This window comes from Phaseolus vulgaris, chromosome 10 (genome assembly GCF_000499845.2).
Source record: "Phaseolus vulgaris cultivar G19833 chromosome 10, P. vulgaris v2.0, whole genome shotgun sequence".
Taxonomy (NCBI): Eukaryota; Viridiplantae; Streptophyta; class Magnoliopsida; order Fabales; family Fabaceae; genus Phaseolus; species Phaseolus vulgaris.
In genome coordinates, this window is record NC_023750.2 from 36,983,718 (window position 1) to 37,095,764 (window position 112,047).

Below are 112,047 nucleotides of genomic sequence, written 5' to 3' on the forward strand. Positions count from 1 at the left end.
AAGGACGCTTCTCTGCTCGACGGTTTCCCCTTGTATTGGGTAAACAAGGGGAACAAAGAGTCCAAAGGGAGCTTCAGGAGGCCAAGGAGTCCTGATAGCATGGGTGCCTTGGACAGGGACCTATGCTTCTTCTGGAAAAGTGTGGCAGACGCCAACATTACCTTCCTCACCACCACACTCATCTGCTTCGAGTTCTTCGAAGATCAACTCGAAATTCGCATAGGTTAGAACTCACCTCAACGTCTAAGTCTTTATTTTGACATTACCTCTGTTAACTGTTTCTGGGCGTCTTGTGCGTTGTGCGCAAGACTTTGGTTTTATTTTCTGCACCATTTATCTGCTTTACAGCATACTGCCTTATGTGTTTACCTTTTCCTCTGAACTAACCCATGTATCTTTGCATTATGCAGATCGTATGTTGGGCCAAGGAAAACTTGTTGAATTGAGGGCACTCGCTCGAGCCCACGGGTTGGCATCGGGTTCCCAAACCGTGCCAAACTCTGTGGTGGAGATTGCCGCTGCTCAGGGCAGATCGCCACCCAAGGGCCAAACTTTCTCTGAGGCCCAACCTGCCAACCAACGCAAGAAGCTTGTCCTCAGGAAACCAAAGAGGAAAGCCCCCCAAGTAGTCCATGAGGAGGAAGAAGAAGATGATGAGGCGACTGAAGACGGCCTCATCGTCAAGAGGAAGAGGGTGGCGCCTTCTTCACCATCTGCTCCACCCCTTCTTCCAACATCAACACCACCATCCACACCTGCTCCACCTCCAACATTGCTTCCCCCACCAGCTCCTGCCTCGCCAGTCCAAGCGATTCCATTGGCGTCTGCGACTCCTGTGGCTGAGGCCGCCGAAGCCAATTTCATGGAGAACCCCCCGAGCGCCTCCACGCCTTATGTATCAGCTGGAGGGGGTCCTCCTTCAAATGCTTCAACTGCAAACGTTGCACCAGTCGGGGATGAAGGTGCTCACCACTCACCAATTCTCATTACTGAATCCCCGACGTCGCCGCCACGCCAAGAAGCACCTGCCGAGCAACCAACTCAAGAAGGTGGCGGCGAAAACCAACAACAAGCCCACCCGGTGCCTCCACAAGCAAACCTCTCTCTTGAGGTCAAGAGGATGTGAGAGTCTTTCTCAGCGAAACTAAAAATGATGGCGGAGGACTTCCCCTCCATTATATCTAAAGCTGTGGAGAGCTCGACCAGGAAGCTCCAGGATGACCTCTTCACACTCCGAACTGAGAACAATTCCATAAGGATTGAGGTGGAGAGGTTATCCTGCAATCTGACACTCGCCGAGATTGAGCACTCCCGAGTAGAAGATGCAATGAGCACCGAGCTCCGGGTGGCGCGCAAGGAGGCCACCGATCTACGCCATAAGGTGCAGCTGTTGGCTCAAGAGAAGATTGAGCTGGAAAGCAAGCTGGTGCCTTATCGCGTCAAAGTGGCTGACCTGGAGGCCTTGATAAAGACTGACGCCGCCAAGGTGAAGAAACTCGAACAAAGGTCAGCCGATCGGGAGGTTTTCCTGGGGAAGGTAGAAAAGGAAAGAGATGCACCATGGCTAAGCTCGCTGAAGCCAACAAAGAGAACGGGAAGATCGCCGCTGAACTGGGCCAGGTGCAGGCATAATCCAAGAAGGTTACTGAAGACCTTCTTCAAGCTCGGGAAGCAGTTGAAGAACTTAAGAAGCAAGCCGAAGAGCTGAAGCAGCAGAATGAGGGGCTAAAGAAACAAATCGAAGAACTTAACCTGAGCTCTTCCCAAATTCTTGCTGCTGGATTTGAGGCCGCCCGGGAACAGTTCGCCTGTCTATTCCCCGATCTAGATCTTACCCTGGTGTCACTCAACAACGAGGTGGTGGATGGGAAGGTTGTTCCTGCTGAAGACTAACTGATTCCCTCCATCCACTACCTTTATGCTTTCTCCCTTACCCAATCTGCTTGTAACAATTTTTCTATTTTTCTGATTTTTCTGTACATGTGCCTTGAACTGATATTTACTTAATGACAAAGCCTTTGTATTTCTTCTTGTGACTTCTTTGTCTGCTTTATCTTTCCTTGCACGATTTACTTCAAAGAAATAACTTAGTAATTTCGTAAGCGCAACCATATACTTAACTGCTTCGAACCACTTCGATTTCGAATAACAATCACTTCTAACAACTTGTAACTTTAAGGCAATGAACCTTAGCGTAAAATCACTCTTCAAACAACGAACTTTAACTCAACTAATGGCTTAAGACACCGCTAACGCGACCTGCTTCATCAAAACGGGTCTTCAACTTTCTTGCCACTGCTTGAACTTTTCCTGGTCGCCAGAGACTCTTGGCGATATCAGCTTCTTCCTGGCTTCATAACTTGACCATTGTTCCTTCATCTGGGGGTAGAGGCGCCTTTCGGATCCTTCTCTACCTCCCTGATCTTCAGAACAAGAGACCGGGTGGCTAGGCGTTCTCTTTGAACCTACCTTAGCCACCCTCAAAACCTCTTCCACCCTCTACACCATACCTGAACTCGTTCGAGACGAGAAGGATTTTATCTTGCCTGAACTCGCTCATAGGCGAGAAGGTCTTTAACTCGTGCCTCTACATTGCCCCAGGGGTTACATCTTCTCTCCCCCAGAAACACTGAGGACTTTTCGCTGGTGCCTCTACATTGCCCCAGGGGTTACATCTTCTCCCCCCCAGAAACATTGAGGACTTTTCACTCTTCCTCGCCTGCACTCGCTCCACGGCTAGGAGGTCTTTATCTCGCCTCAGGACGCGCGATGGTGTTGAGGTCTTTAAACTGGTGCCTCCGATCGCCGAAAGACGATGAGAACTTTAACTTTAACTGGTGCCTCCGATTGCCGAAAGACGATGAGGACTTTAACTTTAACTGGTGCCTCCGATCGCCGAAAGACGATGAGGACTTAAAATTTTTTTAGAAAACATGCAATATATCTTTAACTTGCCTTAAATCACATATAAGTGACAAGGTCTTCCTTCAAAACTTTGGAAAACAGCAAGCATGCAATCTAAAACAACCTTAAACTTCGACAACTCTTCTTTATTGGGTGGCCTCATTAAAAACCCTCCTTAGGGAAAAAAGAGTGCCCCCTTCAAACTGTTTTAACAGAGACATTGTAATAAAACTTCGTGTTTGTCTTTACTTAAAAAGTTCTCAACTGTAATACAACTTGAGGTGCGTGGCGTTCCAAGTGCGAGGAATCGCCCCTCCTTCCAATGTCTCCAAGCGGTAGGCGTCATTCCCGAGCGCCTCGGTTATTCTGAACGGTCCCGTCCACTTAGGTGACAGCTTATTCTCCATCTCCGACTGGTGGGCTTTCCTCATCACCAGGTCGCCTTCTCTGAACTGTCTCGGCATCACCTTCGAGTTATATCTTCGTTCAATCCTTCTCTTCACCGCCTCAGCTTTCAATCTCGCCTTTTCCCTGACCTCATCCAGTAGATCCAGGTTCAACCTTCTCTCCTCATTCGAGTCTTCCTCTACGAAGTTCTGGAATCTCGGCGAGCTATCCTGGATCTCCACTGGAATCATTGCGTCACACCCATAGACCAAGCTGAACGGGGTCTCATGGGTTCCTGACTGCTCGGTGGTGTGGTACGCCCAGACTATACGGGGTACCTCCTCAGCCCAGCTTCCTTTGGCTTTCTCTAGCCTTCTCTTCAAACCTCTTAGCAACACCCGATTGGTTGACTCTACTTGGCCATTCGTCTGAGGGTGCTCGACGGATGCAAACACTTGTTGAATTCCCACCCTTTCGCACAGCTTCTTCAACAGGTGACTTGCAAACTGAGTCCCATTGTCCGATACCAGGCGCTTGGGCACACCAAATCGGCACACAATGTTCTTCCACACGAAACCTTCGATCTTGTGTGCGGTGATCTGGGCCACTGGTTCCGCTTCAATCTACTTGGTGAAATACTCAATCGCCACCACCAAGTACTTCATCTGCCTGACCGCCAGTGGAAAAGGTCCCAGGATGTCGATTCCCCATGTATGAAATGGCCAAGGGCTGTAGATCGACTTCAACTCCTCGGGAGGTGCCTTGTGCCAATCGGCGTGCTGTTGGCATTGTTTGCAACACTGCGCATACCTCTTGCAATCTTCTCTCACCGTTGGCCAGTAGTAACCTGCACGGAGCGTCCTTGCGGCCAGAGCTCGACCCCCGACGTGGCTTCCGCATATCCCTTCATGGAGCTCTGCCATAACTCTCGTACATTTCTCGCCATGCACACATTCCAGGAGTGGGTGAGTGAACTCAAACCTGTACAACTCGCCATCAATCAAAGTGAACTTGCTAGAATTCTTCTTTATCTTCCTAGCCTCTGTCGGATCCAGCGGGAGAAGGCCATCTGCCAGGCACCTCATGGGTAGCGCAGACCTGCGTCATGCTCACCTTCTCTCCCCGACATGCCCTTATTCTTGGCGACCTCAAGGTCTCTTGAGTCAAGGATTTGTGACTCCTCGCCGCTTTTTCCGTCGACTTGCTTATCTGAAGAACCAGGTGATCTGCTACAAATGCTCTCGGTGTCTTCAGAGTTTCTTGAATCACCGTCCTCTGCCTACCCCCCTTGCCTGAACTGGAGAGCTTAACTAGCAAGTCAGCTCAGGCATTCTGCTCTCTGGGCACATGCACCACTTTAAAGGAGGCAAAGGAACTCTTCAACTCTTGTACATACTCCAGGTAAGCCGTCATTTGTGGATCCTTAGCCTGGAACTCGCCTGTTACTTGCCCCGTGACTAGCACCGAGTCACTCTTAGCCATCAACACCATAGCTCCCATCTCTTTGGTCAGCAAGATCCCAGCGATCAGCGTCTCATATTCTGCTTGATTGTTGCTGGCTTTGAAGGCAAACCTCAAAGATTGTTCGATCAACACGCCGTTGGGTCCCTCCAAGATGACTCCAGCACCGCTACCCTGTTGGTTCGACGATCCATCCACCGAGAGCACCCAACGAAAATCGTCCCCTTCAACTCGTGTCGCCTCAAACGAGAGCTCGACCACGAAATCTGCGAAAATTTGTCCCTTAATTGGACCTCGGGGCTCATACTTAATATCAAACTCCGACAGCTCTACCGCCCACTTCACCATCCTTCCCGCAACGTCGGGCTTCTTCAAAACCTTCTGGATGGGCAAGTCGGTCATCACCAGTATCGTGAAGCTATGGAAATAGTGGCGCAACCTCCTTGCCGAAAATACCACAGCCAGCGCAACCTTTTCCAAGGCCTGATATCTCGTTTCGGGGCCCTGCAACACCTTACTAACAAAATAAATAGGCTTCTGAGCCTGATCTTGATCCTGGGCGACCACCGCACTCACCGCCCTCTCAATTACAACAAAATACAACCTGAGAGGGGTTCCCACCAACGATTTGCACAAAACCGGCGGGCTCGCCAGATACTCCTTGAGCTTGACGAAGGCTTCCTCACACTCCTTCGTCCAGGCAAACTTATTATTCCGCCTTAAACACTGGAAATAGGGATGGCCCTTCTCTCCGCTAGCTGACACGAAGTGAGACAGGGCGGCCATCCGATCTGTTAGCTGTTGTACTTCCTTCACCGTGGCCGGGCTCCTCATCGCCAAGATGGCGGCACACTTGTCCGGGTTGGCTTCTATTCCTCTTTCAGTTAAGAGAAATCCCAGGAACTTTCCAGCCTCTACGCCAAAGATGCATTTCTCTGGATTCAGCTTCAACCTGAACTTGGCGATTGTCATAAACAATTCCTCCAAGTCCGCAACGTGCTTGCTTTTCTCTGGCGAGGTCACGACCATGTCATCCACGTATGCTTGCACATTCCTTCCCAGCATCGGTGCAAGTACTCGATCCATCAACCTCTGGTACGTGGCCCCCGCATTCTTCAGCTCAAACGGCATCACCTTGTAGCAGTAGCACGATCTTTCGGTCATGAAGGCAGTCTTCTCTTCATCCATGGGATGCATCTTGATCTGGTTATACCCCGAGAAGGCATCCAGGAAACTCAACAACTTGCATCCTGCAGCACTATCCACCAGGGCATCTATGCTTGGTAAAGGATATGAGTCCTTTGGGCAAGCCTTATTCAGATCAGTGAAATCGACGCACATGCGCCATTTCTCATTACTCTTCTTCACCAGCACGACATTTTCCAGCCATTCAAGGTACTGGACTTCCCTGATATGGCCTGCAGCGAGGAGCTTCTGGGTTTCGTCCCTGATCGCTTGCCTTCTCTCCTCATTGAACTTTCTTCTCCTCTGCCGTACTGGTCTCACCAAGTTGTCCATTGCCAAATGATGGCACAAGAAGTCGGGATCGATCCCGGGCATGTCCGAAGCGGACCATGCAAACGCATCTAGATGCCGTTCAATCACCTTGGCGATCTGGTCCTGGAGCTCAACCTCCAGGGATCTTCCTAGCTTGAAGATCTTTCCCCCGATCTCTCTCTCGAGCCACTGCTCGACGGGTTTTGGCCTGGTTTCTCTGGCGATCACCGCCCTAGCGATTCTTAGTTCCCTCGCTTCCTCAGGGCGATTCCTTGCCTCTTCTTCCTCCAAACCGGCGTTCCCCTCCCCCAGCTCAGCATCTACCATCTCCACGTCTCTTCCGGCGATCTCTTCTATTACCGTCGATTTGGGCTTCACACCGGGAGGCGGGGTGGTTGTTACGTAATTTACCGACCTCTTGTTTTTCAGGCTATTCTCATAGCACTTCTTCGCTTCTTTCTGGTCGGATTTGATGGTGATCACCACCCCCTCCATAGACGGCAACTTCACCTTCATGTGCCGGGTTGACGGTATGGCGCCTATTCTGTTGAGCGTGGGCCTTCCCAACAGAATGTTGTATGCTGAAGGAGCATTTACGACAAGGTATTTGATTTTCTCTGTTCTCGAACCTGCCTCATCTGTAAACGTAGTCCTTAACTCTATGTACCCCGTGACCTCTACTTGGTCACCAGCAAAACCATACAAACACCCTCCATAGGGCCTCAGCTGGTCAAGGGGTAATTCCAGCTGCGTGAAAGTCGGCTAGAACATCACGTCTGCGGAGCTTCCTTGGTCCACCAGAACCCTGTGGACCTTTCTTCCTGCCGTGATCAACGAGATGACTATGGGATCGTTGTCATGAGGCACAACGTCCCGAAGGTCTTGCTTGGTGAACGTAATGTCCACATCCGGCGAGTGGTCTTCAAACATATCCACCGTCATCACAGACCTCGCATACCTCTTCCTCTGTGATGCGGTGCATCCGCCCCCTGAGAAACCCCCTGCAATGGTGTGGATTTCCCCGTGCGTAGGCATCTTGTGTTGCTGAGCCTCAGCACCTGCTTGCTAGGAGCTCGACGCGCCCCCCATCCTTCTATCCAGCAAATAGTCATTTAGGAACCCGCTCTTGACCAGATCGTCGAGCTGGTATCCTAAAGCCAAGCACGAATCCACGGTGTGGCCAAAGCCCTGGTGAAACTCACACCAGGCGTCTGGCTTTGGTCCCAGCACCTTGTCGCCTACCTTCTCGGGCGCTTTCAACCTAGTTGATATGTTGGGAATGGCGATCAGGTCCGCCAATCCCATGACAAACTTGTGTTTAGGCGGGCGATTGTATTCCCGGCGTGCTGGTTGCGGGCGTCCTTGGCCCCTGCCCTTGTTCTTCCTTGGATCATAAGGATGGCGAGTCCTCTGATCCCTTCGGGCCGCCTCTGTCTCCAGCACCCTCTGTGGCTGGATCCTGGTTTGGGCGCGTGGCCTGGCGAGAGCCACGCTCCCTCTCTTCTCGGCGACTTCACTCTCGTCGGCGATGTGGGCCACCGCAAGTCGCCTAACCTCAGCAAACGTGGCGGGGTGAGCCCTGATCAATGCCTCGCAGAATGGTCCCGGCAGCACGCCCTTCTTAAATGCGTAGACCAGCATTTCTTCATCTTTGGCCGGCGATCTGACCATCTGCGCCCCAAAGCGATTCAAGTAGTCCTTGATGGACTCTCCCTGATATTGCCTTATATCAAACAAGTCGTAAGACACCCTGGGCGGTGCCTTATTCACGATGTACTGCTCGACGAAAATCTTCGAAAACTGTTGGAAGTTGGTTATGTGACCTGTAGGCAGGCTCACAAACCATTCCAGCGCCGTTCCCTGGAGTGTGCTTACGAACATCTTGCAGTACACGGCGTCTGACCCTCCTGACAACATCATCTGCGTATGGAACGTGGTGAGATGAGCCTCAGGATCCTCCACGCCGGTGAAAACAGTCTTAACAGGTACCACACTCGCAGGAATAGGCCTGTCAGTAATCGCCTAAGCGAAAGGCATAGGAAAAACACGAGGCGGCGTTGACGGCGCGACCTCTTCAGCAATAGGACGCCCTCGCTGCTCCTGAAGAGCTTGACGCAACTCTTCAGTCACTTTGCTAAGCTCATCATTCCTGGCCCGAGAGGCGACCAGGTCCTCATGCATTCTCGCCTGTTCTATGCGCGAGGCTTCCACATTCGCCTGCAACGAACGCATAATCTCCACCATCTGCGCCATGGTCATGGCGGCGGCGCCTTCAGCAGCAACGGGCGCAACTGGACTTGAACGGTTGCTTCTCATTTTTCTCATGAAAACTTGGCAATTCACCGAGTGTAATGAACAACACTTCCTTCAGCGACAATCGATTCAGCGATCAATCGGTCAGAACTTCGCGAAACTGCGAAAGAAACCTCAAGAACACAGCGAACCTCCACAGAAACCTGCGACTCCACCAGAAACCAACGCTTCTTCCACGAAAAACCAAACAAGCCAAAGAACTCAAATCTCACCGAATGAATCTCACGCAAGCAGCAGAAAACTTCACCTCACCGAACAAAAATCCAAACGAACGGTGGAAAACGCTAAATCACCGAACAAAGCTTAGCTAAACAGCGAACAGTGGTCACACCAGCACACAACCACACAGAAAACTGCAAAAACCTCCAAGAACTCACGTAGTGGATGGGAACAGGTTTTACACGGCCCCACGGTGGGCGCCTGATGATCCTGCCTGTTGACCAAAATGTTGGAGCTTGCCTCGTCAAACTTGGATCGACGCGTGCACCGCTTCAACCTCCGTCCTTCGTCACGATCCACCTCAAGAACCTGCAAAAGAACAGAGCGGCGCCGCTGCGGCCGATCGCACTCCAATGCCCAAGTCAGTGACTGAACCACCAAATACTTCAAGAGTAACACTCAAGAACTCTCAAGGAACCGTGAACCAGTTCTCTCTCACAGTATACTCAAGAACTCGCAAGCGTAAAGAAGACAATCTGAACGTGCGTACCTCAGAAGTTCGTTGGGAAACCCTTATATACCTGGACACTTTCTCTCTCCTGGCAGTTACAGACCTGGACACGTGGCTCGCATCCAGCCGTACACGTGCCATCATCTGGAGCCTCCTTGACTTGGGCGCTACTTCTGACTCTCATTTGGCTAAGTTACTCATGCATGGTACTACCCAGTGCATAGTTGCCCTGGAGTGCGATCTCTACTGGGATTGGCGAGTTAGGGTGCCTTCGTATACACCTTCCCTGTGGTCTCGCCGGCCGCCTTCATAATCTGCACCACCTTCATCTTCGGCGATGTGCTTGCTTCGGCGATCTCTAATCACTTGGTCGTCTGAGTTTACATCTGGCGACTTCATCTTTAACCCGGTGACCGCCGGTTCTGGTGTGCTGGAGATCGGAGCACGCCAACTTAATAACTGGCGACTACACGAACCCCCCGACCTCCTTCCCTTCTACCAGCCTGGCGTCCTCTCAACACGCCTATACAATAGCTTGATGCCACGTCATTACTTCCGACTACCAGAGCGGTACATTTAATAAATTAAAGAATTAAGGTTTTAATTTAACATATAATTAGGTGATTTTTTTTTCTCTTTTTTAAGTGGATTGATAGATCAATTCAATCTATCACAAATTCAACCCGATTTACCACATCCAAGTAAGCTAAGTATAAGTAAGTTTGATTCAATTTTTTAATATATTATAAAACATTTCAGTTTTAACTAATCCAACCCAAACATGTGCTCAACAAGTTAACCCACTATTTTTACGGTTCTGACATAAAAAACTTAATAACACTGAATAAATTATATTATTTTTTATGTTTCTATGTATAATTACATTTGTTTTGGTATTTTTTAGTTGATGTAAGTTAATTATAATAAAATGTATTATTTTCATCTTTACATAATCCGATTGTGTATTTTAGAACAAAAAATATTATTGGTTATTTATGTCTTGGTAATAAAATTCATTTTAATCCACATCTTTTTAAAAGATTCAATTTAGTTATTTTAACTTTTAAATTTGGATCAATACTACTCTTTTGAAATAGTAATTTCTTATATTGGGATAATTTTAACTCTTTCACCAGTTATTTCAGAGATGAAATCTATCTTATTGAAGTAATTCCATAAATTCCAACTAATGCTTAAATAGAAAAACATTAACATAGTGAAAATTGTATGAAAAATAAGGCTCACAACCAACCTGAAAAACCAACCAAGTGGAACCTATAATTTTATATTCTTTCTTGTCACACATGGAACTAAGCTTTCCAAGTGTTTTTTCTTACCATATATATGGGTTTTCTTTTCCTAACATTATAATTTATTGTGAAAAATTATGAAAAATCAAAATGTCTGCAAATTAAATTTGGAATATGAGAGTCAATTACGTGTAAAGAAGATATTAACACCTTACAACATATGTCTCAAAACGATATCTTAATTAAATAAGTGTGGATTTTAGGGTGTGTATCTTTTTAAAAGAAAAATTTAAAAAAAAATATTTTTAAAATTTCTTATTTGGAACTTGATAATGATCAACCTTGTCACAAATATTAGGGTTTAGAATTTAGGATTTAAGGTTTAAATATCAATATTTTTTAATTTTTAAAATAATATATAATTTAGTTAATATAATAACTAATTACTTTAAAAAAAATATTTACTTAAATTTGAGGTTAATGACTAAAATAAATCTTTTAAAAGATAAGAGATTAAAAAATATTTTAATAAAAGGACAAATGATAAAAAAAAACTATTTTAGTCAATAAATTAACAATCCAACCTAGGATAAATTTTTTATCCTACTCAAACACTGAACAAAATTGTTTCAACTTTTTTGTTTTCAAATAAAACATATCATTCTTGACTTAATTTAAAAACTTTATTGTTAGTTATAATACTATATTTTTAATGTTATGTATATATTATTTTGTTGTTATTATTATTATTATATTAATATTTGTATAACATATATAGTTAAACTTTTCGTTCAATAATAACTTTTTAAAAGTATATATGTTTTGACAAGTTAAGTGACCATTCATACATGTTACAGACTTGAGAATCAATAGTACAATAGTTCTTGAACAATGGCTATAGAACAAATGTTCTTGACAATACATGCTACAACCCTAGAGAATCATTGTATGGTCAATTGAAAGGTCTTTCAAATAGTGCCTTCCAATTCAGCAGGTTCATAGTAACATAGAATACTCAATTCCACTACCAATAGTAATCACAAAACTAAGTCTTCTTCATCTTTCTTGTCAAAATATTTGATGCTAGGTACAAAAGGGAAAACACAGTAACCATATCTTATTTCAATAAGACATTTATAAATTCAAGAAGATTAAAATGTATGCAAGTTTTTCTTTTTTTAGTTCAAATTAAATTATTTTTCAAATATTTTATTTAGATAGGTAAATTTAGTTTCATTAAATTTTAATTTTATTGTTGAACTAGACACTACAAGTAAATGATTTAGAGTTTTAACTATCAATTATTTAGATTTTAAATTTGGTAGCAAAAATCTTGATAACTAATTAGATATCAATTTAGAAATCATTTAAAAATAATAAAAACTAATTTAGAAACCAAAATTTTTTTTAGTTTCTAAAATGGTCTCTAATTTAGTCGGTATAACAACTAATTATTTTTTGTCTCTGAAATTGGTTTCTGTTTCATGATTTTTTTTTGGTGAAAATATTTTAACAGTCATTAAATAAAAAAAATATTTTAATATTAAATAACATTTAATAATTAAAAATATCACTTGTTTATGTTTTTAAGTTTACATTGATAATATTATTTTTTAAATTAAAATAAGTTTAAATGAAAGATTCAAATTTTTGATTTAGTGGAGATGATTTAAAAATATAATAAAAAGTAATATTAAAAAGAGTACTATTGAATCTCATAATTAATTATGGAGTTCCAACATTATCTAAGAGATGTTTTTAAACTAAATAAAATGTACAAACACCCAATAAGTTTATGTACAACACTATTTTGTTTATTTCTTCACTTTTCCTATCCACTAATCTACCTATTTCCTCTCCCTTCTCTGTCTAATCAAACTCAATCTCTAATTAATTACACAATAGCTAAACTTTAATCGTACTAGCAATTGATTATGTAATGTAGCTGAGAACACAAGTCAAAGCAACACATAGATGGAACATGTAGGGTAATATTTGAATGATAAAAAAATCAAAAGAGCAAGGTATCATTGTCACAACACATCAAATCCCCTCGCAATGCCTAGTGTCCGAATGAGTTAAATATTAAATAAAATAAAATTAATTTTATAATTAATATAGAATATAAAGTAATTAGTTTTTTAAAATCTTGATATCATATTATTTTAAAAATTACTTTATAATTTTTTATTAATAAAAAACTATTTTAAATATTAATAATTTATCTAACTTATTTAATATAATAACTAATTATATCTTGTTTTTAAAATTAATTTTTATTTAATATTTTTTTATTGATTTGTACGTATTATAAATTATATTTTTCAAATATAATAAAAATATTACTTTTTTATTTTAATTTTTAATTTCAAAAAGGTAAGGTAATGGGTTAGAGCACTTCCTCGTATGAGAACGTACATCTAAGATTGAAAATGGAAGCCCAAATTCAATTAAACATATCTAACCAAAATTAGCTTTCAAACAAAATACACTTAATGAGATGATTAATGAGTGTAATTACCATAAGCAAAGCATAAGAGTTTTTAAGAGAGTTAGTTCTAATTTTTGCCATTACTTGCCTTGACTGTGGATTTGTCATAAAACTTTTTGTGTTGTCATATAGCCATATAAATTATAAGAGAGGTGGAACATTCTATTAGCAATTTCTCACTAAATAGTAAATTAAATTAACTAGTGCTTCTGTTTGCACTTTCTTTTTTTGTTCGCTACAACTATTATGTGTTAAAGTGGTTTAAATCATATAGCAAACTATAGTTTAAAAAAATAAAACTAAATATTTATTACACTAAAGTGTAATAATGGTACAACATTATTTTTAATTAGTTAGAAATATTGGAATAAGATATATTAAATGTTTGTAATCAGTGATGTTTATACAAAGGAGTTGCAAAAGGTTAGATATAGGAATAAATACAATAAAATATGTGAAAAGAATAATTAAAGCTAGGTTTGTTTTAAGGGTTTGGAAGAATGTGAGGAAATATTTATGATTTGAATCAAGAGATATACACGGATGTGGGAGAGTTGATCCGCGATTTCTCTCTCACTCTTTAGATGCAAAGATTGGAGGAGAAAGTCATATAGAATGATGGTGTTTTTCCATTTTGTTTTTGTTTTTGATTTTGTCATTCATACAATAATATATATAATAATATATTTTATTTTTATTAATTTTCCATCATATTGTATGATATTTCATACTTTGTTTTATATATTTTCTCTTCTTTATAAATAAATTTGTTGTACAATACACTTTACATATAACATTTTTCATTGTAAAATATCCTCTAAAAGTGTATAAATAAATATAACACTAAATTTGTATATGTTTATGCTTAGATAATATTATTTTTACAATCATTTACATGTTTAGACAATACTAAGTAACTTCTATTTTTTTTTTAAAAATATTTAAAGGTCCCGAAATAAATTATTCAACAATACCAACAATAATTTATAATATTTTAATTAATTCAATTCTAAAAAATATATATATTTTATTAGTTAAATATTTTTAAATAAAGAATAAATTTGTAAACTTACATTTTACATTTTAATCCTATCATTCACAGACTTCGAATCAATATTACTAAATTTACTCTACCTTATCACAATCTAAACAAGCATCTTATATCACTAGATAGTTAATAATAAATATTCTATGAAAAAAAAAATCTTCAGTCACCTCAGGGGATTTTGTGTTCAAATTGATGGCTATAATTCAGGTTGTTACTGCTCAAGGTACAAGTGTAATAATTACTAATGAGTATAATTCAATACACATTCTTGGGATGTTTAATAGAAAGATATAAAAAAAAAATACTACATAAACTAATTTAAAAAAAATAAAATTAATTACTGTACTTACTAAATTAGATATTATTTTAAAAATTAAAAAAAAAATTTAAATTAATTTTTATGATTGATAAATAATTTCTAAATTTATATCTAATTAGCAACCAATATTTTTTTTACCAAATTTAGAATCTAAGTGATTAGTAATTAAAACATTAGTAGCTAATTAGATACCAATTTAGAAACTATTTATAAATATTAGAAATTAATTGAGAAATCAATAATTTTTTTTTCTCTAAAATGTCTCTAATTCTAATTTAGTTACTATATTAACTAATTATTTTTTTTTCTAAAATTAATTTCTATTTAATGATTTTCTTGTAGTAAAAATTATTAAGCTTGTATATAAATGTAAAATAAAATAAAATTTATAAATTAGTCTATGTATAAATTAATTTTAACATATAGATCATTTTAGTGTATTTATTTTAAATATTTTTTGTAGAAAAACTTGTTTTGATTTTAGTTTCATGCTTGTAATAATTCAGATTCATTTTAACCATTTAAGTTTTATTACGACTAATTAACATTGTTTATTTTTGGGAAGTACTGTTTATACAGAAAGAGAAATAAAATAAGTTTACTAAGATATACAAAGATTTGGACGCTTAAATTTGCGAGTAGGAAAAGTACCTAAAAGTACCTCTATAAAGAAAAACATGAAAAGCTAGATGGAGGAAGAAAATATTATATATATAACCTTATTATGCATAACAGAAATTTAATGTATAAAGTAAACCTATAATCTATCATGTTATAACATAATCCATTATATATTATAAATAATTAATTATGTTATAACATAATTCATAATAATATGTTACATTATTTTAAGTAATATATAATATTTAATATAATAATAAAAAAATATTATTAAATTGTAACGTCACTTTTTCTTTTTAAAAACAAAAGTGAACACTGCGTGCATTTTCTTCCTTATCTCCATTTCTCTCTCTCCAATTCTTTTCTCTTCCTCTCTCTTAGTCTTTTTTTCCATTCTTCATCTATTTTAGAATCTGATCATACCACGATGTAACCGAGGAGTTAAGGAACATTTCTACCCGATTAGATTTTTAAACAGAGTAAGTTCATTTTTACTCTAAATATCCTTTGTTCTCTGTTTTTCCTTAGGATTTAGTCATCAATCTTGGTGGGGTCAGTTGAGAAGTTTAATCCTCTCAACTTATTCTATTATATACTGAATTTTTGTTCTGTTTGGATAACTTGCATTAGGCCCGTAAATCTTGAAGCTTATCCAGACTGTGGGAAATAAAATTCTAGAAGTTGCTTGGAAAGCAAGCAATTGAGGTAAGGGAAGCTAAATTTAAATTTTAATAGCACCCTATGATAGAAGATCTGAATGCAGAAGGGACGTGGTCCCAATATTCAATTTTTCTTGCATGAATGTTGTGTGTTTATATATTGGGTTGTTTGTTTGTATATTATTTAAATTTAAAATTATTATATTTTGATGATTTAGTATTAAAGTGTTATTTTGTCTTATGTCAAATAGACTTTTGAATATTGTTGATCACTTTTTGAATGATATTATATGACAGAATGATATGGAATTGAATTCATACATTTGGGATAATGTATGCACTGATGTTTGTTGTGTATTAAGTATTGATGCCTATGTGGTAACAGATATCTCCGAGCTTCACTAATGATCTAAGTCACATAGACTAAGATATCAGGTGGTGAGAAGCTGATGGGGGAGTTCATGCACACCGTGACATATGAGATGCACGGCTTGGGTTGTATTGAACTTACCCTGATCCTTTCTGTTGGATTCGCTGGTAATCTTTGGATCAGGTGTTAGTCTCTGGTAGGACTTACTTAATACGGGTCTTCCGGAAGACGTTGTTGGTTGAATATTCTGGATGTGTAGATCCATGTGAGATCTATGTGATTGATTTATGTTGGAATTTGAAGAAGATTGAATAATTGAGAAATTGGTCATGTAATTTTATTTTCTCTTTTAATTTAATTTCGTATATTATAAAATTTTATTTTCACTAGCTTACCCTTGCTTTTTGTGTTGTGTTTAAACTACTGCGATGACTGTACTATGTACACGAGCAGATGACCATACAGGTGCAGGAAAGCCTTAGATGTTTCAGAGTTTTATTTTGAGCTATGGATATGTAAATATTTGTATTTTTATAAATCCTAATCATGTATTAGGAATGTTTTGAAAAACTTCAAGTTTGTATAGAAATACGTAGAACTTGTATTGAAATATTTAGATGTTATTTTCTGGGGTGTTACATAAATAATATTAAAAACTAATTTACATAATAATTAAATAATATAAAAAAATTAAAATATTAATTAATAAAATAATAAAATAAATTTATTTAATTAAAGTGTTTACTAATATTACTAATAAAATAATAATAATAATAATAAAATTATAAAATAATAATAGCAATAATACTAATAAATATCATTACTTATAAAAATAATAAAACTAAATTTGTACAATAATAATAAATAATAGTTTTAATTTTAATAAGAAAAATAAATATAAATATAGTATAAAATAAAATAAAATATTTAATTATTTATAATAATAAGAATAATTTAATTATTTTATAAAATACTATTTTAAATTTTATTATATCAATCAAATCATATTGACCATTTTTTCTTCCATTTCTTTTTATTTTTCACTATATTTTCCTTTATTTCCTTCCTTTTTCACTCCCTTAAATAACTCCATAATTTAAACACTAAACATGGAACGCTTATCATAACCTTTAAAATTAAGTTAATAAAAGATTAAAGTACTCACTACTAGTACTTAAAATAATTTAGAAATCAATAAGATCTTAGATTTGTCTTAAAGATAAATTTTAAATAGTAAGGATAAAAAAATGTATAAATCTCTTTCAAATTGTTTTAAAAAGAGAAATCTTCAAGTTTTTTCAGCAATAGCTTTCAATATTTATGAAAAACACTCCATGGCTTTGTAATTAAAAGTTTTCTTGAAGCATTATACATTACATCTTGTTTGAAAAAAAATGGTATACATTCATCAAAACGGATATGTAAATGTATTTTTTTTTTATCTAGTTGCATATGTATTTTTTGTAATTGAATATTTTAAAATTTTAAAAAATATCTTGCTGTAGATTTAGGTAGAATCTTACCAATATAAATTTTTTTTTGTGATCTTAAGTTTTACTTTTGCACATTATTCTTGGTGTTTATTAAGTGTTTTATTTAGTTGCTCTTATTATTAACTCTTTGTCTAAGAAAAAAAAAATCTTTCAAATTTCAAATTTCTATAGGTCAATTATTCAACCAATCCAACTCCTTTTTGTTGTGTTTTTTAGCCATTATTTGTTTTACAGTTTTTAGTTTAATATTTCATATATAAAATAAATTTATTTTATAAAAAGGTGTATTAATTAGAACAAAATCACCACCGGTGATATATTAATAAAATAAGTTATGTTATAATCAGTTAAGATTAATGAATAGAAATATTAAAAATATATTAAAACATCTATGTGAATTATATTTTTTCAGAAAAGTAAATTATTATAAATAATTCAGTGAATTAAAAAATAATAATAATAATTAAAGCAATAAAAATCCTTGTTCATGTTATATTAAAATCAAAATTTAATTATATATAATGTTCTCATTCATATAAATTAATAAATTGAATTATAACCTAAAATTGAGTTATATATATACACCTAAAAGTAATATAATTATCTTAATTTAAAATATTCTTTGTTATTTTAATTAATATGGTATATTTTGTTACTTACGTCAACACTAAACTAACTAACGCTAAAGCTAAAACAATACCAATTTTTAGTTAAATTAAAATCATAAATTTTTTCAATAATTGAAATATATGGACACATATGCAACACTTAAATATATTTAACATAATTTTAAAGTATTTTAAATTTTTTCTATATCTTATAAACTTTAATTAGAATCAACGTAGTTTATACTTTTAAACTGCATGAAAATGAGAATCGTTTAATTATTTGATTTTCATAATATTTTTTATTAATAACTTTTAAATTGTTTAGTTATAATTTAATAGCTGAAAATAATAATTTATTCACGTTATTGATAATATATAATTGCGGTAAGCCATTTAGATGTCGACATCTTTTGTTTCTTTTGCCTAAGTAAATATATAACAAATTCATTTTTTCCATCTTCTATTCAAATTCTATTTTGTTTTTTAAATTCAATAAAGTTCTATGTTAATAATCTTATCATTATTAAAAAAAAAACAAATAAGTATGAAAAATTATACCAAAATTCATAAGATAAGAGAGAACTACAAATTCAGATCAATAACATAAACTTTTAACATCTTTTAACAATGAATAAAAAAACTATGGAATAAATAAAATAAACACCAACACTTATAAATAAAAACTTATAATGTGAAAACACATTGAATTTTGAAAAACTTATAATAATAATAAACTGCTCTATTTCAAAATATAATATTTTTTTAATTTGCATTATCAATGTTATTGTACTATGAACAATCATTATACATAAGGACAATGTAGAAAGCACAAATAAATTATAGATTTTTATTTCTGTAATAGTCAAACATAACTATCTTCATTTTGTAATAATTTCACAAATAGAAAAACAACATTCCATCATAACTTATTATGACGAGGATGTCCGATTTCTTTAAAGTTATTATGAAAAGTCCTATGACTTTCTCAGTTAAGAGTTTATACTATATGTGTGTGAATTTATTGGATTAAGTGTTGTTTAAAATAATCTTCGATGTCAATATTTATGAATGGTAGTCCAACTAAAAAGTTATTTTATAAAAAAGGGTTTCGTCAAAGGTGATACATTAACTCCCTTTTTATTTCTTATTACAACTGAAGACTTGGCAGATATGTATAGTATGACAGTTAAAAAAACAAATAAAAAAACAAATATAATTGTAAAGATCTATTTGTGTAATCTAGTTAAACAATTTTAAATTAATATATAATTATGTCTAGTTTAATTTCAATCAATTCTCAACCTTACTCAGAACTAATAAAAAAAAACATCTCTAAATTGTTTTAAAATATTATTATGTTATCTTTATTTGTACATTTTATTTTATCAACCCTCCTTTTTCAATTAATGGTTATAAATAAACTTATATTACAACTTAAATTATAAAATTTAAAATATAATTAATTTATACATTTTAAGTAAAAAATATTGTACTTTTTTATAGAATAAATTTATATAAATAAAAAAATTATCTTGATTATGAAACATGTTTATCTTAAAATAAAATAAAAAGTGTATTTTGAAAATTAAATAACTAAACTTTCAATAGAGAAAATACAATTCCCTGAAACAAGTAGGTTAGAGACATTTGCCAAATTCTAGTAGGACCAGACTAAAGCCTAATAACATTAGACAGCCTAATAATATTACACAGTCTGTAATAATTGAAGATTGAAATAAGCAAATTATAATTTATAAAAAAGCAGGTTATTATCCACCACACTATAGAAAAATATTCTTTTATTAAAATGAATTAATTTTAAAATTGTGCTGATCAAATTACATTGTAAATTGTTGTTTTTTCAATAAGTTATAAAAATAATGTCATAAATACTATTATAGTTAATTGGTTACAATTTGAAATTAAATACTATTACATTTTAAGCACCTTTTATGTAGGACCTTTCTAAATATTCAATATAAGCAGAATAAGTAATAAGGAATTTATTTCAAAAAAGAATATATTCCGTCCAACTTAAATTAAGAAAAAATAAAATATAACTTTTAAACACCACGAAAAAAAATCATATATGCTGATCTTATTCTCTAGTCTTACCCCAATACATGCAAAATAGTATTTATTCCCTCCTCAAGAACAAAAAAAAAAAGAAAAAAAAAAAAAGAACATGCATGCAGAAAAAGTTATCTATTATAGAATTTTTAGTCATCTCCAACATTAAACAACATCTTCGCAACTCGACACTTCATTCTCCAATCACATTCTATTTCGATCTCATTAATATTAATGCTTTATCTAGAAGGAAGTGGCAATAAAAAAAATGAAACTATTTAAATTAAAAGACATAATATAAAAAGTTATATATATATATATATATATATTATTAATATTTTAATTTTATAATATGAAAAATATATTTGATTTTGTTTAGAAATATATATTATGCTTTTGAAAAAAATTTAATGTCTCTTTTTCATTTCACATGGTTTAATGATTATTGTTCTTAATGATGAAATTATTGAGGTAGATGACAAAGTTATTAGATAAGTTGACTTTCTTGTTGCTACTAGAGCTAATGAGTTTTTTTTTTATAGGGTAATTATACATTGATAATCCTAATTTTTTATACCACCACACTACAATTCTCAATACTATTATTTTAATATTTTTTATATCATTTAAGTACAAATTTACTATTTATTATATATATTTATTTTTAAATCAATCACATCAAAAGTTGTATATAACTTCAAGAGTTGTCAAACTATCATTTTCATTTTCTATAAGTGACCCATTTCTAAAAGATTTTACAACGCTGATGCTCGTTTTGGATATAGTGAAATATCTAATAAAATAATTATCAAATATTTGAGTTATCAAATATTAGGTTATGAAATATTGGATTGATTTCTATTGTACATAAAATGTTATTTTTTAATATATCCGAGTTTTTCAGATATACACACTAACTATCTTAATTGAGTATTATATTGTGAATATTTTTTTACTATAGTAGAATCATATATCAAGTTTGTCTAACTTTTCATTATTTTTTTGCATTTCTAGTTTTCTGACTTTAAAAACAAACAAACTCTAAACGGTAAGAACAATAAGTTCATTTACAAAGCACACCATTTCTTCACTTTTGGAAGAGATGGGATCACATTGGTAAATGCTGATTTCTGAGTTTTGAAATTGTAGATAGATGTTAATTTAATTTTTAAGAGAACAATTTGTATTTAATCATACAACATACATTATAGGTGCTTCTAATGTGGAAATTGAATGAGTTTTATAATAATCCACACTAAAGAACTGATCTAGACTTTCTTTAGACTTAATAATTTCAACAAATTAAAAAATAAAGGAGGACAAAAGTTGCATGCAGATGTGGTTTTGACATGGAAACTTGGCCTATCCTAAAGGGCACAAAGCACTGTGGGGAGTGTGAAAAGAAAGATGGAGACAAAAGTGGGACGAATGTACTAATGAATGGGTGGGTCCATTTGAAGGAGGGTGGGCCAGGCCCAGTGGAAAGTCCATGACAAGGATGATGGAGGGGAAAATGAATGAAAATGGTCCATAAGGGTAGGTGAATGGGGGGAGGAGAAGAGACAGAGAACAAAAATAGATGGTGGGTGATGTAAACCCTAACCAACCACCACACCATCATGTGGGGGTTAGGAGGACAAGATCATGAGCAAAATGTGAGTGGCACAAAGTGATGAACCATGATGCAAGAACCATTTATATTTCATACCAAACCATACTCTTAACTATTCTAATCCTTTATTATTGTGTCTCTTAAATCAAAAAATTAGTCCAATTTTCAACAAACATTTTCAACCAACCATTGCACATTAATTTTTTTCCCACAAACACATATAACTTAGATTATTAATAACTCAATAAACATATAAAATTTCATAAAATATATCTTATCAATAGACTTGACAATCCATTAAGGTATACAAAAATTAATAATGAATATTTCCAAAATTTTCATATGTTCTTATATTTAATATAAAAAAATGCTATGTACTTCCTATTTTCACTAAAATAACACCATTATAAAATTGTTATTCCATTTCCAATTATTTAGATTGACAACTTTTTTCTATATATATATAATAAAGTTATTCCAACCAATATATAAATATAAAAAATAAAATAACTATTAAGTGTTAATTGTGTCTAAATAATAGAACTACACATACACAAAAACACATACAAGACACGTACAAAATTATCTTAACTAAGACTCTTTAAATTTGATATTTTTGAATATTTGATGAAATACAACTTAATCTAATTAAATTTATTATTAATTAAGTTGAATATTTATTTTTGATGGTGGAGCTCATAACCTTAACGCATCTATTACATAATATTCTTTATTTTAATTTTTTTGTCTAAGTATTTCTTAAACTTTATTTGAATTTGAAGATGTGAATTTGAGGTAAAAATGGATGAAAAGTGAGGTTATTTGGATTAAGATAAAGATGATAAAAATTAAGAGAAAATTTTATGAAAGTTAGTAAACGATATGATATGTATGATTGATAAAATAATTTTTTTAAATAGATAAAAGTGTAATATTATAAATTTATCTTTGTGGTTAAAATTAAATTTTAAAATAAAGTATAATTAAATTATTTTATATATAAAAAAATTAAAATTAATGTAAAATATTTTACAAATTTTGAGACATATATTTTTCATAAATAAATTCCTAAATTATTAAAAATTATAAATAAATATAAATTCTAAATTATTTAATGTCATACTTGAATAAAAATATGAAATAAAAAAATTATTAAATTATTTTAAAATTCTGAATAAATACAAATTAAAAAAATATTATTTTAATTGATTAATGAGTTTATTACCATTAAACATAATTATTTATAGATTAAAGCATTGTTAGTTGTAACAATCTGAATTTATAGGATTCATAATATTTTTATACAATATTTAAAATTACTAAAAATTATAAAATTAATGAAAATTTAAGTAAAAAAAGGTTGACAATCAATTATGTGACACTTGAGATCGATTTTCTGTGAAAAAAGCATGGACAATATGCTAACAACAAAGGGAGTAGAACAACGATTATGTGAGAGAAAATAAATAAATAACATCGATTATGGGTGATGGAACATCGATTGTGAGACAAAAATTAACCAAAATTGATTATTGTCTGTGGAACATTAATGTTCATTAAAAAAACCTTGGACAATCAATAGTGTAAGTCATGAAGGCCAATGGGTCATCGATTATCAAACTGAAAATCAAAGGATAATCGATGCTCATGTTCATAACATCAATTTTCTTGCTTTCAAACGTTTTCTAACTCACTAGTTCTTACATCAATGATCTAACATTATTGGTAAATGCTCCACAAATACACCAAAGCATGGACATTATGAGAATAAAACTCGCAAATAATTGACAATCATGGAAAACATCCTCGCCTTTCCATCTATATGAATACTGAAATCCTGGAAACGAACACTACATAAAATATCTCAATATCTCTATGAAATAATTCATCTTTAAAAACTGTCTACATTTTATTTTAATAGTAAACTTACTACATACACTCAACTTTCTCTCTAATTAATAGTTTCTAAACATATATTTCTAAAAATTCGTTCTTATAGACAAGAGTTCTTCTATATACAGTGTGGAATTCTATACACTATATAATCAAAGTTTCCTAACTTATGAAATGAATTTCAAAATGTGTATTCTTCTTAGATTTTTAGATTTGTATTTTTTTTTAGTTTGAGATTAATTTAATTTGTTTAAATACATTAGTTAATCAAAATACATGTATGATACAAATATTTAAAAAATATATCAAAATAAATTGATAAAGAAAAATGTCTTTTTTAAATTGTAAAATATTTTTTTTAATACTCAATCAGATTTAATAAAAAAAATGACATGTACTTAATTCTATCCAATCCAAACATTTTAAATAAATTTGATAAAACCAATCCAAACTATTTTAATTGGATTGAATGATAAGTTTGATGAAACGTAACTCAAACGTATGAATGAAAACCTTTAAATAATTCAAAGAAATGGAGAAACCTAAGAAAATTTGTTACAGCCAAATGATGTTAACATACTACATGAGAAGATGACTTTAACATACTACAAAATATTAGTCCAAAAATAAAATGTACATGAATATTTTTATTTTATATAAAAGAATTAAGATTGTTTATCTATTATATCCTTAAAATTTATCACATTCATGTTAAATATTTTACATCAATTTATTTATTATCTTAACAACTTTAATTATATCCTTGTCTATGCTTAAATTTTGTGACTATTCATAATTAAACTAATAAATAATCAATTTTGAAACTATCCAGAAACCAACTTGCCTTAAAAAAATAAACAATATCTAACCCTAAACCCTAAATCCTGCACTTTTGATATGGAGCTTGTTCTCAAACAAGATTGGGTTCAGAGAACTATTGAGATCACTCTTCTCCTTCCTCGATCAGTCGGTCGGTCGTATTGTACTTCAGCTTTCCTCCTTACAAGCTCCTTCCTCCTCTCTACTCACTTCACCTCTCGGTCTTCTCGTAACCCAAACTCGGATGGTACTTGTAGAAGACACTCCGACGCTCAAGTCAGTAATGGTATTTGACACTCGGTAGTCAGAGCACGGTATATGATGACGTCACTAGTGCAGAAACATAAAACAAATGCGGCTATTTCGAATTTATAAATGCGGCTTTATAGCCGCATTTGATCAACACCCACTTGTAAATCAAGAAATATAAATGCGGCTATATAGCCGCATTTATAAATACCATTTACAAGTGCGGTTATTTGCTTTAACCGCACTTGTATATGCCAAATCATTAAAAAAAAATTAAAATTTTTTAAACATCGTCAATCTTGTGTGAAGCCAACGTTGATGAAGAGTCACGGGAGCGCCAACAACGGTGCAGAAGCGACGGCGGACAGGGAAGCAGCAACGGAGCAAACCAAAAAAATCCACAAGAAACCACGAAGACAATGAAAGAGTACTGAGCAATGCGAGAAACCAAACAATGTAAGAAAAACGAATGTCAGCCAACGAAACAGTGCTCCGAGACCACCAATGCAAGGAAAAAAACATATATAAGAAAAACGAAAAATATTTATGCATATATTTGTGAAGATGAAGAGGAAGAAAGAGAGTTCAAGAAACTTACATTGCACAAATGGAATGCAGATGCAGCAGAAGGAGACGAACTCAGAGTGCGAACGCGAAACGAAGGCAAAGACGAGAAATAAAGTTTGAAATTATGTGTGGCGCGCTTCAAAATTTAGGGTAAAAAAGGATTTACGAATGCGGTTAAAGGTAAAACCGCATTCGTAAATCAAGCACTTTGATTTACAAGTGCGGTTATTTACCGCATTCGTAAATCAAAATAATTTAAAAAATGCCACCGCGTTTTTTTACGAAAGCGGGTAGCTCAAAAGCCGCACTAAATAAAGCGTATCCTTTTCTTCTTTTTGCACTAGTGCGTACCTGGATTTTGAAATTTGTGCTATTTATATTATTTTAGTAGGCTTTTCTTTAGGGCTAGATTAAGGAGTTGGACCATGTTTAGGAATACATTACCTAGCTCTTAATCATAGGTTAGCTTCATTAACTCTACTTAAGCGTAACTGGATTCGTGTTGTCAGTCGGCCCATTGATGGGGACCTTGACATTGGTCAACCCAGTGATGGGGACCGAGACATGTGATCAGTCGTGCGATCCTCACCCGTACATTTTCCCTCAGGCTCGAGAATGATTAATCCGAAGAGTCTTTGAGACTAATGTGATGGTTGGGCTTCCTGAGGTTTGACGTGACGATTGAGGTTCCCAAGGCTTGACGTAACGTTTGACGGCTCCTGAACGAATGACGTGACATGCATTAATGAGAGGTTTTTTGGCGCCAATGAACGAGGACCGTTGGATCGAGGGAGGTCTAACGGTTGAGATGGTTGGGACGCTTCGTCTCCCGAGACTCCCAAGGGCTATAAATAGTGGTCCCAACAGTGCCGAGACACTGCACTACTATTCTAATTTTCGTTCCGACACACGAACACTCTTCGTCTTTCTGAGCTGCTTTCTTCGTCCTTCAAAAAGGTTAGTCATGTCTTTCCTGTCTTGTCCTACCTCTTCTTCTTCGGCTCCCCCTTCTCTTTGTCCTTTGCACCCTTCGTCTTCTTCTCTTTCATCTTCTTCGTCCAACTCCTCCACGACTGAGCCTTTGCCAGTCGGTGCAATCCAAGTGTTGCACCCTGTAGAGAGTGTGGCTAGGGGGACGACCCGGGAGGTGCTACCAACCGGTCGGGTTCTCCTGAGCAGTCATCTCTCCTTCTAGGGTTTGACTGGGTGGATCCTAAGGTGACTAGGATCACCTATGCCTTTAGGACCAAGACCCCTATTTCTGATTTTTTAGGTAAGTCCCAATTTTAAAGGCAAATGCTCGTCCTGACTTTTTGACCGTTGAACCCTGCTTGCTGGCCGACACCATATGTCTGGGTTGGTCTCTTGTCGAGCATCATTTTTTCTGTATGTATTCTTGTTTATTCTCAAACTTACATGTGTCTCTTCCTTTTGACAACTTCACGATTGGCATCCTTTAGGCGCTCAACGTGGCTCCTTCCCAACTTCACCCAAACACTTGGACGTCCCTTCAAGCCTTCCACTTGATATGCGATGTTTTTCGCCTGTATCCTACTCTTTCATCTTTTCTAAGTTATTATACCTCCCACCCGTTTGAGCCTGTTATTTGGCATTCACTAATCAGCCGGGCGGGTAATGCTTTGTTCAATTCATACACCACATCTTACAAAAACTTCAAAGAATTTTTTTTTAAAGTTTTCATCCAGCCCAAGGGCATGAAGTATTTTTTTGATGAAGCTGGTCGGTCGAGGTTTCCTATGTTTTGGACTAGGAATTCTTTAAAGTTTAAGGAGTTGCATCGTCTGACCCCGAGTGCTGAGGAGCGAGAGATTTTCTCTCTTTTTAATAAGCTCACGAGAAAACTCCCTACATGAAGATTGTTGACCTTTTCACCTTTAGTCTTTACCTACGGTTGAATATTTAGTCTTGAACTAATGTTTTTCTTCTTATTGATGCAGAAATCATGAACAAGGAAGTTCCTCAGGCAAATAATTTGATCAACGCCTTCAAAGAGAAGGTCGCGCAACGAAAAGGTCGTTTGAGCATCGAGTCCTTGGCTGCTTGTCCCTCTGACAGGACCAAAAAGAGGTCGAGGGAGGTGGGTAACATAGCCACGACTACCCACTCATCGGGCGCAATGCTGACACCCCCTCCTCCATGCCACTCCCCCATCAACATCGACTCCCCGTTGACTGATGACTTCAACCGGCCCATTCCCCCTACCGTCGTTAAGCTTACTCCCCAGGTCTCAAGGTCACCCCTATTGGTGTTGGGGGATGACTTACAATTTTCCAAGGGGCTGAAGATCGGTCTGATCCATTCCATGCAGGAGTTGATTCGGGTCGTCCCCGAGGATGACTTGCTTCAAGGCAGCATCGAGATTATCTGTCCATGGCTTGTCTTGTCCCGCATGAGTGCTGACGTCCGAGGCCACTGAGTTGAGGAGATTTCTCGGCTCAAGCATGAGTTGATCGAGGCTTCGAGAAACTTGAGCAGTCCCTCGAGGCGAAGTCTGCCTACGAGGGAAGGCTCGCTCAGGAGGTGGCCAAGCGGGAGATCATTGAGGCTCAAGCGACCGAGCTCGAGCATAGAGAAAAGGAAAGGGGGGCTGAGAACGCCAAATTGAAGAAGGCTGGCAATAGAATCTTGGTATTGGAGGCCGAGAGTTCTGAATTGCAAGCCGAGAAGGAGGCGATCGAGGATGACCTTGACAAAAACATTGATGATACTTTGACCATGCTGAGCCAATGTATTTTCCAGGTCGTCCGCCAGGCTCACGTCCTTTACAACGGTCCACCATCATCCGACGAATTCGACCCAAACATGGATGTATTTGAGGGTCGGATTCTGCCGAGCAATAAGGTGCAGGCCTTGCAAAGTGCAACTCAACCTGCCCCGACCGAGGGTGCTGAAGATGAAGAACAGTAAGCCTTAGACTTTAGCTTTTTGTTTCCTTCGACCGAGATGTGACCCTTTCTTTTTGTCCTCTGAGGCTGGGGTGTGACCTCCAACTTTCTTGCTTTAATGAATCAGTTGTTCCTTCATTTTTGTCTTCATAATTGAACAAATTAATCACAAGTTAAGTAATCAGTCGGAATAACTTAATTGAACAAAATTCACAAGTTAAGTAAATAGTTTGATTGCATTTGTTGTGAATGGTTTGAGGTTTCGACAGGGTATGCCAGTTAGGGCCACATCATTGACCGAACCGATTCTTCAAAGTGTCAGTAGGGTATGCAGGTTAAGGCTTCCTTGACCGCACCAAGTCGTTAGGATGTCGGCAGGGTATGTCGTTTAAGGATACATCCTTGACTGAACCGTGTCTTCTAGGTTAAGGATACATCCTTGACCACACCAAGTCTTTAGGGTGTCGACAGGGTATGCCGGTTAAGCCTACATCCTTGACCGCACCAAGTCTTTAGGGTGTCGGCAGAGTATGTCAATTAAGGTTATGTCCTTCACTGAACCGAGTCTTCTAGGTGTTGGTAGGGTATGTCGATTAAGGCTACATCCTTAACCGCACCAAGTCTTTAGGGAGTTGGCAGGGTATGCTTTTTAGGGCTATGTCTTTGACTGAACCGAGCATTGAGAGATGTATGAATTTGACTTGTTTAATTACAAATGAAGAGAAACACCTTGTTAAAACTTGTTCGAGCGAAAATCCTCCTTAAGGAAAAAACAGTCGGATGAGAAAAGAGTGTGTAAATTTTATTGCTTGTTTAATCGTAATAGAACTTGAGGTGCGTGGCATTCGACGTCCTCAATACAATTTTTCTTGATAGCCACTCTAGGTGGTATGCCCTCAGTTACAACCTCTCGGACACGGAAAAGGTCTTCCCAATTGGATGAGAACAAGTCGTCATTCTTCCTTGCTTCGTTTCTCATTCTCTAGACAAGATCTTCCTTTTGAAAGCTCCTCGGTTGGACCTTTGTGTTGTACCGTCTTACCGCCTGAAGCTTGCATTTGACCTCACGAATCTTTCTCTTATCGCGGATTTCGTTTAATAAATCTAGGCCAACCGAGAGACTCTCCTGATTCAGAGCCAAATCAAACAGTTGCCCTTGGATGGTAGGCTCGCCTACCTCGACTGGGATCATAACTTCAGTTTCGTACGTTAGGCTGTAAGGTGTTTCTTGTGTCGATTTTTAGGGGGTGCAGCGATATGCCCATAGGACTTCCAGTAACTCCTCAGTCCATTGGCCCTTCGCTGTGCCAAATCGCTTCTTCAATTCGTTTAGGATGACCTTATTCCCAGCCTAGGCCTGCCCGTTGGTTTGGGGATGCTCGACCGAGTTGGTTATTGGTTTGATACCAAGGTCCTCATAGAAAGATTGGAGTCCTCTGTCAATAATTTGTCGGTCATTATCAGTTATCATGGTGTGTGACACTCTGAATCGACACACAATGCTTCTCCATACAAAGTTTTGAACGTTCTTCTCTGAAATGGATGCAAGCGGTTCAACCTCAATCCATTTGGTAAATTAGTCCACTCTGACCAAGAGAAATTTTGTCTTTCCTTTTCCCGAGGCAAAGGTGTTGAAGCTGGAGGAAGCTTCTTGCCTACCAAGGCTTGATGTGTGTTTGATGAAGAAAATGGCTTGAGTGCTTTGAAGATTGTAATAGGTTTTTAGATTCATTTGTAATTAGGCTTGTAAGTGTGTATGATTGCCTTTTGCTGTGTAACCTATCCTAGATGCCTAACCAAGTCTAGATCAAGCACATGATGTGGTTAAATGGTTTTTGAAAAGCTTTTTAAAATGATTTTAAAAGTTTTAAAATCAGTACACAAATAAATCTGTTTCATGGAGAAAGAATCTGTTTATTTCTTCTCTGTTAAAAGGCTTTTCTAAATTTCTGTTAGGGCACCAAGGGAAAGCTCAGTTCGTTATTTCAGTTAAGCTGAGCTGGCCTGTGTGTTATATTTTAATCTGTTTTACTGTGAAAGAACAGGTTTATTCTTTTGTCTGCTGAAAGGTTTTTCACAAGTTAGTTAGGGCACCAAAGGTACCACTCAGATAGTTATTTCTGTTAAGCTGAGTTGGCAGTTTTCACAAAATAAATCTGTTAAGTTCAAAAATGAATCTGTTGTTTTCATAACTGCTTTTCAACTGTTTTTTTTGAAAAGAGGTTAGAAACTGTTTTCTATATAAAGAAAAGTCTCTCTCACATGAATAAGTGCCGAGGAATTACGCTTTTGACAGAGATCAAACAATTTCCATGTGAGAAGAAGGATTGAAAGAGTTTTTGAAAGGTTTTCCAAAGAAATTTTCAAGTGTGCTTGTTCTAGGAAACCTTTGATCTTGGTGAAGGTGCTGGTGCAGTTTTGCAGCAAATTGAACTACTGGTTTTGAGTTCTTGCATCTTCTTTTCAGGTGTAATCTTTCCTTTATTCTGTTTTGTAAAGGTGTAAGTGTTAGTCACTCCTTGATAGGGTTTCTTGGAGTGCAAGGTGTGCTGAAATAGGGTTTTTCAGCATTGTGTGTGTTGTTCTTGTAGTGTTCAAGAACTGCTGGTTTTGTAAGTGATTGGTACTGTTTTTAGTGAATTCCACCTTGGGGTAAGGTGAGACTGGATGTAGCTTTGTATGAGTGAACCAGTATAAAAACGTGTGTATCTTGTATTCTCATCCCTGCACTCTTTTCTGGTTTTTGCTTAATTCTGTCAAGAACTAAATCTGTTCTTTTTAAATTGAATCTGTTAATTCTGGGTTAAGTGAAAATATTCTTCCTGATTTGTTAAAGTTTTCTGATCATAAACAAGGTTGTTGCATATAATGGTTTAAGTGAATTGTGAACAAATTGATCATTCATTAAAACCTGAGAAAGGATCATACTTCTTGAAATCTTGTGTTGTGTAACTTTTGATTGATTTCTAAGCATAGCTGTATCCTTCATCCTCACCATATTAAGCTGATCTGGTTCTGTTATAATTCTCTGTTGAACACAATTTTACATTGAACAAAATTCAAATTGTGCCAAGACTGCTCTGAAGAATCAATCTGTTTCATGTAAAAACAATCTGTTCTTTTTGCCTCTGGAATACTGAAAAATTGTGTGTTCTTGCGAAAATTTTATAAGCTCAATTCACCTCTCCCTTCTTGAACTTAGACACTAATAGACCCAACAATTGGTATCAGAGCTAGGGCTTGTATTTTGCTCAAGTGTGTGTATGATGTCTGAGTTTAAAATGCCTTTTGCTGAAGGTGCATCTTTTAATAGACCTCCTATGTTTGGTGGTGTTAACTATGCTTTCTGGAAAATCAGGATGAAGATCTTTATGGAATCTATTGACATGGGAATCTGGGATGCAGTGGTCAGTGGACCTTTTATACCTATGCAGGTTGTCAAAGATGAAACAATAAAGAAGCCTTGGTCTGAATGGAGTGAAACTGAGAAGAAGAAGGCCCAATATGATTCTTTAGCCAAGAATATCATCACCTCTGCACTGAATATGGATGAGTTCTTTAGAGTCTCTCAATGTAACTCAGCAAAGGAGATGTGGGATGTACTAGAGGTGACTCATGAAGGGACTGATGATGTGAAACGGGCAAGGAAGCACTCACTAATACAAGAGTACGAGCTGTTCAGAATGAAATCTGAAGAAAGTATTGCAGATGTGCAGAAACGATTTACACACATTGTAAATCATCTCACTGGCCTTGGTAAAGTCTTTGACAAGGAAGAGCTTAAGGTACTAAAATGTCTTGATAGGAGCTGGCAGCCAAAGGTAACAGCAATCTCAGAATCCAGAGATTTATCCAAGATGTCCACTGCTGCACTTTTTGGAAAACTGATAGAACATGAAATTGAGCTGAAAAGATTGAAAGAACAAGAAATAGTGGAAAAGAAGGCCAAAGGAATTGCTCTGAAAACTACCATAGAACATGATACAAGTGAGGAAGAAGGTGATCCAGAACATGATGAGACTGTGAGTCTGCTCACCAGAAAAACCGTGACAGAACTTAGCAAAGAAAGAGGTATTCCAAACAACCTATTGATTCAAATTCTTCCAATTACACGTGCTTTGGATGTGGTAAACCAGGTCATATAAAAGCTGACTGTCCAAACAATCAAAGTAAAGAAAAATCAGCAAGCAAGAGGAGTGACAAAGGGAAAGGTAGAAGAACATATATTTCATAGGAAGAAAATGATGTATCCTCATCTAGTAATTCTTTAACTGAAAGTGAAGAAGCAAATCTTTGCTTCATGGTGAATGATGAGGGATCCAACTCTGACTCAATAAGTAATTTCTCCACTGATTCTGAAAACTATGATCAACTGCTATTAGCCTTTAAAGAAACACATGATGAAACAAACAGGTTGGCTATAATGTGCAACAGATTGAATAGAGTAAATAGGGTACTTGAACCAAAGGTTAAAGCTCTTGAAGAAGAACTGCACAAAGCTAAAACTGAATTAATTAGTCTTGAATTGACATGTTTGCATGCATCAATTAAAACTTGTGATAATTGCAAAAAGCTGGAAAAACAGGTTGAGTATTTGTTAAAAACACTTTCAAATTTCACTAAGGGAAGAGAAAATCTTGAAACCTTATTAGGTTCACAGAATGCTGTTTTCAATAAAAATGGTTTAGGATATAATCCTGAAATGAAAGGTAATGTGAAAAAGCTGTCCAGTTTCTTTGTTCCTTCCAAAACAGGTTTTTCCTCTTTTAGTAATTCAAAAACAATGCATACTGCAACATGTTTTTATTGTATGAAATCTGGTCATGTATCTAGAACATGTAAGGCTAGGAGATATCTTGTTCCTAAAGGATTGGCCAAATGGCTTCCTAAGGAAAGGTGTTAATCATGCTGGACCCTAGACTAAAGGGGTACCATATGTGCTAAATCTGTTTTGTTGCAGAAAAACAGCAGGAGAAACCAGTGGTACCTAGACAGTGGCTGCTCAAAGCACATGACTGGTGATGTGACTCAGTTCATAAATCTGAAACTCAAAGCTGAAGGGCATGTCACATATGGAGATAACAATAGAGGAAAAATTCTTGGAAGAGGAGATGTTGGTACTAAAGACTCAACTACTATTGAGAATGTCCTATATGTTGAAGGGCTAAAACATAGTCTTCTAAGCATTAGCCAGCTGTGTGACAAGGGATACAAGGTCAATTTCGAAGCCAATACTTGTACAATTTCAAATGAAAATTCTGGTAAGGTGCTGTTCACTGGAAAAAGGGTAAACAACATTTATCTCCTAGACATTATAAAGAGTTGTTCTGAAAATGAGTGTTTGCTATCTAAAAATGATGAGTCATGGCTGTGGCATAGGAGACTAGCTCACATTCACACAAATCACTTCAACAAGCTAAAATCTAAGGAACTTGTTTCTGGCTTACCAAACATAAAGTTTCAAAATAACAGATTGTGTGATGCTTGTGTAAAGGGAAAACAGATTAGAACTTCCTTTAAATCAAAAGATATGGTTTCTTCGAATAAAGCTTTGGATGTTTTGCATATGGATTTGTTTGGACCATCTAGGATTGCTAGCTTAGCTGGAAATTACTATGCTTTGGTGATTGTTGATGACTTTTCAAGATATACATGGACTTTGTTTCTTGCTTCTAAAAATGATGCATATAAAGCTTTTAAGAAACTTGCTAAAGTTCTGCATAATGAAAATGAAAATAGGATAAAACAGATTCGTAGTGATCATGGGGGAGAATTTCAAAATGCAAAGTTTGATAAATATTGTGAAAAACATGGGATCATACATAGTTATTCTGCTCCTAGGACACCCCAACAAAATGGTGTTGTTGAAAGAAAGAATAGATCATTAGAAGAGTTAGCTAGGACTATGCTAAATGAATCTGGTTTACCTAAATATTTTTGGGCTGATGCTGTATATACTGCTTCTTATGTGCTTAACAGAACATTGATTAGACCAATTCTTAAGAAAACTCCCTATGAATTGTATAAAGGTAGGAAGCCTAACATTAGTCATCTTAGAGTGTTTGGCTGCAAATGCTTTGTTTTAAATAATGGTAAAGATAATCTGGGGAAGTTTGATCCTAAATCAGATGAAGGAATACATATTGGTTATGCTATAAATGGTCATGCTTATAGAGTATATAACAAAAGATTGCTTGCTGTTGAAGAATCTATACATGTTGTGTTTGATGAAACAGATTTTTCTGTGCCCAAATCTGTTATGGATGAACCTGGTATGGATGATTTAAGAACAATTATGCAACAGAATCAATCTAGTGAGCTTGATGCTACTAATCCAAATTCTGTCAAAGAATCTACTGTGAATGCAGGACTGCCTAAAGAATGGAAGACTCCAAGGGATCTCACTCTTGACAATGTAATTGGTAAAATTGAGAAAGGAGTCTCAACAAGGAATTCACTCAACAACTTCTGCAGAACAGTAGTTTTTGTGTCACAGATTGAGCCTAAAAGCCTGGAAGAAGCACTGCAAGACAACAATTGGATAACAACAATGCAGGAAGAGCCGAACCAGTTTGAATACAATGAAGTGTGGACTTTGGTTCCAAGGAAGCATGAGATGAACATCATAGGAACCAAGTGGGTGTACAGGAACAAGATGGATGAACATGGAGCTATCACTAGAAATAAAGCAAGACTGGTTGCTAAAGGGTATAACTAAGAAGAAGGTATTGATTTTGGTGAAACCTATGCACCAGTAGCACGTCTTGAAGCTGTTAGACTTCTTTTAGCATTCTCCAGCATACAAGGTTTCAAGCTGTTTCAAATGGATGTCAAGAGTGCATTTCTAAATTGCTACATCAATGAAGAGGTGTTTGTATCTCAGCCTCCAGGGTTTGAAGATCACAAAAATCCAGAACATGTGTTCATGCTTAAGAAAGCCTTATATGGATTAAAGCAAGCACCTAGGCAATGGTATGAAAGGCTAAGTGAATTTCTGCTGTCTCAAGGTTATAGCCGTGGCAATTCAGATAAAACTCTCTTTCTAAAGAAGAAAAGTGAAGATATCATACTTGTGCAAGTCTATGTAGATGATATTATCTTTGGATCCACAAATGAAGAGATGTGTGAAGACTTTGTGAAAACCATGAAAAGTGAGTTTGAGATGTCAATGTTAGGGGAAATGAATTTCTTCCTTGGTCTACAAGTTAAGCAACTCAAGGATGGGATTTTCATAAGCCAAGAAAAATACTGCAAGGAACTACTCAAGAAGTTTGATATGAATCAATGCAAAGCAATCAACACTCCTATTTCAACAAGTTGTCAGCTGGATCAAGATTCTGCAGGAAAATCAGTGGATCAAACGAAATATAGGGGTTTAATTGGTTCTTTATTATATCTAACTACCAGCAGGCCTGACATTATGTTTGCTGTATGTCTATGTGCTAGATATTAATCTGATCCAAAGGAATCACACTACAATGCAACAAAGAGAATTCTGAAATATTTGCAAGGATCTAAGGATGTTGGATTGTGGTATCCTAACAAGGTATCTTTGAATTTGATTGGTTTTTCAGATTCTGATTTTGCAGGCTGCAAAGTTGATAGGAAGAGCACAAGTGAGACTTGTCACATGCTTGGATCAAGTCTAATCTCTTGGCATTGCAAGAAGCAAGCTTGTGTTGCTCTCTCCACAGCAGAAGCAGAATACATAGCTGCTGGAAGTTGTTGTGCTCAAACCTTATGGCTAAGGCAGCAGCTAAGTGATTTTGGTATTCTGTTAAATAAAATACCTATAAATTGTGATAATACAAGTGCCATAAATCTGTCTAAGAATCCTGTCATGCACTCAAGGACTAAGCACATTGAAATTAGACATCACTTTCTAAGAGAACATATAGCTAATGGAGCATGTGATATACAATTCATTGGTACTGAATTTCAACTAGCTGATCTATTCACTAAACCACTTGCTAAAGACAGGTTTCACTTTCTTTTAAATGAATTGGGGATTATTAGCTTGAATTGTTCTCTGCAGTGAAAATTTCAATCTGTTGTTTTATGTTTTAACATGTTTCGTTCCATGTTTCAGAAATCACAGCTGTGACTAGGAAAGAGAAAGATTTATTTTTCTCTCTCTCACTTTATTGTTGACTGCTTTTACGGTTATTGACCAGCAGATCCATGCAAATCAATGTGTGGGTATCCTAACTAATTGGATTTTGTGTAGATGCAACAGATTTGATGTACCAAAATCAGGTTCCAAGATATTCTTACGTGATTCCACACCTGAACCTGCTGCACCATTGGAATAAAATCTGTAGCATATCTGTGGGATTTGATTTTTCTTCAAAATTCATTATTTCCAAAATCTGATTACATTGCCCTGAATTAAAATTTGTGCTTTTCAATTTTGGTTTAATAATCCTATATAAACCTAGCACAATTTAGCTCGTCCCTCACACCATCTCACTTGCACTATAAGCTGTGCAGGTGCACATTGCTTCACCACAGGTTTTGTTTCTGCTTTTGAATAATAATTTGTAATGTCTTTCTTCTAGAATTGTATGGTAATATATTGATGCAGGGAAAAACAGATTAAGCATGGCATCCTCCTCACATAGAAAGAAGAAATCCAAGGAGCAATCTCAAAGCAGCCAAGGTATCCTGGAAAACTGGTTTGCTGGAGATTCAGAGGCAATGACAAGGTTCATACATGAGACTGGCAGGAAGCAAATCAATGTACCCAAGCTGCTTGAGTTCTCATGGCTGAGAGAGGAAAATTTGATAGAAGCCAAAGACTTGCTCAAACATCAAAAGCTGAAAGGATTTCTGGAGATGAATGGAAATGTTTATCTAGATCTTGTGAAGGTGTTTTACTGCAACCTTGAACAAGAGGGTAAAAATCTGGTTTCCCATGTAAAAGGAGTGAAGCTGAAGATCACTAGGGAAATCTGGAGCAGTGTGGGTGGAATCAAATATTCAGGACTGAAAGTGAGCAAAGGAAACACTGTTGGAATTCAAGGATTCAACAAATTGCAATTTTATAGAAGCTGTGTGAGGAATCCCACTGAACCAGTAGCTAGGTATCATGCAGGTAGCCTAACTCTAACTCCTAGACTCTTAGCTCATATAATTGCTTGGCAGCTTACCCCTAGAGGAAGTAATCATGCTGTACTTCATGAGGAAGACTTGATACTGTTGTATTGCATCATGAACCAGCTTAAGGTAAATTGGGTAAGTACTATGGTTGAACATATGCTGAAATCTGCAAGACTACCTGATTATCGTCTTCCCTATGCTATATTTGTGTCAAAACTAATTGATCACTTTAAAGTGGACACTACCAATGAAAGGAATGACTCTATTAAGGCTGCAAGTGAAATAGATAACTCCACACTCATGAAAATGGGATTCTATAAGGATGAAGATGGCTAGGTTTTTAGAAGAAATGCTGGACAAAGGGCTGAGCAAGAAGCTGCTCCTCAAGGAAATGAAGAAGAAGAAAATGTTGATGGTGTGCAACACATGGACGAATCACCAGTACATTCTGCTGAACATGAAGATGTTGTTGCCACTAGTCAGAATGCAATAGTTGCATATGAGGCACCTGGGTACAGGGGTGAACCTCTGTCTATGTTTGAAAGACAAGTGCTAAGCAGGCTGGATATACTCACAGATGAGCAGAAGGCACACTATGAGATGACTTACGCCAGGTTTCAACACTTGGATGAACAACTTGAAGGAGTTCAAGTGCAGCTAGCTGAGCTCTATTACAACAACAAGTGATCCTATTTCTAAGCCTTTATCTTTCATATGTTGTTGAACAATTTGGGATTAATCTGTACTGTTTTTTTCCGCACTGGTTTTTTTGTTGTTTTGTGGTTTGTAATGAACCTCTATGGTTTGTTGGTTTTATTTGAACTGTTATGTATGGCTATTATTTTTTCTGTGGTATTTTGTGCTCCCATTCTGTTTGATGAATCCAAAGGGGGAGAAGAATAGCCTAGTACAGAACAGCCTAAGAATAGCCTGGTACAGGTTCTGCAGATGATATTCACAGTGGCTGTTGATATGATTCAGATGTTAAATCTGCAGGTATATCATTTCTAAATCTGTTTGTTCTGCTTTAACACCTGTTTTCTTTGTATATAGTTCTGTACAGATTTGGTCATGATCTTTCTTCAAAGCTGTGCAAAGCAAAGGGAATTTGTCTCCATCAAACAGGGGGAGATTGTTGAAGCTGGAGGAAGCTTCTTCCCTACCAAGGCTTGATGTGTGTTTGATGAAAAAAAATGGCTTGAGTGCTTTGAAGATTGTAATAGGTTTTTAGATTCATTTGTAATTATGCTTGTAAGTGTGTATGATTGCCTTTTGCTGTGTAACCTATCCTAGATGCCTAACCAAGTCTAGATCAAGCACATGATGTGGTTAAATGGTTTTTGAAAAGCTTTTTAAAATGATTTTAAAAGTTTTAAAATCAGTACACAAATAAATCTGTTTTATGGAGAAAGAATCTGTTTATTTCTTCTCTGTTAAAAGGCTTTTCTAAATTTCTGTTAGGGCACCAAGGGAAAGCTCAGTTCGTTATTTCAGTTAAGCTGAGCTGGCCTGTGTGTTATATTTTAATCTGTTTTACTGTGAAAGAACAGGTTTATTCTTTTGTCTGCTGAAAGGTTTTTCACAAGTTAGTTAGGGCACCAAAGGTACCACTCAGACAGTTATTTCTGTTAAGCTGAGTTGGCAGTTTTCACAAAATAAATCTGTTAAGTTCAAAAATGAATCTGTTGTTTTCATAACTGCTTTTCAACTGTTTTTTTGAAAAGAGGTTAGAAACTGTTTTCTATATAAAGAAAAGTCTCTCTCACATGAATAAGTGCTGAGGAATTACGCTTTTGACAGAGATCAAACAATTTCCATGTGAGAAGAAGGATTGAAAGAGTTTTTGAAAGGTTTTCCAAAGAGATTTTCAAGTGTGCTTGTTCTAGGAAACCTTTGATCTTGGTGAAGGTGCTGGTGCAGTTTTGCAGCAAATTGAACTACTGGTTTTGAGTTCTTGCATCTTCTTTTCAGGTGTAATCTTTCCTTTATTCTGTTTTATAAAGGTGTAAGTGTTAGTCACTCCTTGATAGGGTTTCTTGGAGTGCAAGGTGTGCTGAAATAGGGTTTTTCAGCATTGTGTGTGTTGTTCTTGTAGTGTTCAAGAACTGCTGGTTTTGTAAGTGATTGGTACTGTTTTTAGTGAATTCCACCTTGGTTTCTGTTCTTTTTAAATTGAATCTGTTAATTCTGGGTTAAGTGAAAACTGTTCTTCCTGATTTGTTAAAGTTTTCTGATCATAAACAAGGTTGCTGCATATAATGGTTTAAGTGAATTGTGAACAAACTGATCATTCATTAAAACCTGAGAAAGGATCATACTTCTTGAAATCTTGTGTTGTGTAACTTTTGATTGATTTCTAAGCATAGTTGTATCCTTCATCCTCACCATATTAAGCTGATCTGGTTCTGTTATAATTCTCTGTTGAACACAAATTTACATTGAACAAAATTCAAATTGTGCCAAGACTGCTCTGAAGAATCAATTTGTTTCATGTAAAAACAATCTGTTCTTTTTGCCTCTGGAATACTGAAAAATTGTGTGTTCTTGCGAAAATTTTATAAGCTCAATTCACCCCTCCCCTCTTGAACTTAGACACTAATAGACCCAACAATTGGTATCAGAGCTAGGGCTTGTATTTTGCTCATGTCATATGCCAACTTCAACTTGGCAAGGATAGCCTCATACTTGGTTATTGGTGGCCTTAAAGCCAAACTAGAGTGCTTGCTCCAAGAAGAGGTCACTGAGTTTTTCGAGGACCACTGCTGCTCCACATGCACTCTTGTTTGAGAAGTCCTCAACATATATCGTCCATGCGGTCGAGAGGTCTGGTCGAGGAGTGAGCTCGACAGAGAAGTCGGCCAAGCACTAGACTTAGTTGCACCTCTCAGCTAATACAGAATGTTGAACTCCTTGAGCTCTACTGACCACCCTATCATGCGTCCTTCAAGGTCAGGTTTAGATAAAATGTTAAAGATTAGGTAGTTAGTTCTTACCGTTATGGAGTGATTTTGAAAGTATAGGGGCATCTGCCTGGCTGTTAAGACTAGGGCAAGAGTCACCTTTTCTATCATCTGGTACCTCGTCTCAGTCGCCTGGAGTGTCCGACTAATGAAGTACGCTTGTCGTTCCTCTTTTTCCACTTCCTGAACCAGCGCAACACTGACTGCTTCTTCGAAGACCAACAAGTACACCACAATCGATTCATTGGGTCTCGTCTTTTGGATGACTACCGACGAGGATAGGAAATCCTTCCGCTGTTGGAAAATTTATTCATACTTCTCGTCCCACCTGAACTTAGCTTCCTTGCGAAGCAGCTGTACCATCGGCCTTGTCCTCTCAGCCAACCGAGGGAGGAATCTGGAGAGGGTGGTAAGACACCCTATGAGTTTCTGAACTTCCTTTATGTTTTGAGGGCTCAACATCTCAGTAATCGTTTGACACTTGTCCGGATTGACTTCTATCTCCCGGTGGGTCAACATGAAACCCAAGAACATACCACCTTCAACTCCGAATGCGCACTTTTCTGGGTGGAGCCTCATGTTCGTCCGCCTCAGTGCTTCGAATACCTCCTTAAGGTCCTTGATGTGTTGGTCGCATGAGTCAGACTTGACCATTATGTCGTCCACATAAACCTCCACACACCGATCGATAAGTCCCTTAAAGATCTTATCCATAAGCCGCTGGTAGGTCGCCCCAACGTAACTAGATTTGTGTTGTCGATCGGCCCAGTAATGAAGACTGAGACATGTGATCAGTTGTACGGTTCTCACATGTAAAGTGCTAAATGAGAGAACCTTAAAAGAGAAAATGTTGTGATTTGAAAGTTTTGTTTTGTTTTATGTCATATGAATACTATGAAGAATGAGTAATGGTGAACATGAATGAAATTGAAGGACCCAATACACAAACAAGATGTTTGATTATGTCTCCCAATCTCATTTGCCATAAAGCATGTACACCCACATGCTGTAGTATTATTATCTTATCTCCTTAAAAAGTGATTCTACATGTTTGACTCTTCATTTGAATCTTCTAAAACTCACTTATTTTTGTGATTCTCATACTCTCTTTAGTCCTCTTCTTAAAACTCTCTAGATCTCTCTTTCTTTTTCATTTTTTTATTTTATCTTGTTTTCCAAAGTGACCTTTGTACATGGGCATGCTTCTGTCTCACATCCATTCATTTCAACTCTCTAATCGCCTTCCTGACTTGTACCCTCTTAATGAGAATTGAGATCATGAAAAAAAAAAATAAGTTGACAAAATATTTAGTAGTGGAATAGGAACTTCTTGATGGGTACGTTGGTGTGCTTGGTTTAATGTTTGTTGGGTCAGGGTGCTTTTTTATTGGATTCCATCAAATTTCATCTTACACCCCATCAATTTTTAGAAAAAGACTATTTTATCCTTTTTTTAAAATGACTTTTAAGTTACTTTTTTAGAATAATTTTATGGAACATATACAATCTTTGCAGCACTCTCCTAAAACCAGCAACTTATATTTTGTTTTCTATTTGGTTCACAGGTTGAACCCAAGCTTTGTGGATGACACTCAGTCTTTTGTAAGTTAAATGTTATGTTAGGTGCTAGTGACTATTACAAGCTTAATGACATCATACATTAACGTTCTTGTTTGTTTATATGAATATATTATTCACAAAACAAAGATGTGAGGTATATCCTTATTTGAATTTATAGTTTTATGGTGAAGAAGAAGAGAATATAATTGTGAATAATAAATTTTTCCTTCCCTCCCTTATAATGAAGAGAACAAAGAAAAAGTCAGCGAGCTTTTTCAAAATTTGTCCTTTTTTATTTTAGAGTTTCACATTTTTTTTTTACATTTTTACTAATAAAAACTAGATTTCATTACAAAGTTATTAAATAAATTTAATTAATATAAATATTTTAATAAAATGAAATAATAATAATTAATAAAATAAAATTCTAACACAAAAATATATAGTTATTTATAATAAAAAAATATAATAATAATAATTATAAATATAATAATACTATTACATTTAATAGAAAGGTATTTTTTAATTATAATTTTTAAATTTATGAAAATTTAAATTATTTATTTTTATATAACAATTTACATTTTTTTACATATATTCAAAATTTTACATATAAATTAATTTTCGTCAAATAACTCATATTTTTTTTCAAAATTAATTATTCAACTATATTAGATTATACTACTAATAATTTTAATCCATTCAAATTTAGAAAAAAATATCTAATATTTGATTATTCTATTTTTTTTAAAGACAAGAGTAAATTTATAATCTTATATTTTACACATTTAAAAAAGAAAATATCTCACAACTATCGCATCACTCACCAACTTCAATAAATTTTCATCACAAATTCAGTTTAACATACCTCAATCTAAATATATTCATTTTTTTCATATGTTTGCTCTCAAATTCTCATACATTCACTTTTTCAAATCTTCATACTTTCACTTCTCAATCCAAACACAACCACTTAAATTGCTCAAATAAATTGTTAAATCTCAAGATAAACCGCTTAAATTGCTCAAATAAATTGTTAAATCTCAAGTAAATATCTTGTGTAGCTCATTGGTGGGGGGTTTTGTATTTATATGTGGTCAGTTCATAGATAAACTTATTCACAGGATAATTTTAAGAACAATAATTTTCATACACGTTGTTTTATTCCTTTCAATCTAAAACACATCTTGTAATATTGGAAGACAGGAAAAGAAAACAGTAATATTAAAACATATTCATTATAACAGTATGATTATTTAAGTAATATTAAATCTGTTTGTATTTTATTTTTAACTAAAATTTCAAACTTTTCTCTTTTTCTTCAATTTTTTCTTTAAATCTATTAAATAAGTGGACATCTTTAATATCTACAAGAAAAAAGAGATAGATATAGAAAAATAAATACATTTGTCAACACAAAAATTAACAAGTATTTATAATAGATTAATGAATAAAAGTTGTTGATGCTATTCTTGTATTGAGCCTGCTACATTTTCTTGGACTAGTAAACAATTTTCAAAGTTTTCCAGGTTGAAAATGATAAATTAACCCTCTTTCACATCCACATTTACTTAACAATCAAATATATTATTTTTATTTTAAAATTTAATATTATTTTTTATTAAAAAAATATAATATTTTATTACTAAAAGAAGTTGTAAAATGAAAGTGAGAGAAAAAAATTAGTGTAAAAAAACTTTTTTCATAAAGATAAGATATGTACCCAAGTTGTATTGAGAAATGTGACTTCTCCTCAATTTTAACTCTAAGACAAGGAAATATTATGGATAAATGATGTTTGGGAACTATAGTGAATGTGATGATGTGAATAGGATGGTTAAAAGGGCAATGGGGGTGGTGGTGGTCCTCTTAGTGCAATACAATGGATGAACAAGGTGATGATGACAAAGGGATAATGTTGATCACCACAATGGTAGTAGTGATATATGGCCATTTGAGCATTATTGGCAATTTAATGGTGTTAATAGTTCATATGGTCTAATATGCTCATGGAATTGGTATATTTGATACATTATTGGTGATGGTGGAGTGGAGAAACAAAGTGATTTTCTTAATCTTTTTTTTTGGGATAACTTATGTCTATGGATAAGATGCTCTTACCATCAATGTGTCAATCATAATTGTCTAAACATTTTTGACATTGTAAGAAACTATTGTAATATTATGAACATTTGCTTAGTATAAACCTTTATGGAGAACCATATCTAGACAACTTTCAATTTTTCAATCATATGCAACCCATAATTTGTTAGTATAGGATATGCTTCTTTCACTCAAATAATGGAATTGACAACAAATTTATTTATACTATATTATCATCTCATGGTTAACTAGATTTTTCATAAGTTATGGCCTTTGTAAATGATATAATAACGTTATTAGATTTTATCATATTTATAAATTGGTGTAAAAGAAAGTTGTGAAAAAATTGAGATTAAGAGAAAAAATCAATTAAATTTAAGTTATACTTTGACTTAGTCAACTTGAATTAGTGTGGCACATTCTTTTGACAATATTAAAAATATGAATTAAGTTTAAAAGGACAATAAATTAAACTTTAAAGGATTTTGTAAATTAATGAATTATTTTTTTATAATCAAGTAAATAAATAAACAAAAATAATGAAAAAAAAGGTAATTTTACATATTAATAGAAACTATATATTTTGTGACCTTTCATAAAGGAAAAAGCTTGAGACAAGAGACAACATAGTACTTCTGGCTCCTAGATTAGAGAGATGAGGAGTTTTATATATAAATTATTATTTTAAAATATAAATTAATAAAAAAATTTATCCCTTACCCTAATTAATTTTACTTTTTCCCTCAAATTTGAAACAATTTTTTTTTCTCCCACTCTGATTTCTAGTTCCCTCCCACAGACTACTCCATTGCCGTCGTCGTCCTCTCGGCCGCCGCCGTGCCAGAGATCATGGCCGGCACCATATTTACCGGATCAGCAACATTTTATAAAGCAGAGGTACTCTAAGTGAAAGGCGCGCCTTTGATTATTGAATTCTTAGCGGCTGGTGTTCGCAAGGTTTGAAATACGAAGGCCATTTCAATTCACTCTGATGTTATTCCACCTTATAGATATATCTTGTATACACTTAAATTCTGTGCTGAATTGATGAATGCTTCGATGTTGCTTTGAAAATAAGTGATGATCTGGTGCTGTTCTTGCCGTTTTTGAAATGAAACAATGTTGGTTTCGCTTTGAGATTGTGGCAAGTGAGTGTAGTTGTATGTTACTACTTACTTACAGGCGTCAGATGCATGCTCTTTGTTTTAAGCTCAATAATTTTGCTCATAACCTTTCATTGGTGAGTGGATAGCATGGAATCTGTTTTCTGATTGTGAAACTTGTTTTATTTCCATTTTGTTTCAAATAAGTGGCATATTGAAGAATTTGTTATTTCTTCTCTCCTTGAGGTCGTATGGAATCTTATATGTGTGCCTTTTTGGATTGATTTTGACCCTTTGAGTGTTAATTAGATGGTCTATTGGATTTGAAACTAAAAGAGGATGTTATCCATCCCTGTATGATGTATCCAACATGTGATCCAAATCCAAAACCTTCCCGAAGGAGGCCGTAGTTTTCCATAAATAAGGATTTGGGTTCAAGTCAAACCCTAATGGTTTAAAATAGCTTTTAGATTAGTCAAACCCAAAATATCTTTCAGATATCAATGTCTAAAAAAAACCTGCTCTTGATTTGATGAAATGCATTTTCAGTTTGACTTGGATACATCTTTAATACTCACTTTGTAACCAATCTTACTTTAAAAGGATCTTCTCATTGTCGAATTAAGATTTTTCTCTTGTACTGCATTCATTTACAATTTTGCATTGTGAGATTGCTCTGTAATATATGCTTTAAATGTTACGGTTGATTAATGTCCTCCCGAGTTTCAGCATTGCACCCTGGGGATGAAAATTTAATATTTATAATTTGGGGAGGTGAGAATATATGTTGAAATTCAATCATTTCATCCTAAAAATAACAGGTAATTGCTAAACATGAAAGTTCTACTATTAGTCTGCACTGTTATTTCTAGTTCTTTTAGCTTGATTGATTCAACCGTGTTATTTATTTTATTGGATTTTTCATTTGGTTTGGCCACTCTAATGATAAGGATTTCCAAATTCATGCAGACAAGTCTTCATTAATCTTGACATGAACTTGATTGGGAGCTTTTATTACTTTGAAACAATATCCTAGTTGGTTGAGCAATATTTCTTTTATAAGAGATTATGACACCACTTTTATTTACTTTTATGTTCTTGGTCCTCAAGAGAGGTTCTTGTTGTGATTTGGTAAGGAATACGAACCAACATCAGCTGATTCGGTTATTTTCATTTTTCTTCTAGTAGCCAGAAGCAGTCATTGGCTCAGAGTTTGATGCAAACGCTAGAATTTTTTTGCCGTTGCTAATTCATGAATGCTACCAACTATACTAACTAACAAGCAACAGCAGGACCTCAGTCAAGGAGTAAAATGCTCACTTAACTCGGTTAAGAATATTTTAGAAAAGTATGTTTTAGTTACCAGATGTCAGGGAAAGAACTCTCCCATTGTGGGGTTTGTAAAAGGCACTAAGTCACTGGTAATCTTGTAGGTTAACTTATTTTAATCTCCCTTTTGATAATGTGAATTGTTTCATAGCTATTAGTTACAGTAGCATCTACAATATGGAAGATATGCGATTTCTAAGCTGGGGAATTTTGCTTCACAGGTACTAAATAAACTAAGTTATGCTTTTACAACATTGGAACAAACAAATTACATGCCTATATTCATTCATTTTCTCCGTTTCCAATGTATCCCTCCACAATTCTGGTATACCATGACATTCATAAGAAACCACTTCATTTGCTCTATTCCTATGAAGTGGGAGTTGTTCATGTATTTGGTGATTAATGACTCTTGTGCATGTTTTTGAGTGTTTGTTCACTCTAGGTTTTTCTCATTCAAATTTTCTTCTAAATTAATGCTACCTTAGAATCAAATCTTTTATCATTATGAATTTCTAGAACTTTGGTTGCTTTGATGAGGACAGGCAACACAATGCTTAGAACAAGCAACATGTAAAAGGCCAAGAAGGAACAGAGGAACAGAAGACGAAGAAAGATGCAACTGGGAATCGTTTGAATTTTGATACCTTGCTTCTCCCTAGGAGTGGCGTGATTTTGAAGGCGAATGAATTGCGAAGGTTATTTGAGTGCAACTTGAAAGCAATGGAGGAATATGAACATTAACTTTCGTAGCTGAAATAGATTCCATTCACAATTCCATTCGTGTATATATATATATATATATATATATATATATTCATAAATAGATAAAAGAGCTGCTTCATTTTTATTATAGAAAAATATATTGTATAAAAATGTACAAGGTTTGGATACAGAAATATATATAATTTTAGTAAAAAAAATCATATTTCCTTTATATCTCTCTTAAAAGAAGGAGAAACTACGGAACAGGGCTTTTTTATAATGAGAATAATACGTGAGAAACGGGTTAAAGGTGGTTGTGAAAATAAAAGTATTATGATTAGTGTACGAACCTATTGATGAGAGATGGCCTAAAGCAACACAGCTTCCAAAGTGTTTCCTATTGATGACTTTTATTTTATTAAAGTTCAAAGAAACATATGGCCTAAAGCAACACAGCTTCCAAAGTGTTTCCTATGAAGACTTTAGTACCGTGTTCACATTCGAGTGGGTCAATTTGGTCATCCCCATCAGTTCTTTGTGTCTACTTCACACACACAAGAACATAAAAGAAACCAGGCTTGTATTGCGTTGTTAGCAGAACCAGTGTTATTGCAGGGATAGTGATAATTTAATGGAATCTACCAATAAAGCATCCTCTTCTTCCACTCGAACCTCAGGATGTTCATGGTCCAACCATGTTTTCTTGAGTTTCAGGGGTGAGGACACACGCAGAGGTTTCACAGACCATCTCTTCGCTTCACTGGAGAGAAAGGGGATCAAAACTTTCAAGGATGATCATGATCTCGAGAGGGGCAAAGCTATATCAGTGGAACTCATGAAAGCCATCGAAGATTCCATGTTTGCACTCATCATTCTCTCACCAAACTATGCCTCTTCAACATGGTGTTTGGATGAACTTCAAAAGATTGTAGAGTGCGAGAAAGAAGCTTTTCCAATCTTCCATGGTGTAGACCCCTCTGATGTAAGGCATCAAAGAGGGAGCTTTGCCAAGGCCTTCCAAGAGCATGAAGAGAAATTCAGAGAAGACAAAGAGAAGGTGGAAAGATGGAGAGATGCCTTGAGACAAGTTGCAAGTTACTCTGGATGGGACTCCAAGGATCAGTAAGATGTCTCATTCTTCATCACTCACTTGGATATATTATTTTTGTTTTTATTTACGCAAATGAAATGCAGGGATGATGATGAATTAGATCCAATCTAGATAAATCTAGATCCAATCTAGATAAATCTAGATCCAATCTAAACTTCAAATCCAATTTAGTAAACTTCAAATCTATTTTAACTAGATTAAATTGATCTGGATTTTTTCAATTCAATTTAAATTGAATAACATAAAATTAAATCAATATTGTCAATTAAATTAAGTTCGATGTGAGATCAAGACCTGATTTATCTGATGTGGGGTCGATCCAACTCAATTTGACATGGTCCGACCCAAATGTGGGTCTTATGTGTCATCCCAACACGAGTTCAACTTGACTTGGCATGATTTGACCCTGTCTTGGTCCCAATTAGGCATGGCTTGACCTAAACTAGGTTGGACTCGCCTCAACATAAGTTTGACCCAACCTAGTCCTGAAAGCACTTGGCTCACATGGGCCTAACCCAACTCGGTTGAATGTGATCGACTTGGGCCTTGGTCGACTTAGCTTGATCTGATATGGGATTTACCCAACTTAGTTTAACATGACCCCGACTTGACTTGGTTGAACGTGTTCTTGTCCCCACTCGGCTTAACTTGTGTCTCGACCAACTCGGTTCAACCTAGGGCCTGCTTGACTCCAATCAAATTGGTCATGACTTGACTTAACTCAACATGGGGCCGATTAGACTTAGCTCAACCTATGTCCGACCCGACTCAGATCAACCTAAACCCGACCCAACTCGGCTTTGATCTGAGCTCATATTGACTTGATCTTGATTGGACTCAGATTGATCTGAGCCTGCTCTGACTCGACTTATTCTTGGGTCGACTCGACTGACTCTGCTCGAACTAGGCACGAGCCAACTCAGCTCGACATGGACCCAGGTTAACTCAACCAACTCTATTTGGGCCCTAGGATGATTGGAACAACACAGACCTGGGCCCATAAGTTTGGGTCAAGTCGACTCAACCTGAGCCTAAGCCGACTAGGCTTGACACAGGCTCATGAAGACTCAATTTGACTGGGCCTAACACAACTTGATCTCAGTTGGGCTTAGATCGACCTGGGCCTAGCCCAACTTAGTTGAAGGTGGCATTTCATGACTTGGCTAAATATGGGCCTTGACTAGGCTCAAACTGGGCTTAGGATTACTTGACTCAACTTAAGCCCGAGCCGACTTAACTCGATCCAGACCCTGGCCAACTCGGTGATTAAGGCGTGAGCCGTCTCAGCTTGACCTGACTTGGATAAACTCAACTCTGTTTGACATGGTCTCAACTCGATGTGGACCCAATTTTTCAGTCCAACTCGACTTGGCCTAACCTGGCATCTCAGTCTTACTTAGGCCTAACCTAGTTCGCTTAGTCCTACCTGAGCCCGACCCGACCTAGAACTGGTCCGACTCGACTCAACCTGAGCCTAGCCCTACTTGACTAAACATAGACCAAGGCTCAATTCGGCTTAACATGGGTTTGAGCCACTTGGAGCCAATGTAGTCAAAATTGCAAGTAAACTTGCGAACTCGCACGAGGCAGCGAGTCTGGAAGGCAAACCGAGGTGACTCGGTCGGCAGATCGACATCGGAGCATATCATACCACGACATCGCGCGACTCAGTGCATTGTTGCATCAAAAGGCGTCGTCAATCCACATCGTAACCTAGTGCGACCAATTTTTGGCCAGAATTTATTTGACCTAACGCGGCCATTTTAAGTCCCAATGCGACCCAAAAGCATATATGTGAGTGAGTGAAGAGGGAAAGAGTAAAGACTGAAAAGTGAAAGATACTAAAGAGTCAAAAACCCCTAAAGAGAGAAAACAAGCACGTTGCACTCATGTTTTCCACCGACGCTGTTGTCGCGCTGAGGTTTTCCACTACCAACATTCGTATTCTCCACTGCTCATGCTCACCACTCCCACTGTTCGTGTTCGCCACCGCCGCTGCTCGCGAACGCCACAACCACTGCTCACGTTCTCCTCTTCTTTTATTCTTTATCATAGTTACAATTCTCATTCTTTTCTTCTCCAACACAATGGCAACTCAAAACAGAAGCAATGTTTGTGCCTTTTATAATGGCTTCAGGTGGTGACAATGCAAAAAAAGAAAGTATTAGGAAAGACACTGCATGGAATCATTGTGTTTTTATTGATGAAAACTCAAGAAATGTAAAATGTAAATATTGTGAAAAGGTATTAACTGGAGGTATTTACATACTAAAACATCATCTTGCAAGCATTTCAAAGGATGTTGGAGCATGTCTTTCCATTCTCGAAAAGGATAAAAATTTAATGATGGGTATTGTTTCTATGTTGCAACAAAATTTAATCAAGAAATCTATGTCAAGAGAAGACTTGGATAGTAATGTGGGTGATTATGAAAATTTTAGAAAAAATACCAACTCAAGAAGAGAGTGGGGTGAGTCATCAAGTATTTTCAAGAGAAGGGAAACTCAAAGTACTATCAATTTCATCTTCAAGAAAAGTGAGAGGGAAGATGCATGTCAAGAAATTGTTTTATTTTTCTACAACAATGTTATTCCATTTAGTGTAGCAAAGGGTGAAAAGTTCAGTAAAATGGTTGACATGATTTCCAAATACGGTCCCGATTTAAGTCACCATCATACCATGAAATCAGGGTGAAATATTTGATTGAACAGGTTGAAAAGACCAGTCGGATATTGGAAGAACATAAATTATTTTTGGAAAAAAATGGTTGCACAATAATGATAGATGGATTGATTGATAGGAAGAGAAAAACCATACTTATTTTTCTTGTAAACCATCTAAAGGAGACTTTTTTTCGAAGTCGATTGATGTTTCTGACATATCCAAGACAACTGACAAAATTTTCAAGATGATGGATGATGTTGTTAAAGAGGTTGAGGAAGATAATGTCATCTGGATTGTAACTGATACTGCAACAAATTATAAAGCAGCTGGAGATCTCTTAATGCAAAGAGAAAAAAATTGTATTGGACACCATGTGCAACACATTGCATTGATTTAATGTTGGAAGATTTTGAGAAGAAAATACCACTCCATCAGGAGACCATATCCAATGGTAAGAAAATCACAACCCACATATATTCAAGAACTAGTCTTATTTGCTTGTTGCACAAACATACTGAAGGGATATATTTTATAAGACCTTCTAATATTTGTTTGCCACTTCTTATTTAACTTTTGGATGTTTGAATGAGAATAAGAGATCACTTATTAGGATGTTTACATCTAAGGAGTGACAATCTAGTCAACTTGTAAAGAATAGAGATGGAAGGCTTGTTGAAAATTTGGTATTGGATAAGGGATTCATAACATATATTTTGAATTGTATGAGGGGTGCTCTTTTTCTAATTAAGGTGTTGCGCATGGTGGATTCAGGTGAAAAACCAGCTATGTGATTTATTTATGAAGAGATAGGTCTTGCAAAAGAGAAAATACAAAGTCTCTTCAATGGAGTAAGTAAAAGGTAAATAACTAATTACCTTTCACTTTTATTTCATTTCTAATATTTTTTAGAAATATGGACTTTGTTTTCTAGATTAATTTATTTACTTTTATCTTACTTACTTACACCCCCCCCCCTTTAGGAAATCATTTATCAAAGATGGGACAACCAATTGCTTATGTCATTACATGCTGCAGGCTATTATCTTAATCCTATGTTGCATTATCATTTGAATTTAAAGCTGATTATGAGGTGAAACGGGGAATGTATGATTGTTTAGAAAGGATAAGAGGATACATTGATGAGATAAGTAAGATTGATGTCAAAATTGAGAGTTTCAAGAGCAAATCTAGATGTTTTGGTAGTGAAATAGCTCAACGTGCACTCAAAACGAAAACTCTAGTACAATGGCGAGAATCATATGGTGATGAACATCCGGAACTACAAAGATTTGCAGTTAGAGGATTGAGTTTGACTTGTAGTTCATCTTGTTGTGAGCGCAATTGGAGTGCGTCTGAAAGGGTAAACATTTAAATTTATGAGTTAATATGATGTTATAATTAATTTTATAATTATTTAAGTCCACACCAAAAAAACCGTTTACACCAGAAAACCATGAATGATGTAGTCTTTGTGATGGCTAATTCAAGATTGATGAAGAAGAAGGATGTTAGGAAAACAAAAGACTACAACTTTGATGATCTTGCCTCTAATGATGAATGGACTATGGAAGATAATGAAGCAAATGATATTGAACCTATGGGTGATTTGGAGGTTCCAATTGCTGAGGATGATGAAGGTCATGACATAGATAACATTAATGAAAATGAAAATCTTGTAGAAGAGGATGATGATTATCCTTTAATTAATATGAAGGATTTCATTAGATAGTTTAATTGTATTAAATATTTGTGAACTTAGTTAGTTTTCTTTATGAACAATTTATGATTTATGAACCTGTTTTCACTTGTGTTATGTATTGAATATTATTTTTTATATGTTAGTAATTCTTACGAGTCGAGTTACGATCTTCAAGTTACAAATTTTTATCTCCTTTTCGATCCTCGTACGAGTTACGAGTTTGACAACATTGCTTGGAGCTAACCTGACTTTGGCCTGACGTAATGTGACCTCTAACTTGACGAACTTGACATAGTTTTGTTTTGACTTAACATGACTTGGGCTCGACTTGGTCAAGACTAACCTAGGTCTGGCCCAACCCATCTTGTCTTGGGCCTAAGTTGACTTGAGGTTAGGCCCAACCTAACTTGATTCCGACCTAACCTAGCTTGACTTTGGTGTGACTCAGTCCGACTTGTTTTTGGCTAGCCTAACCCAACATTGTATGACTTAGGTCCAACCTGACTAGACTTGCATGAGCCTGATCCGATACTGCCTTCCTTGGGTCTGGTTAAACCAAACATTTCATAACTTAAAATGACCTATAAGTATCTTGATTTTGGATTTTCAAAATAAATAAATAAATTATCCAAATCTACAAACAATTAAATGTATCAGACATAAAATCCAAAAATATGAATTTGAATTTGAGATAAATCTATTTAAAAGTCTCCTAGCATTTTTTTATTAACAAGAATTTTTTCTTAAAATCCTATTGTAAATTATAAATATTTCCACTTCTTAAAACCATCCAAAAGAACATATCAACAATTCTTACATTAAAAAAAATCATTAAATAAAAATTAATTTTAAAGACAAAAAATAATTAGTTACTAGAAATTATTTATCAATAATAGAAACTAATTTACCAAAATTATTTTTAATCTGAGTAATATTTAATTTAATCAAAGAAACTAATAATTTTTTGTCATTAATAAATTATAAAAATCTCTTTTTTTTAAGAGAGCCTGGTTTCGATCCAGGGACCTGTGGGTTATGGGCCACCATGCTTCCGCTGCGCCACTCTGATATTTGATAACAGCATTGCTGCCTTACCATACTGAATGGGTTAATTTAGCGACAGATGATGTAAAATCAAATGAAATTTTGCTACATTAACCAAAATTAACATTGTTAGTAAAGAAACTAATATGAGGATTAGTTGGTTCGACTAGAGACTATTTAAGGTATTAAAGTAAAGCATTTTAAACTTAGCAGATCCAACTGAAAAAATAAAGATAAGGGATCAAAAGCCTATCTTAGTCATTTCTTTATTTGTCTGTGGTACATTGAGAATTAAACAAGGGAACTTTAGAGGAATTTTCTTTTATCACTTAACCTGTTGCAAAATAAAAATGAAAACCTGTTTTCTCTATTTATTGCTATACTACTTTATGGTTATTATTGTTAAAATAAAATTGTTCCTTTTATCCTTCTCTCAATACAGGCATGAAGCAACACTGATAGAAACAATTGTCGGACACATACAGAAAAAATTAATTCCTAGACTGCCATGTTTCACAGATAATCTTGTTGGAGTTGATTCACGGATGAAAGAACTGAATTCACTTATGGACATATGGTTAAATGATATTCGCTTCATAGGAATATGGGGCATGGGAGGCATAGGTAAGACAACAATTGCTAGATTAGTCTATGAAGCAGTCAAAGAGAAATTCAAGGTTAGTTGCTTTCTTGAAAACATCAGAGAATTGTCTAAGACAAATGGCTTAGTTCACATTCAAAAGGAAATTCTTTCTCATCTTAATGTAAGAAGCAATGATTTTTGTAATCTTTATGATGGGAAAAAGATAATAGCAAACTCTTTAAGCAACAAAAAGGTACTTCTTGTTCTTGATGATGTAAGTGACATAAGCCAATTGGAGAATTTAGGTGGAAAAAGAGAATGGTTTGGTCCAGGAAGCAGACTAATAATCACAACTAGAGATAAGCACCTGCTAAAGACATATGGAGTGGATATGACTTGTAAGGCTAGAGGCTTAGCCCAAAATGAAGCCCTTCAGCTCTTTTGCTTGAAAGCATTTAAACAAGATCAACCTAAAGAAGGGTATTTGAATTTGTGCAAAGGAGTGGTTGAATATGCAAGAGGCCTTCCATTGGCACTTGAGGTATTGGGTTCCCATCTTTGTGGAAGAAGCACTGAGGTTTGGCACAGTGCTTTAGAACAAATAAGAAGCTTTCCACACTCCAAAATTCAAGATACACTGAAAATAAGTTATGACAGTTTGGAACCTACAGAGAAAAAATTGTTCCTAGATATTGCATGTTTCTTCGTAGGGATGGACATAGATGAAGTGGTAAATATCTTAGAAAATTGTGGTGATCATCCCATAATTGGAATTGACATTTTAATTGAAAGATCTTTGGTAACTCTAGATATGACGAAGAATAAGTTGGGGATGCATGATTTGCTACAAGAAATGGGCAGGAATATTGTATATCAAGAATCTCCAAATGACCCAGGGAAACGTAGTAGGTTGTGGTCTCAAAAAGATATTGATTATGTGTTGACAAAAAACAAGGTAGATTCTAATTTCTCTACCACTATTGGATTCTTGAATGATGCATGAAGTATTTTTTTTGTCTTTGAGTCAGTGTTTCTTCTCATGCCCCAAATTAAGTTATTTGCCATTTTGTTTTCTAGGGAACTGATGAAATTCGAGGCATTGTTCTGAACTTAGTTCAACCGTATGATTGTGAAGCACGCTGGAACACAGAATCATTCTCCAAGATAAGTCAGCTAAGGTTACTCAAGTTATGTGATATGCAGCTTCCTCGAGGCCTCAACTGCCTCCCGAGTGCACTAAAAGTTGTACATTGGAGAGGATGTCCTCTGAAAACCCTGCCACTCAGTAATCAACTTGATGAAGTTGTTGACCTCAAATTGCCTTACAGCAAAATAGAACAACTTTGGCATGGGACAAAGGTAAAGACCATTCATCAAGAGTTCTTTCAAAATTAATTTTTTCATCACAATAATAAGTCAGAACTAACATAATCTTTTGTTTACACAATATTAATTTTTAACAGCTTCTAGAAAAGCTAAGGTTCATCAATTTGAGCTTTTCCAAGAACCTGAAGCAATCCCCAGACTTTGTTGGGGTTCCAAATCTTGAATCACTGGTTCTTAAAGGTTGCACAAGTTTAACTGAGGTTCATCCATCCCTTGTACGCCACAAGAAACTTGTTTGGTTGAACTTTGAAGACTGCAAAAAGCTCAAAACTCTTCCAAGAAAAATGGAGATGAGTTCCTTGAATGATTTAAATCTTTCTGGTTGCTCTGAATTTAAGTGTCTTCCAGAGTTTGCGGAAAGCATGGAACATTTGTCAGTGCTTTGTTTAGAGGGGACTGCTATAACAAAACTGCCCACATCACTGGGATGTCTAATTGGCCTTTCTCATTTGGATACGAAGAATTGCAAGAATCTTGTTTGCCTTCCAGATACCATTCATAAATTAAGATCCCTCATAGTTCTGAATGTTTCTGGCTGCTCAAAACTTAGTAGCTTGCCAGAGGGTTTGAAGGAAATCAAGTGCTTGGAGGAACTTGATGTAAGTGAAACTGCTATTCAAGAGCTACCTTCATTTGTATTTTATCTGGAAAATCTCAGAGATATCTCAGTTGCTGGGTGCAAGGGGCCAGTATCTAAATCTGTAAATAGCTTTTTTCTCCCCTTTAAGAGGCTGTTTGGGAATCAACAAACTTCTATTGGATTTAGATTACCACCTTCAGCACTAAGTCTACCCTCTTTGAAGAGAATAAATTTAAGTTATTGCAATCTATCTGAAGAGTCATTCCCTGGTGATTTTTGTAGCTTATCTTCATTGATGATTCTAAATCTCACTGGCAACAATTTTGTTAGCTTACCGAGTTGCATTTCCAAACTCGCAAAGCTCGAGCATCTTATCTTAAACTCCTGCAAAAAGCTTCAAACGTTGCCAAAGCTTCCATCAAACATGCGAGGATTGGATGCAAGCAATTGCACTTCATTTGAGATTTCCAAATTCAATCCATCCAAGCCATGCAGTCTCTTTGCATCACCTGCAAAATGGCATTTTCCAAAAGAGCTGGAAAGCGTTTTGGAGGTTTGTACCTTAGTTTTATCCACATTCCAAAACTGCGTGTAACATATAATCATCCATTTTTGTTGCTTATTCAACATTAATTATGTTTGTTACAACATGCAGAAAATCCAGAAACTCCAGAAACTCCATCTTCCCAAAGAAAGATTTGGCATGCTTCTCACAGGGAGTGAAATTCCACCATGGTTTTCCCGTAGTAAAACCGTTTCATTTGCAAAAATATCAGTCCCTGATGATTGCCCAATGAATGAATGGGTGGGATTTGCTTTGTGTTTCCTCTTAGTAAGTTATGTTGTCCCTCCTGATGTGTGCTCTCATGAAGTTGATTGCTACTTGTTTGGACCTAATGGTAAGGTGTTTATCACCTCCAGGAAGTTACCTCCCATGGAGCCATGTGACCCTCACCTTTATATTACCTACCTGTCCTTTGATGAACTGCGTGACATAATTTGTATGGGCAGTGATTACAGGGAAATTGAATTTGTATTAAAAACATATTGTTGTCATTCACTGGAAATAGTGAGGTGTGGGAGTCGTTTGGTATGTAAGCAAGATGTTGAAGATATTTATGGAAATAGTTAGTAGGTTTATCCTAATACATGTAGTCTCTGATACAGATGGTGCTTGAAAATACCATGATTACTTACAGTGAACATCTCAGATAGACCACTGAGAGCATCTTTTCATGTAATTATGTGTCTTGTTATTTATATAGAAACTTTTCATTCTTTGTATTTGTAGTTTGAACTCAACTTTTGCATGTTTTGTTGAAATGATCCACACTAATAAGAAATCAAGATATTAAAGTAAAACTCCTTTCTTGAAATTGTTATTGATGTGAAGGCCTAACTATTGTGGAGGAACCAATTTTCACCCATTTAAATAAAAGCAACAAAATCAACTAGTCCACCAATGCTGACTCTGAGCCTAAGGGTAAAGTCACCAGCTAAAGCCAACCTACTCAAAATGCAGATTTCCAGCTAAACTAAGTGATGAAATGGCTAGAACATTTTGTGTTCCAAAGAGTTCATGGTAAGATGTGGGAATTTTGTGTGTGTGTGTGATTTCAATCAATTGATATGACTCAACCATAATTAAAGATTTTGGAGGTGACTTGCTTCTTAATTCAGGTCACACACTGTATTTGATAGCTTGAATGATGTACTGTTAAACCATGGACCATGGTGAGATTTGTTTTTGGTGAAGAAAAAGGGGATTTGACTAAACAAAAGGAAGAGCAGAATCAAACACAACAAAATTCTTCACACACAAACCATGTTTTGCAAAGTTGTGAGCCACTTGACTGATTTCCCTCAGCACATGGTCCTACACAGAGGCTCCAACAATTTCATGTCAGTTTGCAAGCAACCATTTAACACCAGGGATAGCTTGGAATCTGATTCCAATATGAGATCTTATTGAGTTTGAAATTATTCAAAGAGAGATATATATAAAAAAAAAATGGTTACTCTCAATTAAGAAATCGAGAGGAACATCATATTTTAAATTAAGTAATTTGAAAATCTAATTATTGTAGATTAAATAATCCGAAAATATAGTTATTCTAAATAATCTAAAAAAGTGATTAATTAAATTAATTAATCTAAAAATTTGATTATTTTAAATTATGTAATTTTAAAATACAGCTTTTTTAGATTAGTTCATCGAAAATATGGTTACTTTAGTAACAATATAGAGTATAGTTATTTTAGATTAAGTAATTTAGGATATAATTGTTTTATATTAAGAAATTCAAAAATATAATTAATTTGAATTTGTCTATAATTATTGATAGAGATTTATTTTTTAATTATTTTTAAATTTATTATTAATTTTTCCCTTACTAATATAATTTTTATTATTATTTTACCTTTTAGATTTTGTAACTTTTTTTAAACTTAATTAACTACCATAATAAAAAACTACATATAATAAAATTATAAAAAATTATTTATTTTATAATGATTTATTTTAAATTTTATAATATTTTTTATTATGATAAGCAAATGTGTTTTCACCTATGAAGTTGAAACACTTCTCTTAAATGACGTGTCGGTGTTGGATACACGTATCGAACCGACACTCCTATGACACGTATCCGTGAAGTGTCTAATTCAAAAAATATTTGATGAACTTTTGAAAATTCTAACACAATTTTTTTTTAAAAAATATATTAACTTTCTAAAACTCAAACTTATTGTATGAATTTTTATTATGATTACAAAAATAAGAAACAAATCATTTTAAACCAGTATGAAAAACATCTTTTTGCTCCAAAACAATATCTAGAACATATTTATGCACATAAATCTTTATTATCAATTTATATAATTTATAATTATACAATATATAAATATATAGATTTGTGTTCTCATTTTCTACATTTTAAAAATTATACATTGGTATAGATTAAATAGGTTTTTACTGGTTATAAATTAAATAATATAAAAATATAATTATTTTAAGAATACGTTATCCGAAATCTTGAAATTTACCTCCCTTAAATCGACGTGTTACTCTCACCTTTATGTTCTTTGTTAGACCATTGATGGCACATGCAGACAAGAAACTTATATTACACGTGTTGGTATTTGAACAGAAACTTCTTGTTTTCCAATTTGTACCTTATTAATATCTGAAAAGACGATTTTACCCCCCTTTTTTTAAATACTATTTCCGAAATCTTAAAAATCGTTTTCTGAAAATTTTGAGAAAATATTTTGGAATAGGATTTTTAAAATATATTTTCTTGAATAATTTTTTCTAAATATAGTCTGAATTTTCAGAATGATCGATTTAGATGAGATATTTTGGTCATATCTATAGTTTGAACTCCATATTTTTAGTTTGAACTCCACTTTTGCATGTTTTGTGAATACACACTAATGAAAATCAAAACATTAGAGTAAATTTGTTTCTTTATAGTCTTACTTACACTAAGGTTGTTAACAACCAATTTTCACTTATTCAAATAAAAAACAACAGAACTAATAAATCCATCATTAATTTTTACATCCATTTATAACAGTATAAGTAAAATCACCAGCTAAAGCTAATAGACTCAAAATGCAGATTCTCAGCTAAACCAGATGAGCAAATGGCTGCAACTTCATGCCTCATTGTTTTGGGTCCTGAAGCAAGAACTCCCACACTTGACCCTTTGTAGTCAAAGAGGATTCCTGTAAAAAGAAAAAGAAATTGAGTGATTTCAAATCCATTCACAAGTCTCTAAGACATAATTAAAAGAAATTGGAGGTGACTTACTTCTTAGATCAGGTCTTGCACCATAATGCACATTGGTAGCTTGAATAAGTGACTGATAAGGAAGACTTTCCAGTTCTCTATCTGCATTGTAAACCATGGAGTTTGGCGACACTATTGGTGTAGACCCTTCCATGTTCTGAATCTGTTTTCCTTCTTTAGCATAATATTTTTTGTTCCAAAGAAAAGCTGCACTAGAAACACTTGCTATGGACACGCATATTACTAGCATGTTGAGGAATGCATTCAAAGGGTAAGAGAATATTTGATTTGAGTTATGATCAATAGGGAAAATGTAGTAACGGGTAATGATCCCTATTAAGATAAGGAAAATGACGAAAGAGGATGAAATTATAGCACCAAGCCAGAGCCAACTGTTTGGACCTAATATAGCATGTACTGGTTCATCAGATGGATTTGGCTTGAACCATCTGATTTTAGGGTGAATTAGTTCATCTGCTTGAAGCTCCGTGTCCCTTGTGATGTAGGCCTCAATTTGTAATTCCATGTTAGAAAAATCACAAGGGGTGCCAGATATTGGGAGGATCAAATCTACCATTGACAGAGATGAAGAGTTCTTGAAGACACAAATTAGGACGACTTTCGGGGTTTTGCATTTGAAGGTAGTGTTGAGATATATTAGCTCCCGAATGATGGATAGGAAAGGTGTGATGCCACTTCCTCCACTCACCATCACAAGAGTTTCATGCCTGGTGGAGAAAAAACAAAATTTATCATTATGTGCAAGTCAAAGAAATCATCTCTGATAAAGCATTAGGTTTGAATTTGTGTTTTGCTTCTAAGATACAAACCGTAGATAGTTGGTTGAAGCAGGTCCATAAGGACCTTCCACAGACACAGAAAGACGATCTATTGTGGAAGGAGTTGAAAGCAACTTGTATAGCTTATTGGTCCAAGTTCCTTCACTTTTAATAACAACACTTAGCTTGTCTTGCTCCAAATTACTATTAGAAGTAACAGTAAATGGATGCCACTGTAGCTTGGATATGTTTGGTACATTTATGAACATCACACTTGTGGGGTTATAAGTTAATCCTGCCAAAAGCATATCACATTAGCTCATAAAAAAAGTCTCAATAAATTAGTCATTTCTCAAGATACTGAGCTAGGATAGTCATTAGTTACCATGGCCCTTAGAGAAGTTGAGTTCTACAGCTTCACATGGCAAAACCCGAGCAGAAACCAAACGAACTTGGCGTCTTGATTGCAGAAACCTTAAGTAACGATCAACCACGAAGAGGTAGAAACCAGGGAGCATCATTAAGGAATAGGAAACGCCAACATGGAAGATGAAGAAGACTATGAAGAGGATGTAGAGGTGATGAGTGTAATAGAAAAGCTCAAAATATTTTCGCCTAATGCGGGGAATGGTTACAATCCACAGTATCAAACCAGTAAGCAAAGATATCTCTCCGGCCACAATTGATACATCGTTTTTCTTCCATTCCAGCATCTACAACAAAAAAAAAGCCATGTCCCATCAACTTACTTAATATGTAGCATAGATAGTAACACTGGACACTACACATACGCGAACAATTCAACACATGTAATCTCTAAAATATAGGACACATAAACACAAATCTATATATTATATCATTATGAATTATATAAATTGACAATCAAAATTTATATGAACAAGTATGGATGTCTTTTTTCTTTATAACAGACAGATTTCCCTTGACTGATTCAAAATGATTTATTCCTTATTTGTATAATCATAATAATAACTTAAACAATAAATTTAACTTTTTAGAAAATTACTATATTTTTTTTTTTTTAAATTATATTGAAATCGTATTAGAATTCTCAAAAATTTAAAACTATTTTTTGAATTGGACATTTCACCATACGCGTGTAAGTGTCAATGTCCAACAAATGTGTCTAAACTTCACAGCACTATAAAAAAAAACATAAAATGGAGGACTTGCTCAAGAATGTGACACTAACTTGTTTGTTGCTTGCTCACTAAAATGTTTTGCTGTAACTCTTATAGTATTAATTCATACATACTTGTATAAATCTTTTTTCTTTATCAAAGTAAAAGTTTCCTACAAATATAGACGCATATAATCATATAAAAAAACATGATTAGTAAAGTACAGTTACAGTTTCACACGTCAAGCATAAAAATTTCACATTTTTTAACCCTTTTGGGTGGTGTGCACCGATTTGCTACTCAAAGCAAGTCAGAAATGAATTGAGACAAAAAAAAGCATAGGCGCAAGGAATATCCAAAGTGACAAGGGGGCCAATGGGTCTATTTGTTTAAACTTTTTTTAGAAAAGAAGCTTTTTTAAATAAAACAATCACTTATTATGAATTTTAACATACTTGAGTAAACTTATTTAAAAGACAGAAAAGAAAAACAGACACAGTAGAATGAGAAAAACTTAAAAAAAACTTTCTGTTTAGCATAAACAAATAAATATTAATTTCTACTTATATAAAAATCAAAAAGGAATCACCTTCTAACAATTATTTTTTTTAGCACAAACAAATAGACTCAATATCTGACCTCATAAGGTGGATTAATTGCAATCAACACTGATATACATGATGAAAGATTGCATGCCATGAAATAAATAAATTGTAAGTTAACTAACCGAAGAAATTTGATGCATAATTGCCCAAAGGGTGATGTAGCTCAAACCGTGAGCAGTGAAGAGTACCAAGGCAATATGTCCAAGCCAAATATGGTACTTGATGCAACTCTCAGAGGTGAGACCAAGCAGTGGCAACAAGCTCGAACCACGAGCCACAGGAAAAAACATGAACACCAAACATATGTTCCCAACAACACCAAACATTAGTGCTGTAATGTCTACCTTCTCTTGCCATCTGCACCACCAACATTTATCACAGTTAACAATAACAATCAAAATGCTCAACTTAGTTGTAAGATCCCTCAAATAAATTGCTTCAAGTTAATTTCTCTGCACTTTTACACAGTGAATCCACCAGAAATCACAAAATCTACGACTTTTTAAGATAATTGTTGTAAAAGTTAAGAAATTAATCATACAAAATTTGTTATTGGATGACATACGTGAGAACATTTTACATGCACTGTAATTGTGAAAACCTTCTCACAGTATGACTATTTATCCTACTGCTAGTACAAACAGTTGGAAAAGCTACTATCATCCAAATCATTCAGTATCATGTTATGCATATTAAATTTGCTGATTTTTACAAAAAAGTTTTACTAGTAATGGTTTTATATCGATTTACAGTTCATAACTTTTTACATTAACTATGCATAGAAATCAAAGTGTAATAGTAGTCATAATATAATAAAAATTTACATATTATGGCCGTCCTCTGCTGCTGATTCGGGAGTGACTTTTGCAAATTTGTTTCTTAAAGTAGCTGCAAAGGACCAGACAAGGAGTGCAATGAACATGAGGAAGAATGCAAGCTCTGTGCCAGAGACAATGCCAAGAGGGCCTTTTATAAGCACTGGACGCTTCCATATGGCTACCTTATGTTTCTTTGAGTTGCAGCTGATGATGCACAAAACATGTATACATGTGAAAAGTCAATTATCAAAACTACAATTCTTTTCAGGCTTATTAAAGACTTTGTCCCCACTCTCACATCATTTTTCTAGAGTTGAAAAATTAAACTTTTTGATGAAATAAGTATTCCTTAGATAAAGTAAAATTAATGAAACTTTTCTGTAAGTTAAAATCAGTTTGTGAAGAAACTAAATGAAAAGAACTTTTTATAAATTAATTTATAAGTAAGACATAAGTTCATTTTGACAAATAATCATTTACTATTTCTCATCATATAAGTATTTATATGAAAAAAAATAAAAAAAAAGGCCTTAACTTGTCTTACATAAGAAATATTTTCATGGTTCACTGTCAAAACTATGATAAAATTTATTCTGCTATCTACCACATTAATTAGTGGATAACATGACATAAGAGTAAAATTTAAATACAGGTTTATTAGTGTCTTTTATGCTTCTTGTCTTTTTCTGTTCATAAACTCACGTCTTAAACACTTTTTTACGTTTAGACAAATAAAACTCCCATTGGATACAAAAAAAACAGAAAACATTTATAGAAAATTTAATAATATTACAAAACGTCAATTAGCTTAAAGAATTAGTATTACCCTAACATTCACAAACATAAAAGCACTTTTTTAATAGAGATCAAGAAATTACAATGAACCATTTATCAAAAGATTACAACCAGAGTAAGTGGTGAAAAATGGTACCTTTCCATGGTGGAATCATTTGTTTTTTTTGTTATGTGGAGGTAGACACACCCCAAAGTAGCTATGAGCAAGATTGGGAAAGTGTACATCAGAAGATTAGAACCTGCAATGAGAACATTACAGGGGAATATTAGCATAAAACAATGAAAGCAATGTAGGCACAGAAATTAATAATTGAATAAATTAACAAGACCTTTTGAACCCAAATACGTTGTTGTGTTAGTCTTTGCTCTGTATTTAGGAAGCCATCTTTCTCTATAAGTATTTGTGGGTGACATTACCCAAATGAAAATCCAACCCAAGAACAAAACCAGCACCAAAAGCCTAATTGCAAATTGAACCCTGTGTAATTTTGCTTGAGAGGATGACCTCTTCACCACAGTTTCTTGAGCCATCTTGATTTTGGAGAAAAGAAAAGACTGCAGTGAGGAGAATCAAAGAGGATGACCTATTTATAGTTCAAGAAATGGAATTAGTTTGATTGGACAATTATACATTAAACAAAACATTAGGCATGGGACAACAACAGGGTAAAAACAAAAAAGCATGCTTCATGTCCCTCCTATAGGAATGTACAAATTATTATCATTTTTTGCGTCATACTCTGTGGACCCAAATTATGAGAAGAGGGTTGACCTGAATTGAAGGTCAACCTCCATTTCAGTGTTGTGACTAATGCCAAATGAGAACATCAAGGGTTTCAATTCAACCCCTTTTCTCACTCCACACACACACACATACCCTTAAAAAACAAAGCTTTGATGGAAAAAAAAAATGAAAATTTGTAATAGAATGATTAGGAACAGCAACATAAAAAAAAGTTTGATATATCATATGTAGCTGCGTTTGTCTTTATGTTTTGATGATTTAGATGAAAACAAAATGGATGGTAAATGTTCAGAAACAGTGTTACCTTGAAAATGCAGAGCAAATAAACGCAGAAGAATTTGATACATTTGGACTATTATTGTGTATTAATAAGCACCATTTTCTTCATAGCACGTGCCTGTTTGAAACCATATTTGGAATTGCAGGTTTCTGAAGCGTGTTGGCTAAAGTATATGGACTGTGAAGAGAGAAGATATTATTAACAGTTTTATTCATCTAATGTTGTTCTTACAAAAGAATCAAATAATATGAATTAAAGGTAAGAGTGAAAGGTTATTCAATTACTTATATTTAATAAAATGAAATCATTTGGCAAGATATTTCAGTTTCTGATGATAATATATAACACATTGTTTTGTAATGAATTGAATGCATTGATTGTAGATATTAATTTAATTTTTGCATTAATAATATAAAAGAGTGTTGTATTTTTTACATATTAAAAAAGTTATAAATAGAGATTTATTGTTTCTTATAAGTTATTTCAAAATTATGTGAAATAATGATCTGTTGTTGATTTTTATTGACGGTTTTTAATAAAAAAAAGTAGTTTTTTTACTGTCATTTTTTAAAATTTGAAGATAATACTTTTTAATTATATTCTTAATTTAATTAACATAAAAAATTAGTTACAATAATATACAAAAAAAAAGTACAATGACGCGTAAATGTATCTTAAATAAGAAAAGAGAAAGATAAAATAGGTAATTCTTTTCAAATTAAATTAATTTTTTTTTATTTCATTTTAAATGAATTACCTATTTTATCTTTCTGTTTTCTTATTTAAGATACATTTATTTTTTTATTTGCCATCTTAAACAACTAAAACAAAGGAGTTAGGAAGTAGTTTGTAATAAAATGGCATTGTGAAAAGAGTTTCAAATATCATTAAATTTTATATTTAGTATTTAGTGTTTGTATATTTTAAAAGACATTTAATATTGATTATCCAATGGAGAAGGACGCAATTTTTTGTTTCAAAAAAACCCATCTTAATATTAATAAAATTAAATTATTAGTGGATGTTTAGCATGTCTAAATCTATATAGTATAAATATATTTTAAAACTAAGTATTCTTTAAAATAAAAATATTTAATGGAAACAATACAAATATTTACTTTTAACTTTTATTTGTAGTAAAATGCGATTTTATCATTATTTAGTATTTTTTTATCTTAGAGAATCTTAAATTATTAATTATATTTATATTTTCTTCCTGAGCTAAAACTTTATATCTTAAATTTACTTAAATTATTTTCTATTTTGTCTAAAATATAATCTAATTATTCCACAAAAATTATTATTTTCCTTTTTTTAAAATGCTCCTTCCCTTAAATTAAAACTATTTATATTTTCTTCTTAAATTAAAAACATCTGAAATCATTATGTATATACTTACAGCTCAACACTTACTTTTTCTCGATATTAAATAATAGTATTTTAAAATTTATAACTATTTATTTTCGTCCTTTTCAATTATGATTCACAAAAGAAAAAGCTATTTTGTTTTATGTTTAACTTGTATTTTGGCTTGTAGATTATAGGAGTCAAATTTAATGTGTAAATAATTATCTTTTAGATTTAACTAAAATTAAAATTTACCGATATTTTATTTGAAACATTATTTAATTTCATTAAAATTAATCAGATTCAATTATTTTTCTAAAGTATCTTTTATTATGATATATCTATTAATGGATTATAAGTCTACATTTTATAAATAAAAAAATTGTTACAGGATTTTATATGAATAAACAATAATTTCAAAATGTGAATGTTTACTAAAAAAAATCATGAAATAGAAATCAACTTTAGAGACAAAAAATAATTAGTTGCTATAGTGACTAAATTAGATATCATTTTAGGGACTAAATAAAGTTTTGGTTTCTAAATTAGATTTTATTAGTGTTAAATGATTTCTAAATTGGTATCTAATTAACGATCAAAGTTTTTGCTACCAAATTTATAAACTAAATAATTGGTAGTTAAAACCTTAATTGTTAATTAGATACCAATTTATAAACTATTTAGCAATAATATAAATTAATTTAGAAACCATTTTTTTTTTAGTTTTTAAAATGGTCTCTAATTTAGTTACTATTACAACTAATTATTTTAGTTTCTAAAAATTGGTTTATATTTGATGATTTTCTTGTAATGTTTATAATGATCTTATATTCAAATAAAAATTGAAAAAAAATAATTAAAAAATGTGATATAATGAGAATCATTGATATGAATAAAATGACAAATTTCTATCTTGAAAATATTAACAACCAAACAAAGTATTAATGTGGTAAAACTCATTAACACTTAGATAATAATTCTTGTAATGGACGTTGACTTAGAATTTAATGTAAAGAAAAGTCTTTGAAATAAAGTTATAATTAATAGAAAAATATTTTAGAATGATATCATTAATTAGGATAAAAATAATTAAAATTTATTTGTGTTTGAATCCAATTGTTTTCTTCTAAAAAGAGTGTATTCATCATTAAAAAAATGGAAAAAAATCAATTATATACTTATTTTCATTTTTATTATGCATAACAAAATTATTTGAGTAAAAATATAAATATAATAAAAAAATATTTAAAATTTCATTGAAATGAAAGAATCAATTGTTTTTGGTAAAAATATAATATGGAGTATTTTTAATCCATGCATTGACTGTTCACTCTATATTATTATGCATTTATTGTTGTATTTATGAATTGTAATTGTGATTGAATTGTAATATTTGTCCTGTAGTGAAAGAGGAACATGGGTGGGGAATGAAGATTTGTATTGTTCTTATAGTTATAATTATTTGTATAAAAACAATTTTATTCATAATGAAGTAAATATATTTTGTTCTTACTTTTTATTTAAGTAGAAAATGATCAAATATAAAATTTATGATATAAAATAAAATTATTAGTACTCCACTTTTGTAAATAATGTTTTCTGAAAATTAATTATCATAAAAATATAAATTATAATATTTAGACTTAATTATTTTTTAGTCCCGGACCAGAGTAAATACAATTTCAATATTTTAAAAATATTTAATATAGTTTTTTTAAAAATAATTCAATACAATTCTTTCAATTAGATTGTTCAATTAAAATATATTGTATATTGAATTATAGATGTTGTTATCACATTAAATTTTAAAAAATTGGACATCATATTAAATTGTTTTAAAAAATTAGGATCACATTAACTTTTTTTAAAAAGTTAGAACCAAATTAAAATTTTAAAAAAGAATTAGGATGACATTAAACTTTATAAAATCTTAAAGATATAGTTGATTTTTAACCCTTAATATAGAGATTAAGAGAGTAATTAAGGTTGTAAATAATTATAATCTTATTTATTCATTCTTCTGGACTTGTTATTTGTGGTAGTATTTTTCGTGGGATTATGGAAGTTTATTAGTGGTTTATCTGTTTTCATTGATGTTCTGTTTTTTGTTGCTGAGTTTTATGAAATTATATATGCTATTGAACAAGCTCAAAACATGAATTTTACTAGTTTATGACTTGAATGTGATTATGTCTTTGTTTGTGCTGCATTTACGGCTAGGACTATTGTTCATTTGATGTTTTGTAATAGGTGAAACACTTGTCTTAACTATTGTGGAAAAATCAGGTTTAGGATTTCTCACATTTTTTGTGAAGGGAATGCATGTGTTGATAAGCTTACTAACTTAGGTTTTATTAATAAAGAGTATTTTCATTGGTATAATAGGTTTTCGTCTAATATTTTTCTTAGAGCTCTTTATTAATAAATATAGATTACCTTTGTACCGTTTTTATTAATATATGAGTTTTGGTTTAGTCCCCCCATATTTTCTTGTATTTCCTTTTTTTTATTTTAATAATACTTTTTTTTTATGTGCGATGATTATTGTTACTTTGACGTGTTAGTCTAGGTGAAATATCAAGTTTCATAATTATATCAAGTTTTAAAATGATGTCTAACATAAAAGTTTTTATTAAAATAACAGATATAACACTACAATAAAATTATGAAATAGAAACCAATGTTAGATACAAAAAATAATTAGTTGCTATAGTGACTAGATTAGAGATCATTTTAGAGACTAAACAAAATTTTAGTTTCTAAATTAGTTTTCTAAATTGGTATCTAATTAGCTATCAAAGTTTTAACTACCAATTATTATTGTTAAATAATATTATATTTTTTTAATAAATATTAATATTTATTTTATTTTATTTTATAAAAAAAATCTTTGTAGAGTGTTCCCTATATTCTTAGAAGGTGTTGTCGTATGGTTCACCCACACATGCGCCTTGATTTTTTAATACGTTGCACATTCATAACATAACATGCATAATAATCATTTGGATTGTTTTTATTTTTTGTTATAATATTTATGTGTTTATTCATTTATTTATATGTATGTATTGTAAGAACAATAACCTTTACATTTATTTTACCCTTTTTTTTAAGATTTTAATGTATTGTAAAAACAATAACCTTTAAATTTATTTTACCCTTTTTTAAACTTTCATTTTTTTCCAAATTATTTAGGACGTTGCTAGTAGTTTGTTTTATATGACATTCTAGCATATTTTTACGTTGTTATAGGAAGAAAAAGTGTGTTTGTCGAATAATCCAGTTTTATGAACTTTCTAAATTTAACTATGGAGTTGTTACTAAATAGTGAGACATTGGTAGAACACTCTCCACGTAAAAAAAAACTGTATAAAATAAATAAATAAAATATTAAATATAAAGTAGAATTTAACGTGATTCGATACTCAATCAATCGACAAATTACGAGATTAATTAGATTTTTTTATTCTATTTATTACAATTTTATTATAAACACAAATATCTCATAGGACACAAATATCTCTTAATTAATATTTATTTTTATATTATTATATGTTCTAAATTTTTGTATCTATAAAATAAACTAAGAGTAAAATAATATAATTATGCAAGTAGTTGTCTTATTTTATAATTTAATCTTAATCATAGATTGATACCCTTTTTAGTTTCGAATAAATACTTTTAAAATTATAAATAGACTCATAGCACGAATGAATAGTTTATGTTAATTTTTTAAAATTTTAATTATCAACTAAAATTAATGTAGTATACACCTGGTAACCAATATTTAATATTCTTTAGTACTGTTTACCAAATTTATACATATAACTAATAATTACTATTGCTAATTGTTACTATTCATCAAAGACATTTTTATAGATATAATATTATCGATACTGTGATTTATTGATTATCGATGGTAAGAAATCAAAATAAAAGAAAGATGATGACAAAATCAAGTAAACTATATATGAAAAAAAGAAAAAAAAAGTTTGATTTAAATGATTATGTATGATAAAATGATATAATTTTCAAGTGATATGTGTTCTTACGTTGCTAATTTAAACAAATTTCCACTTGCTAAAATTCTGCCTCAAATAATGCCTCTAATCTTATTTCTTAAACATAATACATGAACCATGCCTGTGCTGCAAAATTTATGATCTAATTACCTTTTTCAGTTTTATAATATTTTGATGACTTCACCTCCATTCTGAGAATTATGGTTTTTTATTTTCCTTCTGGGAAACAAATTGTTAGAAAATTGAGGACTGCAATCTATTAGAAAGGATAAATCCATGTTCATGAATTTACAAAACCTTTTTTTAATTGAAGTGTATTGATATAATATAAAATTTAAAATTCTACCTTTAAAGTAATTTTTCTTTCAACAATTTTTAAAAAATATTATTAAAATATTACATTATAGTTAAGTAACATAAAGTAAACAAATGACGTGATATTATAAAATTCATACAAATTATTAGTTTATATGAAATATTGATTATATGTGTACGAGATTTTTAATTGCTATTTGTTCATACCCTTTTCTCCTTGTTTTTATTAGATAATTACACGTTCTTCCTAATTTCCACCTTTTCTTTGTGGAATTAATTTTATATGTTTATTATTTATTTTATTTATTATTAAAAGAACATATAGTGGATAAAGAAAGTAACGTTGTTTATCAATAATTCAAAAGTTGATATATGGTTACACAGCCAGAATATTAATAATTGGGTGATGATAATTTCACACCGCCATTTACTCTATATTCAAATTACAACTTTATAAACTATTATTTTGTTATAACATTTAATTTATATTTATTATTATTATTTTAATATAATATTTTATTATAAAAAAATAGTTGTTAAATGGATGTAGGTAAAATAGTGCGTCAAAAGGATATTTTAATAATTTTTTACACTAAAAGAATAAAAGCAAAAATTTAAAGAAATAAAAGTAATCTTAAAATTAGGTATTTTTCATTCCATACTTTTTTTTTAATGAATATAGAGCTTTATTTTATTATTAACTTTATTTTTATAAAATTCATGTTAGACATTATTAACTCTAAGAAGTAGATTTATTGTTTCTATCCATTATAAATCCTATTAGCTTGATATTTAATTGTAGGTACATAGTCAAAGAAATTCTCCTTGATTACTATATTTTTCACATTAATCATCTTTCAAATCTATGTTTATCCCTTTTTGTTGCTAGTTCCATGCTAAACAAAACAAATATTTAAGTTTGGCATAGATATATAATCATATTCTTCTTACCTTAATTAGCTTAAATGTGGGGAACGTTGAAGTCAAGTGTGCAATTTTGATAGAGTTTACAACAAAATAAATAATAACCAAGTGGTAGAGATATGAACCTTTTAGCACTCCATTGATTTTCATGGCTTCCTCACCAATTTTTTGAGTTATTTTTTTATTAGCTAGTTTCGCTCTTATTGTGGTTTAATGTTATTAAACTTATATTCATGTATATCAGATTGGACCACTTAATACTTTATCATGCATGAGATATTGGTTTCATGAAGTCAACCATAATATAGTTATATTCTTATTTAAACTTCGTATTTTTTTTATTTCAAGTGTTTGATAAAATTATTCAAAAACTATTTTAATTCTTTACTTTTAACTTTCACTTTAATTTAAGTTGTTATTATTTGCATTCTCACAGTCTCATCAAAGTTATTATATTTAAAAAATTATGATTTTGCTAAATAGTATACAATTTTTTCTTCAAAAATACATTCTTACCCACCATTCTATTATGGAATTTATCACACTTTTCAAATAATGCAATACATTATCTTTCTAAGAAAAATATAACTTTTTCTTGTGCAAACAATTTCCATTTCATTTTTTTTATTGTTTTTTGGTCTTTTGCAAATTGTCGTTGTTGAAGAAATACATTAAAAAATTAACAATTATATATACTTAAATTTAAAATTGCATATTTATCTTTTATATATGAGTTGTATTAATTCCACATCTTATATCTAATTAACATATATAACTAGCAACTAATGCAATTAATTAGGAACATGTGAATGATACACATGGTTGCTTACTCATTTTTAAAAACTCATTTCTCATATTATTTTTTTTCTCTCATGCTTGAAAATATAGAAAATGAGAAGTTGTCTTTTCTCTCACCATAGTATAGAATTGCTTTTGTTGTCCATATAGTTATCTAGATAAGGTGGATTTCACAAATTCTAGAAGAGAAGGACATGTTATTACTACTCGTGATGGTATGACAACTCTTTTTTATACTTCCTCTAATGATCATATCCAACGCAGTTTAAAAGGTCATCAATTTTCAGTATGATTGGACAACTACATTTTTCATACAATGCGATGTCTAAATTTTATCATATGATGCAATGTCTAAATCCACCCTCTTCCTCTTCTACACAGTCTTCATATCCAGGTACCCCTTTATCCCATAGTTAATTATGTTACTTGTAATAATTTCTTTGCTTCTCATTCTCGTTTTTTAGTTGCACTAACTACAAGAAAGAAAATTATGGACCCTTGAAGATTTACCCCCTCGAAAGAAAATTGTTGTAAATGGATGTACAAAATTAAATATAACTCTGATGGACTTTTATAACGACAAAAAACACATCTTGTTATTCTTGACAACAATCAAGTTGTGAGTATTGACTTCAATAAAACATTTACTTTAGTTGCTAAGATGGTCTATGTTGGGTATTTTTTTCATTTGTCGTTGTTTGTGGTTGCGAACTTTATCAAAGGGAAGTTCACAATGTCTTTCTTCATGGTGATCATGATGAAGAAGTATGCATGTCACTTCCTCCTAGGTTTTCTTGTGTCTTTCCTAGGAAAGCTTGTAGATTGCATAAATCTTTATATGCTATTTGTTATAAATATGTTTTATAATTTAGATTTAAGGATGTTTTATAAGTTATTATTTGAATATTATACTAAATGACAAGAAATTGGTTAAAAAATAAGATGGCATCTTGTAGGTATGACATGCCAAATCACTTTTTTTTTTGTATACATTACATCCAATTAAAATTGCAAAAGGCTAAGAGAACGCGTTTGTCCCATGTGCTTCAGAAATTGGAAATCAACATCGTACATGTCATTTCTTTTTGCACTCCCATAGTTTTCATGTGCACCCTCATAAAGGTGGTTAAAAGACAAAAGTGTCTCATTTGTTGTCGCCACCCTTTGCCACTGTCACCACTCCTTGTCATCACTATCACCTTTGTTTATGTGTTGTGTCATGGATAGATTCAAGGAAAAAAAATGTTCTTATGTAATCTGGAAGAGTCTCATATTACACAATTTGGAAGTTTTCTTTATGGAAAAATAACTTTCGAATAGGGAAATCTTAAAGTCTTTTTTATGCAAAAACTGACTTCCAGATTGTACAATCCGAAAGTCCAAAAAATCTTCCACATTACTTAATATGGAAGTCAAAAATGACTTATAGAATGTGCAATCCAAAACTTAAAAATTTTATGGAATGTGAAATTCGGAAGCCTTTTTCATGCAAAAAAATTACTTTCAAATTGCATAATTCATTTTTTAGTATCGATTATTTGACAACCCAATAAGTGGGTGCACCAAAAGTACAACCTGATAACCTGGACCATGAAATAATAAAATATTGGATTGTGGGGCACAGTTGTTGAGGTGAATTTTTTTAAAAATTTAGGGTTGAAAGGGCAGGTTTTGCAAAGGAAGAACAAAGCAAAGGTTTCTGAGAGTACAATTTTGATTGGATTTGTGATTTTGATTAAGACTGTGATTTGGAATGCGAGTGTGAGTGCAATTCGAGATTTCGCTCGGATTTTGAGGTTGGTTTTGTATTATTGAGATTGCTTTTTGGATATTGGAGCTTTTTGTTGTTTTGATTTGGTAACTGTTTTCATATCTTTTTTCATCAAGTTTTCATTGGTTTGTTTTTTATTTTTAGGGTTTAATGTTTTTTTATTTTGTTTGTTTGTTTGTTGGATAGGGTTTTTGAGTGTTGAAGGTTGGGGTTTGTTGGTTGAAGTTTGTATTGGTTTGGATTTTGTTTTTTAGGGTGTTTTTATTTGCATTTTTGGGTGACTGATTTTGTAGTTTTTTGTGTGTATTCTGATATAGTGGTGATAAATTACAATTTGTTCCATAATGCCCTATTGAAGAGGAATGGTGGTGTTAATTTCAATACCTTACTCAGAATTGGACATTGTGGATTTCATGGCAAGGAGTTTGTATGGTTCTGCAAGATGAGTTTGATTAAATTTTGTATTCATTATTTTATTTATTTTTTACTTTATTTTGATGTGCATTATATTTTTTGGTTTTTGTAGACTTGAATTGTGGTATTCATGGTTTTAAATTGTTTAATTAATAATTTCTTCAGGATATAATGACAAGTAATGGAAGTTAAGATGATGAAGTTGTTATTATTGAGTCTAAGGTTTGATTGAAATCATTAGTTATTTTAAAAGGTAAAAGTGATGATATATTTGTTTTGTCATGTGGATGGTTGTGTTTATTTGTTCCATGTAATATGAAATATTTTGACGTTATTGGTAACTGTTTGTAATCATTTTCCATTTATTTGAGTTCATAATAAATGAATTTTTGATATTCATTATTTAGATATGGGTGATGGAGCATTTCTTCTCTTACAAGCGCCACGTGCCAAGGAGTGAAAATAAATATCCTCATATTATGCATTGGATAGATGTTAGAGTTTGTGACAATGAAATTGGATATGGTATGCATAAAAAATATGTTTTGTCATGCTTGTTGAAATTTGTATTACATTAATGTTGTTGTGAATGTAGATAATTAACTTTGGTATTATTTATGTCAACAAATAGGTTATTGTTCAGTTATGTGCGTCGAATGAAGAGTTTCGCAATGAATTGGTTGAAGAAGTGTTTCATGAAGTTGGATGTGGAATTAGGAAGCGCAAACCAAGAAAGGATGAAGTTGCTAGAGTGATGGTCAAAGTTGTTGAATTGATGCGCATATGTAAGGAGCATGAGGTATTAATTACGATTATGGAGAAAGAGGTGAATGAGTTACTTGAATTGTTAATTGCAAGAAAAAAATATGTTCCGGACGATATTTTCCCCAGTACTTGAACTTCTTTCAGTAGATCGCAGAGACCTCCAAATGCCAAAAAGTAGTGATAAAGACGTACCTGAAGATGAAGACCAAGGAAATGAAGAAGGCAACATGTTTTCTCGAATAAAGCGTGATCCCCCAGAAAATGTTTCAAGACTGGTGTGACGAGAACACCATGGACTACATATTCAAGAAAAACAAAAGCAAAAGCATAAGATGTTAGGCATAAGTAGTTGTTTTAGTGATACGTTGTTTAGGTTTTTGGGCTTTAAAGTAAATGGGTGTGCAATGGTTAATTTACATTGTGGATATTGTTGTAATTTATTTGATACTATATAATTTATTGTCATATATATTGGTGATAACAAAGATTTCTATTAAGGAATAACTTGTTTTATAGTTGTTGTGAAAAGTGTTATTGTGTCACTGCATGTTGTTACGAAGTGGACTTTAAGCCTAACTCAACCCCATAAAACCGGCTCATAGGGTTGAGGTTTGCACCCACATATATACTATGAAAAAGTCCTTATCTCTAGTCGATGTGGGATCTCCAACAAGATAGCGGGTGGCCTGATAAGCCCAACAAATACTCACTAGGAGAGGCTCGAAATGGCTCTGATACCATGTTACGAAAGTGGACTTTAAGCCTAACTCAACCCCATAAAACCGGCTCATAGGGTTGAGGTTTGCACCCACATATATACTATGAAAAGGTCCTTATCTCTAGTCAATGTGGGATCTCCAACACATGTGTTTGTAAATTGTGGTGTACAATAATAAGTCAGTGACCATTGTTTGGTGACTTGGTGGTCACCTTTGTAGTAATATTTGGTCACTCATTCAAAACAGAACACCCACAATTGCGACCAATAACAAACAACCCCTTTAAAACCCTAAACCCAAAATTACTTACCAAACTTACTTCGTATCTTCTCTGCGTCGTTGTCATCCCTCTTTGTCAATATCAACCACACAAATGGAACACACAGTACCAACCGCACAAATGCCCATCGCACAATATAGAACGCAACTCTCTCCGTCGTTCCTCTGCTTCTACTTATTCCTTTGCTTGCTCTACCTTTCCAATTTTCGTTTCCTGCTATCTTGGTAATAAAAACATGTCATCTCTTGGAAATACAAGCACATTTACTCAAACGTCTTTTCGAATTCCAATTTTCTCGTTTTCCTATGCCTTGCCAAATTGAAAAAATTGTCCCCACCACGTAAGCACCCCTCTCCACGTCACGGGTTGTATTTTAGCATAAGGGAATCTGGTTGTCAAATAATCATTTTTCTTCATTTTTTCATCAACCAAAAAGGAAAAATGGTGATTTTCATATTTATGGGGTGCATAAGGAAAGTATGGGGAGTAAAAAATAATAATGTACATAATATGTGTGGTCAAGGATAAAATTGGATAAGTTGTCCCACTAACTTTACCATTTTTATGTCATTTGTTGAGATTCGTAGGGTCTATTCCTAAACAATCTAAAAATACTAGATAATTTATGTGATACTATAAGCTTATAAGTTTTCATTCTCTATGATTTATTATTTTTACAAGTGAGAAAGAGAAAAAGAAATAATGTAATATCATTTATTATGTGAACTCATACTCTTTTAAGAAAGTCTTCATTATATATCATCTTTATGAGTTATTTCTTAAATTTAATATTGTTTTCTTTGTAGCTAGATCGATGTAAGAATACATAATACTTTAGTTCTTAATTTTAGGGGAAATTAAACAAAAAGATAATCAAAAGTTCCTCAATGTAATCATGTTTTCTAAGAGTGACATTGTATATTTGATTGTGATTTATTTTGATTATGGTTAAATCCTTTAAAAAATTCTTAAATAATAACTATAAATAACTCAAATTTTAGGATGAATCAATATAAAATCTTATGGTCCTTCTTATTATAGATATTTTGTTGTTAGATGATCTAATGTTCTTTTTGAAAACGTCTCGTGTTCTATTGAACATCCCTTCCAAAGTCTACCTATTATTTCATTATTTGATAATCTAACTAATTTGTTGAGAATTTATGTTATGTAACATATGCTATTTAAATATTTTGTGTAAAAGATTATATTGTGTTATTTGATTATAATGTATTTTGTTGGGTGTTGTGAAGATTAGGGAAATAACAAGAAGGGAGGGTTGAATCATTTATGGTTGTTGGGCAACTTCAACTTCTATAAATGTTCATTTTGCATCTCACGAGCTTTAATATGATATTTGCATTTAGTGCAACTTTGAATTTAACTCATTTCTCTTTGCAGTGTCCTTGATAACTAACAACATTTATCTCATAAGTAACGTAGTCTTTAGCACCAATTTATGCTTAAAGTGCATATCATACATGATGAATAATCGGGTTAGATTTGAAAGACTCATTGTGTCAGGAGGTTCATGATGAAAATAATTTTAACTCGTGTCTCAAGAAATCTTTGATATTTGTTTTATATTTGATGTTGAACGGATTTCTTTGGCAAACAGACATTCCTTGCAAATACAGAGTAAGCATATGAATATTTATTTAAGTAGAAGATTTTCATATCCTACGTATATCGTATGGTCTGATGTTTAGTGTGCTATTTGTTTATTCTTATGTGCGCCTAATTAGACTTTGAAGAAAGATTGCACAATATTTTAACATTTTTCAGATGAAATACTTGCGTCTTACATGATTTGTTGTTTTTAAGCACTAATTAAAATCTTAGGATGTCAGAATTTTTTCGTAAAAAAATTTAAAGAAGCATGATTGGTATGCAAGATGAGTCAAAAAAAGCAGCCAACAATTTTTTTTTAAAGAAGCATGATTGGTATGCAAGATGAGTCAAACAAACCCATTTATGACATGCCAAATCTGGTGCAACCCATTTCTTTGATATCAAATTAAACAAAAGGAAGAAAAAAGAGATACAAACACAATATGTCTCAACAAAATACTACACTCAATTCTTTGGTAACTCGTCAAGTTTCATTAATCAACAAGTGCAATATGGATATTATTCAATGATAACTCCTAACTTACAATATAAATATATTTTCAAAGTTTTTCTTCAATATTTTACAAATATTCTTTATCATAAGAGTCACTCTTAGATGTGTACAACACACGTATTTTTTTTACAAACAAGTCACTTTTAACTTACAATGCAAAAAATGTTTTAAAATATATATATAAACACTAAGATTAAATAGACAAAGGTTTCAATTTATTCCGAACTATAATACAATAAGCTCACTTTATAATAACAAAAGTTACTCTAGAAAAACATTTCAATAAAGAGTTTTTATAGAGAAAAAACAATTAAGAAGAGTATGAAAAAAAACCCTTCAAACTCGATGTATAACTATTCTATTACTATATTCTTGTATATGTATTTTCTTTTTTTTTTCATTTTCTTTATATACTTATGCAGAAAAAAATAGTTGTTGAGATTGATTGTTTTTCTTTATGATCTTCTTCAACTTTAGACTTACTTTTCATGAAAGTGTTCGTCCCATACAAATAATGTTGATGCATTTTAATACTTAATATAAAATCATAAATGTTGCATTATGCAACTCTTATATGAAATTATTGGATAAGATAATTCATGCAATTTATTAGTCTTTGTTAATGTATTTTCTATTAAGGAAATAATAATTATCAAATTATACGCAATTATTGTATGCAATATTGTACGATATTGTACAATGTTGTACCTAATTATATGCAATTAATTTAATAATGATAAAATCCATGATTAGTGGATCCCTACCTAATTATATTTTAATTTGTAGAGAGAAAGTCTTCCTACACTAGTATATATTTCTTATACATGAAGTGATGTAAATATACACATAAGAGAATAAAAACTTCTTCTTTCTTCCTACCATCTTCTTACATACAATTTTCTTATATGTTATCAGAGCACCGATCTTGGTGTTCTGACCGCCTCTCCATTTTTATCCACTAAATAAGAGATCATGTCTGGCAAAGAAGGCATCAGTAACGAGTCTGATAGAAACCTCGTACAAGGCTTCACCGCCGAGCAAATTCAGCAATTGACAATGGTTATTTAATCGTTCAACAATAATGGTAAAAGTGACACGTTTGTTAGCATTGCAGGTATGCTTGCTCATAACTCGTCTATTAATTCTGCTTTTACAAAATCATGGATTTTGGATAGCGGAGCAACCAATCATTTTGCATTTGATTCACAATTTTTCACACACATTTCATCATTTATTCCAAATGTTAATCTGCCCACAGGCTCAACTGCACCCATCTCATCTACAGACACAATTAAATTTAATGACAATATCACTCTCAAAGATGTTCTTGATGTTCTTTGTGTTCATTCTTTTAATTTAAATATCATGTTCGTTAGTAAGATAACGAGTTCACTAAATTGTTGTGTCGTTTTTACTCCACATGGTTGCTTTTTGCAGGACTTGGCTACGGAGAGGATGATTAGTTCAGGTAAACAACACGCAGGCTTATACTACATGTCTCCTCTTCCAAACCAAGTCCATGCATCTCAAATTTCGACCGACCCTGATTTATGGCACAAGCGCCTCGGACATCCTTCTCCGGCGTGTTTACAACTTGCATCTTCCTTACTACCTATCAGTAAAAATCTCATTCCCATTCATAATAATTGTAGTATTTGTCCTAAAGCTAAACAGACAAGGCTACCCTTTCCTTTAAGCATAATAAAATCTCATTCTCCATTTAATCTATTGCATTGTGACATTTGGGGTCCTCATAAAACCCCAACTCATTTTGGAAAACGTTTTTTTCTCACTATAGTCGATGACTATATTTATGAATCACATGTCTGAAACCCAACATCTCTTAAAATCATTATCAATTTCAGGCATCTATTAAAACCATTTGTGTTGACAACGGATTGGAATTTATTTCTATGCATAATTTTTTTCTCAAAAAAGGTATTGAATGTCAACGCACGTGTGTCTACACGCCTCAACAAAATGGAGTATTATAACGCAAACATAGACACATTTTAAACACAGCACGAACCCTCATATTTCAGTCCCATTTACCATTAGAATTTTAGGGGGAATGCGTTTTAACCGCCACATATATCATTAATCGCTTGCCAACACCTTTACTAAAAAATGAATCACTTTTTGAGATGTTATATAATTGCCCACCTTCACTTTCTCACTTAAAAACTTTTGGTTGCCTCTATTATGCAACTGTTGTTTCACCTAAGCAAAAATTTGATTCGCGCGCTCGACAATGCATCTTCATTGGTTATCCTGTCAATAAAAAAGCATACAAATTATTTGATATAGATGCAGACACTTTTTTTACAAGTCGGGATGACATCTTCTATGAAAGTGTTTTCCCATTCTGCCAACCGTCCCAGACGCAATCCTCTTACCCACTCTTGTCCAACATTCACTCGATCAACCTTCTTCTCCTACTCATCACAATGCACCTGAACCTCCATCAAACCAACCTTCTTCTCCTACTCGTCACAATGCACCTGAACCTCCATCAAACCAACCTTTTTCTCCCACGCCAAGAAGTTTAGCACCCATTACCAAACCTTCACCAACTGACCTTCCTGTTCGACGATCCAGCCGCACATCAACCCCACCTTCCTGGCTTCAAGACTACGTAACGGGATCCCAAGCCAATCATTTGACCACTGCCCAAGACCGGCTGAATGGAACCAGGTATCCTATGCATCATTTTCTTTCTAATTCACGATTTTCTTCTACACATAGTGCATATCTTGGTAACATCACAACCACCAAAAAACCTCACACTTATGCTCAAGCTATCCTTGATCCAAATTGGCAAAAAGCAATGGACGAAGAGTTTTCCGCCTTGCAACTAAATCAAACGTGAACCTTGACATTGTTACCCGCTGGGCTGAAACTCATCGGATGCAAATGGGTCTATAAAATAAAGTATCACTCAGATGGCAGTGATAATAAGTGTCTAATTTCAGTAATATTTCATATTAAAATATACGCACTTATGAGAATTTATTGCTAATTTACATATAAAATAATCTCTAATTTATAAATTTATACCTTTTTATATTTTGTATGATCTTTATTTGAGTAAGAGTATTTTATTTCCAAATTTGGTGTTAATTGCAATTTCTAGGGAAGATTGGAGATTTGGATTAAAGATGAATGATTTAAGTTAAAAAGAGAAAGCTAGAAGGTCCTAGAATGGAAAAAGATGCAAAGAAAGATTGGGCATTTTTTATGTTTTATTACTTAGCCCATTAGCGTGAAACAGGAAGGAACCTAACCCTAGAAAATTAGGTTAAATAGGGGGCTAGAGGCTCAACCTTAGGGTGTCAGATTGAGAAGAAAACACCGGAGAGTGAATTGTAATCCAATTGGGAGAATGGAAAGTGCTAGAAGTAAGCGTGGCTAATTCTACCCTTTGGGATTGGGAGTAATATGCTCAAACTCTTATGTATTGAGGTGATATTTTATATATTAATATTCAGTTATTGATTAATTATTGATATTGTTGTTTTACTTTTAACTTTCCGTGACAAATTGAGAATCCTAAATCTGACTAGGAGGTATTTTTAGGGTTTGGACCTAAACAACAATACTTAACATATTTGAGTGATAGGAATAGACTTGAAATGTTAATTGCTATTAAACGTCTGAGCTTCGTTCTAAGTTGTTCTTATAATTATGCGAGAGATCGATAGTTAGGGGACATTCTTAAGGATTTTATATGCGAGGAATCGATATGAATGATTTTTATACGGGCATCAATTTCAATCAAAGAACTTAATATTGACATGCTAATCAAAATACATGAGAGTGAGAAAGATAAAACTTAATCCCTATTTTTCCAATTGAAGCAACTAATTCTTTGTTTGTTTTCTTACAACATATTCACTTCAAACTCTTTTTATTGTTTTGTTGTTATATTTAGCAAATATTGTACTCGATAATTCACTGTTCCTTGTGGGATCGATATCCGTTCTTAGGGACAATTATTACTTCTGACAAACATAGTGCACTTGCCGTAAAAAGTCATCAGGCAGCGTCGCTCAGATTGAAGGTGTCGACTATTCTAAAACTTTTCCACCAACAGCAAAATTAACAACTTTGAGGTGTCTCCTCACCATTGCAGCAGCCAAAAATTGGTTTACTCACCAGCTAAATGTGCAAAATGCCTTCTTACATGGCACATTGCATGAAATTATTTACATGAACTTGCCACCACCCAGGCATCATCGATAGGGGGAGGACATTGTATGGCGACTCAACAAATCCATTTATGGTCTCAAACAGGCATCTGGACATGGTTTTCAACATTTTCTCATGTGATTAAATCTATAGGATTTCAACAGTCCAAGACAGACTACTCTCTATTCACAAGACAGAATAACTCATCATTTACTGTCCTTTTGATTTATGTGGATGATATTCTTTTGACAGGAAATGATTTGACAGAAATTTAGCTTGTTAAAGACTGTTTATTACAACAATTTCTCATTAAAGATCTTTAAGATTTAAAATATTTTCTAGGGATTGAATTTTCTCGTTCCAAAGCTGTTATTTACATGTCACAAAGAAAATATGCGCTTGATATTTTGCAGGATACAGGATTCACAGGTGCTCGTCCAAACAAATTTCCAATGGAGCAATATCTAAAACTCACACCAGACGATGGAGAGTTATTAAAGGATCCAGTTAAATATAGGCGACTCGTGGGACAACTAATATACCTCACGGTTACTCGACCTGACATAGCATTTTTGGTTCGGACCCTAAGTCAATATATACCGGCTCCACAGAAACCTCATTGGGATGCCGCAATTCGAGTCCTAAAGTACATCAAAGGATCACCGGGACAAGGATTGCTATTGCCATCCGAGAACAATCTGACATTGACAACTTATTGTGACTCAGACTGGGCAGGTTGTCAGACAACTCGGAGATCCGTATCTGGATATTGTATTTTTCTTGGTTCAAACGTACTAAGATCATCAGCAGAAGCAGAATACTGCGCGATGGTCATTACTTGTTTGGAGATAGTTTGATTGTGATATCTGTTGCAAGATTTAAAGGTGTCATGTAACTTGACAGCTCCCGTGACAATCAAGCGGCATTACATATAGCATGAACCCAGTATTTCATCAACACACTACCACATTGTACGAGAAAAATTACAAACCGAGATAATCAGTCCTTCATATGTACCGACACAATATCAGCTCGTAGATATTTTTACGAAAGCACTAGACAAGTAACAGTTTTTGACGTTACGACACAAGTAGGGTTCTTGATCTTCACCTATCAACTTGAGGGGAGTATTAAGGAAATAATAATTATCAAATTATACGCAATTATTGTATACAATATTGTACGACTAATATATATTTCTTATATATGAAATGATGTAAATATACACATAAGAGAATAAAAGCTCTTTCTTTCTCTTAACCATCTTCTTACATACAATTTTTTTATATTTTTTCTTATATTTTCGTTTGCTTGTTATTTTCTTTTTTTTTTATAGTATGACAACTTGTGAACTAGGTGGAGTAGGTACAACAATGATTTGCAACAAAAACGTGTTTGTAAGAATCTTTGTTATGATTTCTAAGTGTTGTACCGTTACCGACAAAAGTTGTGTGGCCTTATTCAAAACTGCAAACGAAGTAAACAAAAAGAAACATTAATTTGTTCAATAAATCCTTTAATAAAACCTTTCATACACACGTCTACTAAGCGTCCAAAAGTTGTTTTTATTTATAACTTTTAACTGGTGAGAGCATGCAAATATTTAGGTAAATAATATTTAAGTATTTTAAATATTTAAACAAAAAATTATTTCTTTTTTCAATTATATTATGACATAGGATTGCTTAACACATCAGCACTCAATACTAACTTCTTTTAAGTGAGATATAATGACCAATAAACTCTTCCACCTATCAATCACATTATATATATATATATATATATATATATATATAACATGGAAATATGTCTTAAATTTGATAAGCTTCCTAAATCCAATTCAGTAAAATTTAATTAAAAAATTCAAGTCCAACATATACGTGAATTCCTTATAATTTATGTTTACTTGGCAAACTTTTTTGCCTTGGTTCCTCTTGTTGCTCTCAATCATGGTCCTCAATGGTGACATTTTCGTAGCATTTCCATTGATGTAATCTAAATACAACCTAAAATGATATTAATATAATAACTAGTAATTATATTTGTTAGGGGTTAAGATATTATTTATATGATCACAATAGACGTTATTCTTAATGAACAATAACAAATATGTATAATCATAAAATAAGATTTATGGGTATTATCAGTTATTTGTTATATTCACTCTAGTCAATCAGCATTGGATACTTAAAAATTATTGGATCTCCGACCCCAACCCACGAGGGCCACGCGTGTTATATTATGCTGTTACAATCCCCTTCTGTTGGAAACACAAGGCATGAAGTTTCTGTTCAATCTTTACCATTCATTCTATAATCTTGTTATCATGAAAGCTCTATAGACGAATATGATATTAATCAGTGATTCTCACGTCCAAATCAAAAAACAAAAGACATTGCATTAATATATGTACTGAATATGCAAACACGTGGCACTCGCTGAGATTGAATAATACGGAATGAGATATGGAAAAGATTTTGGTGAAACAGAAAAGTAATATACATATAAACATTATGTAATAATATTTTAAATTAAAAAGTAAAATAAATATGATTAAAATATTCATGAGATAAATAGCCACTCTTCATCCACAGAGTGAAAAGAGAAGAAAAAACAATGGAGCCAGGAGGAGCATTAAAAATATACTTTCTACCATTCTTCGCACAAAGCCATCAAACCACACTGGTTCAGCTCGCTCGCTTGATTGCCTCACGTGGCCACCACGTCACAATCCTCGCCACTCCCGCCAACGCCCAACTCTTCCAAAAAACCATCCACCACGACATAGCCTCCGGCCACCACATCCGCGTCCACCTCATCAAATTCCCCAACACCCACGTCGGTCTACCGGAAGGCGTGGAAAATCTCGTTTCAGCCACCACCAGCGCCACCGCCGGAAAAATCTACATGGCAGCGCACCTCATCCAGCCTGAGGTCGAAGCTGCCCTGAAAGAGTCCCCTCCCGATGCCTTCATCCCTGACATGCTCTTCACCTGGAGCAAGGACTTGTGCAAGCGTCTTCAAATCCCGAGGCTCGTCTTCAACCCTATGTCCATCTTCGACATGTGCATGGTCCAGGCCATTAAAACCCACCCCGAAGTCTTTCTCTCCGATTCCGGGCCTTACAAGATTTCGGGTCTTCCCCACCCTCTCACTCTACCGGTCAAACCCTTGCCGGGTTTCCAAGCACTGATGGAATCTCTTCTTGAAGGTGAAGAGGAGAGTCATGGAGTTATCGTGAACAGTTTCGCTGAACTCGAGCCTGAGTACACTCATCATTACGAAAACCTAACAGGAAGAAAAGTCTGGCATGTGGGCCCCATCCACCACATGGTGGAACAAAGCATTAAGAAACCTGTGATTGTCAACGAGACCAGACACGAGTCTCTCACGTGGCTTGACTCAAAGGAGAAAGACTCGGTTCTCTATGTTTGTTTCGGAAGCCTCACTCTTCTTTCCGACAAGCAGCTTCATGAACTGGCCACCGCCCTGGATGCTTCCGGACACTCTTTCATCTTGGTGGTTCACCGGAAAAACAAAGAGGACCATGAGGAAGAGAAGTGGATGCCGGAGGGGTTTGAGGAGAAAATAGGGAAGGAGAAGAGAGGGCTGTTGATTAAGGGGTGGGTGCCGCAGTCTTTGATCTTGAGCCACTCTGCTGTGGGAGGGTTTTTGACGCACTGTGGGTGGAACTCGGTGGCGGAGGCCATCAGTGCTGGTGTTCCGATGGTGACCATGCCGGTGTTCAGTGATCAGTATTATAATGAGAAGCTAATAACGGAGGTGCACGGGTTTGGGGTGGAGGTGGGTGCGGCGGAGTGGAGCATTTCGCCGTACGAGGGGGAGGAGGAGGTGGTGAGTGGGGAGAGAATAAAGGAGGCCGTGAAGAGATTGATGGATAAAGGAGATGAAGGGGAGAAGATAAGGAAGAAGACGAAGGAGATGAAAGAGAAAGCATGGAGCGCTGTTGAAGAAGGTGGATCCTCACAGAATAGTATCACTGCTCTCTTGGATCATCTCAAACTTCTCTTGCCTAAATAGGCTAACGACTCTTCACATCCCAATTATTACTCCTCTTCATCTCTCCTTTTACCGGGACGAAATTTTTCTTTTTCTTTTCCATTTTTATCGGAGTGCTTTTTACGATGTTCTTGTCAGAAAAATATCACTATTTTTAAATTATAATTTGGAATTGCATTGTGATACATGGATTACTGCAACCAAAATGTTTTGTTAATCATTAACAATATGTTCACTAACACGTATTTAACGCTTTACACGTGATATTGAGGGAGGATGATATTGCAATCACAATCAGACCCATTATAAGGGTATGTGGACCCATTTGGTTAAGGGTGTGTATAGATCAGGAAGAAAGGAGAGAATTTAAGAAAGTGATTAGAGATGAAAGTGTGAGGAAAGTTATGTTGTTTAGATTAAGGTATATGTAGAGTAAATTTTTAGAAAAGGTTTATTAAAATTTGTGAGTGATGTGATGTATGTAGTAAGATTTTTAATTTTTTAAAATATTAGAATGTAAATTTATAAATTTATCCTAATTTTTAAAAAGGAAAAATAAATTTTAGTAATTAAAATTTTGTATATTTTTTTATTTATTATAAATAATTTTTTATTATTATTAATTATTAGTATTTATATTTTAATAATATTATTAAATATTTTTATTGTTTAAATTTATTTAATATTTAATATTTTTATTGTTAATATTATTATTTAGTAAATTTATTTTAATTATTATTATTTATAATTTTATTACTTTTTTTTATATTATTATTATTTTTAATTTTACGTATATTATTATTATTTTATAATTTTTATATTTATATTATTAATTTATTTCTTTTATTATTATTATATAAATATATTTAAATTATTATATAAATATATTTATATTATTATTATATAAATATATTAGTTTATTATTATTATTATATTATATTCTTCCTAATTTTTTGCTTTTCTTCGCATTGGCGCAGGATGTAATTTCCTTCTTCTCCTGCATATGAGCTCTTTTCATTCTTCATAATTGACTGGAAACAAACGTGAAATTCTCTTGCAAATCATTGCCTTTCAATCCGAGTGAATAGTATTCACTCAGATCCAAACACAACCTAAATGATTATATCTAAAAGGATCTCTTTTATTCTTTGTAGGGATTAGACCCCCTTTTCTGTTAGGATTATTTGTTATAGTTTTTCAGTATTTTCAGCACAATTGTCTATTAGAACAAATAGCTTTTCAAAGGGTATTTTATATATCCTACTAGACTAGGAGAGTATGCATGTTTTTGGTTATGTTATTTTTATCCTAAAAGTTGTTTTTTTATTCTTTTATATCTCTATCCCAACACTTTTTGTTCTTCCCCATCCCCGCTCCATCACTGTATCAATTTGGTGTTTTCATTGAACCTATCTCCATGCCTCCCAAATCAATCAAAGATTTAGAGGAAACCCTCCAAACCATTTTAGACAAACTAGCCCAACTCCAAACCCAAATCCAACAAACTCATGACGTTAGAGGTGGGGGTCGAGTCTTGGGCCTCACACCTGAGATGATCCTCAATTGTTTTATTTCAGGTTTGGTCCCAGAAATCAGAAGAGAGATTTTTGTTCTTCAACCTACCTCAATCACCCAAGCCATGGGCCTTGCGAAGCTCTTGGAATCTAAAATCCATGATTCAAGGAAATATTACCGTAACCCATCATTCCACAACCATCCCCCCATCTTTTACCACCACCATGTCCCCTTTTCCAACCCCAAACAAAAACCACTGCACTCACCTCTACTTATAAAAAAACTTTCATCCACCTAATTACAAGAACGTAGAGCAGCCGGCTTATGTTACAATTGTGACGGAAAAAAAAATTCCTGGTCACAAATGTATCACCAAACGTTTCTTAAGACTTCTTAATGAAGAACCTACACCAGAAACCCCCTCCTCCCCCCCCCCCCCCCCCCCAAACCTTCACAGTCTTAGATATTGTTTCTGACACTGATGACCCTACTCCTGTACACCTATCTCTCCAGGCCTTTTCTGGAACCCCCTCGGCCTACACCTTCAAACTTCAGGGGTTTATTCATCATACACTCGTTACCATTTTAATAGACACTGGGAGTTCACACAATATCCTCCAACCTCGCCTAGCCCATCACCTCAACCTTTGCACCCTTCCTATTAAACCTTTTTCCATCATGGTTGGAAACGACGAAAAATTCATTGCACACATCTCAATCCTACAGTTACTGTTTCTATACAAAATCATTTTTTTTCCATCCCATTTTACCTCATCCCAATTGAAGGAGCAGATGTAGTCCTAGGAATGGACTGGTTGCGCTGCCTCGGACCCCTACAAGCAGATTTCTCTACACCACAACCCTCTTTCCATCAGCAAGGCACCCTCATAACCCTAGTTGGAACCATCAAACTCTTAGACACACACGCTTCTGTCACCAATATTTGTCACCTCCTACATACCAAAGCCATAACATGACTTCATTTGCTCACCTTTCAACCGGATCCCTTACCATGCCCCAACCCTTCCCCACCAAGTATACACCCCACGATTCAAACCCTACTCCATACATACCATTCATTTTTCTCACCTCCTCACGGGTTGCCTCCCCACCTCCCCCATGACCATCACATTCCCTTGATCCCAAACTCCACCCGTATAAATATCAAACCCTACCGTTATCCCCACACCCACAAACACACTATGACTTCTCTCATTCAAGAAATGTTATATGAGGGCATCATATGACCAAGTACCAGCCCCTTCTCTTCCCCTATCATACCCATAAAAAAAAAGATGGATCATAGAGATTTTGTGTGGATTACATGGCTCTAAATGTTATCACGGTGAAGGATAGATTTCCTATCCCCACGATTGAGGAACTCTTGGATGAATTAACTGAGGCACGCGTGTTCACTAAGCTAGACTTAAGATCTAGCTATCACCAAATACGGGTAAACCCCACAGACTGCAACAAGACAGCTTTTTGAACCTTTGATGGTCATTATGAGTTTTTAGTTATGTCATTTGGCTTATCTAATGCTCCGTCTACCTTTCAAGCTGCAATGAATGACCTCTTCTAACCTTATCTAAGGCGTTTTATACTAGTTTTCTTTGATGACATCTTAATTTATAGTACATCCATGACAGACCATATTCAACATCTCAACATTGTTCTCCAATTACTTCAGACTCACCAGTTTTTTGTTAAAGAATCAAAATGCAATTTTGCAGCCCCTACAATTGCCTATTTGGGCAATATCATTCAACAGGGAACGGTTTCCCCGGATTCATAAAAAATTCAAGCTATTCTACAGTGGCCCGAGCCCAAATCATTCACTACGTTGCGTGCGTTTTTTGGCATTACGGGGTTTTATCGGAAGTTTATTCACGGATATGCCACTCTTGCCTCTCTACTCACGGATTTACTCAAATTGAAAGTTTTTACATGGAATCACATGGCCAACACAACCTTTCTACAGTTCAAAAATATCCTAACTACACCTCCTATCTTGAACCTCCCTGATTTCACCATTCCTTTTGTAGTAGAAACAAACACTTCCAATTTCGTCATTGGAGTTGTTTTATCTCAAGCAGGGCACCTTATTGCCTTCTTCAGTAAGAAGCTATGTCCAAAGAAACAAAGCAGTTCAGTATACGTTAAAGAGATGCTAGCAATTGCTGAATCTGTTAAGAAATGGAGGCACTATCTCATTGGCAATCACTTTCAAATTATCACAGACCAACAAAGTTTAAGGGGATTACTTACCAGCACTTGCCATACACCGGAACAACAAAAATGGGCTTCACGACTTATTGGGTACAGTTTTGATATCCTTTATCGGCCCGGACGTCACAACCAAGTTGTTGATTTCCTTTCCAGGCTACCACCCTCAGTTTTCTTAACCATCTCTTCCCCACTACCCGAGCTCATCACCAAATTAAAAAAATACTATTAGACAACAAATGGACAACAAGAAAAAACAAAATTGATAGGTATTCTCAATTCAAATTTCAATTTTCACAATGACTTACTGTACCACGGCCAGAACTTTACATTCCATCAGCAATCAACCTCCGCCCATCCATTCTTCACGAGTTTCATGCAACCCCATCCGCAGGGCATTCCAGTCTCAAAGCCACTCTAGCTCGTTAAGCTGCCTCTTTCTATTGGTTAGGTATGTACAAAGACACAAAATTGTTCATCAAAGAGTGTCTCCCCTGCCAACAGAACAAACCCATCAACAAAAATCCTTAGGATTATTACAACCCCCCCAACCAGAATTTGGGATGAACTAACAACTAATTTTATTACCCACTTACCATCATCTTTCGGCCATACGGTTATTTTGGTGGTCTGTGACCGACTTTCAAAATCAGCTCATTTCATAGCCCTCCCCACATCCTTCACCGCCTTCCATCTAGCCAATCATTTTTCTGTGGAGATCTATAGGTTGCATGGCATTCCGAAGTCCATAATCTCAAACTGAGACCCGCTCTTCCTCAGTAACTTCTGGAATGAGCTTTTTCACCTACAAGGCACAAAACTGAAATTTAGTACGGTTTATCACCCTCAGATAGATGGTCAAACCGAGGTTATCAACAAAAGTTTAGAGATATACCTTCGGTGTTTCACCAGTGACCATCTGCGGAGTTGGTACAAATACTTACACCTCGTCGAGTTTTGGTACAATTCTTCTTACCATTCGGCCATCAAAACAACCCCGTTCCAAGCATTCTATGGAAGACCACCACCATCTATCCCGGATTATGTGTCCGGTACTGCATCAGAACCCAATCTGGAAACCACCCTCAAAGAGCGAACGCAGATATTGCATCAGTTGAAGACAAATTTGCCGTTGTCACAACAACACATGGCCAAGACAGCGAACATTGGACGACGTCATTATGTTTTCATCGTCAGCGATTGGGTACTCCTCCGACGAAAGGCTTACCGCCAAACATCCCTCACCGGCTCCCCTCACCACAAGCTTTCCCGAAAATTCTATGGCCCATACCCTATTACCAAACACATTGGTGAAGTGGCTTATGAATTAGCTCTCCCACCAGATTTCAAGATTCACCCAGTATTTCACATATCTCTTCTCAAACCATATCATGGACCAAAACCCCCTCTACCCCACCACCCTCCCAATTAGGAAATAAACTCGCACCTTTTGCACCCTCCCAACATAAACCTAAGTGAAACCTTAAGTGAGACTTCAAGCTCGCCTAACACAATCCTAATGCCATCCACACACGCCACGTGTCCTCCATCAGGAGCCCTCATTAAACCCCTCCACCAACCAGCCACCTCTGCTTCACGGACCCATTTACTCCCACAACTACCCTCACCTACCCATTTACTTCCACAAGTAAATGCACCTAACCATCTACCCACACCATCAATGCACGCCACGCCATCTCCATCAATGACCCACACTGTACCACGTCATCAACACCCTGCAACACCTTCACGTGACTCTGTGCCACATTCAATACAAGTAGTTGGCACGCACCCCCTTTCAACGTTACAAAACCCTTCCCATTCCCAACATTTCCCTTTGGGCTTCACATGTCATTCTACAACCCACTCTCAACCCCCTTTGCTAACACCACACCCCAACATGACCCAAAAGCCCGCACCAAACCCAACACACTTTCCCAATATATTCCCACCCTCTCACATCTACCCCCACACCACAGAAATTACCTTGGCCCACCAACCACCACCCACATCAAATATTCCAACATTTTTTCCCCAAACAAGCTCCCACCAAAAAAATAGCGTGGCCCAATCCTTCTCCCCCCAAACACCAACATTCGCTCTCAATAAAACAATAACCACACCACCCCGTTTTACCTTCCGCACCCCTAGTTCCTATACCACCGTGTCATCCACCACAACTCCTCCACCAAGTTCATCAATCTCAAACGTTGAGGACAAGGTTACTCTGCAAGGGTCGACTATTGATACTGGACTCACAACCACAAGGCTCATTAGAAGGGTATCTAGGCCCATTTGGTTAAATGACTATATCTAAAAGAATCTCTTTTGTCCTTTGTAGGGAATGGATCCCCTTTTCTGTTAGGATTTTATGTTATAGCTTTTCAGTATTTTCAGCACAGCTGTCTATTAGGACAAATAGCTTCTCAAAGGGTATTATATATCCCACTAGACTAGGAGAGTATGCATGTTCTTGGTTATGTACTTTTATCCTAAAAGTTGTTTTTTTTTTATTTTGTTATATCTCTATCCCAACACTTATTTTTCTAGCTTTCTTTGTGTTCTTCCTCATCCCCGCTCCATCACTGTATCAAAGGATGTGGTAATGGAGTTCTTTATAATTGTGATGGGAGTGATGTGGCAAGAAGAATACTTTTGTAACAATGTTAGGGTTTAGGCATTATTACACTCAATGAATATGAGTGTTTTTTTCTACGTGATGTTTTAATAGAGCGTACATAATCGTAATGGAGAAAGGGAGGTTATGATAATTTGATCATCTAATTAATTTGTTGAGAATTTATGTTATGTAACATGCTATTTAAATATTTTGTGTAAAAGAGAAACTAATATATATTGTGTTATTTGATTATAGTGTATTTTGTTAGGTATTGTGAAAATTAGGAAAATATCAAGAAGGGAGGGTTGAATGTTTATAGTCGTTGGGCAACTTCAACTTCTATAAATGTTCATTTTACGTCTAACGAGCTTTAATATGATCTTTGCATTTAGTACAACTTTGATTTTCGCGCATTTCTCTTTGCAACATCCTTGATAACTAACAATGTTGATCTCCTAAGTAGCATAGTCTTTAGCACCAATTTATGGTTACAGTGCATTCTATACATGAAAAATAATCAGGTTAGATTTGAAAGACTCCTTGTGTCAAGAGGTTCATGATGAAAATAACTTTAACTTGTGTCTCGAAAAGTCTTTGATATTTGTTTTATATTTGATGTTGAACGGATTTCATTGGCAAACAGACATTCTCTGCAAATATAGAGTAAGCATAAGATTTTCTTATCCTACGTGTACCGTCTATTGATGTTTAGTGTGCACTTTGTTTATTCTTATGTGCACCTTATCAGACTTTGAGAAAAGATTGTACAATGTTGTATCATTTGTCAGATGAAATACTTGCATCTTACCTGATTTGTTGTTTTTAAGCACTAATTAACATCTTAGGATGTCAAACTTTTGTTGTATAATTTTTTTAAAAAGCATGATTGGTATGCAAGATGAGTCAAACAAAATAGCCAATAAATTTGTTGGGATCAACCTGTTTTGACCCATTTATGACACTTCAAATGTGGTGCAACCCATTTCTTTGATATCAAATTAGATGAAAGGAAGAAAAAAGAGATACAAACACATGTCTCAATAAATACTACACCCAATTCTTTGGTAATTCGTAAAGTTTTATTAATCAACAAGTGTAACATGGATATTATTCAATTACAACTCTTAACTTACGATACAAATATCTTTTATGAGTTTTTCTTCAATATTTTACAAATATTTTTTATTGAGTCACTCTTAGATGTGTAAAAAAAATTTGACAAACAAGACACTTTTAACTTACAATGCAAAAATAGTTAAAATTATATATAAACACTAAGGTTAAATAGACAAAAGTTTCAATTGATTCTAGACTAATACAATTATAAGCTCACTTTATATCAGAAGTTACTCTAAAAAAATATTTCAATGGTGATTTTTTACAGAGAAAAAACAATTCAAAAGACTATTTAAAAAAAACTTCAAAACTTGATGTATAACTATTCTATTACTATATATTTTCTTGTGTATGTATTCTTGTTTTTTCAGTTTCTTTATATACTTGATGCGGATAAAATTAGTTGTTAAGATTGACTGTTTTTCTTTATGACTTCTTCAACTTTAGACTTATTTTTCATGAAATTGTTCTTCTACTACAAGAAAAAGTATATTTAACTGCAAAAAAAAGAGTGAGGGTGGCATGTGGACACTAAATAGTGTCAAATATGCCTTCACACTACAAAAAAAAAATCATATATAAAATGACGATTTTAATATGGCGGTTATTACTAATCGTCACAAATTTCCGTATAATATGACATTTTAGTAACCGTCACAATTATCCTTTAAAATATGTCATTTTTAACTGTCATAATTATCCTTTAAAATAAAATTCCCGCATTTTTTTTAAAACTTGCTTTTAACACCGAATGCACTAACTCTTCACACTTTTCATACACCTCTCTTCCCTCTCTCTGTAAGCTGCCATCTCTCTCTGTAAGTTGCCTTCACAAAACTCTTTTGCCTTCACGAAACACTCTCACCTTCAGTCACTCTCGCGCGCCCTAAACCCTCACTCTCGCGCCTTTCACTGTCCGTCATCGCCACCTCGTCACGCCCTTCATTGTCCGCCATCGCCGCCTCCTCGCGCGCAAGGATTTGAAACTTTTGTCTAGGTTTGTGATCAGGTTTAGTGTCGTCTTCATCTTCGTCTTCGCTTGCTGCAAAAGCTAGCAAAGCTTATTTGGCGCGTCACGACTCATCCATGTCCTCTCTCTATGGTCTCTCCTCTGCTTCTGCTTCTCCGACAACTCCTTTTGAACCCATTCCAACTCCTCATCCTTCCTCCAAGGTCCACTTCTCTCTTTAGAAAATATGAAAATTCTGATGTATATGCTAAGTGTGATTGTACTATTTTGATTTCAATTTGTTCGTTGTATATTATTGCTCATGAGATGTCTGCTGGATAGGGTTTATTGAATATTTTTTTATCGAGCGAGAAGAAAATAAGAGAAATCTTCTTAAATGGAGAATAGGCAAAGGGAAATAGAGTAGTTTAGTTTAAAAGAGCTTCGTAAAATCTCTGCATCAATGAATGTGTTAAAGAAATCCTGTTAAAGTAATGGTACGAACTATGGAAAAGTGGGGAACACTTCCTATGCTAGTGAAACATCATAACTGTATTTGGATGTTGTGAGGTAGTTGTTGATGCGCATTGTTTCCTGTGCAATCCTGTGAAGCTCGGATACAGCAAAAATCACGCTGTTACCGCTTCCGACACGCTTCCGACACGGGTGCGCGGTGGGTGCGTGCACGACGCGGTGTCGGACGCACCTGCCTGGGCCGGATACGGCCCTCTTCCAGGACACGTCGGAGGAGACGCGGTCCACTCCTTCGACACGGCGGATGGCGCGCGGTCCACTCCTGGGACACGGCGGACGGACGGCGGACGGACACGGTGCACTCTTTAAACCCTTATTTCACAGAAAATCTTAACTAAAATCTCAAATAAAATCCTTATTTCACAGAAAATCTTAACTAAAATCTCAAATAAAACCCTTATTTCACAGAAAATCTTAACTAAAATCTAAAATAAAACCCTTATTTCACATAAAATCTTAACTAAAATATCAAATAAAACCCTTATTTCACATAAAATCTTAACTAAAATCTCAAATAAAATCATAAAATCTTAAACAAATCATTTAAATAAAAATATATATATAAATCTTTAAAAATTCCAGAAATAAAAAAGAAAATTAAGAATAAATAATATATTTTATTTTAAAAAAAATTATAATTTGAAAAATAAACTTTATAAATATGAGTTAGAACCAGTGCATTGGTGAACTCAAGTGGATTTTTATAAATGTTTTTCTTGATTTTTTTCATATAACAAAATATATTACTACATTTTAATTTATACATAGCCGTGTCCCGTGTCCTATAATTTTCAATTTAGCCGTATCTCCGTGTTCGTGTCCGTATCCGTTCCTGTACCCGTGTCTGGGCTTCATAGGTGCAATCGCAAAAAGTGGTGCAGGGAAATGGAGGTCTTCTTAGATTTTAGGGTTCGTGTTGTTGTTATGTAGTGTAGCATACAGGGTGTTATCATTCTTCAGTTTCATATTGTGGTTGCAATACGAGCAGGGTGTGAAAGTGATATCAACTTTAGCAAAAGTAGTCAAAACCTTGTGTATGTAAACGCTGTCAACTTAAAACCTCCACAGTACCTTCGTATTAGCAACTTTTGATCTTTAGGATTGCAGTGTTTGTGTATAGCTCTGTATTTTTCTAAGTGTGCCTTCTCATCTTTTGTATAATTCTCCCTCGTTTGGTGAATTCTTTTATTAGTTTTTTGCCCCTAATTTAGGTCAGCTGCTTCTTTTAATTGTTGATGTCTGGATAATTCCAATTCCGAAATTGGTTATTACTTAAAAGTAAAAAGTGGATGAGTCTGTTACAACTAATTCTGATTTAATTTTATTTTTTTATGAGTGAATCCGTTAAGGTTGGAAGTTCATTTCAAGGTATGCATACTTTTTATGTCTCTTTTAATGTGTATTCTTAGTATTTAGAGTATCACTATGTTGATTCAAAATAATAGTCATTTTGTGGTGCTGTATATATAGGATTCAAGACCCTATGAATATACATCCATGAAGAACATGAACGAGTCCAAGAATGGATTTTGGGGTGTTCTAGCCAGAAAAGCCAAGTCAATTATCGAGGATGATAATGTACCCCAGCAATCTGAAATGGGTGGAGTGGGAAGGTCACAATTTCCTGGTGTAGCATCTAGGGGCAAGGTGAGTTTAGAATAATATCTCAAATTCTCAGCAGAGATGTTGCTTAGAATGTTATATCTAGAAAATAAAAGTCAATTAAATATCAAATCAATCATGTGTCATATTCATGTGAATATGTGAGAGTTCTCGATTAGCTTCAACACTCAACAGGTTTCTGAAGTTATCAGATAACAAGGGATTGTTGACGACCCTTGTTATAGATGCAATCATATATTCGAACTGAAACCAAATTATTGTTTTGAACATTTAGCATTCGTCCGAGCTTTTACTTTTTAATATTATTTTGTTCTTTTCTACAATCTAAAGTCCCAATAGAGCAAGAATTTAAGGCTATTTCTGAATGATGTTAGTCAAAGTTGTCTTATGGAATGATATTTATTAATTTAAAGTTATAGAACAAATTAGAGAACTAGACAAAAAGCATAATTTTGGCACAAAGTAAACGATGAATGCTAAGGTATCATTTGTGTACATAAAAGCAAACACAAATAACTTACTGATTTTCATCTCACTTTTGGTGCAGACAGAACGGTGGCAGAAAAAAGGAAAGATGATTAGAAAGGAAAGCAATAAAAGCAATAAACAAATATGCAGATAGAAAATGAGTTTCTGACTAAGGTAAGCATCATTGGAAAGTTTAACTACATGAACTTAATATGCATGTTTGGGATAGTGCATAGGTTGTTGGTTTATGAGTACATGGAGAATGGTTATTTACCTTAGACCCTTTCATCAGGTTCAAATACACTTCAATGGAGCAAAAGGTATAACATTGCCCTAGGGACCGCAAGGGTGTTCATGGACTAAATAAAAATATTTTAATAGATTTAGAAGAAACTGAAACTTGCATCCAAAGAAAAAAAATTAAGAATTTAAAATTATTCAAACATATACTAACATTGTTTGTTAATTTAAAATTATATATTGATATATTTTTTCTGTAAAATATTAAGATATTATTTCTCTTATTTTAGTTTCATTAACCTAGTTTTATATTATTATTTTTACTCTAGTGGAGGAATTTAGCACGGGTAGGTGAATAGGAAATCAAAGCATGCATGAATGTATACACCTGTTTGGCACTCGTTAATTTCCAGCCATATATGCTACTTAAATATATTTCATGCCACCTACTTCTTTCGTTTTCATCTTTTATTTTATAATTATAAATATTGAAAATTCTTAACATCAAATTATTTATTATTTATTTTAGGTAACAGATGTTGGAAGTGTTGCTCCATCACCTTATCAAGTAATAAGATCAAGTGCATAAAGTAAAATTGATCAAGGAAGATGGAAAAGAAAACTAATTAGGGATGAACATGTTGTAATAGTTTGAATGTTCTATGATATTTAAAAATATTGTGGTTTCTTTACTTTTGAACAATTATGTATCAACTTGTTCTAATTTTCAAATGATATAATGTGTGTTTCTAATTTATGCTTATAAATTTTTATAGTATTTCATTTTATTAACATTTATATTTTTTATTATGAAAACATATTTAATTAAATACTATTATAATTAAATATGTTTAGTTGTTTAATTATACAAACTAGATTATAAAAAAATATCGGCTAAATTTCATTTTTTTAGAATGAAAATTATTTCAGTTCAAAACGTCATAATATACCTTATCTAATGGTGTCAAAAATATTTTTTAATGAATTAAATTGCGACAGTTATAACTGACACTACTTAGCAAGTTCTATGGTGGTTTGAAAAATCGTCACACATGTATATTGTGGCGGTTATAAACGTTAGTTTATACGAAAATAACCGCCACAATATACACTATTTTTTGTAGTGTCACTATTAAAAAAATCAAATAAAATATGAGAAAGCGTGGGTTATACTCACGCAAACTTAAAAAAAAATAAAAAAAGGTTGCGTTGGTCAAACGGTCACTACTGAAAATATAAATAATAATAAAATTTTAAATTTTTGAAGGTTAAGCCCACGATATGCCTTTAAAGGTTAAGCTCACGCTATGCTACTTAAAGTTTTGAAGGTTTACCCACGCTATGTATTTTAAAATTAAAAATAATAAAATTATGAAGGTCAACGTACACAAATAATTAATTTATTTGAAAACTTCTAATTGTTTGGGTGTTTGAAAACTGCATAACGTACACATAACGAACTCGAATGTCAGCTTGAGCATTTTCGACTGATGAGAGCATTTTCGATTGCGAGCTTGAACATTTTCGAGCGCTTGAGTAGTGCGACCGTGAAAATGTGCGACAATCGTGAGTTTCACATTTCCTTTTTTAATCTTTGTGTATTGAAGACTCAACCCTAGGTTCTTGATTTCTCTCTGTGTTTTTTGGAGTTCTTGATATTCAATGGTTTGAAGGTATAACCCTAACACATTATTTCCTTCTCAATGATTTTCTGTGTTTTTGAAGTTCTTGATTTTCATGGATTGTGTTTGCTTATGTGGTGATGCACGCTCACTTTTGTGTTATTGAGCATTTGATGTAGTTTTGTTACCCATTTTTCCTTCTATTCTTTGATTTTGCACTGTTTGATTTAAGGGGTTGATATCCAACCCTAATAGTAATGTTTTTTGGGGTGGGTTTCAATTTCAATTTACATATTTAAGGGTGATTCTGGTGACCAACATGTCAACTTAAAAATATTAGTTCATCTCAAATCAGATCTAGTGAGACTATGAGTGAATCTGTTTGACAATGAGCAGAGTTGTTCTTCTGCCATATGCATCTGTAAAATGGAATTTGGATTAGATTTGAATAAGTTACAGCTCTATACTTCTTCATTATCTATTATTTTAATAAGCATTGTTTTCTTACACTCAATGTTGATTTCATAATAATGCTCATGAATCATGATTCTTGACTATAATTGTTGATATTGTCAGAAAACACCCGTCATGTGTCGCCTGCACCCGCCAATATCTTTACGTCGACTACATTAGCTTCGAAATTCTCATTAATACTAAGCCCACGATAATTACCCTTTTGAGTCCGGTTTTTCATGGTTAGAATCCGTTCTTGGTATATGCTAATAAACTTTTTTTTAATGTTCCCATTCAAATGTTGATGCATTTTAATACTTGATATAAAATCATAAATGTTGCATTATGCAACTCTTATATGAAATTGTAGGGTAAGATAGTTGATGCAATTTATTAGTCTTAGTTAATGTATTTTCTCTTAGGTGTTATTTTGTTTTTGTATGATAACTTGTGAACTAGGTGGTGGAGCAGGTACAACAATGCTTTGCAACAAAAACGTGTTTTTGAGAAGCTTTGTTATGATTTCTAAACGTTGTACCTTTACTGAGAAACATTGTGTGACCTTCTTCAAAACCTGCAAACGAAATGAACGAAATAAACAAAAGAAACATTAATTTGTTCAATAAATCCTTTAATAAACTTTCATACACACGTCTACTAAACTATGCGTCCAAAAGTTATTCTTATTTATAAGTTTTTACTTATGAGAGAGCCTCTGCAAATATTTAAGTAAATAATATTTAAATATTTAGACAAAAATATTATTTCTTTTTTCAATTATATTATGACGAAGAATTGTTAATAACATCAGGCACAATACTAATTTCTTTTAAGTGAGATATAATGACCAATAAACTCTTCCACCTATCAATCACATTATATATATAAAACATGGAAATATGTCTTAAATTTGATAAGTTTCCTACATCCAATTCAGCAAAATTTAATTAAAAAATTCAACTCCAACATATATTATTGGCAACCCTGGTCCTCAATGGTGACATTTTCATAGCATTTCCATTTATGTAATCTAAATACAACCTAAAATGATATATATAATATAATGATTAGTAATTATACCTTTAAAGGGGTTAAGATATTATTGGTTATCAGCTGAACAATTAATTTCTTTTAATCGATCGTGTTTTTTACTTCGATCGGAAATACCACACAAAAGAAATTATCAAACGCTCAGTGAGTATTTAAATTTAGATACTATTAATATTATAATGATGATGTATATTTGTTTTTTCTGATGTACTTGTTTATTTCTATGATTGTAATTGAATTTATTAGTGATGGACAATAATTAATGTATATAACTATAAAATAAAATTTGTCACATTTTGATGTATTCATTCTAACACTATAAGATGACCGAAAATTATAGGTTCATCTGACCATGAGGGGGACCCTGACCGTATGTAATTGTTCAAAATTAAAAAAAAAAAAAAAACAAAAAACTTCCCACGAGGGCCACGCGTGTTATATTATACTGTAACATAAAGAATGGTGTAAACCGTATTATATATTTAAAAATACATCACCTTTCTTGGAACTACAATCCCCTGCTGTTAGAAACACAGCGCATGAAGTTGCTGTTCAATCTTTACCATTCATTCTATGATCTTGTTTTCATGAAACTTCTATAAACGAATATGATATTAATCAGTGAATCTGACGTCCAACTATAGTAATTGATTTTGATACATCAAAGAACAAAAGACATTCATTAATATATGTAATGAATCACGTGCTCCATTCTTGGTTTAATAAATATGCAAGCACGTGGCACTCGCGGAGACCAAATAATGAGATATAAATAGCCACTCTTGGTCATCGTCTTCTTCATCATCGTCATCATAATCAGCATCAGAGGAAGAGAAGAAGAAACAATGGAGTCAGCAGGACCTTTGAAGATATACTTCCTCCCATTCTTCGCACAAGGCCATCAAATCCCACTGGTTCAGCTCGCTCGCTTGATTGCCGCACGTGGCCACCACGTCACAATCGTCACCACTCCCGCCAACGCCCAACTCTTCCAAAAAACCATCCACGACGACATAGTCTCCGGCCACCACATCCGCGTCCGCCTCATCAAATTCCCCAACACCCACCTCGGTCTACCGGAAGGCGTGGAAAATCTCGTTTCAGCCACCACCAGCGCCACCGCCGGAAAAATCCACATGGCGGCGCACCTCATCCAGTCTGAGGTCGAAGCTGCCCTGAAAGAGTCCCCTCCCGATGTCTTCATCCCTGACATCCTCTTCACCTGGAGCAAGGACCTGTGCAAGAGTCTTCAAATCCCGCGGCTCGTCTTCAACCCCATATCCATCTTCGACGTGTGCATGATCCAGGCCATTAAAGCCCACCCCGAAGCCTTTCTCTCCGATTCGGGGCCCTACCAGATTCCTGGTCTTCCCCACCCTCTCACTCTACCGGTGAAACCCTCGCCGGGTTTCGCAGCACTGACGGAATCTCTTCTTGAAGGTGAAGAGGGGAGTCATGGAGTTATCGTGAACAGTTTCGCTGAACTCGACGCTGAGTACACTCAGCATTACGAAAACCTGACAGGAAGAAAAGTGTGGCATGTGGGCCCCAGCTCCCTCATGGTGGAACAAAGCGTTAAGAAACCTGCCATTGTCAACGAGACCAGACACGAGTCTCTGACGTGGCTTGACTCAAAGGAGAAAGACTCGGTTCTCTATGTTTGCTTCGGAAGCCTCTCTCTTCTTTCGGACAAGCAGCTTTATGAACTGGCCACCGCCCTGGATGCCTCCGGACACTCTTTCATCTTGGTGGTTCACCGGAAAAACAAAGAGGAGGAAGAGGAAGAGAAATGGCTGCCGGAGGGGTTTGAGGAGAAGATAGGGAAGGAGAAGAGAGGGATGTTGATCAGGGGATGGGCGCCGCAGCCTTCGATCTTGAGCCACCCTGCTGTGGGAGGGTTTTTGACGCACTGTGGGTGGAACGCAGTGGCGGAGGCCATCAGTGCTGGTGTTCCGATGGTGACCATGCCGGGCTTCAGTGATCAGTATTATAATGAGAAGCTTATAACGGAGGTGCACGGGTTTGGGGTGGAGGTGGGTGCGGCGGAGTGGAGCATTTCGCCGTACGAGGGGAAGAAGGAGGTGGTGAGTGGGGAGAGAATAGAGGAGGCTGTGAAGAGGTTGATGGATAAAGGAGAAGAAGGTGAGAAGATAAGGAAGAAGGCGAGGGAGATGCAAGAGAAAGCATGGAGAGCTGTTGGAGAAGGTGGATCCTCACACAATAGTCTCACTGCTCTCTTGGATCATCTCAAACCTCTCTTGCCTAAATAGCCTTTCTTTTTCTTTTTCATTTTTATCAAGATGGGGTGGTTCTTACGAGATTCTTCTCAGAAAAAATATCACTATTTTTAAATAATCATTTTGAAATAAACTCATGTTACATTGTCACCACTTTACTTTGACCTGACAAAGATGAGTATAATCTACTGCTAAAGCAATAAAAATCAATAGCCATTACTGCTCATAAAGCTTAAGATTTGAAAACGGGGTTTTTTTCACACAAAAAATGTGTATTTTTTGTCGTATTTATCTAAATGGGTAAAAGCAGAAAAAATGAGAGAAATGGATAATTTTTTTTCAAATTGTCAATGGTAGTCAACATCAATTAAATTTGTTAATCTCACTATTTTTTTTAATTAAAGTTTCTAATTGGGTTGACAGCTTGAGCATAAATAAAATTGGATATTGGATTGACAATTTCACTCCATTAAAGTTGTCAATTCGGTTGGCAAGTTCAGTTCATTTTTTTAAAATAATTAATTTTTAAAAAAATTAAAAAATTTATATAATAATAATTTTTAAAATTAAAACTATTAAAACTAAAAAAAATTAAAACTAAATTTTTGTTTTCACAATAAACAAAGTTACCCAAAATTAAGTTTAGGGTTTGTGAAACTCAAATATAAATATATTTTAATTAATTTTATTTTATTTAATTACACTTTAAAATAACATCTTTAAAAATATTGTCTATTTTAAAACAGTATTTTTTATTATAATCGTAATTATGGTAGATTATGGAATAATATATATATATATATATATATATATAATTTAGCAATTGGGGTGGGGTGTATTTCGAAATCAGTTGGCCCAATACAAATTATAATCTGTTCAGTAGGGACCAAATTGTGCAGTAATCAAATACCAATTACACTTTTAACAATATTAATTCCTACTTAAAACACCACTAACGAAATAATGAAGAAATATTTGCATCACTCAAATTAAGTCCTTTCCATAGTAAACACTACCTACTTTTAATATTATATATAAATATCTAATATAATATAAATAATTTATGAATGTGTAACTGATAAAGATTTAATTTATTGTGACAACATGCACCATGAACCCTTAACCATGAAAGAGTGTACATGGTCCATATAGATTCATCATAAACAAAAAAATACAAAACAATTTTTCAGAACTAAATTTAGTTTTGACTATAATTAATTAAATAATTAAAGTTTTAGACAAATATTACCTTTGAAGATAACTTGACACACCTTAAAGAGTTCCAGCACAATGCAATAGAGACTCTATTAAATAGAGTTCCTGAAACTTTAAATTCACCCAACTAATGAATATAAGTGTGAATTGCCAAGGGAATCTCTGTGACATTGTACCCAAAAGAATCTCTATGTAGCCATGTGGGTAAAGTGTAGCTTGGCATGTATTTTGTGGAAGAAAAACATTGTTTGTGAGAAAATCAAGTTGTGCTGCACGTCCTTGCAATTAAAGTTGCAATAGTGTGAGTAACTTTTTCATTTTGTGCCTATGCAAAGTTGTCAACCATGAAGGAAATTTTGAATAGAAGTTGTCAATGGTGAGTGCAACTTTTTTCCAAGTTGCCAATGGTGAAGGCAACTTCTTTGTTATGAAATTGGAAAAAAATAAATGAAACAAAGTGTAGCTTGGCGTGATGGTTTTCTATACACAAATGTCACAGAGATTGATTGCTGAGGATTGGACTTCTCAATACAAATTTTAATAAATATGTTAAAATTATATTTAATTCATACACAACATTTGCTATATAATGGAACAACAATGGAGTCTTCTACACAAATGCATTCATCCTTTGTTCTACACATGTTCTTGTCTTAATTCCTGTATCCAAGTAAAAATAATTGAGGAGAAAGTTTGTAGGACACATTATTTTCTCCTTCTAGTGTAAAGTTCAAACAAAATCGTCAAGGTAATACATTCTTGTTTATCATCTTATTTCCTCCTATTTAGGCAACACACACATAATATATATATATATATATATTTGTATAAGTTTTTTTATTTCTTTTAAAATGCAGATGGACACGTGGAATGTCGGTGGAACGTTACTAAGCGAACATGAAGAACCAATAATTAGAGACATCGTGGACGACATAAGTGAAGATGGAGACAACTACGACTTTGATTTGGATGATGATGATTAGTTCAACAGATCTTCTTCACAGTATATTCCGTCTGGCAGACAATCCGAACATAACATTGACCGCGACCTCAATGAACACATGTGTTTCATGTCAAAGGAGGCGACATTGAATGCCATAAAACAATACCACATAGACAACGGTTACAAATTTGTTGTCCTGGAATCAAAGCCAGACAGATATGTTGCTCGGTGCATACATCATGAGAGACGGTGCCAATGGAGATTACGTGCATCTTTTAGTAAAATCCGAAGTCAATGGGAGATAAAGAAAATTGATACACAACATAGTTGTTTGTCAACAAATCTTTCGGCAGACCATGTTAATTTGGACTCAACCCATATTGCGTCCATGGTGCTGACTTCAGTAAAAGCAAACCCTTCGGTCTGAATTAAAAGCTTAATTGTAGAAATAAAAAATTTGTATGGCTATACTATCACATATAGAAAAGCTTGGTTGGGAAAACAGAAAGCTCTTGCTTTGACATTTGGCGATTGGGAACAATCCTACAATGATCTTCCTAGATGGTTGGAAGCAGTAAAAGAGAGCAATCCGGGGACAATTGTGCAGTATATTGCTTCTCCTTGTATGGTTGATGGTGTTGAAGACAATTCTTGTTACACGTTGGATCGCGTGTTTTGGTCTTTCAAGCCTTGTATCTATGGTTTCAATTTTTGCAAGCCCATTGTACAAGTTGATGGGACATTTCTAACCGAAAGATACCATGGAACATTGTTGACCGCAATCGTTCAAGATGGGAATCAGAACATATTTCCATTGGCGTTTGCGATTGTTGAAGGCGAGACTCGAGAGGCTTTAATTTGGTTCTTCCAATTATTGCGACAATATGTGACACCTCAGCCAAATTTGTGCATGATTACTGATAGAGGAACCGGTATAATTTCAGCATTACAATCCGAAGAAGTTGGATGGGAAGGAGACGGCCTCGTTTCTGTGTATTGCATACGTCATATCGCATCGAATTTCAACAAAAAATTCAAAAATGCCCAGCTCAAACAATAGTTGATTAACATGGGTAATAACATTGCTTACCTTCTCTCATAGATAATTATGACTTTTTACCATTTAACTAAATTCATTTACTTCTTTATGACAGCTTATGAGATGAAACAACCCATAGTACAAGCAAAGCTATCAGTTATGCGATCTGAGTTCAAGCAAGCATTTTCCTAGATAGATCGCATATCGTTAGAGAAATGGACTCAAGCATACGATGGGGGAAAGAGGTATGGTCATATGATCACAAATCTAGCGGAATGCATTAACTTCGTGCTTAAGGGAGCTTGTTCCTTACTGATTTTCGCTTTGGTTAAGGCAACTTTTGAAAAAACAAAAACATGGTTTCTTGAGCGAGCCTTCAAAATAGACACCATGTTACGTGCAGGTCATCATTATCCAGAAGATATCACAACCTTATTTAGAAAAAAATCAACAAGATTCAACTATGTGTTTTGTGGAAAGGTTTAATGTAGAAAATTCTGAATTTGATGTCCAAGAATTAGCCACCCCCCTACATGGTTAACGACCTCAGTCATATACAGTTAGATTAAATGATTGGTGATGTGATTGTGGTCACTTCCAAGCTTTTCGACTTCCCTGTCGTCATGTTATTGCCGTTTGTTCCTCTTGTCATTTACAAATGAAGACATTCATTGATCCGGTTTACAACCTCCACACGATTAGAAAAGCATATCAAGTTGAATTTCATCCCGTTCAAAACGAGGATTATTGGTCTACTTATATCAGACCAAATTTCATACCCGACCCCCACATGCGACGTAAAAACTCGGGACGACCAATTACAACTCGTTTGCATAATGAAATGGATCAACCAATTCAAAACAAGCCAAAAAAATGTTCTTACTGTCGCAATGAAGGTCATAACAGATGAAATTGTCCATTTAGACAATAGAATCATCTTTTGTAATGTTGTTATTATCAAATATTTTAATATCATCTTCTTTTAATGACTTCTATTCAATATTTTTATTTATTTTTTAATACATTTATTTTACATAAATACATGTATATTATTACTTTTTACATATTATATAATTTATACTTTCATATATTATATAATCTAAAAATTTATACATAAATCATATCACATTTTTATAAGTGTATTTTTAACTTTAACAATATTTAAAAAATAGTAAATATTTTTAATTTATCACACAACTCATTTTTAACCCAATTTATTTAAATTATTGTAAAAAAATAATTTTAATTCTTCAACTTTATATACCATTTTCTTAAATTAAATTAAATTAAATTTTAATATTATAATTAAAATAAAAATTTTAACTATATATTTTTATTTCCAAAAATATTAATTGTCATTTCTTTTTAAAAAAATGAACTGAACTTGCCAGCTGAATTGACAACTTCAATGGAGTGAAATCGTCAATCCAATATCCAATTTTATTTACACTGAAGTTGCCAACCCAGTTAGAAACTTTAATTAAAAAATAAAAAATTGGGAGATTAACAAATTTAATTGATGTTGCCTACACCATTGGCAACTTTGACCAAGAATTGCCCATTTTTGTAATTTTTTCTGCTTTTGCCCATTTACGTAAATATGAAAAAAAAATACACCATTTTGGTGAAAAACCCTGAAAACAGTTTTATATCATCGTCGTGTCAACTTTATGCACTAAGTTTGATGCACGACAAGAGTTATATCATAAGTGTTGTTGTATTATTTACATCTTGTTTTAATTTTTTAATTCATTTGTCATTTTGGTGTGTTTGGATCAAAAAAGAAAATTGTAAGAATTTGAGAAAGTGGTGGATGTGTGAGAATTTGAGAAAATATGTAAGGTTGTTTTGATTGATGAATGTTAAAGTAGATTTGTGAAGATGATATATTGAAATTTGTGAATGATGTGATGATTAAAAAATAATTTAAAAACTAAATAAATGTGTAAAATGTAAGTTTACAAATGTACCATTGTTATTAAAAATATATTTGAATAATGAATTATGATATTTTTTTTAAAAAAAATTAGTTAATTAAATTTTTGTAAATTATTCTTGATACTTTTAAATAATTATTTTCAAGAAAACATACATTGTCCAAATATTGAAAGTTGTTATTTGAGTTATTCCACCAATGAATTCCTCACATGTTCCTTAAAGAACATTCTTTCCCAATCCTCAAATAGGGTGTTAAACGGTATTGAAAATTTGATTCAACTTGAAACTCACCAAAAAACAAAGTTTAAGATAAAAAAAAAAAAACTCTCAATTGTGGATTAAGTACAACCTTTCACAAAAATTAGTTTTCTAGGAGATTAGAATATTAAAACAACTACTATATAGAATTAAAAAACTAAACTTTTATTAATCAAAACCTCATAACTCAATGAAAAATTACAAAAAAATCAACCAAAAGAGTTTAGTATTCTATGCCAAGGCAAAACAAAATAATTACAAAGAAAAAAAAAAAAAAAAGTTCGGTGAAGATCCTCCCTTTCTTATTGAAACTTGTGCTATTAGATTTTATTTTCAAATTCTTCTTCTCAAATTTTGTTTTCTGTTTTTGATTCAAATAATCAACTTAGATTTTTGCATATTTGACTCATTTACAAAATAGACACTTCATTCCCACCATTTATTCTAAAAACACAAAATTAACAAAAATATAATTAAGGTCCAAATAAACTCAATTATACGTATATTAATTAAAACAATAAAATTATTAAGTGTGAATAAAATTATGCTCATCACTAACATATATAATCTAACTCACACAATAAATTGGTGGAATCTCCTTAAATAAAATTACTTTTCACCTAAACATATTATCATCAAACATAAAAAAAAAAAACTTTGTTTTATAATTTTTCTATGTCAAAGGTCCATGATAATTTTTATTCATCATTCCTTATTACATTTTTTTTTCCTAAATTTAATTTTACTTAAAAAAACATGTTAGCATTACAAAACACATTATAGTATTACTACTTGATCATTAGGAACATAACGACTCTAAAAAAAATTTCATACCAAAATCATGACACTTAGTGCATAAATAATAAAATTCAAGTTAAATAGTCTTTTTTGGTCCTTTTATTTGTCCATTTTTTTCAACTTAGTTTATTTTTAAAGGTTTCAATTGGTGTCAATTTTGTCTACAAATAAATCAATATGCTTCCTTTTATTAAATTCATGTTAATGACATTAAAATGGTAAATATGTGACGATGTAACCAGTCAAAAGGCTAACAGTTCCAATGATATTAACAACAATACTCCAAAAAGTTTATACTACACGAGACAACAATAATATAACAAAAATGTGAATTTCAATTCTCATAAAATTATTCACTTTTCATAAATAGTTAACTCAATCGTAAATATGTTGAACAACAAACACATGAAAATAACAAATACCAATAAATAACTAAATAAGTAGTAAATGAACGACAATGTCATGAACTCCATTCATTGTTCGTTTAATTTAAGGAACAAGATATTATGGTTGATCGATTTGAAATTTTTTAAATATTAAGATTAGTTAAATGCAAACAATTGCTGATTTGGTTTATTAAACAATTTTAAAAATCAATTTCAAAGAACTGAAATTGTAATAGTATTTATTTAACAAGAAACATAATAAAAAATATCTTAAAATAAGATATAAATAGATGATATAATAATTATACTTACTAAATGAACTCAAGTTTTTCTCTCTTATTAAAGTTTATTAAATGTCAACTATTGCTCAATGAAAATTAGGAAATTAAAATTCGTTTGTTGCCTCAATAAAGCTGAGAAAAAAAATATTCGTATAATAAATTATTATTTACCGTTTAAGTTTAAAATTTTTGTTAAACAAGTTCTTTTCAAATACGAATACAATAAAAGAAATACAATATATTATTAATACTCATTAAAAAGTTATATTTACATTCAGTTTCTTTCCAGTAATAACTACTAAAAAAATTAAATTATTAAAAACCTTTTTTTAATAAACTTTTCAGAACGTGATTATTAATGGATAAAACTAATGCAATTGAATCATAGTTTTGTTTGCTCAACCAAAGAAGTACTAGAATGTGTACAATTGTGAGAGAGGATAGAAGCATATAAGTAAATAAAAACATGTAATTTAATTTTAATTAAGTTTTCATCTCAATCGTTTATTTTACTTTTTAATTTTAATTTAATCTAACTGTTATATATCGATAAAAACATTTCTTTTAGATTATAGCAAAAATTTGTAGATGTAATCGGTTTGACAGTATAATTTTTTAATAGTTTTTAGCTTATATTTTATTTTTTAAGTCCTTAAATAATATGTCCAAATCTTTTTATGGCTATGATATTTAGATCATCGATTTACTATTAATCCTTTTTATATTATTGATTTAATGTTACACTTAATAACTATAAAGAATAAATTTATACACTGATATTACTGGAAATATAAATTACATATAAAAATTGATTTAAAATTTTTTAAAATTAATTTAAAAGTGTAAATTTATAATTACTAGAAATATGTAATTACTAATATTAATATTTGATTCAATAATCAATCAAGCTTTAATTTATTATTTTAGAACTTTCAACTGTGTGATACTTGTTTCACCAAATAATTTTAACCTAGTTTCTCACTTTCAGCTACTTTTATGCTAATTTTATCAAAGATAATCATAATTATTCGTTTTTATTTCCTAAGAGTAATTTAAAAGGTTTCATATTATATATATATTACGTTTTTACACTACAAAAAAAAGTATTTTACACCAAATTATTATGTTATCTTATTTTTTTTAGTTCTATGTGTGAATAGTTTAATCATGTTATCATATTTTAAAGTATTAAAATTTAAATGGATATTTCTTTAAATATTCTAACGAATTCTGTTTTCAATTTAAAAAAAAAAAAACATAAATACGGTGTGCATTATGAGAGTATAAATTCTATAGTTACAATGGTGCTTATATTTAAATTATAAGTGCATAATAAATTTTATCATTATAGAATTTATGTACTTATAATGCATATCTTATTTCCTATTTGTTTTAATTTGAAACATAATTGATAAAAAAAATAGAAATATGATACATTTAGAATATTAAAAAAACTAAGTTTAACACACTAAAATATGATAGCATAATAAAAATAGTGAAATACAATGTTGTAAAAAAATACGATAATACATACCCATGCTATAATATAATAAAAATGTAAACAAATATAAAAAAAACCCAAGTTAATTCCTTTCGTTTTGCTTGCACCAGAAGATAATTGCTACCAGTATGTTCGAATATAATTCTTAATTCACACAAAATATGAATTTTATAACTTTTCATGCAATCTAGACAATAAAAATTTACTTTTTTTAATCACTTTCTATACCCACAAAGTGAACTAGTTTCCGACGATCAATACGG

General features: G+C 33.6%; 6 protein-coding genes and 1 long non-coding RNA gene across 15 annotated transcripts; 5 read left to right on the forward strand and 2 right to left on the reverse strand.

The window, feature by feature from the left end:
- Positions 1-44,545: 44,545 nt before the first annotated feature.
- Positions 44,546-57,417, forward strand: LOC137818373 (TMV resistance protein N-like). 8 transcript variants are annotated; one of them, XM_068621755.1, is made up of 6 exons: positions 44,546-44,886; positions 46,218-48,188; positions 54,027-55,122; positions 55,245-55,526; positions 55,631-56,686; positions 56,789-57,417. In XM_068621755.1, the coding sequence occupies exons 2-6, from the start codon at positions 47,698-47,700 to the stop codon at positions 57,263-57,265; spliced, it is 3,402 nt and encodes a 1,133-aa protein (XP_068477856.1). In that variant the 5' UTR covers positions 44,546-44,886; positions 46,218-47,697; the 3' UTR covers positions 57,266-57,417. The 8 variants fall into 8 exon arrangements, with proteins under 8 accessions (XP_068477856.1, XP_068477855.1, XP_068477857.1 ...); XM_068621754.1 differs by having other exon boundaries at positions 44,553-46,582; positions 46,907-48,188; XM_068621756.1 differs by having other exon boundaries at positions 44,553-44,886; positions 46,221-48,188.
- Positions 57,418-59,583: 2,166 nt separating this feature from the next.
- On the reverse strand, positions 59,584-65,245 carry LOC137819512 (ferric reduction oxidase 2-like). The gene is made up of 9 exons (XM_068623390.1): positions 65,112-65,245; positions 64,392-64,646; positions 64,199-64,301; positions 63,274-63,471; positions 62,572-62,806; positions 61,091-61,418; positions 60,757-61,000; positions 59,948-60,654; positions 59,584-59,862 (listed from the first exon to the last, which is right to left on the reverse strand). The coding sequence occupies exons 2-9, from the start codon at positions 64,591-64,593 to the stop codon at positions 59,723-59,725; spliced, it is 2,157 nt and encodes a 718-aa protein (XP_068479491.1). The 5' UTR covers positions 64,594-64,646; positions 65,112-65,245; the 3' UTR covers positions 59,584-59,722.
- A 9,940-nt stretch (positions 65,246-75,185) lies between these two features.
- On the forward strand, positions 75,186-83,609 carry LOC137818003 (uncharacterized mitochondrial protein AtMg00810-like). Its single transcript, XM_068621227.1, has 4 exons — positions 75,186-75,200; positions 75,307-75,474; positions 80,002-80,032; positions 83,095-83,609. Exons 1-4 carry the CDS (start codon positions 75,186-75,188, stop codon positions 83,607-83,609), a joined length of 729 nt encoding a protein of 242 aa, XP_068477328.1.
- A 1,529-nt stretch (positions 83,610-85,138) lies between these two features.
- LOC137818667 (UDP-glucose flavonoid 3-O-glucosyltransferase 7-like) lies at positions 85,139-86,957 on the forward strand. Its single transcript, XM_068622222.1, has one exon. The coding sequence runs from the start codon at positions 85,369-85,371 to the stop codon at positions 86,791-86,793; it is 1,425 nt and encodes a 474-aa protein (XP_068478323.1). The 5' UTR covers positions 85,139-85,368; the 3' UTR covers positions 86,794-86,957.
- A 2,985-nt stretch (positions 86,958-89,942) lies between these two features.
- Positions 89,943-92,002, reverse strand: LOC137819330 (uncharacterized). Its single transcript, XR_011082269.1, has 6 exons — positions 91,409-92,002; positions 91,250-91,318; positions 91,110-91,153; positions 90,822-91,007; positions 90,556-90,706; positions 89,943-90,412 (listed from the first exon to the last, which is right to left on the reverse strand). It is a non-coding gene; the product is annotated as an uncharacterized lncRNA (long non-coding RNA).
- A 3,036-nt stretch (positions 92,003-95,038) lies between these two features.
- Positions 95,039-98,002, forward strand: LOC137818798 (uncharacterized). 2 transcript variants are annotated; one of them, XM_068622407.1, is made up of 3 exons: positions 95,039-95,422; positions 97,203-97,379; positions 97,903-98,002. In XM_068622407.1, the coding sequence occupies exons 1-3, from the start codon at positions 95,336-95,338 to the stop codon at positions 97,975-97,977; spliced, it is 339 nt and encodes a 112-aa protein (XP_068478508.1). In that variant the 5' UTR covers positions 95,039-95,335; the 3' UTR covers positions 97,978-98,002. The 2 variants fall into 2 exon arrangements, with proteins under 2 accessions (XP_068478508.1, XP_068478509.1); XM_068622408.1 differs by having other exon boundaries at positions 97,907-98,001.
- A 3,647-nt stretch (positions 98,003-101,649) lies between these two features.
- LOC137819146 (UDP-glucose flavonoid 3-O-glucosyltransferase 7-like) lies at positions 101,650-103,575 on the forward strand. The gene has a single exon (XM_068622910.1). It carries the CDS (start codon positions 102,034-102,036, stop codon positions 103,456-103,458), a length of 1,425 nt encoding a protein of 474 aa, XP_068479011.1. The 5' UTR covers positions 101,650-102,033; the 3' UTR covers positions 103,459-103,575.
- Positions 103,576-112,047: the final 8,472 nt, after the last annotated feature.

Coding starts and splice junctions, on each gene's coding strand:
- LOC137818373 (XM_068621755.1), top strand. CDS start 47,698: ATGGAATCTACCAATAAAGCATCCTCTTCTTCCACTCGAACCTCAGGA. Junction 48,189..54,026: donor GGATGGGACTCCAAGGATCA/GTAAGATGTCTC, acceptor CTCTCAATACAG/GCATGAAGCAACACTGATAG. Junction 55,527..55,630: donor AACTTTGGCATGGGACAAAG/GTAAAGACCATT, acceptor AATTTTTAACAG/CTTCTAGAAAAGCTAAGGTT.
- LOC137819512 (XM_068623390.1), bottom strand. CDS start 64,593: ATGGCTCAAGAAACTGTGGTGAAGAGGTCATCCTCTCAAGCAAAATTA. Junction 63,472..64,198: donor AATGATTCCACCATGGAAAG/GTACCATTTTTC, acceptor GTGCATCATCAG/CTGCAACTCAAAGAAACATA. Junction 61,419..62,571: donor TTATGCATCAAATTTCTTCG/GTTAGTTAACTT, acceptor TTTTTGTTGTAG/ATGCTGGAATGGAAGAAAAA.
- LOC137818003 (XM_068621227.1), top strand. Junction 75,475..80,001: donor GCATATGTAAGGAGCATGAG/GTATTAATTACG, acceptor TGCTTTTTGCAG/GACTTGGCTACGGAGAGGAT. Junction 80,033..83,094: donor GGAGAGGATGATTAGTTCAG/GTAAACAACACG, acceptor AATATTTTCTAG/GGATTGAATTTTCTCGTTCC.
- LOC137818667 (XM_068622222.1), top strand. CDS start 85,369: ATGGAGCCAGGAGGAGCATTAAAAATATACTTTCTACCATTCTTCGCA.
- LOC137818798 (XM_068622407.1), top strand. CDS start 95,336: ATGTCCTCTCTCTATGGTCTCTCCTCTGCTTCTGCTTCTCCGACAACT. Junction 95,423..97,202: donor CTCCTCATCCTTCCTCCAAG/GTCCACTTCTCT, acceptor CTGTATATATAG/GATTCAAGACCCTATGAATA. Junction 97,380..97,902: donor GTGTAGCATCTAGGGGCAAG/GTGAGTTTAGAA, acceptor CTTTTGGTGCAG/ACAGAACGGTGGCAGAAAAA.
- LOC137819146 (XM_068622910.1), top strand. CDS start 102,034: ATGGAGTCAGCAGGACCTTTGAAGATATACTTCCTCCCATTCTTCGCA.